Source organism: Mobula birostris, chromosome 19 (genome assembly GCF_030028105.1).
Source record: "Mobula birostris isolate sMobBir1 chromosome 19, sMobBir1.hap1, whole genome shotgun sequence".
NCBI classification, from domain to species: Eukaryota; Metazoa; Chordata; class Chondrichthyes; order Myliobatiformes; family Myliobatidae; genus Mobula; species Mobula birostris.
In genome coordinates, this window is record NC_092388.1 from 57,569,389 (window position 1) to 57,713,567 (window position 144,179).

General features: G+C 41.3%; 1 protein-coding gene across 2 annotated transcripts; it reads left to right on the forward strand.

The window, feature by feature from the left end:
• Positions 1–1,756: 1,756 nt before the first annotated feature.
• On the forward strand, positions 1,757–92,955 carry gfod1 (glucose-fructose oxidoreductase domain containing 1). Of its 2 annotated transcripts, none has more exons than XM_072283660.1 (2): positions 1,757–2,281; positions 85,505–92,955. In XM_072283660.1, the coding sequence occupies exons 1-2, from the start codon at positions 2,029–2,031 to the stop codon at positions 86,422–86,424; spliced, it is 1,173 nt and encodes a 390-aa protein (XP_072139761.1). In that variant the 5' UTR covers positions 1,757–2,028; the 3' UTR covers positions 86,425–92,955. The 2 variants fall into 2 exon arrangements, with proteins under 2 accessions (XP_072139761.1, XP_072139763.1); XM_072283662.1 differs by lacking the exon at positions 1,757–2,281 and adding an exon at positions 3,120–3,206.
• Positions 92,956–144,179: the final 51,224 nt, after the last annotated feature.

Sequence of the window (144,179 nt, forward strand, 5' to 3'; positions counted from 1 at the left end):
AATCTATGCCTGTGTGGTAGACTGTGTTTATGTAATTATCTATGCCTGTGTGGTAGACTGTGCGTATGTAATTATCTATGCCTGTGTGGTAGACTGTGTGTGTGTGTGTGTGTGTGTAATAATCTATGCCTGTGTGGTAGACTGTGTGCGTGTAACAATCTATGCCTGTGTGGTAGACTGTGCGTATGTAATTATCTATGCCTGTGTGGTAGACTGTGCGTATGTAATTATCTATGCCTGTGTGGTAGACTGTGTGCGTGTAACAATCTATGCCTGTGTGGTAGACTGTGTTTATGTAATTATCTATGCCTGTGTGGTAGACTGTGCGTATGTAATTATCTATGCCTGTGTGGTAGACTGTGTGTGTGTGTGTGTGTGTAATAATCTATGCCTGTGTGGTAGACTGTGTGCGTGTAACAATCTATGCCTGTGTGGTAGACTGTGCGTATGTAATTATCTATGCCTGTGTGGTAGACTGTGCGTATGTAATTATCTATGCCTGTGTGGTAGACTGTGTGCGTGTAACAATCCATGCCTGTGCTGCAATGAGCAAATGAAGCGAAACACAGGCACGGAGATTGAGTTAGGATGCTTATGCGGACGTGAACGTTGAACAGCAAACAGGAGGGATCTTGACACGGGGCCTTGACACAGAGAGACGGAGTTTCATAGGTAAGTCTTGAAACTGGAGCAAAACTTCGAACACACTGTCCTAAGTGGCCGGGAAACATTAATTACCACACAGGCAAAACCAACAATCTGGCGACTAGTGGATGTAACACCGGGGTTCTTATGCTGCGGGTCTTGATGGAAACCAGGTGTGCCGTCATCAAAGCGAATTAGAAGCAAATGGGAAATTAATGGTCAGAACCGTGGCACAATCAAAGGAAATTAGGAGAAAGATAGGGAATTAATGATCGGGACCGTGACAGCCTGTGTGGTAGACTGTGTGTGTGTAACAACCTATGCCTGCATCTGTGTGCCTATTAAATTGTGGCTCTCAACACCTGTACCCCTCAATACTCCTGTCCTGTTGTGTCTGCCTGTGTAATTTTCTGTGTGACTGTACAGAAAGCTCTGATCTCAAATCCCCACTGCCTTGTGGCTATACCCACCCATGGGGAAGGCTTCAGGAGTGGAAATAGCCAGAACTGGAGTCCTTGAGGCAGTCCTATTTGAGTTCAATGCTGGCTGGTAACTCCTGGTGCCAAACTGTATGGGTCTCTGCCATTCCTTTGGGTTTGTCAGCTGTGTGGGGAGGGGAGCTGCATGCTCTCCATATGTACTGTCCAGGCTTGAGTGTCATATTGACAGCTGATGGAGGGTCTCAATGTACCTATTCACTTATCCTGTAGGTTGGTATCTGTTTTCTCTCTGTACCTGTGTAAGTCCTTGATTCCCTGTATCAGGAGCGCAGTTGCTGTACCTGTGGTCCAGTGTCTGTATCCGGGGGGCCAGTTCCCGTATCCATAGGTCAGCAGTTGTATTCAGGGGTCTGTCCCTCTATCTGGTGTCGCTGTCTGTGAATGAATGCTCCATTTTCTGGGTCAGTGCCTGTATCCGTGGATCAACTACTGGATCTGGGGTTCAGCCGCTACATCGATGGGTCAGTGCCTGCACCTGCGACTCTGTACCCGTCGGTCATTTCCTGTATTCCGTGCGTCAGACCGCCTGCCTCCCACTCGCCACTGACGGGCAGCCCCGCCAGCTGTCCTCACCCACTGATTGGGTGCCGCTTGCAACCTGCGGACGGGAGGGAACAGGCGAGCCAGCCCGCGGCGGAGGCGCCTGCGGACGTCGCTGAGTCGGAGCAGTCGGACCTAGAGGGCAGTGCAACACCGACGGAGGGCGGTCCCTGCATGTTCGGTCGCTGCAGACACAGACACACGGCAGGAAGCACAGAGCCGGGGCGCTGAACCCTTGTAACAGAAAATGAGAGCGGCGCGTCTGCCCATCGCCCCGCGACGGTGCTGCTAGCCCCGGAGGGGGCGAGCGAGCAACCTTTCCGCAGGGGTGGAGTTGTTCAACATGCTGCCTGGCGTGGGGGTTTTCGGCACCAGCCTCACCACACGGGTGATCGTCCCTCTGCTGCAGAGTCAGGGCTTCCCGGTCAAAGCACTGTGGGGAAGGACGCCCGAGAAAGCCGAGGAGCTGGCGAAGGAGATGGACGTGCCCTTCTACACCAACAGGATCGACGACGTCTTGCTGCACCACGACGTCGACTTGGTTTGCATCAACCTGCCGCCTCCACTCACCCGCCAGATCGCTGTAAAGACCTTGGGTAGGTGGCTTCGGGGTCTGGGACTACAGGTTTTGGGGAAGGGGTGGTGTGTATTGTTGAGACAGGAAGGGCAAAAACACACAGCTTGTGGCGTGTTCCTTTATCTCTTCTCTCCCTGCATCTCCTGGAGTCTCTCTGTTAGTATTGTGTAATTTCATGAAGCCTGTTTATCACTGCTACTGCAGCACCCACGCGGGGATACCTTCGGCCAATTCGATGTCAGTCTATGCCGATGCTCCTCGTCCACTGCAGTGACATTTTAAGCACAAAGTAATGGGCAAGCAGAATGCGGGTGGTCGATTTGTACTTGATGACGAGCGGCTCTCATTAGTCACAAGAGCTTACTCGCCAGCCATGTAAATAGAGGATGTGTCATAGCTAGTGGCAGGATATGATAAACGGTGTTTCTGATGAGATAATCGGGTACAAAGCCACAAACGGCTTGGGCTATTCTGTTAAATGGTTCACTTTCCAAAGTGTGCTGCTGGCTGGGACATTAAAATAAATTTGTGTTCCGGTCCCCACCTAACAAACGGTCGAAAGAGATTTTAAAAAACGGCTTCACACTTTCCAGAAGTGTACACTTTCAAGAAATGATGTGTCACTTCCTCCCCTTCTGTTCAGCACACATGTGTGACCACTGGAAGACAATACCGTACATGTCTGGTTGTTTTCTATTTTCATATTTCAGTAAGAATGAGAGTTTTTGTTCAGTTGAACAGTGACAGGAACTATGGTAATATTTACCTGTACAGGTGTTTAATTTTTTTTTGCAGCCAAGAATCTGTCATAAATGGACCATAGTTTTCCAAACTGATATCTCAGTTTATGGTTCCCCAATTGTCTAAACTGTGATCAAGTGTAGGCTGGACAATTACTTAGAATGACCAAATATGTTGAAAGGAACTTCCTGCATAAAATATGGGTAAGCAATTGTCTATTTCAACAGCCTGGACCATCCTGTCAAATAGGACTGGAAGAAATCCTTATTATTTTTGTTTGTAGCAGCCAGGCAGGCTGGGCTATCATCTATTACCTCATCTCTGACTGGGGCAGGTATTGGATTAGGTCTGTCAATTTAACCAAGATTATGGTTCCTGGAGCAAAATTGCCTCTGTGTAGAAACGGAGTGAGAGTGTGAATGTAAATTCAGTATGTCATCTTGTCAGTACTATTTTACCTTGAGTCAATTCTTCTGATGCAAAGTTAATTTAGCATTAAAAAATGTCATCAGCTAAAGAATGCAGGATGGTTTTGAAGAGCAGCAAGGTCAGCTGCTCTGGTATGAATGTGATTTTTTTCCTCCTGTCCTGAGAGATACCTTCATAGTTCATTCTGGCAGTACTTTTTAGGCTGGCTGCAGTTTTACTGAGCAGAATCCTTAATCTGAAGTTGTCAGAGTAACTGCTGATAATGCAAATTATTTTTGTACTGCTCAGTGACATTTAGCAATGATTTTATAGATTCTGATGACTTTGCAATAAGAGATCAAAGAGGTAAATGGTGTGCTAAAGGTAAACTGGAACGTTTTTAATGCTCTCTGAGAATGGAGCAAAGACTTGTTCAGGCTCTGGATGCTTAAACATCTGGGGGATCCGTATGTTTCGGAGACCAATTGCTATTATCAAGTTGTTGCATATTATTCAAAAAATCTTCTGACTATCTGACCATATTTTTAAACGCTGGATTCTTTTTCATTTAGTGGTTCTACGTAATTTTACTGTGTTGTGGAAGATCTTTACAGTGTACTCTTCTATTTGCAAGGAGCATTTAGTGGAAGCTCTGTCTTTGGTAGGGGTCTTCAGGCAGGGTTTCTATATTAGCATTTGGGGTTTCAGGTGTTATTTACATGGTTTAATGCATCATCCAGATGTAGAGTAGTTCCATGTCATCAAGTTATTTGAACATGTTATAGCGTTGGTGCAGGACAATAGTCTAGAAATTCACTTGTGTGGTACTGTTTACTTCAGCACCATGTAGAGTGTAGCTACAATTTCTGCATCTTTTCCACATCCTTTTGTGTTACGACCACAGTTTGACCTGGTCGTTTGCTTGCATACCTGTGATATGTTAGCATCAGATGCAGGGAGTGTACTCATTCCCCTTGTAGTGCTTGTTTTGGGCATCTATTTACTCTTTATTTTCTGGATCTGAGCCTGATTGGTAAAGCAAATATTTGTTGTCTATCCCTAGATACCCTTAAAGGTGGTGATGAGCTGCCACTTTGAGCTACTGTCTGGTGATGGTACTTTTACTGCTCTTGTAGTGGGTGTTCCAGGATTTAAATTCGGTGATGTTGAAGAATCAGTAATATATTTCCAAGTCAAAAACTGTGCGACTTGGAGAGGAGCCTGATATTGGTGGTGTTCCCACGTGGTGGCTACTTTTGTCCTTCCTGGTAGTTGAGTCTTAGGTTTGGGAGGTGTAGTTGGAGTAACCTGGATGACAGATAGTACACACTGGCTTTTCCATGGCTTTGCCAAAGGATTTGAACATTTGGGATGCTGGATGAAGTACCTGTCATGTGGGCTGCTTTGTCCTTGGATGGGGTAAAGCATCTGGAGCTTTGCACTTGTAGGGGTAGGTATAGTGTCCCGTTACACACCTGAGTGATAAATGGTGGGCAAGCTCTTTGATATCAGGATGCAAATCACCCACTGCAGATATGCATTCTCTGACTTGTTCTCATAGCCACTGTTTTTTTGTGTGGAAGTTCTGATCTGTGGTGACCCTGATGATGTTGATGATGGGGAATTCAGTGATGATAATGCAGTTAAAAGTCGAGGATAGGTGGCTAGATCCTCGTGTGATGGGGGTCAGTAATTTTCTGGCACTTTAGTGGCATGAATGTCAACTTGTCACTTACCAACTGATGCCTGAATGTTGAACAGGTCTTGCTACGTGCAGGCATGGACCGCATAATTTGGTGGGGAGTTGGAAATTGAATTGAACTAGATTAATAAATTCATGAAGTTGTACACCATGGAAGCAGGTGCATTTGTCCTACTTGTCCACGGTCAGGCTCCCAAGCCTCTTGGGCCTCTTTATGACTATCACATCTTATTCACCCCCTCACCCAATGGCACAATGGCCGTAGGTTCTGAGGTTCTGGCGGCCTGATAGTGAAATATCACAATGGAAGCTTCCTGTTCACCTGTCTCACCAATGGACAACCAAGGTGGGTCCAGGACAACTGCTTTTCTCTCCCCATGGTGCTAGCTTTAATCCAGGTTTGCAAGTTCCCACCTCAGCCTGTGTAGGAAGAAATGTAATAAAGTGGCAGTCAGCTCTGTGCCTACCCAGCCAAGTAGTGAAGAAACACACTACCTGAAATGCTTTAGAAATGGCTTATAATCATTTCAAGGCCAGATGATTGTCATCAGTATATGACATTTGGTGTGATTCTTCAGTCTGTGATTTACTGGTGTAAGAAAATTGTATGTTGTATAAAAGCAGCCGAGCAAAATATAAATTACTAAATGCACCAACTTCCTGGGTTTCTCACTGGTTAAGTGTTGATGTCTGCTAAACCAATAGAAAATGGGCAGTAATCCAAAGTCATGTACTGTAATTGTAGACTTGTGGAAGTCTCAGTGACTGGAGTTCTAATTTTAGATTTGTTTTCTTCAATTTTCTTTTGCTTTCTTGTTGTTTTTCCTAGTTTAAGTTTTGACTTGATTGGACAAGATCTATTGTTACATTTACAGCAAGAGTGATAGCTATACTTTTCCACATGGCCAATGTCTCTAGAATGCAGGCTCTTACAGATAGCTCAGATATGCCCAGTGCCTCTGCTAGCAATTGATGTAGAATCTACAGTGATTTAAATGGTTGGATTACAATAGTAGTCCAATTGATATTATAAGTAATAGGAGGATTCATTTCTGATTAAAATGGTAAGCTTAATAGAACTATGATGATGAGCACATTCATGGTTGTTGGCGAGTTTAATCGTATGTACCAAGAAGAAAGTCTGTGTGTGTGTTATGGTCTCTCTCTCCCTCTTGCTCGTTGTTCCCGAAGGAAGGTCTCTGCGTTCGAGTAGTCTCTCTTTCCCTCGATGCTGTCAGAGGACGGTGCCAGAGTTCTGGGTCTTGGGTGAGGTTTAATCAACACGGTTTGTGGATTGGACCCCATGTTATGATGTGTTTCTGGTTTCTAGTCACTCCTTTTTTGTTGCTGTTTTGGGTGATTTTGAATTGGGGTGGCCTGCACAGATAATGAACACTGAGAACTGAATATGCCTGGACTCTTTTGACTTGTGTTTTATACTCTGTGTTTTTCATTTTTTTTTTTTGTTGCTATTTGTGAATTTTTTTTCGCATGAGGGGGTTGATGGTTTTCCTTGAAAGGATTCCATGGTTCACTTTCTTTCGTGGCTGTCTGTGGGAAAGGCAAATCTCAGAATTGTATACTGCATACATACTTTGATAATAAATGCACCTTGAATCTTCGAACTTGTTGGTAAATGTGCTATATAATAATACGAGCGTATTCTATTCATATTCCGGTCATTTCTAAGGATAAAGTTCTATGGAATGATAATTTTATCTGTCAGGTTGTAAGTGCTAGATTTGTGGCATTAGTAGAGGTATTCATCGACATATGAATTTTCGGTAAGACTCTGTTGGTGTTCAAGGTTATTTTTCGGTTTAGCGGCTCTCCAGAATGCAGCACACTGCAGAGTCCTTAACACCTTTCATCCAACCTGCTTGATTTATGAAAGCTGGCTTAAAGGAAGGTTTTCAAGAACATGTCCCATTTATAAATCAATGAATGGCTGGTAATTACAATGCCAATATGATGATGATATCTGAAATTCTAGGGCAGAGTATGGTAACAAAATCATTGAAGCCATCCTTACTTCATCACTTTGAATTTATACTACTTATGTGCAACTTGAATTTGCTGATCTGAAAGTTTGCAACGTTCAAGTTTTAGCTGTAGAGCCTTTTTTGTTGGATAAAATCCAAATCAGAATTATGCAACTGAATGCGAACGTGACTCACAACACGTTTTTTGGTTGACCTGAGGCTTTATTCAGATTGTGCCACTGCAAAACGCAAAATGTTGGCCTTTCATCCCAACTCATTCATGATTCTCCAAGTTGCCTATCTAACCTAGTTTCATCTGCCTGTGTTTGACCCATATCCTCTGAGTCTTTCTCATCTAATTTTCTTCTAAATTTTATAATTGTACCTGCCTCAAGCAGTTCCCCTGGCACCTCAGCTCATGTATGTACCACTCTCTGGGTGAAAGAGTTGCCCCTCAGGTTCGTACTAAATCTTCCCTCTCACCCTAAACCTCTGCTCCCTAATACTTGATTCCACACTCCTGGGTAAAAGGCTGTGTGCATTCACCCTGTTGATGCCTTTCATGATTTTATACACCTTCATAAAGTCAACCCTCAGCTGCCTTTGCTCCGGGGAGTACAGTCCCAGCCTCTCCAGTACCACCTAATGAGGCAAGCTCTCCAGTCCTGACAACATCCTTGTGAATTTGTTTCTGTATTCTTTCTTGTATAATGGCATCTTTCCAATAACAGGATGACCAAAACTGAAGGCAGTACTCTATCAGTGGCCTAACCAGCTGCTATATCCAGGCTTCCATACTCATTTCCCTGACTAGTGAAGGCCAGCATGTGAAAAGCCTTCTTCTCCATTCATTCTACTTGTGATGCCACTTTCAGGGAATTGTTCAGGAGCATTCATAAGTAACAAGGTGAGCTTCTGGTTTTGTTTGTCTTTCTCTGTTGGATATGACTCACAGCTATATTAACTGCGGTTGGATCGCACTTGGTACACTTTGGACAGTTATAGGTACAGTACACACTGTAGTCCATGCAGACATTGTAGAGAAGCTGGATACAGTGCACCAATGGAGTTACAGGGATGATGCCAGAACAGAAAATCTCCGGTGATCAGGGGTAACCTATTCCAGGAAAGACAAGGAGACATAGTTGAAGTTTACAGAACTATAATTACATAAATACAGGGAAGATATCTTCACAACAAATATCCAAATAAATAAAAAGTAACTACCAATAAATTAAATTTTAAAAAAGCAATAAACTTTGTAAGATTACAGATGTGAGAATATGAAACTCACTACAGGTCTTCCCAGGGGTTATGATCTCTCCACTTAGACCCACCTATGGATTTCCCCTACAAGTGTTTGAGAGACCTTGTAGGATAGAGTTGCCAGCTACCGCATGGCTGCAGGCATCTTCTGCTGAATGGGAATGGGGCCTGCTCCAACCATCCTGCTTATGGACTGTTTGTCCCACTCTTCCTATGGACAGAAGCTATGTAGGGCCACCAGACTTAAAAACAGTTACTTCCCCAAGCAGTAAGGCTGATCAGCACCTCAACCCACTGACTTCATTATTTCCTGTCAGTTATCTTACGCACAGCCTAGCATCACTTTATGGACATATATTAAATCTATATATATACTATCTTAAGTATTTATATTTATTGTGGTTTTGTTTTTATTGTGTTCTTTATCTTTTGTGGTTTTTTTATGTTGCATCAGATCTGACATAACACTTGTTTTATTCTCCTTTACTTGTATACAGGAAATGACAGTAAACAATCTTGAATTTCCACGTGCCTTTCTCTCCCAGCGACCCACTTCAACCATGAGCCTAAACAGATTGTAAAACCAAGCAAAGATGGCAGCACTGACCAGACTCACTCACTGAGTCATAACCTGGGAATTGCCTATAAATATATTTATATAAATTGCTCCTTATGCTTGTGGATATGGAGTACGTTATCCTCAGAGAGGGATCAGAAGTGGAGAGAGTGAGTAGTTTCAAGTTCCTGGGTGCAAAGATCTCTGAAGACCTAACCTGGTCCCAACCTATTGATGCAGTTATAAAGAAGGCAAGACAGCGACTGTACTTCATTAGGAGTTTGAAGCGATTTGGTATGTCAACAAAAACACTCAAAAACTTCTATAAATGTACCATGGAGAGCATTCTGACAGGATGCATCAGTGTCTAGTATGGGGGGGGGGGGGGCTACTGCACAGGACCAAAAGAAGCTGCAGAGGGTCTGGAGTATTGTGTTCAGTTTTGGTCACCAAATTACATGAAGGATATAAATAAGGTTGAAAGAGTGCAGAGAAGGTTTACAAGGATGTTGCCGGGACTTGAGAAACTCAGTTACAGAGAAAGGTTGAATAGGTTAGGACTTTATTCCCTGGAGCGTAGAAGAATGAGGGAAGATTTGATAGAGGTATATAAAATTATGATGGGTATAGATAGAGTGAATGCAAGCAGGCTTTTTCCACTGAGGCAAGGGGAGAAGAAAACCAGAGGACATGGGTTAAGGGTGAGGGGGGAAAAGTTTAAAGGGAACATTAGGTGGGGCTTCTTCACACAGAGAGTGGTGGGAGTATGGAATGAGCTGCCAGACGAGGTGGTAAATGCAGGTTCTTTTTTAACATTTAAGAATAAATTGGACAGATACATGGATGGGAGGTGTATGGAGGAATATGGTCCGTGTGCAGGTCAGTGGGACTAGGCAGAAAATGGTTTGGCACAGCCAAGAAGGGCCAAAAGGCCTGTTTCTGTGCTGTAGTTTTTCTATGGTTTCTATGGAAGCCAAGCCATGGAACAGTGTCTCTGGAGGGTTGTAAATCTGGTCAGCTCCATCTTGGGTACTAGCCTACAAAGTATCCAGGACATCTTCAAAGAGCGGTGTCTCAGAAAGGCAGCGTCCATTATTAAGGACCCCCAGCACCCAGGGCATGCCCTTTTCTCACTGTTACCATCAGGTAGGAGATACACACTCAGCGATTCAGGAATAGCTTCTTCCCCTCTGCCATCCGATTCCTAAATGGACTTAGAACCCATGAACACCACCTCACTTTTTCAATATATATTATTTCTGTTTTTACACAATTTTTATTGTACACATACGGTAATTTATTTATTTATGTTATTCTATATTATGTATTGCATCGAATTGCTGCTGCTAAGTTAACAAATTTCACGACGCATTGATATCTTGGGACACATCGATAATAAACCTGATTCTGATTCTGACCTAGGAATAAAAAGAAGGACTTTTGTACAGTGTGCCCTAAATAACTAATGCAGTAAGGAGGTCAAAGTAGTTTTATCAAAATATAGAAATTAATAAATGGCTCTTAATTGGACTCTGAAGGACTGGTAATACGATTAAGGAAGGGTAATCTGCAGGAATCCTAGAGAATTTATTCTTTATCAATTTTATGTAAGCTTATAAAAAATTACTTGAAAATTTTTGACTTAAATGTATTTATTCCAGTTAGTGGCAGTGGGTAAAGATCAGAATTTAATTGTGCAATCTGCATTAGGCCGATCAGATGTAGGTATTATCATAGAGGTATCTAAAAGCATGCTGGATTAAAAGAAAGATAAATATATAGGTCGACCAGATGATCTGCAACAAGTCAGGAGGAGGGATGTGCGTAACATAACAGTCATGGACCTGTCATTCTAGAAGACTTGTTTCTGCCCTGTAATTTTTATGTAATTATTAAAAATAATTAAAACATTGAAATGCAATTTAGTGGGGAGAAGTGTTTACTTGTAGCTACACAGCCTGGGATACTTGGAGCTGGGTAGACTGCACAGGTATTCTGAAGTATGGGGCAATGCCTGTCCTGGATAGTGGGGGCCCTTGATGATGGATGTTGCTTTCCCATGACAGCGCTCCTTGTAGATGTGTTCTGTGGTGGGAAGGGATTTACCTGTGATGGACTGGGTTATATCTAGTACTTTTCCTGCTGAAGGGTCTTGGCCTGAAATGTCAACTGTACTTTTTTCCATAGATGCTGCCTGACCTGCTGAGTTCCTCCTGCATTTTGTGTGTGTTGCTTCGATTTCCAGCATCTGCAGATTTTCTCTTGCTTGTGATTTGATCCACTACTTTTGTAGGCTTTTCACAGATGCATTGTTCCAGATTCAGTCCAGGGTACGTACAAGGGCATTTCAGGAGTCCCCACTGGCTTTTCCTGGTTGTCCATGAAAGTGATGTTGAAAATGCATAAAAAAAGTGAAGCTTTATTTTCATTGTGTTGTTGCCACCAGCTCAGCTTTACTTCAGCTTTGTTTGTGGCCGAAAGGTGCTGACTGTTTTTGCCTTTACTTCATTTGAAGATGTAGTATCTTCTGTGACTGTTTTTGAAAGGTATTTGAAGTCTTTGCATTTTCATTGCCAAATTTTATTGCAACATCTTTATGACTGGATGATGACATCATTAGATTGTTCTTTGTGGTAATTTCCTCTCTGTGGCTCAATGCAGCCTTGCTGTTAATTGGTTCAGTTTTCCTGCATCATTGTCATCCACAAAACAAAACTTGTTCATTTCTTCTTCTCCCATTGGCACCACATTGGTTAATATCAGTGATAGTTACAAAGACTAGGTGCAATCTGTTCCAGGTCCAAATGAAAGGCATCAGCAGGTGACTGACACTGCACTGTGCTGTCACAGTTCAAAGGAAGTAATTTATGACTTTAATAAGAACTGGTTTGGCTTCATTGTAGAGTCAGAAACCTGGTTGAGAAATACATTTCCAGGAAAGGAGCAACACATGCAATGCCATAGGAACTCAACAAGTCAGCTGAGGATGGGTCTCAATCCTAAACATTGACAGTCCATTTCCCCTCATAGATGTTGCCTGACTCTCCTGAGATCACCCAGCATCTTGTGTGGTGCTCCAGATGCCAGTATTTTCAGTTGCTTTTGTTTCAATGTGGGCATGTATCTGGATGGTGGTGATGCTTAATGCTTTGGGAGAGTCAAAGGAAATTGGGGAGGGCAGGTAGCATGGGACAGCGTATTTGAAGGTGGGGAGGTGGTAGCTGTGGAAATAGTTGTTGGTATTGAGCAGCAGACACAGAATGTCTGGAAAGGAAGTGGGGAGAATCCAGAACAAGAAGGTCCAAGGAAGTGTGCAATCTGGCAGGTGATAGATGAGCAGAGATCACGGGGGGGGGGGGGGGGGGAGAGTGGTGAGAGAGGGTCTCACTGAACTCCCCTCATAGAGATTTAAATTTCTTCAGGGTAGGCATCCCTCAAGCAGACTTTGCGGTGGAGCAGCCAATCATAAACACAAGAGATTCTGCAGATGCTGGAAATCCAGAGTAACAAAGCACAGTGCTGGAGGAGCTCAACAAGTTAGGCAGCATCTATGGAAATGAATAAACAGTCAACGTTTTGGTCTGAACCCCACTTCCCCTCCCACCACCTTCTTATTCCGGATTCCAGTCCCCCTTCCTTTCCACTCCTGATGAAGGGTCTCAGTCTGAAACATTGACTGTTTACTTTCCTCCATAGATGCTGCCTGACTTGCTGAGCATTTTGTGTGTGTTGCTCAACATCTCCAGTGTCTGCAGAATCTCTTGTATTTATAGTTGTTGATATTATCAGCTAAAATGAGAACCGAGGGGAGGTGGTGGGGGTGCAGGGTTTAGTGCAAACAGTTATGGTAGATTTTGTGGATAAGAGAGGTTTCCAGAATTATTCAGGGGTGACAGGAGGATAACTAGAGAAAAATACAAGTTCAAGTCTATGGAGAGGAGAAATTTTGAATGCAAACACGAGGAATTCTGCAGATGCTGGAAATTCAAGCAACACACATCAAAGTTGCTGGTGAACGCAGCAGGCCAGGCAGCATCTCTAGGAAGAGGTACAGTCGACGTTTCAGGCCGAGACCCTTCGTCATTTTGAAGAAGCAGGAGAAGAAATTTTGAAGGAGGTTTGTCATGGTAGGTGGCAAGCAGAGAATGATTGATGTAACTAATCGGATAGACTCTGAATGGAAAAAAGGTGATGTGCTCCACAGTCTTGATGTTGGAGATGGGGTGAAATCTTAAACTAACTAACATAGATTAAAAGAAGATTGTTAGCCCATGCAGTATATAAAAGATATTTTCCTGTGGTAATTGAGAGGCTTACTTTGATAGAAAACATTTTTCATGTATCTCCTATGAAAGCGAAATATTACAACTAAGCACAAGATCTAAATAACTTGTGAAATCATTGGATTAGTCTTCTGGCTAAAATTACTGAATGGTCTTTGCTGGTGTTTGGGAGCTGCTTCAGTTGCAGCAGTTCATCTTACTAATGTCAAATTCCGTTACACACAAATCAAGCTGACGAAAATAATCTGTGCAGAATTCATTTTAATAAATTATTTTTCAGTGAAAATAGAAGCTTAATGGCACCATTGAAACGTAGGGAATAAATGAGAGCCCGCATTAGTGACAGGTTTCAAAGAACTGGAGGAAAGATAGGCAAATCAAAAGGAGCGAACTGCATAATTTTCATGTTGTCATTACATTATGTATACGTGTCCATATGTTAATGTCCCTGATTCCACTACTTGTCTAAATTTGGCATCAATGACATGTTAACTACTTTGCATCAGTTCTCTGAATCTGGAGTTTATGTAAAATAGGACCGGTAGTGTACCCACCTCTGTATTTCCCTATCTGATATCACTCCTCTTCTTTGTGCTCTTTGACTAGTGTAATGTATCAGGTTCGCAGGTCTGGCGAATCAGGCAGCAAGTACACTCTCTGTGAATAGGTATATTAATCATTTATATACAAGCAGTAAAAATTCGACCAAACGTTCATTTTCCCCAACTTACACTACAAAGTGGATACTCAGCAGCATGTGTACATTCAACAAATATACTTTGTTAAAAGTGCACACTTCCCAATTGCCTTAAACAAAGGAAGAAGAGAGCAAGCCCCTTCCGCATGCTATTCTATATTCCCAGGATATTTGAAACTGGGTACCAGGCAGTTATCCATGGGAAAAGCAATTGCAGCTTCTAGACTAACAAATCACAACAGAAGTGACTTTTGACAATCAGACTAAGGCATGTCCCCACAGGACAACTAAGGAATGCAACTGTGCCTCATCATGTTTAGGTGTAGTTCAGCTGCTTTAGTCTCCAATAACTGGCAAAGGGTTCTCCCATTTCAAGACATAAGCATACCATCTATCATTTGGATTGGATGTTTAACCAGACATGGAAAGTGCTTACTGGAGTAATGAACTATTTTCATTAATATAGGGCCTCTGTGCTTGAGACTCTTTTCTTGGTTTTGTGCCGGGCTTGGGGGGTGGGGGTGGTGGGAGTTGTTGATATCTTTTCGTTCAACAACTCCTATGGTTTTTCTGTATTACATGGCTATCTGGAAAAGATGAATATCAAAGTTGTATTGTACATGCAAACTTTGACAATAAAATGAACCTTTGAACCTTTGATTTTGGTATGGCCTAGTGTATTTGTAAAATACGGTACAAAAAGTTAGCGAACTCTTTTTAAAGACCTCCTGTATTACCTATACAGCAGTTGCTTGTCTGAAACTCAATTTTACTTGTTACTTTCAGGGATTAAAAAAAATAGATCTGGAATGTTAAATTTAACTGCTGAGATCAGACATTGATGTATTGCTTTGCTTCCATTGTGTATAAATCACCATGGTGATCTGGTAGAATGGTCTTTGGGACTGTGGAACGACTTGAGTACATTAAGAAAGAAGCAGGAAGAAGGCATTGTGTAGGAGGTTACACCCATGACAAGTATACAGGAAGCACTTCTGTGAGAATTTTACTGAGGTGCAATGTTTGAGGTATCTTCAAAAGCTTTAAGTTCCTCGGGGTCAATATCACAAATGACCTGACTTGGTCCAACCAAGCAGTGTCCACTGCCAAGAAGGCCCACCTGCACCTTTACTTCCTGAGAAAACTAAACAAATTTGGCCTGTCCCCAAAAACCCTCACTAATTTTTATAGATGCACCGTAGAAAGCATTCTTCTAGGGTGCATCTCAACCTGGTATGGAAGTTGTCCTGTCCAAGACCGGAAGAAGCTTCAGAAGATTGTGAACACGGCACAGCACATACTTCTACATAGCAATACTGCCAGGATAATCAAGGACACGACCCACCCAGCCAACACACTTTTCGTCCCTCTTCCCTCCGGGAGAAGGCTCAGGAGATTGAAGACTTGTATGGCCAGATTTGGGAACAGCTTCTTTCCAACTGTGATAAGATTGCTGAACGGATCCTGACCCGGATCTGGGCCGTACCCTCCAAATATCTGGACCTGCCTCTTGATTTTTTTGCACTACCTTACTTTCCATTTTTCTATTTTCTATTTATGATTTATAATTTAAATTTTTAATATTTACTATCGATTTGTAATCCAGGGAGTGGGAAGTGCAGAATCAAATATCGCTGTGATGATTGTATGTTCTAGTATCAATTGTTTAGCGACAATAAAGTATAAAGTATCTGTTGTCTTCCCTTTAATGCTACAGATTATTTCTGTTCTGGACCAGGTAACATTAGCGACCTCACTCATTCCCCTTCATAGCTGTATCAGGGAGCACACTAAGCTTTTCCCAGTGGGAGGTGTTGTGTATTTAAAAATTTTAGTAATATGTGAGTAATATTCTAAATATATTGTCTGATTAAGCGTTCTTTATTTGTTTAAATAATTCATGACAGGTTATATGTAGAAGTATGTGAATGGCATATGTCATTACACCACCACGTCAGAAGTGTGTACCTCGCTTAAAGTAAAAACAAAACATGCATATCTCGGGTTCTCTTGTGTTTATTTTGATTGGCTTTTTGTTTTGGAATTACAAAGATAACTGTGGTAACAAGGAAGTTTTAAATGATCCTAAGATGACCATCTACCTATTGGCAGGGGAGCAGTGTGGAATTGGTCGTAGTGAGGACTAGGCCTGAAGCGATGGTTTCGCAAGTTTACAGCTGCCCAGGAGAGAGGCTTCAGAGTCAATGCGCTCCACGGGAGGTGGTGTGGTGTGGCATCCAAGTAGGAGTCAATGCTGCCCCTCCCCAGTGTTTGCTTGGCAGTAGACAAGCTGTATTGTGTTCAACTGCAGACAGCCAGGGTCTTGGTCATTTTTTTTATGTGACTGTATTGTACTAATATCTTATTGTGTGCTTGCTATCTTATATGTGCCATACTGTATGTGCTTTGTGCTGTGTGTGACTGTGGATACTGTGTTTTGCACTTTGGCATTGGAGTGACGTTGTTTCATTTGGCTGTATTCATTGGTATTCATGTATGGTTGAATGACAATTGAACTTGAAGTGCTGCGAGCTGTTTGAGTTTAAAAAAAGGCGTAGCAAGAAATGATTGTGTGAAAAAAACAGCCAGCATATGCTTCTTCAGGAAGGGATGGACAGTCAAGTTAAATAATAAAGGCAGAAGATGGACAACTTCACAGGCTCAGAAACAGTGAGTACTGGATGATAATAATCATACATTTAAAAAAAAATGGCTGGCTGTATTGGAAAAATAGATGTGTTCGATTGTACAAGCAATAACTGAATATTGTATACTAAGCAAATTGAGCAGCATTTTGTTGCAAATGAAATAATCAATGAAAAGCTAGTGCCAGTTTTGCTGAGTGCATTTGGTCTAAAGGGATACAGTTTTCTTAGAAATTTGAGACAACTACAGCTTGATTGGAGAAACATCCATCATTTGCACTCTGCACGTATCCCCTGCAATAGGGTCAACTGAAAGCAAATTAAGAAAGGTACTGGCTGACGCCACAGCATTATCTGAAGTTGGCATTGGAAAACTGTTGAATGTGGTTTCTTGTCACCACTTACAATCACCTTGATCTTAAAGCATAGCATCATGACGCAGGCAACGTGTTCTGCAAATCTGTGGCAGCAGTCATGCTTATTCACCCTGGTTTAATCCCTTGACACAGATTTTGTTTTAAGGTGTTAACCATTACAGAGCTGCAGAGCTTCCCTTGCAGAGTTATGCAGTTAACAATGAAAAACGTTGTCACTTTATTGCTTGAGCTATTAGGGAGGTAGTTTGTAATACACCTTTGTGTGAATTTGCGGTTGTATGCTGTCTGCTCCTTCCTGTTCTTCATGAAGTATTGGGAAAGCATTGACACTAGCACTCACAACAGCTGTGATGAAATGCTTTGAGAGGTTGGTTATGGCTAGAATCAACTCCTGCCTCAGCAAGGGCCTGGACCTGTTGCAATTTGCCTATTACCACAATAGGTCTACAGCAGCTACAATCTCAGTGGCTCTTCAAGTGGCCTTCGATCACCTGGAAAATGCAAACAACTATGTCAGGATGCTGTTCATTAACTATAGCTAATGTTTAACACCATCATTCCTACAGCCCTGATCAAAAAGCTATAGAAACTGGGTTTCTGTACCTCCCACTGCAATTGGACCCTTGACTTCCTATGTGGAAGACCACAATCTGTGCAGATTGGTAATAATATCTCCTCCTCTCTGATGATCAACCTTGGCGTACCTCAAGGACGTGTGCTTAGCCCATTGCTGCACTCTGTCTATGCCCATGACTGTGTGGCTAGGCATAGCTCAAATGCCATCTATAAATTTGCTGATAATACAGCTATTGTTGGTAGAACCTCAGATGAGATGAGAGGGCCCACAGGGGTGAGATATCCCAGCTAGTTGAGTGGTGTTGCAGAAACAACCTTGTACTCAATGTCAATAAGAGCAAAGATCCGATGGTGGACTTCAGAAAGGATAAGACGAGGGAACACACACCAGTCCTCATAGAGGAATCAGAAGTGGAGAGAGTGAGCCATTTCAAGTTCCTGGGTGTCAAGATCCCTGAGGATCTAACCTGGCCCCAACATATTGATGCAGCTATAAAGAAGGCAAGATAGTGGCTATATTTCATTAGGAGTTTGAGGAGAATTGGTTTGTCACCTAAAACGCTCAAACTTCTACCATGGAGAGCATTCTGACATCACTGAATCACTGTCTGATATGGGGGTGGGGGTCTGCACAGAACCAAAAAAAGCTGCAGAAATTTGTAAAATTAGTCAGCTCCATCAAGTGTACTAGCCTCTGTAATATCCAAGACATTCTCAAGGGGAGGTGCCTCAGAGATGTAGCATTCATTATTAAGGACCCCCACCACCTAGGACATGCCCTCTTCTCATTGTTACCGTCAGGAAGGAGGTACAGAAGCCTGAAGGCACACACTCAGTGATTCAGGAACAGCTCTTCCTCTCTGCTATACAATTCCTAAATGGACATTGAACCCATGAACACTATCTCACTACTTTTTTCTTATGTCTTGTTTTGCACTACTTATAATTTAGCTATTTAATATACATATGTATATACTTACTGTAATTGATTTTTTTTTTCTATTAAAGGCATCTGTTAGTCTTGCTAGACCATGGATCTGTGCCTGGAAAATGTGCCTGTGTCACTCTCCAGGGCGCCGGCCTGGGCAAGGTTGTATGGAAGACTGGCAGTTGCCCATGCTGCAAGTCTCCCCTCTCCACGACACCGATGTTGTCCAAGGGAAGAGCAAGGGCCGATACGGCTTGGCACCAGTGTCGTCGTAGAGCACTGTGTGATTAAGTGCCTTGCTCAAGGACACAGCACGCTGCCTTGGCTGGGGCTCGAACTCACGACCTACAGATCGCTAGTTGAATGCCTTAACCACATGGCCACGTGCCCACACGTGCCAAGTAACTTTTTTCTATATTACTGTGTATTACATTGTACTGCTGCTGCTAAGTTAATTTCATGACATATGCCTGTGATATTAAACCTGATTCTGATAATGTGCTCATAAAGGTAATGAATAGTGCTTTATGTGAACCATTCATTCCATCCCAACTGTACAAATGTTGTCACGTTCCTACCACTAAGCATACTGCTGCAGTTTGACATTTTCCATTGGTCCAAACTTGAGCATATGAGTGGCAAATTCCGTCTCCGTATCAGCAATGATGGAAATTATTGTGAGTCACCCATGGGCAGCTCTTATTAGTTACAAATACTTGCAGCCAAACATTAATCTCTCAAGTACTCACTGAACATAATTCTGGCCAAGTATTCTGTGTATTTTTTTATTCAGCTATCAAATATCTAATCATTAAGTAATCAAACTTTATATGGAGATTTTTTTTTGAAATCCTGTCAGAATATAACAAGTTTGACAGCATTTTGGCAAATTCCTTGCGCATCTTTGCTGCACACCAAAGTAGGCCTGTAGTGGAAGATTGAGGCTTGCTTCAGCAACCAGTGAAGAGCGCTTTTGGGAACTGATGTTACCTGGCCCACTGCTGGGAAATCGGAGATCTCCACTGTCTTGCAGTTAAGTGTTTTTCCGAGTGTTCAGTCTTATCTGTTCTGTAACCCATTGATATTGGTAGCCTCAGGTAAATATATTGCTCCTCAAGTCTATGATGTATAAAGTATGTTGTGGATCTTGACATCCAGAACATTAACATTAGTCATGAGTTGCATCAATAGGCCATACTGTTGAACTCTAGTGGAGTCTTAACCTTACTGTAACATATTGACAGAAGTAAACAATGAGGGTTGTGTTGAGCTACATTCCTTGTACAGTGACCTGTTATGTCTCTCAGCAGGTTAATAAAATTGTGTTTTCTCATTTCACTTTGTCACATCATTGTATTTAATAATGCAGCACTCTGTCAACAAAACGTGCTTCCTTTAACATTTATCTGAATTATTGTATTTAACAAAATATAAACACAATTGGATTATTTCCTTGAATTATTCCAAGCAAACAGTTGAACTCTGGAATCCCCTACTCTTATTCACTGGTTCTATGAAGATAGCACAATGTACATAATTGAGGTGCAGTTCTGTAGGTTTACTACTATTTAAAAAAATATTGGTACCTAGAACATAGGAAAAATACAAGAATACATTGCTGTATAGTATTATATATGGTATAGGTATATGGGCAGGAAAGGAATGGAGGGTTATGGGCTGAGTGCAGGTAGATGGGACTAGGTGAGAGTAAGCGTTCGGCATGGACTAGAAGGACTAAGATGGCCTGTTTCCGTGCTGTAATTGTTATATGGTTATTGTAATGTATTGTATTGTTCCTATGTTCTAAGTACAATTAATATTTGAAAAATACAGCTGTAAACCTTCAGTACAGTATTATACAGTACAGTTTAGAATGCAGGTACAGGCCCTTGGACCCTCAGTGTTGTACCAAACCAACTAATCTAATTAAACTAATCTCTCTGGCTGAACATGGTACATTTCCCTTCATTCTCTGCATATTCATGAACATTTTAGCTGTTGCTATTGTAACTGCATCCAGCACCGCCCCTGGCAATACATTCCAGGCACTATTGCTCTCTGTTTTTTTATTATTAAGAAACTTGCTCCACACATCTTTGAACTTTGCCCATCTCACCTTATGCCCTCTAGTACTAGACATTTTAACTATGGGAAAAAGATACCAAATTTCTTTCTCTGTTTTCACAAGTTTACAAATTTTGATCGGGTCCTCCTTTAGCTTTTTCTGCTGCAGAGAAAACAACCCTTGCTGCCCTTGTAGTATCCTGCCAAAGAATAAAACAAAGAACTCAGTTTCATTTTATTTGTGACAGGGTGCATGTGGAATGTTCCTGTGCTCAGCAGAAAGCTTCATAGCATTGTTAAACTGGCCTGGAAGAAGGCTGCAGAGATTCCCTTAACACACAATGATCTTCCTTGCACAGTAGCTCCAAAAATAATTCATGCTCATGGGATCAACTGCAGGTGAAAATGCAAGAACTTGTCACATAACATGAGTAATGTTGGTGATATTTCTGCATCGAAAATTTGTATTTTTTTCTGCCACTCTCAAGTTGCTGTGAACCTCTGTAATAATTAATTGCAGCACACTAGGACATATGGCATTCTAATATAAGGCATGACCTAACTAATTTTATAGGTGGAATTTCTCCATTTGGCAGTTTACTACATCTGATGATGCGTAGGTCCTTGGTGAGATTGATTTATTTCTGTGAATTTCTTTTTCTTCGACTCTGTTACCATGGCTGTTGAAAGCAGGTAGGAAGGAACGTGTAGGCTTGTTGTACCATGTTTGGCTGCTGATTCCAGTGGGAATAGCCAAATCCTTGCAAAGGCAGGTACCCAAGTACTTCTGTCAACACGTAGCTCTGGCTGTTGGAGCAGACACTGAAGTTGTTTTTAGAGGCTGTCTGTATCCTGAGTAACACATCAGTTCTTAATTTCCCTTGAGAGAGACTCCCTCAGCTTAATTGCTATACTGCATACACTAATTTACTCAACCTTCACTCCTTGTAGCCTTTATACTACATCCAATTTTATCTCAGTGTTTCCTTAATATCCATTAAGTTCACTCCCTGTCTTGCTGCACCAGTCAAGCCTGAGTTTTCTGTGGAACAAATGCTCTGCTGCCATCTGGCAGGCCTAGGATTGGGAATGGATTATTGTAGGTTAGAAAGAAACCAACCAAATGGAAACGTGGTCACCCCAGGGGTTATAATGTGGATGTCTTCTTTTCCTCCAGTTCCTTCAGCAAACAGGTACATGAGTTTTGGATTGATAGGGTTATACAGCAGGGAAATAGGCCCTCTGTGCTTTTGTGCAAGACAAAGCAAGTCGGGCTACATCAAAATGTCCAGGTTGGGGATTAAGATGTTGAGGATTAAGATGCTACTTGGAGTCTCCAGGTGTGTAGGTTACCAGCTTTAGTTAGATTGATGCAGGGGAAAGCATGTGGAGAAGAGCTTTGAGTATCTCTCTGTAAATTAAATACATTAAGACACATACAGTTTTGGACAAAGCCATGCTTTACACCTGATCGATAACGATATGACCATTTACAGTTCCCTAGTGGAGAGATTACCATTTGGCCACCAGTCTTCACAAGGGTCTGAGACAGAAGATTCTCCCTTACTATTTTGATGTCTCAATGGTTCCAACCGCCTTCAATTTCACATGTACTGTGACAATGCTATCAAACTCATCTGATTTCAATAGCAGCCCTTTTGTGTTTTCTATAAACACAAGGAAGTCTATATGTGAGTCTCATCTTTTCACTGTGAACATTTAAATTCAATTCACTGATAACCCAGCGGAGATTGGAGACTGCAGGTCATATGTTTCTGATGGACAGGTCTTAGTGATATGTATGTAATTTGATAATAAATTCCCTTTGAATTTTGACAGTGACCCATGCAATAGTATCTACAAACCACACCTGTCCCAACTCCACCCACCTCTGTGCAGGGAGGATGGAAAATGCTGGACCCAGAGCTTGCAGCCAGGCTCCATAGTCAGTGGATCAATGGTAAGAACTACTACTACTAGTACGTCGACTCAGGCCTAGGGGGCCGGCGTCGGGCACGATGATGGACTCTCCACTTCTCCCTCGCCCTCATCAGTGTGTTCAGTTCATCGACATTAGCCGCGCCACTGTCTTCTAGGAGCGTGTTGACCATAGTCTTGGGAGGGCGTCCAGGGTTCATCCTCCCATGCTTGGGCTCCCATGTGATGACTAGGCTGGCAGGTAGCTCGGGGTGGTGTAGACAGTGCCCCACTAGTTGTAGTCTTCTCGCCTCAATTTTAGTGGTGAGAAGATGAAGCCTAACCAATTTTCCTCGGAGCTGCACGAGACCAGTGTTAGGTACGGGGTACCTGTTGGTTGACGTTTTGAGCGGTTGTCAGTACACCTGTAGCCTGTATTCTGAAGCAATGTGACACACTTTGAAGGAAAGGAGAAAGGTGTTTAATTCCAAATTTAGACATAAATCCAGAGAAGTTTGACACAAGACAGCAACCAACACCTCATCCATAAAGATGTTAAAGTTACAGTAGTGAGCTGGGTCATGATGAGAGGTGAATAATGTACACAGTTCATGAACAGCAGCCCTGCACTGCAACTAATGTCTCCTGCCTTCCATCCTGTCACTAACATTCCCTTTGCTTGTCTCTTTCTCTCCTCCCTATCTGCATCTGAAAACACAATTAAACTCAGAAAATGCTTAAAATGCTCAGCAGATCAGGCAGCACTTGTTACCTTTGTCTTGAAGAAGTACAAAGCCAGGTCAGGAGAGTGAGATTCCCTTGGATTCTGCTGGACTCTATTTCCTGGAGGTGTAAATAAAGACTTGTATATTTCCCAGTTACAGCCTCTGTGTGGTTCTATTTCAATTTGACTTCCCAGTCCAATTTGTTGGTCCATGACCTTCTCTACTGCTGCAATGAGGCCATTCTCAAGGTGAAGGAGCAACATCCCATATTCTGTCTAGGTAGCCTTGTCCAGTTCTTTCTCACCTTGCATGCTCTCTACCCATTTTGCTAACTGAAACAACTTGTCTATCATCTTACCCACCTCCTCAGTGAGGCAAGTGTACAATCTTCTTGGACTCTTTTCACACTAGTCCTCTTTTCCTTTTTATACTGACCATCTTGCCTCTCCACTCACAGTCTTGATGTAGAGTTTCAACCTAAAATGTCGACTGCCCATTCCCCCTAACAGAGTTCCTTCAGCAGATTGTTGGTTGCTCCAGATTCCAGTCCCCACTCTCTGCTGTTTGTGAGTTATAGAGATATACAGTCCAGCCGCAGTGTTTATGAAGTGTTTGGACAGGTAGGAATAGAGGGGTATGGGCAAATGCAAGAAAATGCGGTTAATGTAGATAGATATCTTGGTCACCATGGAGAAGTTGGGCTGGTTACATTATGTTGATAACAAATCAGGTTCTAATAACAGACCAGCAGAAGATGACCTGGGTGATGGGGGTCCTTAATGATGGATGCTGCCTTTTTGGGGCATTGCTCCTTGAAGATGTCCTGGATACTATGGAGGCTAGTGCCTACAATGGAACTAATTAAGTTGAGACCTCTCTACGGTTTATTTTGATCCTGTGCCGTAGCACACCCCAAGACACACCACTCCCATTCCATTCAGCGATGCAGCCATTTTGAATTCCCTCCACGGTACATCTGTAGAAATTTGTGAGTGTCATCTTTGGTGACATACTGAATCTCCTCAAATTCCTAATGAAATATAGCTGCTGTTGTGCCTTCTTTGTAGCTGCATTGAAATGTTGGGCCCAGGATAGCTCCTCAGAGACATAGTTTTTCAATGTTTCAATGTCAGAAATACTGGAAAAGTTCAATAATCTGGCATCCAGTCGTTAAAAAATCCTGGGTGGCATATATTTCACTCATTAGTCCAAAGAGTGAGCTGGGCTCCAGAGCATAACCATTGTGTAGGGTCAGAGATGTCTGGCTGGGTTAACATAAAATTGGGATCCAGAATATCAGGAAAGTGGTTTGTGGCTCAAGCTGAGGTCAACAGTACTTGTATATTTCCCATTCTGCTTAAACTCATTGGGTTCATGATAAAATGTATTATATCACTATATTACATTGGTCTGTGTTGAGAGGGCAACTGTTTAAAGGGGATCTGAAGGGCAAGTTTTTCCCACACAGAAAGGGAACAAGCTGCCAGAGGAAGTTGTGGAGGCTGGTATACTTACAGGATTTAAAAGACGTTTGGTCACGGTCAATGGATAGATGGGTATGGACAAATGCAAGAAAATTAGATTAACAACTTTGTTGGCAGAATTTCAGATGAATTTCAGGAGCGAGATATATCAACTAGTTCAGTGGTGTCACAGCAACAACCTTGCATTCAATGTCAGCAAGACCGAAGAACTAACTATGGGCCAAGTGCAGACAAAGAGGACTAACTTGAGTAAAACACCTAGGCTGACATGGATGAGTTAGTTCAAAGGGCCTGTTTCTTTGGTGTACCCCATAGCACTTTGTCTCATTATCAGTTTCAATTAGAGTGATAAAGGTGGAAAATGGAAGCTGTATTTTGGTAATATTTGATGCTGACAGCAGAATTGTGAACTGGAAAGGATCCACGCTTAAGGGAAGCACAAAGAAAATTCAGTTGCTTTTGTGTTGCTCATAAGGGCCATGGTATCTCTGGAAGTATCTGTGGTAACCATCTCTTCCACAGTCTGTGACACCAACAGTTCTACCTGATTTACATTAGATCAATATTGATAGCTGTATGCTGTTGGCTTTATTGATAAAATTGCATTTTGTTCAACGAGGTGATGTTTTTAATATAATCTGAATACCCTAAAGACCAAAGAGTTGCATAGTGAATAGAGATCCTTATATACTTCTGCCCAACTGATACCCATCAAGGTTATGTATATGACTACATTATGATAATATCTGGAAAAATAATAAAGTACTACAGTTTTAGAAGATGTGAATGGGTTAAACATGATTTGGGAGAATAATGGATCTTCCTGCCATTAATTTTGTAAAATTTGGCATAGTTCATTGGACTGTTGGCCCACAGTGAAAAATTTGGCTAAAGTCTTCAACAGACAAAAGAAAAATCTAAAAGTAGTTGGTCTTTCTGTTTGGCTCCATCGGCAGCACCCTCAGCATTGTGTCAAATATCCTGGGCTTAAATCTCAGCTCAGAACAGGAACCCAAAATCTTTGCTGCCAGTTTACTGGGAATACTGTTAAAACATGTATAACCTTTGTATAATTTAAATCGAATTTAAGATTATCTTGTGAATGCTGTGTATCTGATCCCATGTGCCTGTGGTGCTGCATGTATTTTTTTTCGTTGCAGCTGTGCATATGTATACTTGTACATATGATAATAAATTCAATTTTAACTTTTATAAGGTGCCACCTTTTGTTCTGTCTGTTTAGGGAAACCAAAATAACTTTTGGCACTATTTGAATGAGATCAATATATTATTGTGCCCTGTTATTGTCCTTTTCCACAAATACTGTCAAAATCAGTGTTGTTCACTCGTGGCTGAAGAATTTCACTGTACTCTTGGCTGCTTCGTTGTTCTTATTTACAGGCTGACCCCAGGTTACTGCAGGATTCCATTGCTGAGAGCTCCTCGTAACCCAAACTGCTTGTCAGTCAGAAAAGAACAGAAATAGTGTGTGGGAAGAGAATCACAAAGGCAGCTGTGACGGGAGAGTAAGCAGGCGTGGGAAGAGCAGCCGTCAGCCAGCCTCACGGACTCAGTGAGTGGGTGAAACTGCTCTGTGCTCCCAGTTCTGCTCAATTGAACTACAAATTGTGGCTTGAGAGGGAGAGAAGGGGTTGATGGGGAGAGTAGACACACAGAAATGCCCCTCAGCAAGCAGCAAATGCATCTCCATCCATCCCACCAGTCTCTCAAATACTATTCATATGTCCTTAACTCTGGTGTTCATAAGGGGAGAAGCTCTAGAAAGTAACAGTATCTCAGTTTCAAGATGCTAAATATAACCTTTTGCTTTAGCAGAATGATTTTGAATGTTACAAGCACATTAGATTAACAATGTTCTTCCCATGACATTTGGTTCTGGAGTGGGATGTGATTTTTGAATGTTTCCAGGTTATTTTTTTTCCCCTCTGATGCTTCAGGTGCCAATGACGTGATTTCTACTTCAGTTGTGTTGAATGATGTTATTCTTTATGTAACCCTTCCTTAGAGCTTTGACTTGGAAATTAAGTTGCAATGCCGCAAGAGGTCAGAGCAGGGATATGGCTTTGAGATGGATGTTCAGTTATGTCATGGATGCATTGATTGGTGACCAGACTCTAAGGGCCCAGCTACCTACTTGTGCCATCTTTTTAGATTTGCTTGTCATTCAGCCCTCCCAGAATAGCAAGGTGTCACTTGTGATCTAAAGTAGAGTCCTAGGAACCCAATTCAGGAAATCTCCTTTTGTATTCTGGCTTCATTCAAATGTTGGTGATATTAAACCTGAATCTGATTCTGAAGAAGCCAATCCTTGGCCAATCCTCTACCTGCCCCTAACCTGGTAACCACTGATTACCATTCACCTTTCTGCGCGCGCACCACACACAGACACACACACACACACACACACACAAACTAGTCTCCAATTACTCTATCCCCACACGAGCCCTACACTTCCCTCCATGCATAGCTGGACTTCTGACACTAAATCACAGAGCTGTTTGTATCTTGCAACCTGCAGGACCCAATCCCAGTTTCTTTTTTTTTTGTAATTTATTTTTTTATTGAAGTTCATCATCAAACAAACATTTTCATAAGATGTATTTCAGATACTGTACATATATATCATGTAATCATATTTGTCACAAATCTCCACATAATATTTATCTGAGGTATACACTTATAGAAAGGAGAGGAAAGAAATAACAATCGAAAAAAGAAAACTATGTACAAAGTAGGGAGTGATCTTTTATGTTACAACATATTCATTGACTTGTGAGAATAAAATCAGGGTGTTATGTAGTTAAAACCATTTTTCCCAGTATGAATCAAATTGTTCCAACTTATGATTAACAGATGCTGTTATCTTCTCCATTTTGTAAATGTCCATTGTAATTTCCATCCATACATCTAATTTTGGGCTCTCCTGTGGTAACCATTTCCTGAGCTTCCAACTTGCGTACGTTGTTCTTTGACATTCACAACATGCTGCTTGCAGGGTTTAGAGGCTAATAGTATTTCACCTGTGCATACACCCTTGGACACTGAGCCCCTTACCAAAACCTGCCTTGGGTTGCCAAGCAATCACCATCCACTACACTTCTCTAAGCACAGATCAATTCGTAGTATGATACTACAAATTATTTCTGTAGCATATGCAAGGTGATTGGGCTTCTTGTTGAGATCTCTGTTTCCTCAGGCAGTGAGCCTCCTGCACTTGGGCAGTTCCCTTCCTGGTACCCTCTGGGAGAATAATGTGAAACTGGGCTCAATGCTGAGAAAATTTTCAGCAGGTGGGTACTGTGGATAGACTGACTGACTTACTGCCTGTTACGCTGCTGGCGTTTAGGGCAGCAATGAAGGCTCTCTATCTTTGGTGGTGTTCAGGGTTTCATTCATCATTTCAGTAGCGTCCTCTCAGTCTTCACTACTATCAGCCATGCAAATCCCAGGTGGAGACTCAGCAATACTGTCAGACTCAGATGTAGAGGATTCTTCATTTCTGTTTCCGTAACAGTTCTGTGTTACTAGTCAGGGTTGTTAGTCCTGAAACGAATCCCTGAACCTGGAGGACCAGTGGACCACTCTTAGTCTGACCTTTACCCTTTGACCTGTTTGGCATGGGTGACCCCACCAAGAGCCAAAGCATAGCTCTTCAGGTCACTGAGGCACACAAGCCTCCAAACCACGACAAGGTCCTCTTGGAGGTCTGTGGATAGAGAAACAAAGTTATTGCTTCAGGACAAGTTAGAAAGTGAACATATGCAGCATTGAAAACTGCTTCAAGTTGAGGAGAAGAGATAATGAGTGGAGACCGAGAGAGATAAATGATACGAAGAGTATGGTGTCAGATGACTGAGAGGGGAAAGGGCTTGTTGATTGTTATTGATCTGAGAAAAAACAAGAAGTGTGGTTTAAAAAAAAACACAGAGAATGTTGAAAATACTCAGCAGGCCAGGCAGCATCTTTGGAAAGAGAAACAGTATTACTATTTCAGCATGTAAATTCTTCATCACAATTACGGAGCCTAACTGAAGTGTTAACTTTGTTTCTGTCTTTGTGCATGCTGTCTGATCTGTGAGTACCTTCAGCATGTTCTGTTTTCACTTTGAGTTTCCAACAACTGCAGTTTTTAATTGATTTTAAAAGAAGTACAGATTCTGAGCTCTCTCTCCTGTTCCTATTCAAATCCTTCTATTTACCTCCGGACCAACCAGTGAATTTGTGTCAATTATTTTCTCACGAATAAAAGGAAGCGTGTGCAAATACTATATTTTGATAAGCTGAGTTGATTGAGGACTGATCCTAATTGTTAATCTAGGATGGTGCCTACTTCCTGTTTGAGGTGGTGCCTATTTCCTATTTGGTACAAACCATTCAGCAACTGATTCAAACTTCTTTTATTATGCGTAAAGTTTCATAAGATGACAGATGAGTACGCATAACCAGAAGTACTTACCCTGATGTGGAACTGAAAAATACTGTAAAACACTGAGATTGCTATTTATATTCTTGGTCACCAGTTGAGTTATCTTTGAAAGTTAAGGTGGCAAAATCTCTATCACAATGTTAAATTCTTGTTTAAGGGTAGTTAAGTGGTACTGGTGTAATCTTTTGCATGGGAATGGAGGAGAGAATAAATCCTAAAACAGAGTTAATTTTCCTTCATTGTCTATGTGTCATTGTATTGCGAAAGGAAGGGACAAATTTCAATTCAATAGGGTGCATATACTAAGCAGTTTTGCAGGGCTCTGTTCCTAAGCTAAGTAGGGTCTTATATAAATCCTTGCAAATTTTCTCTCTTCATTCAATGGTGCTTCCAGTTCATCAGATCTGTTGGGCAGATCATATCAGACACCAGACTTGCAAAACAGGCATTCTGTTCCAACCAGTGTCCCAGAAAGAGATTACCAGGCAGACAGATTCAAGGAGCAACACACAAAAAACTGGAGGAACTCTGTCAACCTATTCAATTGGACTAAAAAGTAGAGGACAAATTCCTTCTTTCTTGCAGTCCTGATGAAGGGCCTTGACCTAAAATGTCAAATGTCACTTTCCTTCCACAGATGCTGCCTGGCCCGTTCAGCATCTTTCGCTTTTTGTGTGTTGCTTCGGATTCCAGCACCTGTGGCTTTTTGTGTCTCCAGAGAGATTTAAGGAATGCTGAAACCTTCCTTGGAAAAGAATGCATAAAAACCCTACCTGTTCCAGGTGGAGAAGGAATGCTATTTGAGACCCTAGGCTCTACTGTATGGAGCAACATTGCACAAGACTGTCACTTCCTGCCCCATCTGTGATAGTCTGCATGTCTCACATGATCCTCCATCAGTGACTTCAGAACCTGCAGAGCCAGAATAACAGCAAGTTACCTTTGATCACAAGGAAGTGTCTGAGGAGCACTGCAGGTCACTTGTTTGCTGGCCCATGAACATAGGATATTCCACAATAGACACCAGCAACTGCATTAGGAAGATTCTGTCCTATATTTGACTGAACAGCAGGGGCGGCGCAGTGCCACAGCAATTACTGAAGCTACTTTACTGCTCTAGTGACCCAGGTTCGATCCTAATTTCTGATGTGAAGTTTATAAGCTCTCCCTGTGACTGTGTGGGTTTTCCCTTTCTACTTTTTCCACCTATCACCTTCCAGCTTCTTGCTTCGTCCTCCTTCCCTTCCCCCCTCACCTGACTTCATCTCTCATCTGCTAGTTTGTACTTCTTCCCCTCCCCCAACTTCTTATTCTGGCTTCTTCCCATTTCCTTTCCAGTCCTGATGAAGGGTCTCGGCCCAAAACATTGAACAGTTAAGCGGAAGCTGTCAGGACTCGAGGGATTGATAGGAGGAGAATGGCCTGGTTAGGACATTAATCCTTGGAATGTTGGAGTTTGAAGCTGAGCTTACAGAGATGTATAAAATCATGATGGGGATAGACAATGTGAATGCACATAGTCTTTTTGCAGGGAAAGGGAACTAAAGGGCATAGGTTTAAGTTGAGAGGAGACAGATTTAAAAGGGGCCTAAAGGACAACCTCTTCATACAGAGGGTGGTGTATAGATGGAATGAACTGTCGGAGCAAGTGGTTGAGGCATGTACGTTTAAAGACATTTAGATAAGTACATGGATAGGAGGGGTTTAGAGGGAGATGGGCCCAATGTCAGTCAATGGGATTAGGTTGGTGGGCAATATGGTCAACAGGTTGAAGGTCCTGTTTCACTGCTCTATTACTCTATGCATCCAGAAGATGTGTTAATGTCATCCACAGCTTTTCATCTGATACCACCAGTGACAATAGTTCAAAGTAAATTTATTATCAAGGTACATTTATGCTATCCTATACAAACCTGAGATTCATTTTCTTGTGGTCAATTACAGTACATACAGGAAACACATGAGAATCAATGAAGGACCATACCCAACAAGATGGACAACAACCAATGTGCAAAAAAGCCCTAAAAGAAACCAACTATGCAAATACAAAAAGAAAGAAAAATAAATAAACAGATTGATAGATAGACAGACAGATAGATAAAAAATAAACAGATAAGCAAGCAAGCAAGCAATAAACATTGAGGACATTAGATGAAGAATCCTTGAAAGTGAGTCCATAGGTTGTGGGAATAGTTCAGTGATGGGGCGAATGAAGTATCCTCATTGGTTCAAGAACCTGATAGCTGAGGAATGATGACTGGTTTTGAACCTGGTGGTGTGAGTCCTGAGGCTCCTGATGGCAGCATTGAGAAGAGAACATCACTTTGGTGGGGGTCCTTGATGATGAATGCTGCTTTCCTGTGACAGCACTCCATGCAGATATGCTCAATGGTGGGCAGGGCTTTAACCCTGATGGACTGGGAAGGTTTATGTCTAATGCATCCTGAAAGCAAAAAGTACGGGATGATATCACTGATCATGCAACCCAACCCAACCCATTAATTGAAAAAATGACCAGTGTCCCATTGTGCTTCATAATTGCCCGTTTTACTTGCACACTATTGTTCATCACTTAGTGACTCCACACAAAGAATATCAACCTTTAATGGCATCTATTTCCTGTCAGTGTGAGTAACGTATAATCTCTGACAGTTTCTCATGTTGTTTTCTGATTAAAGTTCCTTGCAACAACATTGCTCTTACTTTGGAAACACAATATTCACAAAAAAACCTGTATTTATAATGTAAAATATACAAACTTTTACAAGAAAGAATACAATGAGAACAAATAAAACTGAACAAATAAAACAAAGGTAGTGCAAAGTGATCAGTAGTCATAGTGTTGCTATACTGAAGTAGTGATTAGGATTGTTCAAGATCCAAATGGTCGAAGGGAAATGGTTGGTTTTGAACCTGGTGGTGTAGGATTTCAAGCTTTTGTACCTCTGGCCCAATGGTAGTTTTGAGAAGATGGCAAGTCCTGGATGGTGGTGATCTTTGATGATTGGTGTTGCTTTCTTGAGGTTATACCTCATATAGATACCTTCAGTGTCTACATCCTTGTGCAGAAACAGTGACTGTGATGGGTGATACTGGAACCAACTGCTTGTGATTCAACTATCTGCTTCCTTAATTGAAGGTTTATCTCCTTCTAAACTTCACTCAAGAGGGTTATGAATATTTGGTATTTGCTTCCTCAGAGGGCTGTAGTAACTCATTTGAGCATATCCAAGGCTGAGATTGGTAGATTTTTGGATACTTCAGGAAACCAAGAATAGCAGCATTGGGAACACCCTGGGAAGAAGTGGTCTTGCCTTTGGAACTGCAGTTTATGTAGCTGCCTACCCAATGCTTAACTGCATTGTGGAGAATAACTCTGTGTCTCCATGCTTTCTGGCTATGAGTTAAGAGTCTCTTGTTAGCCTAGCGTATTGTGCAAGCTAATATTTACTACAGTTTACTTTCTTCTCAAACACAGTTGTTTTTTTAGTGCCTACCATACTCTGAGTGTTCCACAGTCCCTTGAGTTCCATTTATAAATTTTGTATTATTTATGTAAAATATCAACACTTTTAAAAGGTTGAATTTGGCTTGTATATTGACCTCACTTCAGTGAAATTAAATTGTCGTTTGGTGAAGTTGTAAAGCTGCATAAATTTCTCAGAAAGTCTGAGAAACTAAGCCTCAGATTCCTGCTTCCTCTTCAATGCTCTGAAAAAATAAAAATAGACACTCTTAGATGGTTTCCTAACCTTCTAGAAAGATATATTTCAGATTATTGAGATTTTAAATCTTGAAATAGGATAAACAGCATTGAATAAACAATGTGCTTGACATAGATTATTAGAGAAGTGAAAGAACGTGTTGTGAACTTGTCAAATGGTTTTGAAATAAAGCATAAATAAGCAATGAAAGCGAAGGGGATATACTTGATACTCTTGTTTTAGTGCAGAAATTGCAAGGTGTTCCTTGGGAATTGAAGGTTGTATGTTTATTTTTTCTGCAATAGTTGACAATATATCTCATTTATTCTGCTTCCTGAAGGAGGAACAACCTAGCATGAATCAGTAGATGACAACGAGGATTGGGTGAGCCAGCTGACCTGTGTCCATCTATATTAATATCATTCAGGGTAGATCAAAGTTTCACTCAAGGTAAATCAATGCCTCTAAATCGCAACAAACTCAGTTCTTTATTGATTGTGTACCCCCGTTTGGTTCATTTGATAAAGGACTTGAGATGTCTGGACTTTAATGTCAATGAATATTGAAAGTGATTCTATGACCTTAGTGATCCAGCAAGGTGATCTGGAGGAACTAATGATCACATCCAGGTTTTTTAGTCCATGCTTTGCTGGTGCCGTTGGATAGTGCAATATATTTCTGTATCTAATTCATAACAGAGCATAAGAAATATTTGCTTGAGGACAACTTTCAAGGTTATAAATGAAGTGATTACTTTGACAAAGAAGACCAATCAGCCTGTCAGGTCCAGCACAGCAATCCCATTTGGCCTCTCTCCTTATTTCCCTTAGCCATACAACTTATAGTCTCTCATGTGTCTATCAATTCCCCTTTGATTCTTTTACCTACGGCAGGGGTAATTTACACTCGACAACGGAGTGTGTGAAGAGACTTACAGTCACAAAGAACATGGACACTCCCAGAGGTCCCTGGAGCCCAGGAAGTTTAGATCAGTGACCTGATGTTAATTATCTGTTGTTACTTATGTCCTTGCTGGTTAGTATGACCTAATTGCAGAAGTTTGCTACTTTAGTTTAGCGTTTGCCAGGTTCTGCCTTATGTTCTCTATGGATATATTTTAACAGTCAGTCCTTTCTTAACTGCCAATTTCTTTAATATACTTATGATCATTTCCCGACAACTCAGTGCAGTATTTTTTTCATAAAACACACACTCATTTCATGCTAGTTTCAAAAAAGACATGAAAGGGGCAGTAAGCAGCATTAGATGTTGCAACATACAATCAAATTCTGATCTTTCTCACCACCCCTTATTGGAATAAAACCATTGCATTAGTAAATTTAGGATTAAATTTTAGAAGCTTGCATAAAAATATAGTAACAGTGATAGAGAATAAACACACGAGGATTTACGTCAATTACACTTTCCTAATCATATTACCAACCCTCGAGCCCCAGATTTATTTGTTAGTTTTCTTACTTTGATAAAAATAACTTGAACTCCTGATTTATATATACAGTATATATAGGGCACTTGCTATATATATATAAACCTTTCTTTATTCTTCGGCAACTTGTTCCATACCAGTAAGCATGAAAAGCAATTTATAAGGTATATTCAGTTTAATTTATAAAAATATAATGCAGGTTGTCCCTAGGTTTTGACAGGGTTTGGTTCCTGAAATCTGTTTGTCACCCAGTCCTGTTTGCAAGTTAGAAATGGTGAGTGGGAGAGCATCACAGCGAGGGCTGTGACTGGAGAGTGAGCAGGCGAGGGAGGAGCAGCCCGCAGCTGGCCTGTGGAAATACCCTACTCCCACCTGGCAGAAGATGCCAATGGCTTCACAGCAGCCGGCAGGTCCATCCCCATCCCACAGAGGCTCATTGATATTTATAGGTTGTGGACAAGTCATTTGCTGGTAATCCAGGGAGGGACTGTTTAATTATTCATTTTGCTTGTTTCCACTGGATGGGGTTGCAATTCTTTCTTCTTCCAAACTGAAATTGTTTGTTAGTGAGCATAAACAGAGATTTTGTCGAACTAGTCAACTCTCGGATGATGTAACGGAAACTTTTTCTGTATACATGGTTATTGGATAGCACAATACTTGGACTGTGTTGGTCATTGACACAAATGACACATTTCACTGAAGAGTTTGATGTCCATATAGCTAATTTTTTCAATTATAATCTGGTTTATTGTTATCATATGAACTGAGGTTTTGAATGCTATCCATACAGATCATTTCACAACATCAGCTCACTGGGGCAGTACAAAGGGGTCTCGGCACAAAATATTGTCTGTTTACTCTTTTCCATAGATGCTGCCTCGGGTCCTCCAGAATGTTGTGTGTGTTGCTTTGGATTTCCAGCATCTGCAGATTTCCTAGTGTTTGTAGAACCTAGTGTTATAATTACAGAGAGAATGCAGTGGAGACAGACAATAAAGTGCAAGGCCATGACCAGGTAGATTGTGAAGTAAGAGTCTATTTTGATTAAAACAAAAAAGAAATCAAACCCCAATATAACTTTTATGTGGCCACTGTTTTACAGAGTTGACAGATTAGTTAACTGCCCCCGGTGTAAAGATTAAAAATGAGCTTTATTTGTCACACATACATGAAACACAGAGAGAAATGTCATTTGTGTTAATGGCCAACAGAGTGCAAGGATTGAGCTGGGGGCAGCCCACAGGTGTTTTCACGCTTCCAGTGCCAACATAACATTCCCATTCCTAAATAACCCTGCCCTGTCCATCTTTGGAATGTGGGGGGAAATGAGAGCACCCAGAAGAAACCTACACGATCAGGAGGCAAACGTACAATCTCTGATCACTGGCACTTTCAAGGTTCAAGGTACATTTATTATCAAAGCATGCATGCAGTATACAGCTCTGAGATTCATCTTCTCCAGAGAGCCATGAAACGAAGAAAACCATGGAGGTTGTTCAAAGAAAACCATCAACCTTCCCCTTGTGTTAAAAAAACAAATAGCGTAAACGACAAGAAGAACATCAAACCCCAAACCCATATCTTGTGCAAAAAAAAACAAATCACACAAATGGCAACAAGAAAGAACAGGCAAAACTGAAACTGAAAGCTATATGATGTGTGCCTTGGCCAGTTAGAAAAGTTGATGAGATGTAGGAGAAAATTAAACTCTGGGAAGTAAGTGGCGGTTGGAACTGACAGAATTGCTCTGAGAACTGTCATAGCCTTGCTGGTATATCATATCCTTCTGTGTCATAAGGAGAGATTAAAGTAAGGCAAAGGTCCTGTTTGAAGAATACCAGGATCTAGGATAAAATGTCAGAAATGGGAAGAGGATGGGAATGATGCAGTGGAAAAATCCTGTCCTCACCTGTTTCCAGTTTTATAGCAGAACCTTATGAATAGTTAGATTATCTGACACTGAAGACTCCCCAGTCTGAATACTGGAGACGCAGGAGATTGCAGATGTTGGGATCTGGTGCAATGAAATGTCTGCTGGAAGAACCTCAGTAGGGGGAAAGAAATTGTTGGTGGTTTGGGTGGAAACTCTGCTTCGTGTCCTTGTGTCCTCCAGCAGGTTGTTACTCCTCTAATTCTGAAGGAAAGCAATCACTTCCACCAATAGCCAAGTTTGCTAGATTGCATACCTCAAAACCACAATTTTCAATCTGCTAACCTGAATGGCAAATTATGCCTTAGGACAAGCAGCTTCCTAACATGCAGAAAATTTATTGTGGAGCGATTCATTTTTATGTAGGGATTAGCAACATTTTTATGAAATAATATTCTACACTATAAACCTTTAAACCCTACATAAACACAGAAACTAAGCAATAAACATTAACTGGGAGTTTAATGGGTGTAAAAGCAAATAAAATTTATATTTAGGCAGAAGGTCACAGAGGGTAACCTCTACATAGCCTGCACTGGAGGCTGGGGTTGAATATGGGGTCGTAGAGCTGGGCAGCAGTATCACCACTTATACCATTCTTTTAAAGTTGTTATCTAGTTAGCCCCACACCCATCATTGCTGTGTCTGGAATCTTGCTGGGCCATTTCAAAAGTACTTCATTGGCGAGAGGACGTCTTGGAATATCCTGAGATTATGAAAGTCACAATTATAATTATTATCTAACTCTGTTTTGCCAATCAAGGACAATAGTTGATAAAATCTTTAGGAGCGGAATGGAAAAATAAATCTTTATCTAATTTAAAATATCTTCTCTCATTCCCTATCTGATAAACTTGGCACATTATAAATACAGGAGGACTGCTGCTGAAGGGAAGACATAATTATTGCATGGTACGTTAATGTAGACAGTTTATTTATGAAATGTTGCTTGCTAGTTTATAACTGAAATATCAGTAGCAGATTATGTAACTAGCTAACTCGGCAATTAAGTTAAAAGCAGAAAATGCTGGAAACAGCTGGTCAGAACTGGGAAAGAGGAAAATCGATTAGAGAAAGTTGGGGAGAGAAGGATAGAAGTCTAGATGTCTAGAAGCTGAGTTTACTGTCATTTACATGAGGACGATGAAAGACTTACTGTGCTTTCAGTAGCATCACAGGCATAACATTAGATACACAAAATTCACAAGAAAAACATAAATAAAAAATAAATTATGCAGAAAGAACATGATTTAAACGAAAATAAAGTTGTATAGCAAAATGGTTGAAGTAGTCACAGTACTGCTATACTGAAGTAGAGATTAGTGTTTTGTAGGTTGGTTAAAGAACCAGATGGTTGAAGGGAAACTGTCCTTGAACTTGGTGACGTAGCCTCCAGGTTTTTGTACCTCCTGCCTGATGGTACCTATAAAAAGATGGCATGGCCTGGATGGTGGGCATCTTGGATAGTAGATGTTGCCTTCTTGAGAGAGCACCTGATGCAGGTACTACCATTGGTGGGGAGGGATGTGCTTGTGATGTATTGGGCAGACTCCAATACTCTCTGCAGCTTATTACACTCTTGCGCATTCAATTGCAGATCATGATGAAACCAGCCAGGAAACTTAAGAATTAACAACAAATGTTTACTAAAAAATTACCAATAAATTATTAAGTGGTGTATTACAAACAAGAGAAAATCTGCAGATGCTGGAAATCTGAGCAACACACACAAAATGCTGGAGGAACTCAGCAGGCCAGGCAGCATCTATGCAAAAGAGTACAGTCAACGTTTTGGGCCAGTCTTTTCCATAGATGCTGCCTGGCCTGCTGAGTTCCTCCAGCATTTTGTGTGTGTTGATTGGATTTCCAGCATCTGCAGATTTTTTCTTGTTTGTAATAAACCAACTTCACAATTTATTAGTAATTTTTTCAGTAAACTTTATTTGATGAAGGGTCTCAGCCCGAAACATCGACTGTACTCTTTTCCATAGATGCTGCCTGGCCTGCTGAGTTCCTCCAGCACTTTGAGTGTGCAAGTTGGTTTATTATATCACATTTAAGAAGATACAATGAAAAGTGAACTTGCATATCATTTATACAGATTAATTCATTACAACAGAGCTTTGAGATGGTACAAGGTAAAACAATGAAGAGGAAGTGTTATAGTTACAGAGAAAGTGCAGTGCAGGTAGTCAATAAGGTGCATGGTCATAATATAGTAGATTGTGAGGTCAAGAGTCCATCTTATTGTACCAGAGGATCTTTCAATCATAGGATATGGAACAGAAGCTGTCCTTGAGCCTGGTAGTACATGCTTTCAGGCTTTTGTATCTTCTGCCTGATAGAAGAGGGGGAAGAGAGAAAGGCTGGGGTAGGTTGTGTCTTTGACTATGCTGGCTGCTTTACTGAGGCAGCAAAAGTACAGTGGTATGCAAAAGTTTGGGCACCCCGGTCAAAATTTCTGTTACTATGAATAGCTAAGCGAGTAAAAGATGACCTGATTTCCAAAAGGCATAAAGTTAAAGATGACACATTTCTTTAATATTTTTAAGCAAGATTACTTTTTTATTTCCATCTCTTATAGTTTCAAAATAACAAAGGAAAAGGGCCCTAAGCAAAAGCTTGGGCAGCCTGTATGGTCAGTACTTAGTAACACCCCCTTTGGCAAGTATCACAGCTTGTAAGCACTTTCTGTAACTAGCTAAGAGTCTTTCAATCCTTGTTTGGGGGATTTTCGCCCATTCTTCCTTGCAAAAGGCTTCTAGTTCTGTGAGATTCTTGGGCTGCCTTGCATGCACTGCTCTTTTGAGGTCTATCCACAGATTTTCTGTTTAGGTCGGAGGACTGTGGGAGCCATGGCAAAACCTTTAGCTTGCGCCTCTTGCGGTAGTCCATTGTGGATTTTGAGATGTGTTTAGGATTATTATCCTGTTGTAGGAACCATCCTGTTTTCATCTTCAGCTTTTTTACAGAAGGTATGATGTTTACTTCCAGAATTTGCTGGTATTTAATTGAATTCATTCTTCCCTCTACCAGTAAATGTTCCCCGTGCCACTGGCTGCAACAAAAGCCCAAAGCATGATCGATCCTCCCCAGTGCTTAACAGTTGGAGAGGTGTTCTTTTCATGAAATTCTGCACCCTTTTTTCTCCAAACATACCTTTGCACTTTGTGGCCAAAAAGTTCTATTTTAACTTCATCAGTCCACAGGACTTGTTTCCAAAATGCATCAGGCTTGTTTAGATGTTCCTTTGCAAACTTCTGAGGCTGAATTTTGTGGTGAGGACTCAGGAAAGGTTTTCTTCTGATGACTCTTCCATGAAGGTCATATTTGTGCAGGTGTCGCTGCACAGTAGAACAGTGCACCACCACTTCAGAGTCTGCTAAATCTTCCTGAAGGTCTTTTGCGGTCAAACGGGGGTTTTGATTTGCCTTCTATTAATCCAAGAGCAGTTCTCTCGGAAAGTTTTCTTGGTCTTCCAGACCTTAACTTGACCTCCACTGTTCCTGTTAACTGCCATTTCTTAATTACATTACAAACTGAGGAAACGACTACCTGAAAACACTTTGAGATCTTCTTATAGCCTTTCCTGCTTTGTGGGCATCATTTATTTTAATTTTCAGAGTGCTAGGCAGCTGCTTAGAGGAGCCCATGGCTGCTGATTGTTGGGACAAGGTTTGAGGAGTCAGGGGATTTATAAAGCTTTGAAATTTGCATCACTTGGCCTTTCCTAATGATAACTGTGAACAAGCCATAGCCCTAACAAGGTAATTAAGGTCTGAGACCTTGGTAAAAATTATCTGAGAGCTCAAATCTCTTTGGGTGCCCAAAGTTTTGCATGGTGTTCCTTTCCTTTTTTTTTCACTCTAAAATTGTACAAAACAGAAATAATACACTAATCTTGCTTAAAATGTTGAAAAGAATGTTTCATCTTTAACTTTATGACTTTTGGAGATCAGTTCATCTGCTACTCACTTAACTATTCACAGTAACAGAAACTTTGACCAGGGGTGCCCAAACTTTTGCATGCCACTGGCAGCGTCCATGGATGGGAGGCTGGTTTCCATGAAACACTGAGCTTTGTTCTCAACTTTGCAGTATCTAGTGTCAAAAACAGAGTAGTTGGCATACCAAACCATTATGCATACAGATAGGATGGTTTCTATGGTGTATTGATAAAAATTGGTGAAATTCAGAGGTGATATGCCAAATTTCTTTAGCCTCCTGAGGAACTAGAGGTGCTAGTGAGTTTTCCTGGTTGAGGTGTTTGCAAGATTGGATCAAGACAGATGCCTGTAATGTTCACTGCTAGGAACTTGAAGCTGTCAACGTACTGTTGATGTTACCAAAAACATGTGCTCTGCAACCCCCCCCCCCTCCTTTTCTGAAGCCAGTGAGCAACTCTCCTGTTGTCATGAGAGGAAACAAGATTATCATGACACCATGTTACGAAGCTCTGCATCTCTTTCCTGTACTTAATCTCATCATTATTTGAGATTATGGCCCACTATGTGGTATAATCTGCAAATTTGTAGATAGAGAATCTGGTCTCACAGTTGTGAGTGCATAGGGCGTAGAGTGGAGAGCTGAGGAAGCAATCTTGTGGAGCAACATTGTTGAGATTAATTGTAGCAGAAATGTTACTACCTTTACTTTCTGACTGCAGCCTGTTAATCCAGTTGCAGAGAGAGGTGTTGACTGCAGTTTGGAGAACTGTTTGCTTGGAATTATAGTATTGAGGTGTAGCTGTAATCAATAAACAATGGTCAAATGTAGGTGTCTTTACTGTACAACTGCTCCAAAGATAGGTGTAGGGTCAGGAACATGGTGTCCGTCACAGAGGCCTGTTTTGGCAAAGGGCAAATACAGTGGGTTGAGGTTGTCTGGAAGACCGGAGTTGAAGTGTGCTGTGACCAGCCTCTCAAAACACTTCATGTCAGACCTACTGGTGGTAGTCATTAAGCCATGCTGCCTTGTTTTTCTTAGGTGCTAGATGATAGTGATCTTTTTGAGGCAAGTGAGAACCTCATATTAAGCTTTATAGAGATAATATCTCAGTTTCTTGTACAGGTCAGGGATGCCTGACTTGAATGCTGCAACCCTAGACTTCAGTAGGGAGTGGATCTCCTGGTTCAACCGTGGTTTCCTGTTTGGGAACACACAGAGTTTTATAAATTATAAACTTACCAGGAAACTAGCTACCTAATCTGTTGAAAGAAACACACTTACAGAATGTTTTTCTTAATTGTGGGAGATTATTAGATGGTTTCAAAGGGCACTGAGTTTATAAACTAAACTTTGCAGATCAGTGTGCTCAATATTGCTAATGTACCTAGCCAGCTGTGTGCTAGTGGTTTACAGTTTGAGGTGAGGATGTTATATGATTCAGGCAGCAATATCATTTTGACTACCTTTGGTACATTTTTGGATCTTTGTTCTGTAGAAGGTTGATCAGGGAAATGATGAAAAGAATGACTAGCATCAGAGAGCCATACGGCAGGGATTGACCATGGTGCCCAACCAGCTAATCCCATGTTCTTGTATTCAGTACATATCCTCCAAGCCCTGCCCCTCCATGTGCCTGTCCAGTTGTCCTTAAATGATGCTATTGTGTCTACCTCACTGGCAGCTCATTTCATATACACACCATGCTCTGCCTGAAAGTTCCCCCTCGGGCCCCTTTTAAATCTTTCTCATCTCACCCGAAAGCTATGTCCCTTTGCTTTGGACTCCCCTCCCCTGGGAAAAGACTGGTAGCGTCCATCTTATCTTGTGCCTCTCAGCATCTTAAGCACTTCCATAAGATCACCCCTCATTCTTCTACGTTCCAATCAATAAAGATGTGGCATGGCCAGCCTCTCCCTGTAACTCAGCCCTCCTAGTTCTGGCAACATCCTCGTAAATCTCTGCACTGTTTCCAGTTGAACCACATCTTCTCTAAAATAGGGTGACCATGTGCTGAATTTCCTTGCAGTCCCATAATAGCCTGAAAATCCATCCCGACTATCATCTAATGTTCCTTCATAGGTATACGCTGTATGTAAGTCTGGTGTTTATAAGCTAGGAGAAGCTATACGTGGCTATGGACTTTGTAATAGGAGCTGTTCGATGCATACTAAGTCTAGATGGAGGAGTGAATTCACTCAGGAGGCTAGAGTGCTGCAGAGAGGAATCATGACACTAGCTAATTGCCTTCCAAACATTTGGAGAAACATCTTCCTTGTTATTGTTGAACTGATGTGTGTTATATCTGTACAAGTCATGTGCAGAGCAATATATCAGTGACTTGGACACCTCTGCTGTGAGCCCATCTTGCTTGATACAGATTGTCCAGCCAGTCCCTCTTGTGTGTCCAACTAGACTTCTTCTTTTACCAGTGACCACATTTTAACTTCAGTAAGTATGAAGAAGGTACTAACGCGTGGAAGTTGGACAGTCTTCTGAGACTTTATCCAATGTTAGGGAAAGAAATAACCAGCACGATTGTCAATTCAGGGAGGAGTGTAGGTGCTCAGCAAGGTGGTTTCCCAATCCACGTCAGGTCCTACCAGCACATAGAAGGCTTCACGAGGAACACTGGAATGAAAAGCCTCATCCTGAGAGCAGATGTGGCGGAGGTAGCAGAATTGAGAGAAGGGGATGGGGTTTTCACAAGTTACAGGCCGGGAAGAAATATAGTCCAGGTAGCTGTGAGAGTCTATGGGTTTATAATAGACATCAGTAGATAAGCTGTCTCTGGAGATAGAGACAGAGAGATTGAGAAAGGAGAGGGGTCAGAAATGGACTGGGTAAGTTTGAGGGCAGGGTGGAAGTTGGAGGCAAAGTGGATGAAGTCCGTGAGTTCTGCATGGAAGCAACATCAATACAGTCGTCCCACCCTTCCCACCCATCCTCTTCTCCTAATTTCTCTGTCTCCACCGCATTTGCTCTCAGGATGAGGCTTTTAATTCCAGAATTAAGGAGATATTCTCCTCCTTCAAAGAAAGATGCGTTCCTTCCTCCACTATCAATGCTGCACTCAACTGTGTCTCTTCTATTTTGCACATGTCTGCTCTTATCCCATCCTCCCGCCACACCACCTCTTGCCCTCACCTACCATCCCATCAGCCCCCGCATCCGGCACATAATTCTCTGCAAATTCTGCCACCTCAAAAGTGGGGGTGATCTTTCCCTCCCCCCCCACTTTCTACTTTCCGCAGGGATCGCTTCCTATTCAACTCCCTTGTCCATTTGTCCCTCCCCACTGATCTCCCTCCTGGCACTTGGTCTTGCAAGCAGAACAAGTGCTACACCTGCTCCTACACCACCTCCCTCAGAGTCTCAAACAGTCCTTCCAGGTGAGGTGTCACTTCACCTGTGAGTCTCTTGGGGTCATCTGCTATATCCGGTGCTCCCGGTGTGGCCTCCTGTATATCGGTGAGACTTGACGTGGATTGGGAGACAGCTTCGCTGAGTGTCTACGCTCCATCCACCAGAAGAAGTGGGATCTCCCAGTGGCCACCTAGTTTATTTCCACTTCCTATTCCCATTCCAATATGTCTATCCAAGGCCTCCTCTGCTGTCGTGATGAGGTCCCACTCAAGTTGGAGGAACAACAGTTTATATTCCGTCTGGATACCCTCCACCCTGATGTGATGGCATGAGCATCAATTTCTCAAACTTCCGGTAATGTCACCCCCTCAATTTCATCATTCCCCATCCCATTTTTCTTCCCTCACCTTATCTCCTTGCCTGCCCATTGCTGCCCTCTGGTTCTCATCCCCCCCCCACCCCACCTTTCTTTCTTCCATGGCTTTCTGTCTTCTATTAGACTCCCACTTCTCCAGCTGATCACCATTCAACTTACCAGCTCTTTTACTTCATCCCTCCACCTCCTGGTTTCACCTATCACCTTGTATTTCTCCTTCCTCTTCCCCCCACTTTTTAACTCTACTCATCGTCTTTTCTCCAGCCAAGACCCAGAATGTCGACTGTACTCTTTTCCATAGATGCTGCCTGGCCTGCTGAGTTCCTCCAGCAATTTGTGTGTGTTGCTTGAATTTCCAGCATCTGCAGATTTTCTCTTGTTTGTGATATGTAGTTAATGGATATGAATGGATGTGGCTGGAGTTGGCCATTTGTCTGTTTGAGGCCAAGAGTTAGAGAGTAAGAGGTTGCAGGAGATCGCAAAATCAGGCATGTTGCCATGAATGTGATATGTTCTATTCTGACAATCAGTGAACACTCAACATTTGAAAGTGTTAGTGATGATTTACTGAATTGAGTATGTAGGGCATTTATGTTAAACTGTGGTGAAATGAAGAAAATAGTGTCCTTGGCGAGGAAGAACAAACATTTGCGACCTTCATCCTCATTTTCTTAGTTGTTATCCATTTTAATTAGCAATTTCAATATTTGCAAGAATGTTCTGTTTTTATCATTGAAATTACAGAATCCTGTGAATCCCAAATGATTTGAGAATGTAAGAGGATTGTGGAGCTCATTTAGATATTATTAAATTAATGACTGTGATTTTCATGTGTTTTAATGAGAGTAATCTCTTCTCCCATTCTGATATGAAAGTATAATGCGCTTCAGATTATATTGCTCATGCTATTAAAAGCCAGTAATTTAATCCATGAATTGAAACACGTATTTGTCTTTGATCAATACAGTGTGGGAGTCGGGTCTTGAGCAGAGTGTGTGAGTGTTGAGTGAGGGGTCAGTCCTGAGAGGAGGCAGGTTTTGGCTGTGGACTTGTAGGGGTCTAGGAGGAGTCAGTGGTCTGCTTCTGGGAGTGGAGTCTTGGCTCGGGGAGAATGCCAAGGAAGGGGTTGGAAAGAGGCAGAAGATGCAGCACATAACGTGCTATCTCTCAGCTCCAGTTACCTGGGGTCAATCCTGACCTCTAGGTGTTCTGATTTCTTTCACACCTCGAGGACAAGCTGTTGGGTGAATTGGCCACTGAAGAACAGCCCTAGTCTAGGTGGCAGATAGGACAATCAGGGTGGAGTTGATGGGCACATGAGAGACAATAGATTACAGGGAAATAAACAGGAAAATTGATTTGCTCTGAGAGCTGATGTCAACCTGATGGGCCAAATGGCCTTATTTATTATAAAGAAAAGTGAAGTAGCTTCTCTTGTACATTAAGCCAAGAGGAAATACCTTTCTGTGTTTCTGGTATACACTTCTCACATGCAAGGCTGCTGGACAGCAATACAAGAAACAGCAGCGGTCTTAATCCAGAGCAATGAACAGTGTGCTGGAGGAAAAGGCTTTGATGCAAGGTTTCAATTTGAAATGTTGACAATTCCTTTCCTCCCACAGATGCTGAATTCCTCCAGCTTATTGTCTGAAGGCTATTGGATGGATATATGGACTCAAGAATTTTTCACCTCTATAATAGGAGCAGTGGGGGCAGTTAGTGGCTGTTTCGCAGTCTGTCGCTCAGTGGTTGAAAGGAATCTTCTGCTGAGCTACTAACATGGAAATGGGTTTCCCACAGTGCCTACACAGCCAGTGAAACCCAGTGATTAAAAACCAAAACTTTTTTTTGGTGTATGGGTGCCTGGTAGGTAAAAGTTGAGCATATATTGCTCTGGCTCCACAACAAACAGACCTATGGAGAACCACTTCCTCCACCTGCCTGACCTCTCTGAGACAGTTTTCCAGTGATGTTTGTGCATTTTTTCCCATTGCTATTGTCATTGACAAGAGTATCCAAAGAGTTGACATCCCCTTCTGCAGACAGGTCATTTACTCTTTCAGTTTCCTTTGGGAATTAACATCAAAACTGGTCACCAAACACATTAAAAGAAAGGTAACCATATTTGGTTGGTTGGTCAATGTAATTTCCCCATTATGGGTATTTAAAATCTCTCTTTTTTCAGTAACTTAATCACATGTTTTAATGAGACTAACACAGGTTGTGCTTGCTCGTGCTTATGATTTTACAGTCAATGAATGGGCAGTTTGAGGTTAAATGTCCTTCAAAGTAATCCTTTCACAGAATAGACAGCATCCATTTCAACACCGCAACCACAAGTTCCATTTTACTTCTCTGACATTTGAACTCTACATTCACTGCACCCCCTTCCTGGTTCGCTCAGCTTCAGAGAGGCCTACATTTATTTCTTTATAAAACTAAAGTTGATGCCTGATGGACGCAGAGTGGTGAACGAGTTAATGCCGCTACCCTTCCACTGTAAAGACCCAAGTTCAATCCTCACCTTTCTGTGTGGAGTTAACACATTCTCCCTGTGACCACATGGGTTTCCTCCAGCAGCTCCTGCTTCCTACCTCATCCTGGCGCCGTGCTGGGAAATTAATTGGTCCCTGTATATTAACTCTTAGTGCAGGTTCATTGCACAAGATTTAAAGGGGAGTTGCTAGAAGCATATAATGGAAATAAGGAGAGAGGGAATATGACTGACAGGATTGTTCTGCTGGGAGCTGCCATTAGCTCCGTAAGATTGGGGCTGAGAGGAAAATTGGATCGGCCATGTTAAAATGGTGGAGCAGACTCAATGGGCCAAATGGCCTAATTCTGCTCCTATATCTTATGGCCCTATAAGCCTTTTTGCCATAAATAACCAAAGTGTTCTCTATAGTATTTGCTAATTAGTGCCCTGTGGGTCGTGGGGTGGATACATGTCTCTGCCAAAGGAGGTGTAAAGCACTCCTTCCAACTGCTAGCCTGCTGGTCACTCTTGGGCAAGGTGTAGCACCTGCTTAGCTCATCGATCAGGGTCATGTGAAGCTATGGGAGCAGGTGGTGGATGGTTATGTGAGCAGCCGGTGCATATCACAAGTCTTGGTTACGCGACCACTGACACCAGGCAGATGATCTCTGAAGAGTATTGATAATGGCTGGGGTCACCCATCTTGTAAAGACACTGCCCAGAAAAAGGCAATGGCAAACCACTGCTGTGGAAAAATATACCAAGAACCATCATGGTCATGGAAAGACCCTGATCGACTGTGTCATATGACACGGCACGTTATGACAATTATGATGAATTAGTGCTCTACAGTCTCGTGAGAACACATTTGAAGTACTTGTAACTGGAGCTTTACAAAGCTGGTTTAAAAGCATCATGGAGATACTCTGAGAAGTGTAATCAGAGATGATTAACTGGATATGGCTGATTCTAACAGGAAGTCCTCTACAGAGGTTTCTGATCATTCCTTCCATCCCACGAGTTTCCTGTCACAATATTACTAAATTTATGCTGTCAACTTTTCTTTCCAATTGTACAGTTTGAGACTTTCTGTTAGCACTGTTCACCGGTAAAACTTTCTGTTTATTTCACCACTTCCCCTCAAACTGCTGCTGGAGCCAACACACCAACAGGGGATTGATTCTTTAGACAGTGCATTTTCTTTAGACTGTATTTCCCTTTCCAGGAAGCATTACAGTTTAGTTATTTCACTAATATGCAAAATCCATAGGGATACTTAAATGTTTCTAAACTTTTATCCTAATCTACAATACTTAGATCAGCAGAAGATAAAGTTTCATCTCAGAAGATTGTAGGCAGTTGTGTTTAACATAAAGCACACAATTAGTCCTAAATTGTCTCAGAGTTAATTTTACAATTTGAGAATGGGGCTAGAGGGAAGAGAATGAGTTACATGTTCAGAGAATGAGTTAAATGATTTACATATTCAGAGCAATTTGAGCTAGATAGAAGTTTTAGAAATGGCAGGGTTAAAATTTCCTAGTTCTTTTTTTCAACGGAAATGTTTCTCAATGACTTTCAGAATTAGCATTTATCAGTTTATTCAGTATGAAGAATCAAGATTTGTAGTTCAAAGTGTAAGATCCCCAGTTGGGTTTATTCAATAAATAATTTTATACAGACAAGTGAGGTGTTGCACATTGAGAGATTAAATGTAAAGGGGAAAAAACAGTTACTGGTAGGACCATTAACAGTACTGGTGTGCACAGGGCTCTTGGGGTCTAAGTCTATATATCTTTGAAAGTGGCCACACAGTTTGATAAGGTATGGCATGCTTGCCTTTATTAGTCAAGGCATTGACTTCAAGAGTCAGGAAACTATATCAACCCAGAACATTCACTACCCATTTCCCTCCACAGATGATGTCTGAGCCACTGAGTTCCTCCAGCATTTTGTCTGTTACTCCAGATTCCAGTATCTGCAGTCTCTTCTGTCAACAGCAATGGCAATGTGACTAAATATGGCTAAAGTGATTAAAGCGTCAAAGATTTTGTTTCCTGTTTTTTAAATACAGTCGTTACTCAGTTTCTGAAGGTTATGCTTTCCTGCAAAGGTCTAATTGAGTAAATTTTCTTATTTTGAAAGGGGTGGGTGAAGTGCATTGCGGTTTTTTTAGCACAGTGTATTCTTACAAGGAGAGTGGCGCACCATTCAGTAGAGTGAAAAATAGCTTGAAGATGGATATCCCAAGCAGTCAAAAGCATCTGTCCTGCCGAAGGGTTTCAGCCCGAGAGATTGACTGTACTTTTTTCCTTTATATGTTGCCTGTTCTGCTGAGTTTCCTGCAGCATTTTGTGTGTGTGACTCAGATACAGAGATATTCTTTTGTTTATGAAAAGTAAATTTATAACATTTCTAATTCAAACACATGTAAATTGAAGAATGACTATAGAGAAATAGACTCCTGAGCTTAATTGATGATATAAAACTTCACATTCCTATCATTCCTGTAGATCTCAAATTAGATACTTAGAGACGCTTATGTAAGTGTTACGACATATCCGGGAAAGCATACAGCTCTAGACCTAGACATCGAGGGACAACAGTCCAAGCATATTGGATAGAAGCAGGAGTGTTTAGCTGTTCTGTTGTATATCTTACTGTACACACTATTTTTATTACAAATTACTATAAATTGCACAATGCACATTCTAACAGAGATGTAACGTAAAGGTTTTTACTCCTCGTGTGTGAAGAATGTAAGAAATAAAGTCAATTCGATTCAATTCAGCCTGGATTTGTTCTTTTTCAATCTGTTATGTTCACATGTCCTTTGGGCCTCAGTAAAATAGCTGTACCCAGTAATAGGTAGAGTGTTTTCACTCTTTTTATGTAGCATTTTGATTCCCTGAGATATTCACTATTTGTACACAATAAAATGGGTTAATCGAAATATTTAAAAGTCCAGACCTGTATGATAGGAAGGTTATTATTAACAATCTTAAATATTCATGAGTTCCTAAGGGATAATTTAAGGTTCACATTGGTTTAATGCCATACACACTAGACTGCAATGGAATTCCATGCTCATTCAAGTTCAAAGTAAATTTTATTATCAAAATACATAGACGTCACCATATACAACCCTGAGATTCATTTTCTTATGGACATACTCATCAAATCTATAGAATAGTAACAAGATCAATGAAAGATCAACCGGAGTGCAGAAGACAACAAACTGAGCAAAAGAAAAAGGCAATAAATAATGAGAATATGAGATAATGAGATAAAGAATCCTTAAAGTGAGATCATTGGTGGAGGAACGTTTCAACGATGGGATAAGTGAATGTAGTTATCCCCTTTTATTCAAGAGCCTGGTGGTTGAGGGGTAGTAACTGTTGTGTGAAGTGCACAGAGTAAATGGTATTACATGATCATAATAAATATAGCAAAGAGCACACAAACAACAGAATACAGACATATAATCTGAGCTAGTGCAAAAATGGTAACAATAATGGAAGAGGTAGAATTAATGGTTTGAAAATACCGGGAAGTGAGGTGGGAAAGAGTTTCAGAGGTCCGATGGCAGTGCGAAGAGCTGTTCTTAAGTCTAGTCATCTGGGCTTTTAGGCTTTTGCTATTGCAAGCTGTCAAAGCTGGCACGGAGCCTTGCTCAGACAGAACTGCAAAATGCCCGTTAAGTCATCAAGTATCAACTAATGATCAGAATCTGGAAAAATTAATGAATTAGGTACACCAACCTTCCACCAGAAACTTACTGCCTTGAGAACAAAGAATGTTAGATTTGAAAGTAATTGTTTCAACAATTTATAACTATAGAATCATGAGTCAGGATTAATTTAGACAATGGGACTAGCCAGGATTTCCTGCAACCTATGAAGTATGATTTCTAGATTAGCCATCCGTCTTTGGCACCTGTATAATATACTATCTCACTTGATGGATCTTATTGTTGCTGCCAGTGCTGTATTGTATTTTGACAAGAGCTCTGCTTACGGCAACTTTCTATCCCCGGGGATCTATTTGTAATATGTACATTATGTAACTCATAATAAATCAGTTCCATGATCAGGGAATTAGAAAATATGAAAGATCTGCTGATCTGTTTACTATACAGAATGCACTAAAATAGTTTAATCAGAGTTTGAGGTCTAATGAAGAAACTTTCTCAGAAGTGTGTTCTGAGATAGTAAAGGTAATAAGCTGTTGTCAAACAGATAGGCCACGTTATTGTAGCCAATGCCACACCCTCTGATTAGATAGTGGTAGACTGCAGTGTGATTACTAGAATATATTGACTAACAAAACAGATATTTTGTTCAGCCTTTGAGGGATGGAGGGAATGTGTGAGGGGGAAATGTGCAAGCAGAACATATTTAGTTTAATTTGGCTTGCGTTTGACGAAGACATCATGGATTAGAGGCCCAATTCTATGTTCTGTAAAACTACATTGCCCTCTGATCTCACCATCGGTAGATGTTGTAATGGTTGAACTAGGAATCATGAAGGCAGATCACACCAAGACCATAACAATGAAAAAAATTGCATTTATATAGTACCTTTCCGAAAACTTAGAATGCTTCAGTATGTAATGTAGTTATAATTGCTATTTAAATATTAGGGCATTTAATTAGTACACACTGAGGTCTCATGAGCAGTAATTAGTTCATGAGTTGTTTGTGATGAAGGTGGTTGACAGATAAATATTGACAGAGCACTGAGGAGAACTGATTTAATCTTTGAATAGAGCCATGAAATCTTCTTAAGGGCCCCTTCTGAAGGGGGTGGGGTGGGGTTCTCAGACAACGTGGGTGTTGTGATGGAGGACTGGCCTGAATAAGGTCACCTTCTGAGGGTGGGTACTGAGACAAAGTGGGTGCTGTGATAGAGGACCGGCCTGAGTAAGGGCGCCTTCTGAAGGGGAGGGGGGGTGGTTCTCAGACAACGTGGGTGCTGTGCTGGAGGACCGACCTGAATAAGGTTACCTCCTGGTGGGGGGGGGGGTGCGGTTCTCAGACGACGTGGGTGCTGTTTTAGAGGACTGGCCTGAGTAAGGGCGCCTTCTGAAGGGGGCGGGGTGGTTCTCAGACAACGTGGGTGCTGTGCTGGAGGACTGGCCTGAATAAGGTCACCTTCTGAAGGTGGGGGGGGGGCGGTTCTCAGACAACGTGGGTGCTGTGCTGGAGGACTGGCCTGAATAAAGGACAGCTTGAGCCCACAGTATTCTGGCTCAGGGTGAGATGCTGCAGCTGAGCTCGGCTGACACAGTCCACAACATCCTTTCAGCCAGACCCAAATGTGCAGAATGGATGATGATAAATGGAAATAGATCACAAAATATACAAATAAAACTGCAGCCTCGGGATAGGCGAGGGAGATAAAATCAAAACACTCACCAAATGTGTTCCAGAGCAACCTCCTACTAAAACCAAGAGAGCAGCTGGAAAATGACTGCTATAGTTGTGGTTTACATGACCAGCTTCTTTAAAGCTATTTAAATTACAAAGAGATTCAACCTTTGCCACATGCATATTTTTATTAGAAATGAGCTCTAACAGGTTGCATCATGGACTGGTACATTAGTTTGAATGCACAGAGTGTAAGAAGCTGGAAAGAGATTCAGCCCAGCACATTCCTCAGTGGTATCTACTTGAAGCGCTGGCTGAAGAAGACAATATTTATCAAAATCGAAGTACACATACAGTGTGCTATATACTGCTTTGAGATTAATTTTCTTGCAGGCATTTACAGGAGGAATTTGATAAAATTCATGATGAAGTGCACATAAGCAAAGACTTACAACCAATGTTCAAATGAAGACAAATAGTGTAAATACTGAGAACTTGAGTTGTAGAGTCCCTGAAAATGAGTCTGTAGATTGTGGAATCAGTTCAGAGTTTCAGTGAGTGAAGTTATTCACACTGGTTCAAGAGCCTGATGGATGCAGGGTCATAGCTGTACCTGAACCTGGTGGTATGGGACCTAAGACTTCTGTACCTCCTGCTTGATGGTAGTTGTGAGAAGAGAGCATAGCTTGGCTTGATGATGGACGCTGCTTTCCTGTGGCATCCCTTCATGTAAATGTACTCAGTGGTGGGGAGGGCTTTGCCTGTGATGGTCTGGGCTGTATCCACCACTTTTTGCACACTTTTCCATTCCTAGGCATTGCTGTTTAAATACCAGACGATGATGTAACCGGTTAGGATACTTTCCCTGTACAAATATAGAAGTTTGTCAAAGGTTTGGTATCATGCCACATCTACACAAACTTCAAAGAAAGTAGATGCACTGTGGTGCTTTCTTTGTCATGACACTTATGTGCTGGTACAAGAACAGATCTCCTGATATGATAACACCAAGGAATTTAAAGCAACTGAACCGGTCCACCTCTGATCTCCTATGAGGAGTGGCTCATGGATATCTGGCTTCTTCCTCCTGTAGTCAATAATCAGCTCGCTGGTTTTGCTGAAGTTGAGTGAGAGGCTGTTATTGTGGCTCTATCATCAAAGGTCCACACCTCTCGGGACATACCACCTTCTCATAGTTACTGTCAGATAGGAGATACAGAAGCCTCCAGTCCCGCAGAACTACCAGGTTCAAGAACTGCTACTTCCTTCAACCAATTGGTTCTTGAACCAATCTGTACAACCCTAATTACCATGTTATTATAACGACATTATGACTATTTTGCATTATAATGAATTTTGTTTTATTGTTATAATTGTATTCTTCCTTGCACTATGTTTATAATTTACATACTGCCTTGAGATTAATTTTTTTACAGGAAAATAAAGAAATCCATATATCCATACGGGTCATATTCTGCATAGAGATCGGTGACCAGTGGTGTGCCTCAGGGATCTGTTCTGGGACCCCTTCTCTTCGTAATTTTTATAAATGACCTGGATGAGGAAATGGAGGGATGGGTTAGTAAATTTACTGATGACACAAAGGTTGGGGGTGTTGTGGATAGGGTGGAGGGCTGTCAGAGGTTACAGCAGGAAAAGTTTTTATCTGCAAGTTGAGAGGGATAAGGGCAGATCAGAAGTGTCAGTATTGCAGTTGAACAAAGGAGACTGTGGAGCCATGAGGGAGGAGCTGGCCAAAGTTGACTGGTCAGATATCCTAGCAGAAAAGACAGTGGAACAGCAATGGCGGGTATTCTTGGGAATAATGCACAAGGTGCAAAATCAGTTCATCCCCAGGAGAAGGATTGATTCAAAGGGGGGAAAATGGCCACAGTGGTTGACAAAGGAAGTCAGAGATAGCATAGCATTAAAAAAGAAGTATAACAGAGCTAAGGTGAGTGGGAAGATGGATGATTGGGAAATTTTTAAGGAGCAACAGAACTTAACTAAAAAGGCTATACGGGGAGAAAAAATGAGGTATGAACGCAAGCTAGCTAGGAATAGGATGGCAGAAGTTTTTTTTTAGGTATGTGAAGAGAAGGAAGATAGTTAAGAACAATATTGGGCCCTTGAAGAATGAATTGGGAGAAATTGTTATGGGAAACAGAGAAATGGCTGACGAATTTAATAAGTACTTTGGATCTGTCTTCACTAGGGAAGACACAAGCAATCTCCCAGATGTATGGATGGGCCAAGGACATAGGGTAACAGAGGAACTGAAGCAGATTGACATTAGGAAGGAAACAGTGATGAGTAGACTGATGGGACTGATGGCTAACAAATCCCCAGGTCCAGATGATCTGCATCCTAGGATACTAAAGGAGGTGGCTCTGGAAATTGCAGATGCATTGGTGATCATTTTCCAATGTTCCTTAGATTCAGGATCAGTTCCTGAGGATTGGCGAATGGCTAATGTTATCTCACTTTTTAAGAAAGGAGGGAGGGAGAAAACAGAGAACTATCACCCTGTTAGCCTAACATCAGTAGTGGGGAAGATGCTAGAGTCCATTATTAAAGATGAAATAGCGGCATATCTTGATAGCAGTGATAGGATTGGGCCGAGCCAGCATGGATTTACCAAGGGCAAATCATGCTTGACTAATCTATTGGAATTTTTCGAGGATGTAACCAGGAAGATAGACGCGGGAGATCCAGTGGATGTGGTGTACCTTGACTTTCAGAAGGCATTTGATAAGGTACCACATAGGAGATTGGTGGGTAAAATCAGAGCTCATGGCATTGGGGGGAGGATATTGAGATGGATAGAAAACTGGTTGGCAGATAGAAAGCAAAGGGTAGCGGTGAATGGGTGTTTCTCGGAATGGCAGGTGGTGACTAGTGGGGTGCCACAGGGCTCGGTATTGGGACCACAGCTGTTTACGATTTACGTCAATGATTTAGAGGAAGGCATTGTGAATAACATCAGCAAGTTTGCTGATGATACTAAGCTGGGTGGCAGTGTGACATGTGATGAGGATGTTAGGAGAATTCAAGGTGACTTGGATAGGCTTTGTGAGTGGGCAGAAACCTGGCAGATGGTGTTAATGTGAATAAGTGTGAGGTTATTCACTTTGGGAGCAAGAACAGGAAGGCAGATTATTTTCTGAACGGTGTGGAGTTAGATAAGGGAGAAATACAGAGATCTAGGAGTACTTGTTCATCAGTCTCTGAAGGTGAATGAGCAAGTGCAGCAGGCAGTGAAGAAGGCTAATGGAATGTTGGCCTTTATTACAAAGGGAATTGAGTACAAAAGCAAGGAAATCCTTTTGCATTTGTACAGGGCCCTGGTGAGACCACACCTGGAGTATTGTGTGCAGTTTTGGTCTCCAGGGTTAAGGAAGGACATCCTGGCTGTGGAGGAGGTGCAGCGTAGGTTCACTAGGTTAATTCCTGGGATGTCGGGACTGTCTTACGCAGAGAGGTTAGAGAGACTGGGCTTGTACATGCTGGAATTAAGGAGATTGAGGGGGGATCTGATTGAGACATATAAGATTATTAAGGGATTGGACAAGATAGAGGCAGGAGATATGTTCCAGATGCTGGGAGAGTCCAGTACCAGAGGGCATGGTTTAAGAATAAGGGGTAGGTCATTTAGGACAGAGTTGAGGAGGAACAACTTCTCCCAGAGAGTTGTGGAGGTGTGGAACACGCTGCCTCAGAAGGCAGTGGAGGCCAATTCTCTGGATGCTTTCAAGAAGGAGCTAGATATGTATCTTATGGATAGGGGTATCAAGGGTTATGGGGACAAGGCAGGAACCGTAAGGCAGGCAGTTGGGCAAACCAAAGTCTCCAGGAAAATGGCGCCGGTTAACTCCAAGGTTAACTCACTAGTAGATAGGAAAGTGTAATGCTCGGCAGGAGTTGTTGTGATGGACGGTCTATATGATCTGGTGGACTAGTTGCTAGTCTTTGCTTTTCAAAATATAAAATTCAGACTTAAATATTTTAAATGAAGGAAACCAAAATAATAGCAAAACTGGCAGTCTGTCTAATGGCAAAGAAGCAGGTCATAGGGCACAGGAAGATATCAGTAGACTGGGTAGAAAGTCATAGGACTGTCACATTAGATTCGTTCTGAAGTAAATGCAGGGTAATACTTGAGGAGAGCAAACAAGGCAAGGGAATGCACAATAATTGATAAAAAAAAAACAGAACACTTTGGAGATTTAGAGAGATCTCACATTGCATATTCACTAGTTTTTCAGATAACAGATGGTTAAGAAGGCAAATAGTCTACTTGCCCTTACTGACCAAGAGTCAGGGAGGCCATACAGGACCTATGTGATGCATGAATTAGATCCATAGCTAGATAAAGTTTTGGTCACCATACTATGGGAAGGATGTAATACCACTAGAGAGGTAAGAGATGATTTATGAGGATATTGCAAGAGCTAAATAATTATGGTTATGAGGTGTCTGAACCAGGGTTGTTTTATTTGGAGTAAAAGGATCTGAGGAAGGTTTTAATCAAGCTTTGACAATGACAAGAGGTCTAGACAAATTGCACAGGAAGTATCAATTTCCTGATCAGAAAAGTCAGCAGTCAGAGGAGTAAATATAATTTGTGAAAAGCTAAGAAAGGGTGTGTTCAGAATGAAAGTTTGTTTAATTTGGTGGGATTTCAGGATTGTCAGATGCATTCATTGATATGACCTCATCGCTCTACAACCAAATCTTGAGGGTTCAGCCTGATTTTGATGAACACAACCATCTCCTCCCATGTCTTTATAGTCAGAGAGCTACCTGGCCCTTTTTGGGAAAACAAGATAACCCATCTTCCCCATCCAGGTTCATTGTGTAGTGCAGCAAAGGTGTGGAATCCATTTTCCTCCACATTTATATATTTATGTTTATTCAGATACAATGTGAAATAGACCCTTCTAGCCCTTGAACCATGCCACTCAGCAATCCTCCAATTCTAGTTTAATTACAGGACAATTTACACTGACTAACTAACCCACCAACCGAGATGTCTTTGACTGTAGGCAGAAACTGGCGCACCTGGAGGAAACCTATGTGGTCACGGGGAGAACATACAAACTCTTACAGGCAGCAGCGAAAACTGAACTCAGGTCACTGGTACTGTGAAGCATTGTGCTAACCACTACATTACCTTGGCGCCCAGTATCATACCATTGCCACACTGCTCTTCCCTCTTAAGACATGCAGGTTTGTGTTAGATACTTTTTAAGTGGTGCTGCTGAAAATTTGACCAGATGCCAACCAAATGCATCAATTAGCTAAATAAACAGGCAACATAAAGTTGGTGTACTTTCTAGACCACTCAGTCAGGTTAGTTGCTCATTTTGATCTCCCTGTCTGTTTATGGAGGCTATCTCTTTTAAACCCTTCTACCATCTGGAAGAAGAGCTTCCTATTCTATCTGAGGTTGAATTCATCTCAGGTTTTAGAAAGGGGGTCACAGCTTTCTGATCCAATTGATTCCAGGAAGGTCCTGATGCAGGATTTTGATTCAAATGATAGCAATTCCACTCCTCCCACAGATGCTGCTTGACGCGCTGAGTTCCTCCAGCAGATTGATCGATGCTCGAGATTCCAGCATCTGCAGTCTCTTGTGTCTGTAATCCAGCTGGTGTTTAAGACAATTTGCATGCAAAGTATCTCCAAAATGTGGCAGATAAAGTATGTTAAATTAATGCATATCTGGGAGATAGAGAGCTTAGTAATGTGATGTTATGACAACAAACTTTGCCTCAATTTCAGGAAATCAAAAGAGCTTGTCATTGACTTCAGGAAGGTAGGCGGTGCACATGCTCCTGTCTACATCAGCAATATTGAGGTCAATAATATTGTGAGCTTCAAATTCCTAGGAGTGAAGATTACCAACTGCAAGTCCTGGTCCAACCATCTAGGTGCTATGACCAAGAAAACTCACCGACATCTCTACTTCCTCAGGAGGCAAAAGAAATTTTGCATGTCCCTGTCAACCTGTACCAAATTTTATAAATGCACCAGAAATGCATTCTATCTGGACGTGTCGTAGCCTGGTATAGTGACTGTTCTGCCCATAAACACAAAAAACTGCAGAGGGTTGTGGATACAGCTTGGTACATCATGGAAACCAGTCTCCCCTCCATGGAATCTGTCTATAATTCTTGCTGCCTCAGTAAAGCAGCCAGCATAATCAAAGGTCTCACCCGCTCTGGATATTTTCTCTTCTCTCTCCCATCGGGCAGAAGATACAAAAGCCTGAGAGCACGTATAACCATGCTCAAGGACAGCTTCTATCCCACTGTTATAACACAACTGAATGGTTCCCTTGTATGATAAAATGGACTCTTGACATCTTAATCTACCGCATATGATATTACACCTTATTGTCCACCTGCACTATACTGTCTTTGTAGTTATTTACAATTTATTCTGCTTTCTGTTATTGTTTTACCTTGTACTACCTCAATGCACTGTGTAATGAATGATCTGTATAAACAGTATGCAAAGCAGGATTTTCACTTAACCTCTGTACATTTGAATGATAAACCCATTCTAATTCCACTTCGTCCAAATGAGGATGAATATTTGACTTTGTAGTGACTTTGTAGCAATTTTCCTGACTGCAGAGGAATGACATTTAAAGGTTTCAAAGGTTTCAAAGATACACTTAAAGTCAGAGAAATATATACAATATACATTCAGAAATGCTTTTTCTTTGCAATCATCCACGAAAACAGAGGAGTGCCCCCAAAGAATGAATGACAGTTAAATGTTAGAACCCCAAAGTCCTCCCCCAGCTCCCCTCCTTCCCGCGTGTAGGTGGCAGCAAGCAACAATTCCACCTCCCCCACCGGCACAAAAAAAATCGGCACCCGCCACCAAGCACTCAAACGTGCAGCAAAGCAACAGCAAAGACACAGACTTGCAGTACCCTAAAGACTTTATACTTTATACTTTATTGTCGCCAAACAATTGGTACTAGAATGTACAATCATCACAGCGATATTTGATTCTGCGCTTCCCACTCCCTGGATTACAAATATTAAATATTTAGAATAGTAAAAAATAGTAAATATTAAAAATTTAAATTATAAATCATAAATAGAAAATAGAAAAATGGAAAGTAAGGTAGTGCAAAAAAACCGAGAGGCAGGTCTGGCCCAGATCCGGGTCAGGATCCGTTCAGCAGTCTTATCACAGTTGGAAAGAAGCTGTTCCCAAATCTGGCCGTACAAGTCTTCGAGCTCCTGAGCCTTCTCCTGGAGGGAAGAGGGACGAAAAGTGTGTAGGCTGGGTGGGTCGTGTCCTTGATTATCCTGGCAGCACTGCTCCGACAGCGTGCGGTGTAAAGTGAGTCCATGGATGGAAGATTGGTTTGTGTGATGTTCTGCGCCATGTTCACTATCTTCTGCAGCTTCTTTCGGTCTTGGACAGGACAACTTCCATACCAGGTTGTGATGCACCCTAGAAGAATGCTTTCTACAGTGCATCTATAAAAAGACTGTTCGTTCACCCAGTATTTGACATACCACAGGCACTCTCTCTCCCTAATAAGGGAAAAAGAGGTGTCTCCGTTTCACAGCGAGAGGGGAGACATAATAAACAATTCGCTGGTTTATGATGTTAAGAGTCCATTGCGTTACTTTTTCCGAGCTGTATGCCCAAAGATCTCAGGTCTCTAGGCACACAGCCATAGATCTTCCGACTCCCACGACACACTGATCTGCCCGGACACCGACCTTTTCGATCCGCCCCTCTCCAGAGCCACAAGATCTCAGCCCTCTGACGGTGATCTGAACTCTTAGGCTGCACCCTTGGTACGTCGAATAATGGCCAGTCGTAAAACCCCAAGAGCGGGTCCCGTTCCTGTAAAAAAAAAACACTGAAGTCAGCGTGTAACTCCAGGTGAGGGTCTTCAAAAGAACCCTGAAAGGGAAAAATAGAGATATTAAAGATGGAAATAATTTATCATCGATGATGTTTTCAAATAAACTAGCATAACCAAACTCTCAATACTATCTACAGCTAATGTATTGAAGATTTTTCCAGGTAATTCCAAATATGTTTCTTCTTATTGCAAAGCTATCACTGTTAGGTCAAGGTAGGCACAATCCTTTGCCATTCTTCCCCATGCCAATTTCAATTCTGAGGGTGTGTAGATTATAGTGAGCACATGGAGAATAGAATTTGATGCTGGTCAAGTCTAACATTCTAGGAAGAGCTTAATTCGGCTGTTCATTTGTTTCTGACTGAGAATGGCTCTAGAGAAATTTCTCACCTGAGGTACAAATTTTAACTTAGAACCATAGAACACTACAGCATAGAAAACAGGCCATTCAGCCCTTCTAGTCTGTGCTGAAACATTATTCTGCTAGTCCCATTGACCTGCATGCTGTCATGGAAGAGACTCATTATGTCTATTTTTGTAGTGTTACTGCCTTAGGTTCAGTCTCAAACACTAATATGGAACAAAGGCATAGTTATTGGAAAAATGAAGTTGCAAATTCAATAAATTTTTTGCAAAAAATATTAAATATTTGGCTTTACTGGGGAACACCTCTATAGTTACCTGTACACAAGAGACTGAGGAACATTTTCTCGAGCTACCTGTACATGAAAAGGTGATGAACCGTCTCTACAATTATCTGTACACAAGAGATTGGGGGACGGTCTCTACAATTATTGCACATGTGAGAGAGCAGGAAACAATCTCAACAATTGCACTAGACAACAATTTTTTTTTAAAATGTTGCTTCCTCAGAATTTTTTTCGGATTGACTGCTTGAAACTGAACAGAAATATTATTTCAGACTACTTAATTGCATAGAAATTTGGAGAAACAAGAAATTAACTTTTATTGAATATAATGTGTTTAATTGCATAATGGTGCTGACACTTTGCAATAGTTCAACTAAACTAAAAACATTTTATTGATGATTTTCGTTTGTGCTAAGTGTCTGAGGCTTCTTGCCTAAGTGTCCAAAAATAATCAGTCAGCATTGATCGATTTCAGTTGCTCTGAGACAGTTTCTCCATGACTGTAATGTCCTGGTGAAACCTTTCACCATACTCGTCACTAACAGAGCCAAGGTTTGCAGGGAAGAAGTCTAAATGGGATTGCAGAAAATGTATCTTCAGTGACATTTTGCACTTCATGGTTTTGTATGCTTGAAGCATGTTGTCAATCAGCCGTATATAGTTTGGTGCTCTGTAATTGCCAAGAAAATTTTCAGCAACATCCTTGTATACCTTCTGTGTGATTTTCTCTGGTCCCACTAGAAGTTCTTCGAATTGCCTTTCATTGATGACCTGCTTGATTTGTGGTCCAACAAAAATGCCTTCCTGGATGTTGGCATCAGTTATTCTGACGTGAATTATATAACAAATATAGGGGATTTCAAAACAATAGTCCACGATAGGGAAATTTCACAGGGAGTTTCATGATCAGCAGCCCAAAATACATAAGGTACACCCGAAAGTATTCAGAAAGCAAGATCTTTGTTGTCCAGTGTTACCTGTACATGAGAGAGAGAGGGGAAGAGACTCTACAATCGCCTGTACATAAGGCATTGGAGGACAGTCTCTACAATTACATGTACACAAGAGACTGAGTAACAGTCTGTCTAGTTATCTGGTCAAGAAGGGATGGGGAAGGCTGTGAAAAAACCTGGACACTCAGGAGTGGGGAATGGTCTCTACAATTACCTGCAAATGAGAGGGTGGGGAAAAGTTTCTACAATTATCTGTACATGAGAGACTGGGAAATAGATGTATAGAGGCAGAAGTTTGAGAGATTGGTAGCAGAGAGCATTGGGGTAGGTGTGGGAGATGACAGAGAATGTAAGCTGCCAGGTGGGATTGGTGGAGACCAAGTGGAGACAAGTCTTGCTTCTGTGTGTGAGCCTGCCTATGAGCTGAACAATGTTGCACATGTGACATCTTTACTGTGCGTTGTGTTTAGCCTTGTTATATACACTCAGTAATCTGTTTGCATATTTGCATGGTGCACTAGAAGGACCTGAAGCAAAAATTCAGACTACACTGCCAACCTTCCAAACAAAATTCCATTGTGCATCGCATAAAGATGTTGCAACATGTAAAAGAATTTCTCTCGTACTTCTCATCTCGCCTGAATATTGAATTCAGCTGATTGTGAACAGTAACTATCCGTCAGCTGCACTGTAAGGTGTAAACAAGATGCTGTTACAGATCCATACAGTATAATCCAGCATCACTGTTTGAGCTGGTTATTCAGTACAGGCAGATAATGATGGAAAAGCACCATCAAATACAGCAGGATTGTGCACTGATTTCTACCCCCTACATAATTTGCACAACCCATATTCTAACAGGAGTTGTAAAATTATATGCCTTCACAGACTGGTTTCCAGTAACCATAATTGCTGCTATTACGATTTTAGAGTAAAAATGCTTTACTTGCCAGACATCAGCAGAGTTGCTGGTTTCAGCACAGACATTAGTCATTAGAAATTACAACGGGAGATGGAAAATGCGTGCCAAAGGGCAATGTTGGGGGATTTCAATATGCAGGTAGATTGGGAAAATCAGGACTGTGCTGCCTCCCAAGAGGGAAATTTCTGGAGTACCTATGAGGTGGCTTTTTGGAGCAGCTCATCGTTGAGCCCACTAGGGGATCAGCTATTCTGGATTGGATGTTGTGCAATGAACTGGAATTGATTAGAGAGCTTAAGGTAAAGAAGCCCTGAGGGGAAAATGTTCATAATATGATCGAATTCACCCTGCAATTTGAGAAAGACAAGCTAAAGTCAGATGTATCAGTATTACAGAGAAGTGAAGGGAATTACTGAGGCATGAGGGAGGAGTTGGTCGAAATTGATTAGAAAAGAACACTGGCAGGGATGACAGCAGAGCAGCACTGGCTGATATTCTGGAAGCAATTTGGAAGCACAGGATATATACACCCCAAAGAGGAAAGAAGTATTCTAAAGACAAGATGACACAACCATGGCTAACGAGAGAAGTCAAAGTCAAGATAAAAGCCAAAGAGAGGGCGTAAAATAGAGCAAAAATTAGTGCAAAGTTAGAGGATTGGGAAGTTTTTTAAAACCATCAGAAGGCAGCTAAAAAAGTCATAAAGAAGGAAAAGAGGGAATACGAAAGTAACCTAGTAAACAATACTAAAGAGGTTTTCTCAGATACATAAAATGTAATAGAGAGGCAAGAGTGGATATCGGATTCCTGGAAAATGCTGGAGAGGTGGAAATGGAGACCAGGAAATGGCAAATGAACTGAATAAGTATTTTGCATCTGTTTTCATTGTGGAAGGCACTAGCAGTATGTGGGAAATTCGAGTGTAACAGGGGGCAGAAGTGTGTTAAGTTGCCATTACTAAGGAGAAGGTTCTTGGGAAACTGAAAGGTCTGAAGGCCGATAAGTCATCTGAACCTGATGGTGTATTCACCAGGGTTCTGAAGGTGGTGGCTGAAGAGTTTGTCGAGGCATTAGTAATGGTCTTTCAAGAATCAATTAATTATTGTGTGGTTACAGAGGAATGGAAAGATGCCAATGTCACTCCACTCTTCAAGAAGGGAGAGAGGCAGAAAAAAGGAAATTATAGGCCAGTTAGTGTGACCTCAGTGGTTGGGAAGATGTTCGAGTTGACTGTTAAGGATGTGGTTTTGGGGTACAGAGGTAGATAATAAAGTAAGCCCTAGTCAGCATGGTTTGATTAAATGAAAACCATGCCTGCTAAATCTGTTGGAATTCTTTGAGGAAATAACAAGTAGGATAGATGAAGGAGAATTGGTGGATGTTGTGTACTTGGATTTTCACAAGCTGCTGCACATGAAGGCTGCTTAAGAGCCCATGGTATTACAGGAAAGATACTAGCAATGATAGAGCACTGGCTGATTGGAAGTATACAAAGAATGGGAATAAAGGGAGCCTTTTCTGGTTAGCTGCCAGTGGCTAGTGGTTAGTGTGGGATGCCTCTTTTTACATTATATATCATTGACTTGGATGGCAGAACGGATGGCATTGTGGCCAAGTTTGCAGAAGATATGAAGGCAGGTGGACGGGCAGGTAGTTTTGAGGACGTAGAGAGGTTACAGAAGGACTTGGGCTAAGTAGGAGAATTACAAAGAAGGGGCAGATGGAATATAGTGTCATGAAGTGCATGATCATGCAAATTATTAGAAGAAATAAAATGGTAGAAAAAATACAAAATACTGAGGTGCTAAGGGACTTGACAGTCCTTGTGCAGGATTCCCTAAAGGTTAAATTGCATGTTGAGTCAGTGGTGAGGAAGGCATTTTGAGAAGATTAGAATATAAAAGAAAGGATGTAATATTGAGTCTTTATAAAGCACTGGTGAGGCCTCACTTGGAATATTGTGAGCAGTTTTGGACCTCTTATCTAAGAAAGAAGGTTCACAAAAATTACTCTGTGATTGAAAGGCTTGTCACATGAGCAGTGCTGGATGGCATTCAGAAGAATGATGGGTGACATTGAAATATATCGGATATTAAAAGGCCTAGATAGAGTAGATGTGGAGAGGTTGTTTCCAATGGTGGGAGAGTCTATGACCAGAGGGCCCAGTCTCAGAATAGAGGGATGTCCATTTAGAATAGAGATAATGAGGAATTTCCTTAGCCAGAGAATAGTGTATCTGTGGAATTCGTTGCCACAGGTTGCTGTGGAGGCCAAGTCATTGGGTATACTTAAGACAGAGGTTGATAGATTCTTGATTTGTCAGGGTATGAAAAGATATGGGGAGAAGACAGGAGATTGGGGATGAGTGGGAAAATTGGATCAGCCATGGCAAAATGGAAGAGCAGACTTGATGGACCAAGTGGCCAATGTTGCTCCTATCTGTTATGGCCTTATAGTCATAATCACCAATGAAATGGATCCAGTAATCAGTGATCTGTTGTTGGACCATATTAATTTGGTCTTTGCCTGAAGTTCCAAGTTAGCTTGCTGTAGGGACTCCATGCACACTGCTTCAGGCAACAGGGGAAGAATATACCCATGTAGAGCTAATCCTTATGACTTCCCTTGGACATGGCTGCTCCAGGAGGTATGTATGACCTTTCCAGGCAAACACAAAGTGTTAGCCCATACTGAGATTCTTCCTGTCCTACCAGAATGTTGGACCTGATCATGTTAGCCAAACAGAGACGGGATGTCTTGGCAGGTTATATTATGTTCCCATATCTGTCCTGCTGGAGAAGTACTGGAAGGGATTTCCTTCCACTACAAAAAGTATCAGGCACTGTCAACTGAAGAGCACTTAAAATGCTAACATGAGAAGGGAGAGTTGACTCAGTGAACATTTCCCCAGTCAGCTAGTTGATGACATTTGGGAAAGTATCTTATCGCCAAATGTATACAATGACACCATAATATAGCCTGATTGGTGTTGTGGAAGACTGTCTGTTCAGTCCTTCCAATAAGATTGGAACAAAATTCAAAGTAAATTTATTATCAAAGTACTGAAATTCCGTTTTTGTTTTTGGCATTCACAGTAAATACAAGAAACACAATAGAATCAATGAAAGACCTCATCCAACAGGATAGACAAGCAACTAATGTGGAAAAGACAACAAACTGTACAATACAAAAACAAATAATAATAATAAATAAATAAATAAGCAATAAATATTGAGAACATAAGATATGGAGAGTCCTTGAAAGTGACTCTTAGACTGTGGGAACAGTTCAGTGATGGGGCGAGTGAAGTTTTCCCGTCTGGTTGAAAAGTCTGATGGTTGGGGGGTAATAACTGTTCTTCAACCTGGTGGTGTGGGTCCTGAGGCTCCTGTACGTGATGACACAGTGAGAAGAGAGCATGGCCTGAATGGGGCGGAGTGCCCTTGATGATGGATGCTGCTTCCCTGTGACAGTGCTCCATGCCCAGTGGTGGAGAGGACTTTATCTGTGATGGGTTGGGCCTTATCCACAACTTTTTGTAGGATTTTCCATTCAAGGGCATTGGTATTTCCAGACCAGGCCATGATGCAGCCAGTCAATGTACTCTCCATCACACATCTATAGATGTTTTTCAAAATTTTAGATGACATGCAAATCTTCGCAAACTTCTAAGAAAGCATTCTCCTAGATCCCGTGGAATGGACTCAAAACAGCCCATAGCTAAGCACAAGCCTAAGGATGGATGCAGTATTTTGTCACCCCAAACTATCTATCTTTGCACAGTATTGTCAAGAGGATACAGTCTATATATATATATGTCCCAAACAAAAAAAAAGTTAGATTGTTCAAGATACTAATGCAATGACTATGTAATCTATAGCTGCTGTTTGTATGAACTATGTAAATAATATCTTTCCATGGAAATTTTATTCCATGAAATGAAGCAATGAATCTTGTAAATTTTTCACTTGTTGAATACGCAGTGAGAGATTAAATAGATTGGAAAAAGGTATCAACTACTGGGGTTTGATGAGGCTTGTGCATTTGAATTGACACTAGATGTTCAGTCTTGCCTTCCATGATATTACCCAAGTCAATGTATTGCTTTAAAATTGAAAAAAAAAGATTCTATTATTACATTTTATTATCCTGCATCTCTTGCCTGGCTACTTTTAGGGCCAACCACAAGGGCTGATCCAGAATATGTTTGGGGAAGGACATCAGAGTCCCTTTTCTGAGTGACATAAGTGAGGCTTTTCCTGACAATCCAGTAGTTTACTCTTCATCATTATAAGCTGTAACTGAGTCATGGATGGGTTCCATTTTTATAGATGTCCATGCGTCAATTTTGTTCATGTTGGTTACTCTATGATGATCACACCTTTACAGTATTGTAATGAATGTCATCAAAAGAACACAAGACTGGTAAGAAAGAACAACTACTAAAAGTGGAGAGAGTGGGGGAACTAGTTATGTCATTCATAGGAATGAAAATATGTACTTTGGACTGCTGAATTTAATAACATTATGGCAATTAGTTCCTCTGTGGGGTTGTAACCTGTGGACTGCCTGCATTTAGCTTTCTAGAGAGGGGCCAAATGGCCTACTCATTCTTTTGCTTCATATTATGCCAGGAGAGCTTCCAGCTTCCAGTCAAAGAGTAACTCATTTGGGCTTTGAAGAAACAGTCTGGGTGTTTTTATAATATTTCACCTGGAAACTCAGCACTCAAAGAATATCTTACTTGGTTAACACTGCATGTTATATGAGCCATACCTAGGTGCTGAAGTCTGAAGACACGATGTTCTGATCCGTGGTATGTGATCTTTGAGTAGGATGCACGCCTTCAATGTATCATTTGAGGTTTAAGTCCTGCCAGCTGCTTTATTGATGAGCACATCAGTTCATTCACAGCTAACACCCTGTGAAGGTAGTAAGAATGGATAAATCATGATGTCAATTTGTTTGGTACAGTTATTGCTGCTTTTGATCATGCCTTGCCAATAATGTGTCATCATGAGGAAGGATTGCTCTTCATTTAGCTGGAGAGTAGTTGCCAGAGGAATTATGTGGCTTGGCATTCCAGATTTCTTCATGGTGCGGGACCCACTGACTGTAAACTGACTAGTTTGCAGGCAGTATTTTGTATCTGTCATGTCTGATTGGGATTCTATCTTCTCAATGAGTGCTACTTGATCGGGATTATCAATGATATTCAGCAATGTTAGTTGCTATTTGATTTTATCAGTCTGTTGTGATGAGTGCACTCTTCTTTGTGGCTTTATGTTGGGAGAGCAGCATTGGTGCTGGTGAGGCAAAAAGACTAAGTAAAAAGGCTGGCTCCATCCTTGGCTACAACCCAGACTCTTTGAGTTAACGGTGGAGAGCAGGTCACTAAGCAAATCGTCATCCATTATGGACAATCTGGCACATCTTCTCCATGACCTACTGAACAGGCAGTGGAGCCCCTTTTCGAAGAGACGCACTCAGCTCTGCTGTCACAAGGATCGTTACAGAAAACCTTTCCTACCAAGTACAATAAGCATATACAACAGTTCACCTCTGTGAGACAGGAGACCACACATCGTAGTACAGTAGTCTGTTTTATTATTTCGTACATTATTATTGCACATTGGTAAGTTATTATTGCGTATATTATTATTCTGTACTTTATTATTAGTTAAGTCTGAACACTGCTAAGAGTGTTTTTAAATGTTGCTGCCGTAACGAGAGAATTTCCCACTGAGGATAAATAACGTATTTATTATTATTATTATTTCTGCTGGGCTTTGCTATGCTTCTGATGTTAGGAACTTTAGTACTAGAGGTATTAAAGGGCTACTAAATTCTACAGGCAGTGTGTGGTGAATACCTATGGGCATTGACCAGATTCCACCCCCAGGAAATTGCCCCACACCTTTCCTTTGAACTTACTCTGCCTCACCTTAAATGCATGGCCTCTAGTTACTTTGACCCTGGGGGAAAGTTTCTAGCTGTCTACTATAACTATGCATCTCATAATTTTTAAAATTTCTATCAGGAAAAGCAATCTGAAGATGATTATTGAGCACTGTCCCATTTTGGGGAAGTTACATGCTTGGACTAGTGGTAATGAAAATCCCACTGGAAAATTGAAAGTTTCCTTTTGGATGCCTTGAGCCTTGGAGATGTGGGCACGTGTGGGCCTTTCTCTGGGCTAAGTCTATTTTCAGCTGTACAACAGGGTTGTGCTTTACACAGCCTCAGTCGTATCCTGGACTAACATACTGGCAGCCTCAGTGATCTGTTGTAAGGCTGGGCTGCTGTGGGACTCTGCTCACAGTGATCCTACCCCCTGTGTTAGCAGCATGAACAATGTTACTCTTCAGGGGAGAATTCTGAGCATCCACTGCAGCACACAGATGTCAGGTGATTGTTGCTTTGTGGCTCAGTATTTCCCAAAGGTGGAGTTAATGGGGCCCTAATGTCTGCCATAGCCCATCAGACTTCATTGTACACACACCCTTTGGTGCACCTCCCAATGCATTTGGTAATTCATTGAGTAGAACTGTTACCTTTCTGCTTTAGTCTCACAATGAGCTAATGTGAGTCATCTGTCCTTGAGTTGATGTGTGGCTTGCCCACTGTGAAATTAGCATCAGTACCACTCTTGTCCCTTGGCTTTTTTGCAGGGCACAAAACCCAGTGTTTCAACTAGATTACATGCAGTATTACTGTGTGAGCTACTGGTTGTAGAGTCATAGAGAAGTACAGCAAAGAAACAGGATCCTCGGCCCATCTACGTTCTGAATCATCTAAACTGCCTACTCCCATGTCATTTGCACTGCGACCATATCCCTCCATACCCCTAGCATCCATGTACCTATTCAAACTTTTCTTAAACTTCAAAATTGAGCTTGCATGTACCTTTTGCACTGGCAGTTTGTTCCACACTCTCATAACCATCTGAGTGAAGAAGTTTTCCTTCATCTTCCCCTTCAACTTTTCACCTTTCACACTTAACCCATGATCTCTAGTTGTCATCCCGCCCAATCTCAGTGGAAAAAGCTTGATTGCATTTACCCTATTGATACCCTCATAATTTTCTGCTTTTCAATGAATAAAGTCCTAAAGACTCCCTTCAGTCCTCGTGATTCACCAGGCTAGTTCCTGGAATTAGACCATTGCCCTACCAAATAAGGCTGTACAGACTGAGCCTGAATCCTTTTGAATTTAGAAGAAGAATAAGTAACCTTATTAAGATCCAGAGCATTCATGATAAGGATTGATGTTAAAATGCTTCCAGTAGTGGCAGAGTCTCTAACAAGGGGACGTAATTACAAGAGGCCAGCCATTCAAAATGTCTCCAGAGGGTTATGGAGGTTCGATCATTAAGGTGGAGCTGGGTACATTTTTGAAAGATAGGGGAATTGAATCATTTGGAACTGACACAGAAGGGAATTGAAGGCAGTATTGATCAGCCATGATCTTATTGAATAACAGAGCAAGCCTGAAAGGTTTGGTGGTCTTTCATTTAATTTTTATTTATTGAGATACAGTGCAGAATAGGCCCTTCCGGCACTTTGAGCTGCATTGCCCAGCAATCCCCTGATTTAACCCTAGCCTAATCATGGGACAGTTTACAATGACTAATTAACCTACCAACTAGCATATCTTTGGACTATGAGAGGAGACCGGAGCACCTGGAGGAAACCCACACGGTCATGGGGAGAACGTACAAACTCCTTCCAGGCAGTGTGTGAATTGAACCCGGGTCACCTATACTGTAAAGTGTTGTGCTAACACTATGCTACCGTGCCACCGCAACCCCCCCCCCCCCCCCGCTCCTATTTGCTCCGGAGCTGATGCTGTTTTACGCCCACCTAGTTATTAGGTCCTGGATATCTGAAAGAAGCATGAGGTGAGAGGAAGGATGGAAACTGAGAACTGTGTGCTTCCCCCATCTGCAGCTTGATATTCAGAAGACATTGTGAGATGAAGGTGAAATGAATTTATAAGGATTAGGCCATTGTTGCTCACTATCACTTCAGCCCACTACCTCAATAATAGGACCTTGCTCCAATTTGCCTACTGGAACTACAGGTTCACAGCAGATGCCATATCATTGGCTCATCACTCAACCCTGGCACATCTGGACCACAAAAATGCATACACCAGGATGCTCTTTATCGACTGCAGCTCAGCATTCAACAATTATTATCCCCTCAAATCTAATCAATAAGCTTCAAGACCTTGGACTCAATACCTCCTTGTGAAATTCGATCCTCGATTTTCTCACTTGCAGACCCTAGTCAGTTCAGATTAGCAACGATATCTCCTCCATAATATCCATCAGCACCGGTGCACCACAAGGCTCTATGTTCAGCCGCCTGTCCTGCTCACTTTATACTTATGTCTGTGTGGCTAAGCACAGCTCCAGTGCCATGTTTAAGTTTTCTGATGACACCAATGTTGTTGGCTGAGTCAAAGGTGGTGATGAGACACCATATAGGAGGGAGATTGAAAATCTGGCTGAGTGGTGTCATAACAGTAACCACTCACTCAATGTCAACAAGACCAAGGAGGATGATATTAGGCTTTAAGAGGAGGAAACCGGAGGTCCATGAGCCAGTACTCGTCGGAGGATCAGAGATAGAGAGTGTAGTGTATTAATATTTCAGTAATATTGTAACTATATTGTTTCATTAAGCATTTTTTGTGTACATAATTCATTCTGAGTTATATATAAGAAGTATGTGACTGGTGTACATCATATTATACCACCACATCATATTTGTGCGCCTCACTGATGTAACTATGTACATGAATATCCCCGGGCTCCTGTGATTTTCTTTCAGTTAATTTCTGGAGATACAAAACATATCAGAGGTGACAGGCAAGTTTCAAAACAAACCTGAAATGACTACATACCAGTTGCTGTGTAGCATGTATTTCTTTGGAAGGGGAAAAAGACAATAGAATTCAAAAAAGAAGGCAGAAAATGGATGAAATTTACAGGTTCATAAACAGTGAGTACAGGGTAATAATAAATACTGTAAATAGAAATCAGAAATGGCTGGCTATATCAGAAAGAAAACATGGATACAACAGATAACTGGATGATGCACACTGAAAAAATTGAGCAGTATCATGAAGGGAATTAAATAGCCGATGAGAAATGAGTGCCAGTTTTGCTGAGTGCAATTGGTAGAAAAGCATACAGTTTACTTAGATGTTTAACTACTCTAATCAAACCAGCTGAAATGAGCTTGGCTGATATCGTGAATTTAATGCGGGAACATTTAGAACCAAAACCATTGTTGATTGCAGAACCCTTTAGATTTCATAAGTGGAATCAAAATGAAGGGGAGTCCATTTCAGCTTACATATCTTAAATGAAGAGACTGTCTGAGCATTGTCAGTTTAGTAATGGGCTTAATGATGCTCTAAACGATCATTTAGATTGTAGAATCTAGCAAGAAAGCATTCAAAAACAGCTCCTAACTGAAGCACAACTTGCATTTAAAAAAGAAGTTGAAATCACAGTACCAATGGAAACAGCAGCAAGAGATGCAATTGAGTTGCAGTCAGGAATGAAAGTGAGTGTAAACAAAATTGAAACATCTAAACTTGAATTTGCCTGAACGAACAAATTGTCTTACTGTTGTGACAGAGTCTGACATACACCAGACCAATGCAGGTTTAAAGACGAAACTTGCAAGAAAATGCAACTAAGAAGGACACATAGAAAGAGCATGAGGGCCAGATGAACATAAATGGTCTACAATGGGAAACAAAAAAGATAAAAAGTCAAGTTGCAGTTTCAAAAAGAGCACTAATCAGCATGCTGTTGATGAAAAATTTGTTAATGATGAGAGTGACACAGAACTGGGTAGCCTTGATAATTTACGAGGTGAAAACTAATAATAAACAAGTAACATGGCTTACACTAGAAATAAATATCAAATTAATTAAAATGGAATTGGACACTGGTTTGGTTGTTTCTGTCATTCTACAAAATGAATTTGAACGGCATTTCAAAGGTACTGAACTGAATCCTGCAGATATCCAATTAAGAACTTACACTGGAGAAAAGATAACTTCTGTTGGAATGACATTCATAACTGTGAAATACAACCACCAACAAGCCTTGTTGGGGCCATGATTGGCTGAGACAACTACAACTTGATCAGAGATCCAACCACTGCTACATGCTACCTCCTCTGCAATAAAGCCAACTGAAAATGAATTAAGAGAGTTACTGGATAATGTCATAGCAGTGTTCAAGGATGGCATTGGAAAACTCAAACATATCAAGGATAAAATAGGGTTAAATAAAAATGCTGCACCCAAGTTTTACAAAGGCCACCTGTTTCCTTATACTGTCCATGATAACGTGGCCAGTGAGCTAGATTGCATGGAGACTGAAGGAATTCTTTCCAAGGCTGGGTGGTGACACTGGGCAACAGCATTAGTCCCAATAGCCACAACATCTCAAGTCTGCATGGCCACTCAAACTGGTTAGAGTGTCTAGCAGAAAATTCCAGTTCTCCATTTTTACCAATGCCAGGATGAACTTGCCCTTGACAGGGGTTGCTTTGTGTGGGGATTGAGAGTTACTGTACCATCCACACTGACAGCTAAAGTGTTGGAGGAGCTACATGCTGGTTATGTAAGTGTGGTCAAAATCAAAGGCTTGCCTGATGGCCTGGGGTAGACCAACGGATTGAGCAGCTTGCCGTGACCTGTTTGGGATGCCAACACATCCAGAAGATGCAAAGAGTAGAGCCTTTCCAACCATGAAAATATCCCGCATTTTCCTGGCAGAAGATTCATGTAGTTTTTGCTGGGTCATTCACGGGCACAATTTTTCCTAGTAGTGGATGTAGTTAGAAAGTGGCCAGAAATGTTTCTAATAGCCTCCACTACAGCCTTGCAAACTGTTGATGAGTGGAGAAGCCTCTTCTCAAGGATTGGTGTTCCAGAACACTGTCAGTGACAATGGACTGCATTTTGTTGCTCAACTGTTTCAGTCATTCCTGAAAATGAATGGAATAAGACATATTACATTTGCACTATACCACCCAGCTACAAATGGCGTGGCGGTGTTAGTTCAGAGTCTAAAGAACGCACTATGAACAATGTGAGCAGAACACACTACACTGACATTGAATCAAAAAATCGCCAATATCCTCCTTGCATGTCACAATGCAGCCCACTCCACAACCAACATCTCACTAACTATGCTGTTCCTGTGTCGTCCCTAGAGCTCACACTTGATCTCCTCAAACCCAATCTCAGAAGGGGTAAGCAGAACAAACAGCTGAGACAAATTGAGGGCTCCTCAAACAAGGAGATTCAATGTTACAATGCTGGACAAGCAGTCCCAGTGAGGGATTACAGTGGTGATCAAAAGTAGGAATTTGGAAAGATTAAGGACAGAACTACATCACTCTCCTAAACAGTGGAGATTGTGTCTGAAGATGATATATCGATCAGTTCAGGAGAGCAGAGTCAATTGTGAGAGAAGAAAGGTATTCAGAGCTCTCAGAAACACTTCCTGCAGACCCGGAGTCAACTTCAGCAACCACCACGGAGGAGGCCCCAGAACCTGAGATTGTTTCATAGCCACAAGTCTCACCTGCCAAGCGAAGTGACCACCCTTTTCAGGAAGATATTAACCCACAAGAATAAGAAATCCTCTGCAGTGATTAAATCTTTAGGCCTGAATAGGGACAATTTAAAATTTACTATGCTGTAGATTTGCATATAGTAATTGTATTGTATAGTATTGTGTGTGTGTGTGTGTGTGTATACAGTATATAGATGACCAGAGAGCAATACATTACATTATTTGAGTTGAGGTGCATTCTATACTGAGTTGGAATTTATATAGCTAAGCAGGGAGAATGTATTTAATACTTCAGTAATATTTGCGTAATATTGATTAAGTATTCTTGTTTGTTTACACGTCGAAGCTGCACCCTCTCTAACATGCTGGTAGAGAGAGTTTTATTTGGGTTTTCTTTAGCGCTGGAAATGGTTACATCCCGACACGTGGGACAGAAGCAAGGTCGCATTGCGTATTTCACGGACCAGCAAATCCCGGCCGGCTTAGCTAACAGAGCGGTGGACACCCCTGCCGAAATCCGGAGGAAAACACACAGATGGGGATCACAAAGCCGAGGAAAGAGGACCGGGTCGAGACAACAGAGGCTTTTGGAGAAGAGGATTTCGGTGGTTAATACCATTCCGGCTGACCGGAAGTACTACACTGAGAGCGGTAAGCGTAAAGGAGTTTCGTGCTTACTGATCTGGCTAACAACGGATGGTGCAATCTAGAGTATATTACAATCGAGGAACATGTTTGCAGACTGGATACTGAACTTTTTACTGTTGGACTTCGGCCACATTCCACTGTGATACAACACTGGCGGCACGGTAGGTCGTTCCTGCCTGTGGCCATCGAACGTGCAGCTCCTCCCATGGAGCTCAGACACCCTGAGCCAATAGACTGGTCCTGGACTTATTTTCCATCTGGCATAGTTTGCATTTTGTTGTTTGATTGTTGGGTTTTTTGGATTGCTATATTTACGCTCTATTCTTGGTTGGTGCGGCTGTAATGAAACCAAATTTCCCTCGGGATTAATAAAGTATATCTATCTATCTAATTCATTACGCGTTATATATAAAAGTATGTGAATGACATATGTCATCATGCCACCACTTCATATGTGAGTACCTCACTAGAGAAAAACTAAGTACACAAATATCCCCGGGCTCCTGTGTTTTTCTTTTGATCAGTTTCTGGTGTTACAAAACATAACACCATCATCAAGGTCCCCATCATCTGGATCATGCTCTCTTCTTGCTGCTGCCATCAGGAAGAGGGTACTGGAGCCTCTAGACCCTCACCACCAGGTTCAGGAACAGTTATTACCCCTCACTCATGGGCTCTTGAACCAAAGGAAATAGCTTCACTCAACTTCACTCGCCCTACCACTGAACTGTTCCCACCACCCTTGGACTCACCGTCAAGGACTCTTCATCTCAAGTTCTCAATATTTATTGCTTATTTATTTATTATTACCATAGAACCACAGAACCATAGAAACTACAGCACAGAAACAGGCCCTTTGGCCCTTCTTGGCTGTGCCGAACCATTTTCTGCCTAGTCCCACTGACCTGCACACGGACCATATTCCTCCATACACCTCCCATCCATGTATCTGTCCAATTTATTCTTAAATGTTAAAAAAGAACCCGCATTTACCACCTCGTCTGGCAGCTCATTCCATACTCCCACCACTCTCTGTGTGAAGAAGCCCCCTCCAATGTTCCCTTTAAACTTTTCCCCCCTCACCCTTAACCCATGTCCTCTGGTTTTCTTCTCCCCTTGCCTCAGTGGAAAAAGCCTGCTTGCATTCACTCTATCTATACCCATCATAATTTTATATACCTCTATCAAATCTCCCCTCATTCTTCTACGCTCCAGGGAATAAAGTCCTAACCTATTCAACCTTTCTCTGTAACTGAGTTTCTCAAGTCCCGGCAACATCCTTGTAAACATTATTATTATTATTATTATTATTTGTATTTGCGCAGTTTGTTGGCTTTTTCACATTGCTTGTTTTTCTGTTCTGTTGTGTGCGGTATTTCATTGATTCTACGATGTTTCTTAGAGTTACTGAGTATGCTCTCAAGAAAACAAATCTCAGGGATGTATATAGTGACATATGTGTATTTTCATAATAAATTTACTTTGAACTTTAAGCTTTAGTGATCTGTGATCAGACTGAGAGGCATTTAATGGTACATCCAGTGTGTTTAGCTTGCATGCTAGATGGATTTTATTGTTCATCCAATGTGACATTTTCATTCTTTCGTCCTGATAACTTCTCTTGAGTTATCAAATAAATACGTAAAATTATTGAGCTTCGAGTAGGTTAATGATATGAAATCCTATCATTATTAAGGATAAAATTGAAGTTGGAACCTTTCACCTACACTCAGAGATTGTGAAGGAAGTGAAACACATAAAGTGGAAAGGGGGAGAAGAACAGTCGAGAAAGATTACTTCTGTATTCTAATTGTGTTTTCTTGTACAAGTAGTGTATAATTTATGTTTTTCTTGTGAATGATGCTATGTGCCTTGTGATACTGCTGTAATAAAAGTTTTTATGTTGCAACTGTGTATACATGATTGCTGGCTGGTGGCGTAGTGGCATCAGCACTGGACTTCGGAGCGAAGGCTCCCGAGTTGGAGTCTAGCCGGCTCCCTTGCACGCTTTCCATCCATGCTGGGTTGAGCATCAAGCTAGCAACTCGGCCTCGTAAAAATAAGAAAGCCCGCTAATAAAATGCCGTCATGATGGCGTTCCGATGACTCCACTTGGAGTTATGGGCTTTCTTCTTCTTCTTCTGTATACATGTATTTGTGCACAGGACAACAGACTTGATTTTGAAGAATTGAGTGTATCCAGTGGCTGCCCACCACAGCCTCATTCTGTTTCTGGTATTATTTTCTCATTAAAGGATGTACACTCAGCGGCCACTTTATTAGGTACACCTGCTCCTTAATGCAAATGTCTAATAAACCAATCATGTGGCAGCAACTCAATGCATAAAATCATGCAGATGTGGCTAAGAATTTCAGTTGTTCTTCAGACTAAACATCAGAATGAGGAAGAAATGTGATCTAAGAACTTTGGCAATGAGAAGATTGTTGGTGCCAAATGGGGTGGCTTGAGTATCTCAGAAACTACTGATCTCCTGGGATTTTCATGCATAATAGTCTCCAGAACTTGTAAAGTTATTCTAGAATTTACAAGAATAATTCTATGCCTGTCTGAAAAATAACAAAGCCTCTGTTTCTACTGCTTTTTAAAGGAGAAAATTCCAATGACCCATAACTTTGAAAGAAAAAAATACCTCACCTGTTTCCTAAATGGAAGAGCCCTTATTTTAAATGGTAACTGTAGTTGTAGATTCCCCCAGCAGAGGAATTAACTGTCAAAACCCCACAGGATCTTACATATTTAAATCAAGTCACCTCCCCTCCTCCCTTCTAATTTCTAGAAGATGCAAGCCTTGTCTGTCTAACCTTTTCTTAGAATGCAGCTCATCCAGTGCAGGTTGTCAGTGAATCAGGAAGAGTGTTTGACAGGAAGCAGATATATAGCTGGAAATACCAGCAGGTCAAAAGTTTGACCTAGTTCTGCTACCTTCCAGATTTTAGTCTAAACATGTCAATGGGAACCCCATTGGAAAGGCATTGGATTATACACATTAAATGCTATAGGGATGCACTTGATCGTAGTTTGTTGAATCTGTAGTGGCACAGATATGGAAATGGTTGCTTTGCGTTGAGTGTTTATTTTTCCGTTGTCAAAATGTTCTTAAAAGGAATTCTTCTGCCACCATTGCAGAATTATGTTTGTTAATGAGCATGTGGCCTTTTAGATTGTGTGAATTGAGAAGCCAGGATTAATTGTAAACAGTGGGAATTGGACAAAGCACAGGAAGATGCCTGGTTTATGTTGGCGATGGGGGAGTAGAAAAAGGGGATTACTAACTAGCTTTATATACTAATTAGCTTGAGCAAGTCCCTTGCATCTCTTGGAGTAATGTCCAATGTTATTTCATTGCTTAGTTTCATAGAAGTGGAAAAATCACTGCGTCCAGGATTAAATTCAAAGAACTGCAATCAAATCCTGAGAGCATTTAACATGTTTAATTTAACAACCTGCTTTTACCAAAGGCTTTTAGCCAGATCTACTTTGGCAAAAGTCTGGAAGTTTCCACGCTTGCACCAGGCTTTTGACCTGCTGACATTGCTAGCTATTTAAACCAACTTCCTCAGGGTAGAATGCCCTTCCTCTTAATATAGTGTTTTGATACCTGGTAAATACCTTCCCCTGCCTTCTGTCATTCAACTGCCCTGATCCATATTGCAAGTTCACAAATAGCACTATTGTATTGCAAGGTGAGAGAAAATATGCTCGTGTTACCCTGCCTAAGGCAGTAGAAATCAATACTGCAGTTCCAAGGATTTCTCACCTTCATCAGTTTGGATTACAAGAACAATATGATATGTTGCAGCCAGAAAAACATAAAATGAGTAAGTGCTTTCTTAGTCAGGTTGCACATCAGTGTTTCTCTGACACAGACTGCATTCCCCCAGTTACAGCACCTAATTTAATACTTGGCTGCAGTCTGCCAAGTCCTGCCTTACACTTGTGTTCGTTTTCGAGGTGAATCCCAAGATGGTTTGACGCACACTGCTCTAGATATGCCTTTCATTTTCCCAGATGTGGTGTGTTGAATTATTAGCAGCCCATGCATTCAACCAATATAAACTTAGCAATGATCTGGTTTGAATGAGAGCAGATAGTAACATTCCATACAGAATTCTGTACAACTAACAGATATAGAAATATTATAAATTTAGATATTTATCTTTTATCATGTTAAACACTATATTGTCACTAGTGAGAGTACTTACTAACTTGGACTATTAGCTCCCAGTGAACCATAGGTTATTAACGACCTCCTGTCTCCATTGTCCTCTGAAGTTTATGGTATGGTTGGAGTTCATCAACACTTCTGCAATCCATTGCATTCACTGTACAGGGGATTGGTCTGTACAGCTTCACCAGAGCCCTGTTGGCTGGCCTTACCCATTTCCACCTCTCATGACGGGGACGTAGGGTTGGACGTTGAGTGGCACTAGTGAGAATAATGAAGGATAATAATAGATAGATCATATTCCCTGTCTTTTAGCTGTCTAGAAAATTGTTCTCACAAAACTGAAACAAAATGTTGATGCTGTGCAGTTGAAAACAAGCTTCAGTCAGTGAAGAGTGAATAGCACTGACTTTTGGCTTTCCTGGTATTGGGCAACACTTTGTTGTCCTGATTTTGCAGAAAGTGATTGTCAGTGCTACAAATATGGTCCAGGATATACAGTACTGTACAAAAGTCTTAGGCCCATACAGTAAGATCTTTAACCTCACTAGTCAAACAAAAGACAGTTGTTTGTTTACCTGCAGAACAGCCAGTTTTTCTGCTCCTGAAGCTCATCATTATTATCATATGCTGTGTCATATACTGTGGGCGATCATGGTGTATAACCATAATTGTTCTTGGCAGATTCTACAGAAGTAGTTTGCGATTGCCTTCTACCGGGCAGTATTTTTACAAGATGAGTGACTCCACCCATTGTCAATACTCTTCATAGATTGTCTGCCTGATGTTCTGAACCTATTCTTTTTAATAGACCAACATCCTAACTGCCTCTCTTACTCCACACATTGCTCACACTTAAGACCAAGGCTTTCAGCTTAATGATTTCCTGATCTCAATGTTTTCAGATGGAGATATAACCAAACAGATGAAATTTCCAATGTGGTTTATGAGAGGCAAGTAAATCTTCAGCAACAGAATCTGAGGACCTGCGACAGATCAAACAATTGCTGTCAAAGGCCTTTCCAAACCTGTTCTTTAATGCAGCTGATGACCAAAGACAAAAACAAACATCTGAGTTTGATTTAAATAATTAAAACACAGTGGTGGGTGGGTGGGGTGTGGTGGTGATGGGACTAGGAAATTGAGTAAAGTGAGGAATGGGATGGGATCAGTGAAATGTATTTAGTGATCAGAATCAGGATCCTGGAAGATAGACAGCACCCAGATTTTGGCAAATGGTTTGGTGACAGATGAAAACCTTCTGACTTTGACAAAGTTTTGAAACCACATTTCCTTAGCATTTAGCGGCTGTTTCAGCAGAGAAAGTAAAGAAAACCAAATTCAGTGGACATGAAAGTTGTCTACCGGCACAAAGTACTGAGGATTCATAGGTGCCCAAAGAAGCAGAGGAAGTCCCCAGTTTGAGAAGGTACCCCATCCGTTGCCTGGTCAGACTTGTGCAGATGCAAGATCCTTGCCATCAACCTGATAGAAGAACTGTTGTGGTCACTATTGGTACATGAGATCTCACTTACTGAAATTCATTAAGCATTCACTATGCTTTTTTCTGGAGAGGTCTGGAGATTGGATGCATGGAAGTGGATTCATAATCAGAATGATCTCACCGGAAATACTTTCCAAACTTCCTGCTGGCTTGAATAAGGAACTCATCGAATCCTCCTGATTTCTGTATGGCATATTATAATGTGGACATGTTAGCTAGCACAGGGGAATAAGGGGAGAACTTCCACTCTGACTTGGACTTCATTCTCTAATAGACTTTTACAAGTGGTGGACTCATCCAGATGAAAGATGGTGATTGGAAAGGAATGATGGGAGGAAGTAGCCACAAAAAAATCTATCTCTTCCCAGACACAAGGAATTCTGCAGATGCTGGAAAGTCAAGCAACACACATCAAAGTTGCTGGTGAACGCAGCAGGCCAGACAGCATCTCTAGGAAGAGGTACAGTCGACGTTTCAGGCTGAGACCCTTCGTCAGGGCTAACTGAAGGAAGAGCTAGTAAGAGATTTGAAAGTGGGAGGGGGAGGGGGAGATCCAAAATGATAGGAGAAGACAGGAGGGGGAGGGATGGAGCCAAGAGCTGGATGGGTGATTGGCAAAAGGGATATGAGAGGATCATGGGACAGGAGGCCCAGAGAGAAGGAGAAGGGGGAGGGGGGAAAAACCCAGAGGATGGGCAAGGGGTATAGTCAGAGGGACAGAGTGGGAATGGGATGTGGAATTAAAATGTGTGGCCACTGGGAGATCCTGCCTTCTCTGGCAGACAGAGCGTAGGTGTTCAGCACAACGATCTCCCAGTCTGCATCGGGTCTCGCCAATATATAGAAGGCCACATGGGCCTCCTGTCCCATGATCCTCTCATATCCCTTTTGCCAATCACCTGTCCAGCTCTTGGCTCCATCCCTCCCCCTCCTGTCTTCTCCTATCATTTTGGATCTCCCCCTCCCCCTCCCACTTTCAAATCTCTTACTAGCTCTTCCTTCAGTTAGTCCTGACGAAGGGTCTCGGCCCGAAACGTCGACTGTACCTCTTCCTAGAGATGCTGCCCGGCCTGCTGCGTTCACCAGCAACTCTGATGTGTGTTGCTAACTCTTCCCAGAGTTCAGTTCCACAAATACTGGTCTTTTAGAGAAAATAAAATGTGGGCAGCTTATAAATCAGTCAGCCAGTCACCAGTCACCAGTCACCAGTCAGGCTAATCATGGTAGTTACCAGTCAGTCTGATCATGATAGTTACCAGTAAGGCTGGTTAAAATGATCCTCCTTCTACATGGCAAAAGTGGAACATAGCACCACCTATGGGCCTGGCTGTGCCTATGACCTTTGAGTTTTCAGTGTGTTTTCAAATGGAATATTGCATTTACCTCAGCCATTTTAAACATGTATGTAGTTTTCAGCTATAAGTCAGACATTTACTTAAAATCTCCACTTTTGTACTTCACTGCTGACAGACATCAACTATGGAATCACCTTTGTTGGATCTGCCAATGTTAGTTGATACCTGCTCTTTACGAAAATGATGATATTTCTTGTTTGCAGTAGCATGATTTTGTATAACATGAATAACACTGGTGAAGGTGGCTAGAATAAGCCCTGTCTACAGATGGTTTCACCTGTGCAGTCAAATCCAGTGAAACCCAGATGGAGGGCTGTGACCTGAAGTGTCGACAGTTCATTTCCCTCCATAAATGCTGCTTGACCCATTGAATCCCTCCTAAATCTTATACGTTGCTCCTATAAAACCTGCTGCAATTTACCAGCAATTTCCCTTCCTTATTTTCCCCTACAAGTATTGTTTCTTAAGAATGCTGTGGAGGCTGAAAGTTTTCTGCTTTTTTGTTTGTAATTAATATTCTCCCTTGTTCCACATCTGTGCTCTGGTATTTTATTGAAGTAGCGATTAGTGATGTGTGAGGCTGAGGTCATCAAGTTACCTGACTGGAGATCGGTATTTACCTTGCCTAACGTTCATCAGCATACTTAGCTGAGGAGCAGAAATCTCAGGCACATGCCTTTCTGATAGTTAGTTCTGATAGTCCAGAACTTTCCTCAGCCATGCATTTTAGGTGAGAGGGAAAATGACGACTTTCAGAACAAGACCCCTCAATGTTCTTAGCTTATGTTGTAGACAAATTGGGATTGGTTAATTGACTACCTTGGAAATGTTCTGTTGATTAGAGAAACCTTGCATAGCACTATTCCAGTACTTTAAGATTTCACTGTTTGGGGCAAAACTTTCCATAGGCTAGAGAAATTTCAATTAGAAGGCAAGATAGCTTAGATAATGTGTTTGTCTGTCATCCCAGCCCCAGGACACCTCTGCAGGTGTTCCTCAGGGAAGTTTCTTGTTCCCGATAATCCTCAGCTGCTTCATCTATGACCTTTATTCTATCATAATGTCAGAATTGGATATGTTTGCTGGTAATGCCCATGATAGGAAGGGGGCTTAGGAGAGGATGCAGAAGAGGTTTACCTGGATGCTGCCTGGAGTAGAGGGCAAGTGCTATAAGGAGAGGTTGGACAAACTAAGATTGTTTTCTCTGGAGTGTTGGAGGCTGAGTGGAGACCTCTGCTTACAAGATTATGAGAGGCGTTGATAGAGTAGACAGCCAGTCTCTTTTTCCCAGGGTCAAAATATCTAAACTAGAGGACATTTTTTAAGGAAAGAGAGAGTTACTTGAATGGAGGTCTGCAGGGCAAGTTTTTTTTCACACAGGGAATGGCAGGTGGCGGGACTGGTGGTGGAAGCAGTCATAATGATGGTGTTATAGAGGGTTTTAGGAAGGCCAGGAATGGAAGGATATGGATCATGTACAGATAGAAAAAATTTAGTGTAATTTGGCACCATATTTGGTACAGACGTCAAAGTCTGAAGGAACTGCTCTTCTACGTTATAAGTTCTGTGTTAACTTGGATCAAATTACAGATCATTTGTCTCAGTTGGAAATTGGCAAGTATGATGTTGTAGGAGTAACAGAGACATGGCTGCAAGAGGACCAGGGCTGGGAAATGAATATTCAAGAGTATATGTCCTATCGAAAGGACAGACAGGTGGGCAGAGGGGGTGGGGTGGCTCTGTTGATGAGGAATGAAATTCAGTCCCTTGCGCAGGGTGACAGAGAATCAGGAGATGTAGAGACAGTATGGATAGAACTGAGGAATTGTAAGGGTAAAAAGACCCTGATGGGAGTTATCTACAGGCCCCCAAACAGCCTGGATATAGGGTGCAAGTTGAATCAGGAGTTAAAATTGGCATGTCGCAAAGGTAATGCTATGGTTGTTATGGGGGATTTCAGCATGCAGGTAGACTGGGAAAATCAGGTTGGTACTGCACCCCAAGAAAGGGAGTTTGTGGAGTGCCTCCGAAATGGATTCTTAGAGCAGCTTGTACTGGAGCCTACCAGGGAGAAGGCAATTCTGGATCTAGTGTTGTGTAATGAAGCGGATTTGATAAGGGAACTCGAGCTGAAGGAGTTATTAGGAGATAGTGACCATAATATGATAAGTTTTAATCTACAATTTGAGAGGCAGAAAGGAAAATCGGAAGTGTCAGTATTACAGTTGAACAAAGGGGACTATGGAGCCATGAGGGAGGAGCTGCCAAATTTGACTGGAAAGACACCCTAGCAGGGATGACAGTGGAACAACAATGGCAGGTATTTCTGGGAATAATACAGAAGGTGCAGGATCAGTTCATTCCAAAGAGGAAGAAAGATCCTAAGGGGAGTAAGGGGCAACTGTGGATGACAAGGGAAGTCAAGGACAGTATAAAAATAAAAGAAAGGAAGTATAATATAGCAAGGATGAGTGGGAAGCCAGAGGATTGGGAAACTTTTAAAGAGCAACAGAAGATAACTAAAAAGGCAATATGGGGAGAAAAGATGAGGTACGAAGGTAAGCTAGCCGAAGGTAAGCTTTTCCAATGTTCTATAGATTCAGGATCAGTTCCTGTGGATTGGAGGGTAGCTAATGTTATCCCACTTTTTAAGAAAGGAGGGAGAGAGAAAACAGGGAATTATAGACCAGTTAGCCTGACATCAGTGGTGGGGAAGATGCTGGAGTCAATTATAAAAGATGAAATAGCTGCACATTTGGATTGCAGTAACTGGATTGGTCCGAGTCAGCATGGATTTACGAAGGGGAAATCATGCTTGACTAATCTTCTGGAATTTTTTGAGAATGTAACTATGAAAATGGACAAGGGAGAATTGGAACACATGGTATTGGGGGTAGAGTACTGACATGGATAGAAAATTGGTTGGCAGACAGGAAACAAAGAGTAGGGATTAACAGGGTCCTTTCAGAATGGCAGGCAGTGACTAGTGGGGTACCGCAAGGGTTGGTGCTGGGACCGCAGCTATTTACAATATACATTAATGCTGAAGGGATTGAAAGTAACATTAGCAAATTTGCAGATGACACAAAGCTGGGTGGCAGTGTGAAATGCGAGGAGGATGTTATGAGAATGCAGGGTGACTTGGACAGGTTGGGTGAGTGGGCAGGTGTATGGCAGATGCAGTTTAATGTGGATAAATGTGAAGTTATCCACTTTGGTAGCAAGAACAGGAAGGCAGATTACTATCTGAATGGTGTCAAGTTAGGAAAAGGGGAAGTACAATGAGATCTAGGTGTCCTTGTTCATCAGTCACTGAAAGTAAGCATGCAGGTACAGCAGACAGTGAAGAAAGCTAATGGCATGTTTGCCTTCATAACAAGGGGAGTTGAGTATGGGAGCTTCTGCAGCTGTACAGGGCCCTGGTGAGACCACACCTGGGAGTATTGTGTGCAGCTTTGGTCTCCAAAATTGAGGAAGGACATTCTTGCTATTGAGGGAGTGCAGCGTAGGTTCTTGAGGTTAATTCCCGGGATGGCAGGACTGCCATATGTTGAAAGATTGGAGTGACTGGGCTTGTATACACTGGAATTTAGAAGGATGAGAGGGGATCTGATTGAAACAAATAAGATTATTAAGGGACTGGACACGCTAGAGGCAGGAAACATGTTCCCGATGTTGGGGGAGTCCAGAACCAGAGACCACAGTTTAAGAATAAGGGGTAGGCCATTTAGAACAGAGTTGAGGAAAAACTTTTTCACCCAGAGAGTTGTGGATCTGCGAAATGCTCTGTCTCAGAAGGCAGTTGAGGCCAATTCTCTGGATGCTTTCAAGAAAGAGTTAGACAGAGCTCTTAAAGATAGTGGAGTCAAGGAATATGGGGAGAAGGCAGGAACGGGGTACTGATTGTGGGTGATCAGCCATGATCACAGTGAATGGTGATGCTGGCTCGAAGGGCCGAATGGCCTACTCCTGCACCTATTGTCTATTGTCTATTATAATTTCTGAGAAATTAGGTGTGTTTTTGAGGTGGCCACGCATGAGGCAAATGTATAAATTACTGCACACTAATATACTTTATTTTTCCTTTTGATTTAGGAATCGGGAAGAATGTCATCTGTGACAGAGCTGCAACTCCTCTGGATGCTTTTCAGATGATGTCAGCTGCACATTATTACCCCAAACTAATGAGTATCATGGGTAACGTTCTCCGTTTCCTTCCTGCTTTTGTTAAAATGAAGCAAATGATTCAAGAGGGTTATGTGGGGGACTTGTTGATCTGTGAAGTCCAGGTTCATAGTGGAAGCCTTCTGGGTAAGAAGTACAACTGGAGCTGTGATGACCTAATGGGTGGTGGAGGACTACACTCAGTAGGAAGCTACATTATTGATCTTTTGACTTTTCTAACCAGCCAAAAGGCTGTCAAAGTCCACGGCTTCCTAAAAACCTTTGTGAAGCAGACAAAACACATCCGAGGGATTCGCCAGATCACCAGCGATGACTTCTGTACATTTCAGATGGTGTTAGAAGCTGGCGTGTGCTGTACTGTAACACTGAATTTCAACGTTCCTGGAGATTTCAAGCAGGACATCATTGTGGTGGGATCCACTGGGAGATTGATAGTAAGCGGTAGTGATTTGTACGGACAGAAAAACAGTGCCACTCAAAAGGAATTGATTCTGGAAGACTCGACTCCTTTAAGCAATGAATTGCTCCCAGAAAAAGCTTTCCGGGATTGCCCAATCCCATTCCTCAGGGGAACCATCATGATGGTTCAAGCCATTCGACAGGCATTCCAAGACCAAGAAGATCGTCGGACCTGGGACGGGAGACCACTAACTATGGCAGCAACATTTGAGGATTGTTTGTATGCATTGTCTGTGGTGGACACCATTAAAAAATCCAATGAAACTGGTGAATGGCAGAACATTGTGATCATGACAGAAGAACCCGAGATTAGCCCTGCATATCTGATCAGCGAGGCAATGCGTCGCAGTAGAATGTCCCTATTATACTAACTTTCAATTGCTTTTCATAGCAAGTAGTTGAGGCTAAGGGTGTTCAGGGAATCACTGGGTGAGCACGTTGATGCGATACTAATAGAATTTCCTGGTTTAAGTAACGTTGGCACATCTATAAAATGTATTTGCAATATGCCAAGTAAATTTAAAATGGTGTGTGTGGCAAGTATTATTGAAACAAACAAGTGCTGGTAACTATTGACGATCATCCCGACTTGGGTTATTGTAAACTTTTTAAAAGGAAATTGTTTTCTATTACATTTTGATATGTTGACTTCTGTTAGAGTTCATTATGTTAGGGAAAGGGGTGCATTTTATACTTTAGCGTCCCAGAGCTTTGCAGAATTGCAGCAAGTGTCTTTGCACACAGAGTCTAATAATCCATGCCTGCTGTGATCCAGAAGCGTAGAACATCTTTGCAGAAATTCTTTACATACATTATGCTTGAACGAAGTTCTGTAGTAGAAGCACTGTACAGAAAATTACCCTGGCATTAGAAATTATATATTTTTTTACATTCTGCAACCAGAAGGCAGAGTTTACTATGCAATGTGTGTGTAATATCAGTTGTTTTCACAATGGAGTGACATAAAGGAATTATTTGTAATGTGAAGCATATAGATTTCTTGGTGCCTGATTGTTGAATACACCACTGGAGCATGCTTGGCTGCAGGATGCTTAGCTGCCCTTTTAACAAGTGCATTTCAAGAGGGCACCTAATGAAAATGATAACGTTTTAATTAAAAGCTGTTTTAAAGTAGTCATTTAAATAACCAATAGTGATATTGAAATTTGTCTGCTGTCGTAAGCATTACGCACGCAATGTGGTATGGTAATTACATTGGATTCTGCTTCTGAATTGTTATTACACCCCAACTTTGTTTGAAAATAACAAAAGATGGTTTTCCACCTCAGTATGTTTTACAGTCTTGTGTAATAGTGTACTGGTTTGATACCTAAGGGAACACAAATTGAAATTTGGCATTCATTTTAAACCAGAATTTGAAATTAAGATGAAATGAATAGAAAGGTGACCGTGAAGCTATTGTAGTGTTGAAGGAACATGACATTGTCATGTTTTAAAGCTAATATGACCACTGACCCAAACCCTCCAAACTATTCTGATCCTGATGGCCTGCAAAAACTATTTGTAACCCAATCCTAAAATTTCCTGGTTCCCCAATCCAACTTGTGAGGTCCTGATCCACCCCTCCTTGTTGCGTTACCCCATTGTGACTGGGATATGTTTCCTTGCACATTAGTGGAGCCCATGAAGAAAGCTATCAAATTTTTGTCTTGTTGCACATCACCAAATGATTTCAAGCCTTTCCAGGTGCCATTTATTTTCTAGGCTGCTAAATGCACTGTTGGTAGAAAATGTGGTTAATATGTTACCCCAGGCCACACTAATGTGATTACCTGTGATCTGACATATTAAGCATGCCACTCGGACAGTCAGAGGTGAGGAAAGCTCATTACCTATGAATGGAATTGGGAATGGAGAGTCAATCAATACCAGCCTTGCCTACAATGGTGGTGCTAGTGTGTCATTTATTTGCTGCATAACTTACTTTCTTCAATACAAATATCAATTGATGCTTGTATATCTAAACAAAAACTTTAAGTAGGCAAAGTTCACTCATGCAAGAGTTGTGCTAAAGCCTGGACAATGGATGAACGCTTCATTCTTTGCATCCAGGCTCAAAATTTATCTATCTACAATTTCTTTTGAAAGCCATCACATCCTAGAATAACATTTTCAAGATTTAAATGCTTAAGAATTTTATAAAGAACCTGTGAGCTTGAAGAGCAAAGGGGTAGTTACAGCATATGTTTCGTCTGTTAATCATCCCACAGTCAGTCCGATTATCTGGTCATTATTTGTCATCACAAATTGGCTACCATGACCACACTGAGTAACTTCAGAATTGGCTGAAAATTTTTTGAGACACCCTGGGGTTGTGACAGGAACTATGTAAGGTCAAGTATTTCAGTAACATGAAGTTCTGGTAAGCTGGGCTATTTAAACATTTTTTATTATATACTACAGATAATGCTAATAAAACAGTGATTCTTTTCATGATAGAAGGCACTTTTCTCCTTTTTATTGCCTCTTTAGAGAAAGAAAAATTATATTTTCAAGAATTTAAAGGCAAGGGTGTTTGAAACAGGCAGGTGGAACCTGATTTGTATTTGAAACATGGTGTTATTGGTACAGTACACTGGAAAACATTGCCTTCTTTGCCTTCCTCAAACATGCCACTGTGATCGTCTAATGTAGCAGTATATGCTAAGATCCAAACCAAAGTCACACAGCTCTCTGTCTCCCCTATCCATTCATATTCTGGCATTGAGAAGGTGCAATCACAAGGGAGTACACGGATAGGCACAAAAATGTGTTGAGCAGTCTGGCACTGAATATTCCTTTACAAATCCAATTGCGGGAATGAGAGTTCTGCAAAAAGTTTTGTTTAACTTTTGGCAACAAAGCTAATTATAAATTACCTATGTGGGTCATGAAGACAGAAGCATAAAAATGCTTTGATTTTTTTCCCCTGAAAATACTTACTTCGAAATAAATTGGGTATTCAGATTAATTCCTGAATATTCTGCATTGAATTTGCTAGTGAGAAATCTTGCCAAATTCTAATAATTTTGTCCTGAATTAATAGCTATTTTTGCTCATTGGAGAAAATATTAGTTAGGAATATTACTGTAAAATACCTTTATTGATTAAAAAATTATTCAAAAATTATCTACTTTGGTCAACTTAAAGGTACATGCTGTGAAGTGCCAAAGGGAGCCATAAGGTAGTTGAGCTCTTTAGCTTTGTTGACTGGCTTTGGAGGTGTCATCTAATTTGTTTCTAGTAGTAAATTTATAATCAGTAAGAATAAGAAAGCAGGGTCCATTTCTATGCTGGAACGTTCTAATGATGACTGGAGGGCATTGGGGTATGTTTAAGTAAGCTTCGAACAGTTTCTATTGCAATATTACCATATTTTTACATCAAAATGAATGTGTAAGATAATGCAGCTTTATACAATAAACTAATAAAGGTGATGACCTATACCCTATACCAAAATAAAGACTCCAAGCAGTGCAGACGGACAGAACTACTCCCAAACCCTAATTATATTGCTTATCGATTAAAGTAGTATAAAAGTCAAAGATTTAAATATGGATTTGGTGATCACAAATTGAGGCTGACTCACATGCTATTCAAACAGCAATTTTCTAACTTGCGTCTGTACAATTTACAATTAAATCTATAACAAATTAAGAGCAAATTAATGAAATGTGGACTCCAGTTAAATATAATGCTTGAATTCCATAAAACAGTTCTTGGCTGTGAATGAATGTACTCACTCAAAGAACTCGCTACATTTGTATTTGAAATTCAATGTTATTAATGATCAGATGAAAATTAATATTCATGACTAAATGCATTGATAATGTTTTTTGAAATGTTGCATTTATGAACAGAGGAGACGTTTGTGAAATCCCTATGTTATTTATGGTCATGTGTTTTTAGCATGAATATCTGTATATATGCAGGAAAGATATTTATCAAGGTTAAAAAAATTAAGTAGAAGAGACTGTACAAAATTTATATTTTCTATATAATAGATGACAGACCAAAACATTCTTAGTATGTTAAATACTATTATTTAAAATATGCATAAAACAATGAGATTTTAAGATCCATTGTACTGTGAAAAGAGTTAAAAACACTATTGTTAGTTAAGATTAGTCTATGCATGTCTCTGTTGGACATAGCTTGTACTTTTTTGTTATGCTACCTAATTGTGCTTTCTGTCTGGGATTTCTGATATGTGCAGCTTGTAATATGCAAATGATTCTGTTACTGTTTTTGCAGAGTGTCCTGGTGAGTTTTCTAATGACTCATGCCCTCATTTACATACATCCAAAGGAATATTGCTCACTGAATGGATAATCAGAAATGGTATCATGTCTTTGAAGAGAATGCAATCAACTTTATTATAAATCTTTGTATGCTTAGGACACTAGAGCTTAGAAATTGGATCCATTACCACATGTTTTTCAGGTGCAAAGTGATTTTACCAAGGATAGATGGTACTAGTAATCATTCTTGGGTGAATGCACTCTCAATGTAAAATATCTGTATTTTCCTGGCGCATTTAAATATGCCATAAGCAACACATGGCATTTTCTCTCTTATTGACAATTCCTGCTGTACACACTTAGAACATCTAGAAAATACATTCAGCTACTTTATTACATTTGAGTATTTTTTAAAGGGATACTCTGTGGGCATTAGGTAGACTGAACTCATTGAAGACTATCTCTCAAAGGCCACAGGATGTGCTTAAACTAACAGCAAATGCTTCCCCAGTTTGTAACTGCTGAGATATTCCACAGTTGCCTCACTGGTGACATTGCTGACTCTATTTGATCTTTTCTGCTGAAGCACGGCAAAGTCTAGCAATGCCAGCGGCTGTCACACAAATATCACTTATCTCTGCACAATTACTTATATTATTTCTCCCAAAATCAGAAATGTTTCCACACAAATAGTACCTTCAAGACTTTGTATCCCAAAAATGGTGTAAATATTGTAAATCAGAACATCTTCAGTAAAAGTACTGAAAATTACTACTGTCTTTCCAAGTTAATGAAGTTTAGGATGTCTGATAATCTCATTGTCTCCCATTGGCTACAGGAAAGCTCCCCTATCCCTTGGAGTTACATGGAAACTTGGGCTGAAATCAGACTGTCACCCATGGCTGGTGGTGAGGCATAGGTGAGAGTGCAAGCTGAGAGACAGTAGTGGGCAGTAACTCGGACCCTGCATGAGGGGAGTGCTCAGGTGACTGCAATATTATTCCAATTTAAAGACCCAGAACTATGGCAACTAACAGACCCTGTTGTTCCAAGTTTTTTCCCTTGGAGTCAGCTCTTTGCCCGACTGGAGCAGGACTTGGCTCACAGTTGTGAAAGAGGTGAGAGGACGAGGCAACAGAGCTGTGATCTGTAAAAGAGAGAAAAGTTCCTGGGTGTTATTTTTCTGTGGGAGAGTGATGTACGTATGCATGGGATTTCCCTGCTCTATACAGCAGAGCACTCTGATCACATATCTCTCTTCACAGAAAAACTCAGTGCTGTCATGTAGCATCTCTTCACTCCTGGGGAGAAATGAGCTGCTCATGGTTGGCATTGTACCCACTGAGAGCAGTAAGCCCCCTTTGAATAGCAGGATGAAAGTAAACGAGGATGTTCAGCTGATTCCTGATGGTTTATTGCTGTTCCCTTACAGGTTTGAAGCAGGTCCTGTGTAGCTGAGTGGTGAAGCTACATTGCAGCAGTCAATAGAACAATTAGATATGGTTGACATGCCAATGCAGTAGATGTAATTTAACTGTGTGTGCATTCAATAGAGTCTCTAAATGAGAGTGTACTATTCCTGTACTAGTGTACTAGGACTTGTCTACACAAGACCACCACTGCCACCTCCTGCCATGTCTTTCTGATTTTTCTAATTTTTTTTGGAACCTGTGGCAGGGCTGGCACTTACTGCCAAGATTTCCAGCACCTGCAGATTTTCTCTGATTTTTGCTCATTGCCAATCCATGATTTCCCCTTGACAAGGTGGTGATGACAACTGACCAGCTTGATTGGCCATTGCACTCAAGAGAGGATCATATGATGTGGATGTAGAGCCACGCACGACCTAGACTGGTAAAGATGGTAGGTTTCCTTAGGTCATTGTCACTGAGTCCAGCAGCTATCCTTGTTCCAATTTTTAGTTGTTAACTAAATTTAAATTCCACAGCACCCTTGTTGGATTTGAACTCAGGCTTCTGTAATAACAGTCTGATGGCATTGCTACTGTTTGACCTGAATACTGTGGTTGGGCCCCTGAATGGTGTCCTGGCACCCCCTCCTGACAGAGGATCTCCTTTCTGGGCTTGGTTATAAGAATGATCTTGCTCAGTACAATGTGGAGCTCTGTCCTCCTCTTCTGCAATTAGTCTCCACCAGGGGAGCTGGTGTCTAGCTGCCATGGGAAATGCCCTGATCCCCTTGCTAATTGGTGCAGAGCAGATTGTTATCACCTGTTGACTATCGGGCCTCCATTTTAGCACATGATCCTGAGGGAAACTTTTATAGCGCAGCTTCTAAATTCTTCTAAGGAATTTAACAATATTTCCTGGGGTATCTAATAGGAAAGTAGCACTATATCCACCACATGTTTAAAATCCAATTTCTAAGCATTGTTGTCCTGTGGATTATAAATTCAGATTACTTTGTGTCTGAGTTGTAATTATAGATTGATTCTAGTAAAATTAGTACAATGTCATCAAAAGCCTATTATCAATTTTTAGGCTTCTATTATACTAAGGTAGCAATGGGCAAACTTGTGATTCAATCTAGTTGTGTACTCTCTGAACTGTATTAAATATTCCTTTATTGTAATGACAGCATGAAGCATTGCTCTGTATATATTGCATTATTGTTGATAAAGTTAAAACAAAATGTTTCCCTCTGATAAAAATAAAAAGAATTAAAAGAATTTCTATTTTAAGCAAATGGACTTGGTGCTTGTAAAATGCCTGGCTACAGCATTTTCAGTAGTGGAGCTTTTCTCTTGCAGTCCCTCTTAAACTTGTCACTACAGAGATGTTTGTGGTTACAGTTCAATACATTGGGCATCTGGATGCAAATTCCACCAGCACTTTACATGAGGAAAACCAACCTATTGTTGGTGATTGGATGATTGATTACTATTAGCGTTTATACTGATTTTACTGGTGTTTGGTGCTTTATAAAGTTCTTTAAAGTTGCTGACATCTGCAGTATGTGGTGTAATGTATCTGCTGTAGGGGACATATAAATTCTAGTAATTACGTTTAAGTATATCAATATTTCAACCAGCAATTTTTAGTACTATCAGCTCCTTATGTAACAATAATTTGTCTATTTTTTGAAATAAGTAACAAACTGTTTTAATGGGAAATGTGGAGGGAAGAAGTATGATTAACAAAAATGATCAGAAAGTTGGTTAAAAGAAAACTTACTATAGAGATGGAAAGTGAGAAACAAACAGGAAGGGCAATGGGAGCTTTAGGAAGACACTTTAAAAGTCTAGAGTAAAGACAATTGTTTCAGAGAAAGGTGCATTAATAATACAGTTCTGATGTACTGTTTTGCTGAAATCAATGTTATTGCAGAAAATGGAGGTGGTTAAGTGCTTGAGCACCTGAAACCATAAGACCATGAGACATAGGAGCAAGATTAGGCCATTCAGCCCATTGAGTCTCCTCTGCCATTCCATCATGGCTGATTTATTATCCTTCTCAATCCCATTCTCCTGGCTTCTCCCCATAATCTTTGAAGCCCTGTCACGTTAGCTATATCTAATCAAGAACCTAGTAACCTCTGCCTTAAGTATACCCAATGACTTGGCCTGCACGGCTGTCTGTGGCAATTAATTCCACAGATTTAACAACATCTGGCTAAACAATTTTTCCTAATCTCTGTTCTAAATGATCATCCCTGAGGCTGTGCTTTCTGGTTCTAGACTCCCCCTCTATAGGAAACATCCTTACCCCATCCACTCTATCTAAGCCTTTCTGTATTTGATAGGTTTCATTGGGATCCTCCTTCATTCTTCAAAACTTCATCGAGTACAGGCCCAGAGCCATCAAACACTCCTCATACATTAACAAGAGAAAATCTGCAGATGCTAGAAATGCAAGCAATACACACAAAATGCTGAAGGAACTCGGCAGGACAGGCAGCATCTATAGAAAAGAGTCAGGTCCTAATGAAGGGTCTCAGTCCGAAACGTTGACTGTTTACTCCTCATACATTAACCCTTTCATTCCTGGGATAATTCTTGTGAGCCTCCTCTGGACCCTCTCCAATGTCAGCCCATCTTTTCTTACATGAAGGATACAAAACTGTCATCTCTAAGTGTGATCTGACCAATGCCTTATAAAACTGCAGTACTACATCCTGCATTTGCTAACATTGTAATTGCCTTCCTCACCACAAACTCAACCTGCAAGTTAACCTTTAGGGAATCTTACATAAGGACTCCCAATTCCCTTGGCATCTCTGATTTTTGAATTTTTCTCACCATTTAGGAACTAGTCCATGACTCTATTCCTTGTACTAAAGTGCATGAACATACACTTCACTGCATTATATTCCATCTGCCACTTCTTTGATCATATCTGTCTAGGTCCTTCTACAGACATCCTGCTTCCTCAACACTATCCGACACTGCATCTATCTTAATATCATCTGCAAACTTCACCACAAACTCATCAGTTCCTTTATCCATTTCATTGACATATGATGTGAAAAGCAATGGTCTCAACACTGACTCCTACAACACGCCACTACTCACCGCCAACTATCCAGAACAGACCCCTATTATTCTCACTCTTTTCCTCCTGCCAGTCAGCCAATCTTCTGTCTATGTTAGTACCTTTCCTGTAATACCATGGAGCTTTATCTTTCTAATTATCTGGAAACAGGAAGGGCCATGTGACTTACAATATCTACCTTCAGGCTTTTTAGCTTCCCAAGAATCTTCTCCTTAGCAATTGCAATGGCACTCATTCTGCCCCCAACACTCTTGCATTTCTTCCATTCTCCTAATGTCTTCCACAGTGAAGATTGACGGAAAATACTTATTAAGTTTCTTCACCATTTCTTTGTTCCCACTGTTATCTCTGCACATCATTTTCCAGTGATAAGCACTCTCGTCATTTTCCAGTGATAAGCACTCTCGTCTATCTTTTACTCTTTATCTGAAAGAAATCTTTTTGTATCTTCTTTTATGTTATTGGCTAGCTTACCTTAATATTTCATCTTTCTCTCTTAATCGCTTTTTCAGTTGCCTTCTGTTGGTTCCCAATCGTCTACCTTCCCATTATTTTTTGCTATATTATATGGCTTCTCTTTTGCTTTTATGCTACCTTTGACTTCTTTTGTCTGCTACAGTTGCTCCATCCTCCCTTTAAATACTTCTTCATTATTGGATGTATCTTTTCTGCACCTCTTGAATTTCCTCCAGAGACAGCAGCCATTGCTGTTCTGCCATCATCCCTGCTTGTGTCTCCTTCCATTCAACTTTGGCTAGCTCCTCTCTCATGCCTCTTTAATTCCCTTTACTCCACTGTAATACTGATACATCCACTTTTAGCAAGTGGAATTAGCCAAGGTTACCCAACATAGATTGGGAGACCACTTCGCCAAGCATCTGCGCGCCACCTGCCAGAACAAGCAGGATCTCCCAGTGGCCACCCATTTTAATTCCACATCCCATTCCCATTCGGATATGTCCATCAATGGCCTCCTCCATTGTCATGATGAGGCCACACTTAGGTTGGAGGATCAACACCTTGTATTCCATTTGGGTAGCCTCCAACCTGATGACATGAACATCGATTTCTCAAACTTTCAGTAATACCCCCCCCCAACACCCCCTTCTCCATTTCCCATCCCCTTTGCCCTCTCACCTCATCTTGCCTGCCCATCACCTCCCTCTGGTGCTCTTTCCTTTTTCTTTCTTCGATGGCCTTCTGTCTCTTTCACCAATCAACTTCCCAGCTCTTTACTTCATCCCTCCCCCTCCAGGTTTCACCAATCATCTGGTGGTTCACTATCCCCTCCCCCACCTTTTAAATCTACTCCTCAGCATTTTTTACCCAGTCCTGCTGAAGGGTTTCAGCCCAAAACGGCAACTGTACTTTTTGCCAAGTATACTTAACTGTTGTTTCTGTAACAGTGTTGTTTTACCAGTCAGGCTTGTTAGCCCTTAGCTGAACTCCCGAACCTGGAGGATCGGTGGACCACTCTAAGTCTGGCCTTAACCCTTTGACCTGCTTGGATAGGTGATCCAAACAAGAGCCAAAGCATAAAGCCTTGACTCCAGCCAACATGACCCTGAGGTCATTGTGGCACGCAAGCCTCCAAACAAGGCTGTGGTCCTCTTGGAGGTTTCCAGTGATGGTCAGGACAATATCTGTTTTGAAATGACATCAAAAGATATTAGAAAATGTGGGGAGAATAATGCAGGTACATTAGACACCATAATTTCAATTATCTTTAGAAGAACATGGGGAAGGAGGCAAATGTGTGAACTAACCATCACTGGTCTCTTCTCCCAGACCAACATCTGCAGCATTTAGCATGTTGAATTCAGCTATGCTCACTAAGTCATGCCATTCACATTCCCAACACCAGACTCCCAGAACAGATACTCTGAGCTCCACCTTAAATGACAAAGGATTATCAGATGGAAAGAGGAAGCTAACCAAAGATGTTCAGAATCAGAATCAGGTTAAATATCACCAACATATGTCATGAAATTTGTTGACTTTGCAACAGCAGTACAATGCAATACATGACAATAGAGAGAAAAAGAAAACTGAATTACAGTAAATATGTATGTATTAAATAGTTAAATTAAAGAAGTAATACAAAAATAGGAAATAAATTAGTGAGGTAGTGTTCATGGATTCAATGTCCATTCAGAAATCAGATGGCAGTGAGGAAGAAGCTGTTCCTGACTCATTGAGTGTGTGTCTTCAGGCTTCTGCACCTCCTTCCTGATGGTAGCACTGAGAAGAGGTTTTGTCAAAACCTCCTTGAAATTATGTAATGTTCCCACTGATGCCCAGGAATTCCATTACTGTGTAAAATGGAAGAGTAATGCAAATGGCGTTGAAAATTTCAGAATCATACTTGAAGCTTAGCATAATTGAAGGCAGCAGATCGGATCTCAAATTACCCACCTACCCACAATAATCCAAAAGATTCTGAAACAGAAAATACTGGAAAAACTCAGAAAATAAATCAGCATCCGTGGAAAAAAGGATTTTTTAAATTTGGAAAATAGATTGTATTTACGCAATGTAGATAGAGGAAATATGATACAATCAGTACATGCCTTTCTTGACATTGCCATCAGATAAACCCATTCACAGGGTCATCATAACTGTAGGTTCTATTTACAAAATGCCGAAGTCATTCATGTGCCCTAATTTATCAATGCACCCATCTTGTGCTTGTGAGGCTGTTATGTTGAATTCAGCTCCCAGTATCTCAAAACATGACTTTCCCACAAAGCCTTTGGGTTGGCTGCACCAGGCTTCAGCACATACTCCTGCAGCCTCGAATGTATCAGTCAGCAGCATTCACTTATGGACATCTCATTGTGCTGGGAGACTAACCAATTTTGGACAGACCAAAGTACGTCTTTCACCGAGTTGGTGGTTTTCCAACAGCACTTGATAAAGAGAGATGGCAGTATGTTTCCAGTGGGACAGAAGATGGGGGAGGGATGTAGAAAACAAAAGGAATGATTGTGATCAGATATTTACAAGGCTGAATGAACTCATAATGATAAGATGCTTGGACCTGCCTGGCAGCCTAGAATTATGCATGTAATATGTGGAGAAACTTCTTTAGCCAGAGGGTAGTGAATTTGTGGAATTTGTTACCACAGGCAGCTGTGGACGCCAGGTCTTTGAGTGTCTTTAAGATAGAGATTGATAGGTTCTTGATTGGACACGGCATCAAAGGTTATGGGTAGAAGGCTAGGGTGTAGGGCTGAACAGGGGGAAAAGGATCAGCCATGATTGAATGGTGGAGCAGACTTGATGGGCCAAATGGCTTAATTCTGCTCCGATGTCATATGTAGACTATAAGACCATAAGACACAGGAGCAGAATTAGCCCATTTAAGCCCATGGAATCTGCGATGCCACTTCATCATGGCTGAATCATTTCTCTCTCAACTCCATTCTCCTGCCTTCTGCCTGAAACTTTTCATGCCCTAACTAGTCATGAACCAATCAACTTCAGCCTTAAATACACCCAATGAACTGGTCTCCATAGCCACCTGTGGTAATGAATAACACAGATTCACTACTCTTTGGCTAAAGAAATTCCTCCTCATCTCCCTTCTAAATGGAGTTCCCTCTATTTTGACATTGTGCCTTCTTGTCCTAGACTTCCCAATCCTTGGAAACAGCCTTTCCACATCCACTCTGTCTCTCGATAGGTTTCAATGATATTCCCCCTCATTCTTCTAAATTCCAGTGAGTACAGACCTAGAGCCTTCAATCTCACCTCATAGGATAAGCCTTTCATTCCTGAAATCATTCTCGTAAACCCTCTCCAACGTCAACTCATCCTTTTCAAATAAGGGGCCCAAAACTGCTCACAATGCTCCAAGTGAGGCCTCACCAGTGTGCATTCCATCCTTGCTTTTATATTCCAGTTCTCTCAAAATAAATGCTAACATTGCATTTGCCTTCTTCACCACCAACTCAACCTGCAAATTAACCCTTAAGGAATCCCGTGCAAGGACTCCAAAGTCCCATCACACCTTGGATTTTTGAATTTTCTCCCCATAGGCTTTTATTCGTTCTAACAAAGTGCATGACCATACACTTCCCAGTATTGTATTCCATTTGCCACTTTTTTACTCATTCTCTTAATGTGTCCAAGTTTTTCTGCAGTGTCCCTGCTTTTTCAGCACTACCTGCCCCTCCACCTATCTTCATATGACAGTATCTGCAAACTTGGACACAGAACCATCAATTCCTTCAGCAAAATCAATGACATACAATGTAAAAAGAAGCAGTCCGAACACCAACCCCTTGCAGAACACCACCAGCAGCCAATCAGAAAGGCTGCCTTTATTCCCAGGCTTTGCCTCCTGCTTATTAGTCACGCTAGTATCTTTCCTGAAAATCCAAGTTTACAACATCCACTGATTCTCCTTTGTCTGTCCTGCTTGTTATTTTTTCAAAGAATTCTAATAGATCTGTCAGGCAAGATTTTCCCTTCAGGAAACCATACTGACTTTGGCCTGTTTAATCCGTGTCTCCAAATATCCCGAAATCATATCCTTAACAATTGAGTCCAACATCTTCCCAACTACCGAGGTCAGGTTAACTGGCCCATAATTTCATTTCTTCTGTCTCCCTCTCTTTTTGAAAAGTGGAGTGACATATGCAATTTTTTAGTCCTCCAGAACCTAGTGATTCTTGAAAGATCACTACTAATACCTCCACAATCTCTTCAGTTACCTCTTTCAGAATCCTGTGCAGTCCATCTGGTACCATTTTCTAGTGGTCCAATATTGACTCTTGCCTCTCTTTTACTCTTTATATACCCTATCCGAACAAACTTCTGGTATCCTCTTTGATATTGTTGGCTACCTTACCTTCAAATTTAATCTTTCCACCTCCATGGCTTTCTTAGTTGCCTTCTGTTGATTTTTAAGTTTCCCAATCCTATTACTTCCCAGTAATATTTGCTCTACATGTGCCCTCTCTTTTGCTTTTACATGTTCCCTTGTCAGCTACGGTTGTGTCATCCTGCCTTTAAAACACTTCTTCTTTGGGATGTATCTATCCTGCTCCCTTAAATGGTTACGAATTGGAATGGTTGCAAAGTGCTCCCAGAAACTTTAGCCATAGCTGCTCTGCTGTCATCCCTGGTATTGTCCCATTCCAATCAATTTTGGCCATCTCTTCTCTCATGCATATGTACTTCCCTTTACTCCACTGTGATAATGATACATCTGATTTTAGCTTCTCTAAGTTGCAGGGTGAATGGTATCATATGATCACTGCCTCCCAAGTGTTCCTTTATAGAAACACAGAAACATAGAAAACCTACAGCACAATACAGGCCCTTTGGCCCACAATGCTGTGCTGAACATCTACTTACTTTAGAAATTACCTTGGGTTACCCATAGCCCTCTATTTTTCTAAGCTCCATGTACCTATCCAGGAGTTTCTTAAAAGACCTTATCATATCCGCCTCCACCACCAGCAGCCCATTCCACATACTCATAACTCTCTGCGTAAAAAAACTTACCCCTGACATCTCCTCTGTACCTACTTCCAAGCACCTTAAAACTGTGTTAGCCATTTCAGCTCTGGGAAAAAGCCTCTGACTATCCACATGATCAATGCCTCTCATCATCTTATACATCTCTATCAGGTCACTTCTCATCCTCCATTGCTCCAAGGAGAAAAGACCAAGTTCACTCAACCTATTCTCATAAGGCATGCTCCCCAATCCAGGCAACATCCTTGTAAATCTCCTCTGTACCCTTTCTATAGTTTCCACATCCTTCCTGTAGTGAGGTGACCAGAACTGAGCACAGTACTCCAAATGGGATCTGAGCAGGGTCCTATATAGCTGTAACATTACCTCTCGGTTGTTGACCTCAATCTCACAGTTGATGAAGGCCAATACACCATATGCCTTCTTAACCACAGAGTCAACCTACACAGCAGCTTTGAGTGTCCTATGGACTCAGACCCCAAGATCCCTCTGATCCTCCACACTGCCATTAATACTATATTCTGCCATCATATTTGACCTACCAAAATGAACCACCTCACAATTACTGTATCTGGGTCGAACTCCATATGCCACTTCTCATCCCAGTTTTGCATCCTATCAATGTCCCGCTGTAACCTCTGACAGCCCTCCACACTATCCACAACACCCCCAACCTTTGTGTCATCAGTAAATTTACTAACCCTTCCCTCCGCTTCCTCAAGCTTCATAATCAAATCTAGTTCATTACGCAGTAGCCAATCCAGAATAGCTGATCCGCTGGTGGGCTGAACCACAAACTGCTCTAAAAAGCCTTCCTGTAGGATATGGGAAAACAGAAAATGGAAAATTTTGGGAAATCTAAGTGGGTCAGACATCACCTGTGGAAAAAGAAACAGATGATGTTTCAGATGAGGATCCTTCATCAGACCTGAGAATGAGAAGCAAATTAATCTAGATAACAGTGAAATGTGCGTGAAACCATGGAAATTTCTCTGAAAGAGTCTAGAAGTGGTGTGTACTATGGTGGTTTGATTTGTTGCTGATGTGTTCTGGTTAGACAGAGACATGTTCAACAGGCCAGACTATACACAGAGGAAATGAAAGACAACAGGTGGAGATGGTTCTAATATAGGTAGGAAGAAAGAGCATGCTTTCTAATTGATATTAAATCTTAAAATGTTAAACCAGATCCTGTCCTATTCAGGGTAGAAAGAGTGAGAGTACAGGTGCGGGAAATAGATGAGATGCGATCAAGGGCTCTGTTCACTTTGGTTGAGCAGAAGCCATGGTCAAGAAAGAAGCAAAGGACACCTGTTCTACTTTAAACTCACATAAATCTTCTGGATTATATCTAAAAAAAAGATTAGATCATACAGCTCACCTCTGGGGAATTAGAGCTGGCCTAATTTTATATTTAGGTCTTGCTTTTGAAATGATGTGCTCTAAATTCAGTGAGTTTTGTTCTACATCTTCAGTTTTGGAGTCCAGCCACTACTCAATAAAATGATTACCTGTAACAAAATAGTATGATTTTGTCTGATACATTGTTCTGGTGGTGGTGGTTTTCTCTCAGGGTTCGAGGAAGACTAAATATTGTGCAGTCATCTGTGGATACGCATGTGGCTTCGAAAGCCGAAGGCCGAAGCACACATGTGGTTGCAGGTTGGACATGGAATGATGGTTGTTAGAACAGGCACATACACAGCTTTGTGGCATCATCTCGTGCTGCTGCAAGGCGCTGATTTCGGTCATCCGCAAAGTCACATGCAGCTTTTCTGGTCAGGTTGTGCCACGCAGCCCTGTCGGCTGTGGACTCCTCAAATTGTCAAGGCTGGAGGTCTGCCCATTTGATGTACGATTTCAGATTGTCTCTGAATCTTTTTTTGGGGCGGCCCTGATAGCGAATGCCATGCTCAAGCTCACTGTAGAGCAGCTGCCTGAGGTTTCTTGTTTCATCCAAGTGGATTACATGGCCAGTCCAGTGTGGCTGGGCCTGGAGGATCCTTGCCTCAATGCTTGTGCTGTTGGCTCTGTCAAGGACTTCCTGGCTGGTGATTCGGTCCTGTCATCGAATCCTCATGATTGACCGCAGAGAGCGCATGTGAAACTGCTCCAGCTGTTTGATGTGCCTGCAGTACAGGGTCCAGGTTTCACAGCTGTACAGGAGAGAGGTGAGAACCACAGCCTTGTACACCTTGAGCTTGGCTGAAAGCTGAATGTCCTTGTGCTCCAGAACTTTGACACGGAGTTTCCCGAGTGCCTGACTGGCTTTCTGGATCCTTGCTATGATCTCTTTGTCAAGGGATCCATCACTAGAGATGGTGCTTCCTAGATACTTGTAGCTCTCCATATTCTTCAGGACAGTGCCGTCGATGGTGATGCATGGCTGAGGAGGGTGACTGTTTGGTGCAGGTTGTAGAACTTCTGTCTTACCAAGGCTGATTGTCAGGCTGAACAGCTTTGGGGCTGCGAAGAACTTGTCCACAATCGTCTGCAGGTGGTTCTCCTGGTGGGCCATGAGGGCACAGTCATCATCAAACAGGGCTTCATTGATGAGCCTCCTCAACGTTTTGGTCTTTGCCAATAATAATGTACTTGTTCAATATATTATCAAAACGGAAGCTTCGTGTAGGCATCCTTCTTTGATTAGATTATAATAAACATCCAATGGTCTCAGTTGTCGTCTAACATTGATGGTACACTCCCATGTGCACCTATTTCTATATCATTGTCACATTGTTTTTCTTTCAGTATAATAAGGAGACACAAGAGACTGCAGACACTGGAACATAGAATAACAAACAATCTGCTGGAGGAAGATTTAAGGTAAGAGGGGAGAAATTTAATAGGAACCTGAGTGGCAACTTTTTCACTTGCAGGGTGGTGTGTAAATGGAGCAAGCTGCCATAGGAGGTGGCTGAGACAGGTACATAGGCTCTTGGATAGGAAAGCCTCAAAGGGATATGCCCAATACAGGCAAATGGGACTAGCTTTTATCCACATTTTGGCCAGGATGCACTGGTTAGACCAAAGGGTCTGTTTCCGTGCTGTGTGACTCCAATACTCTATGATCCATGAATGTTAGACAAGCCTTCTTCTTTGAAACAACAGCTCCCTAGGGGAGGGAAGGAACAAGTACAAGGTCGTAGGTAATTGGTGAAATGGGGAGAGGGGGAGGGGTGAAGTAAAGATCTGGGAAGTTGATACGTGAAAGAGATAAAGGGCTGGGCTTCTTCCCTTCTGGTTTTACCTATCATCTACCACCTTGTACATCTTCCTTCTCTCCACCAACCTTCTTGCTCTGACTTCTCATCTTTTTTTACCAATCCTGATGAAGGGTCTTGGCCCAATATGTTATTTCCATAGATGCTGCCTGACCTGCTGAGTTCCTCCAGCATTTTGTGTATGATGCTTGGATTTATAACATCTGCAGATTTTCTCATGTTTATGGCTACAGGAATGACAGTCTTGATAAATCAAAGGATTTCCTGTCAGCAGCAATTCAATGTAAAGGGACCCTCATTGCTTATAGGAGACTTGTTAATAATTCAGCTCAGCTGTCACCTCAGTACTATTGGGATAGAAAACAAGGGCAAAAAATGAGGACAAACATGTAGGCAGACATTTATGAGACATGCGGTTTAGTTTCTGGGAATTCTAGGCCTTGAAACCAAAGATCATCCAAAAAGTATCAGAAGAACATTGGACTGATAGATTACAAATTCACTTACAAACAGCTTGAACCATGTGCTGATGATGATGACTGGTTCTTCACTTGCGAAGATCAGGAGGAAATATCTCCACCATTGTAGTATTTTTCTTCCCACCTGTGCTATAGGTTTATAGTGAGGATTGGTGCGCATGGACCAATTCCACTCTTTAGGCCAGGGGATGTTCCACAATGGCACATCGAGCTGTGGTGACCACAAGGTTGTAGGTTGAGTATCAGAGTTTTCCTTTGCCTAGACAGACTGCCTGGCAAGGCTAACGAGTCCCATCTACCTAGGTTTGGTATTGGAGCTGTCCTTCTCCTAGGCTGGCTGCCAACCAAGGCTGATGAGCCAAGCCTGCCCACCCAGTTATACTGCTGGACACTCGGTAAGAACAGGGACACCACGTGAAGGTGTTTCTATGGACACAGCAATAAGAGAAGCTATATGTGAGTGACTTTCTGCATGGCAAGTCAAACAGTGGTCCTGCTTGAATCCAGATAAATACTGACAATCTTCAGAACCAACTGGCCAGTTCTGTAAACAGAAGAGAGAAGGATAGATCAACTAAATCATAGCACAATTCAAATAATTTCCTGAACCAAGTGTAATTTGGATAATGTAGACTCACTTAAAATTCAAATCTCTATCAGAAATAGCCAATGTAACCAGCCCTAGGGATAAGCCAATATATGCAGTGCCCTTGGAAGATTAAAAATAAGACACAAGCCTAATGTAAAACACATATAAGATAAATTAGTATTATAGCGAAGCAAAGGGAATTACAGAGGCATGAGAGAGGAGCTGGCCAACGTTGATTGGAGGGGGACACTAGCAAAAAATGATGGTAATGGAGTTTCTAGGAGTAATTTGGAAGATACAGGATCAGTTCACCCAAAGAAAAAGACTCGTACTTGTTCTAAAGAGTGGATGGCATAACCGTGGCTGACAAGAGAAGTCAAAGACATCATAAAAGCAAGAGAGGGCTTGAAATATAACAAAACTTAGTCAGAAGCTCGAGGACTGGGAAGCTTTTAAAAGCCAACAGAAGGAAACTGAAAGACAATAAGGAGAGAAAAGAAGAAATATGAATATAAGCTAACCAGTAATCTAAAAGAGGATGACAGAAGTTTTTCAGATATATAAAGAGTAAAAAATGAGGCAAGAGTGGACATTGGATCACTGGAAAATGGTGCTGGAGAGGTAGTAATGGATGGCAATGAAATGGTGGATGAACTGAACAAGTATTTTGCATTAATCTTCACTGTGGAATGCACCAGTAGTGTGCCAGAAATTCAAGAGTGTCGGGGCAGAAGTGAGTGTAGTTGCTACTATCAATAAGAAGAAAGTGCTTGGGAAGCTGAAAGGTCTGAAGGAAGATATGTCACCTGAACCAAATCCTCTACACTCCAGGGTTCTGAAAGAGGTAGCCAAAGAGATTGTGGAGGCTTTAGAAGTGATCTTACAAAAGTCACTAATTCTGGAATGATTCAGGTGGACTGAAAAATCACAAATGTTGCTCAATCCTATAAGAAAGGAGGGAGAGAAAAGACAGGATTTAGCTTGACTTCAGTGGTTTGCAAGATGTTTGAGTCCATTATTAAGGATAAAGTTTCAGGGTACTCAGAAGCCTATGATAAAACAGGCTGAAGTCAGCATGTTTTTCTTAAGGGTAAATCTTGCCTGACAAATATATTGGAATTCTTTGAGGAAATAACAGGCAGGATAGCCAAAGGAGAAACAGTTAATATTGTTTACCTGGAGCCCATGGTATTACAGGAAAGATACTAACATGGACAGAAGATTTGATGACTGGCAAAAGGCAAGGAGTGGAAACAAAGGAGGCCTTTTCTGACGAAGGGTCTCGGCCTGAAACGTCGACTGCACCTCTTCCTAGAGATGCCGCCTGGCCTGCTGCGTTCACCAGCAACTTTTATGTGTGTTGCTTGAATTTCCAGCATCTGCAGAATTCCTGTTGTTTGAGGCCTTTTCTGGTTGACTGCCAGTGACTAGTAGTGTTCTGCAGGGTCCACTATTGAGTCCACTACTTTTCACATTATATGTTAATGATCTGGAAGACAGAATTGATGGTTTTGTGGCCAGGTGGAGGGGTAAGTAGTGTTGAGGAAGGAGGGAGCCTGCAGAAGAATTTGGACAGGTGAGGAGAATGGGCAAAATAGTGACAGATGGAATACAATGCATTAAGGGAGAGGTAAATAAAAGTACAGACTATTTTCTAAACATGGAGCAAATTTAGAAATTGGAGATGCAAAAAGACTTGCGAATCCTACTGCAGGATTCTTGGTTAAAGGCTAACTTGCAGTTTGAATTGCTAGTAAGGAAGACAAATACAAAATTCGTATTCATTTTGAGAGGACTAGAATATAAAAGGAAGGATGTAGTGCGGAGGCTTTATAAGGCATTGGTCAGACCACATGTAGAGTATTGTGAGCACTTTTGGGTGCCGTATCTAGGTAAGATGTGCTGGCATTGGAGAGGGTCCAGAGGAAGATCACAAGAATGATTCTGAGAATGAAAGGGTTAACATATGATGAACAGTTAATGGCTTTGGGCCTGTACTCACTGGAGTTTATGAAAATGTGGGGATCGAATTGAAACCTACTAAATATTGAAAGGCCTAGATAGATTGGGCTTGCAGACAATGTTTCCAAAAGTACGAGAATTGAGGACTGGAGGGCACAGCCTCGGAATAGAAGGTTGTCCCTTTAGAAGAGAGATGAGAAGGAATTTCTTTAGCCAGAATATGTGGAACTTAGTGCCACAAACTGCTGTGGAGGCCAAGTCATTGGGTATACAGTATTTAAAGTGGAAGCTTATAGGATCTTGATTAGCAAGAAATAAAGAACCTACTAACTTTGTTTAAGGTTGGCAAAGGTTACAGGGAGAAAGCAGGAGAATGGAGTTGAGAGGAAAAATAAATAAGCCATAATCAAATGGCAGAGCAGACGTGATAGGTGGAATGACCTAATTCTGCTCCTATGTATATATTATGGTCTTATGGTCTCATATAGAAGCGTGAAGGCAAATATTTCTCACTCATCAAATTGAGTATTATCGACCACCGTGTCTCAAACTAGTACATCTAATTACTAAGCATGACTGCTCTTTCAAGAACATCTGCCCTAGAAGAGGGATATTTAATCTAAATTCTGAGACTGGGGTGAATAAAGACAAGTGGTTTGGACCTAGGGAATGAAGAGATGGGCTAGTTTAAACTTGCAGTTACTCGTGAGGCTAGCGATGAGAAATACAAAACAAGAGGAACACCTACATACTAATCACGATTTGCCTCCCACTCTTCTCAGCTCAAAAACCAGAATGGCCAGAATTTGGAGAACCTCCTCTTTCCTGCATGGTCATCTTCACAATAATGAAGTCGGAAGCCTGATATCCAGAAGGCATTGGGCTTCACTATTTGTAAGGGCAACATTGAAATTACTAAATTTCATGACAGAGGGAAGGATAACGTTGCTTGCTATGGGCCTTACATCAGCACAGGCATGCAGGTTTCACACGAGTCCTAAAGAAGGGTCTCAGCCCAAAATGTTGACTGTTTATTTATTTCCATAAATGCTGCCTGACCTGCTGAGTTCCTACAGAATTTTGTGTGTGTTGCTTTGGGTTTCCAGCATCTGCATCAAAAATAGTTTTGTGATTTGGACTCCATCCTGAGGATGTGTGAGAGATTACTCTACCTTTAAAACAATGAATCTTACAGGTCTTTACTTGCAATGGTACACAAATTTGTCCACATCCTTGATTCTTCAAAGTGCTTAGAAGTGAAGCTGACTTGTGTGGTGAATAAAGGGTTGTAATAACATGATAGGGAGCCTGACAGAGAGGCTGGTGAGTCTGTTGTTACCTACCCAAACAAGGCAATGCAATCTCCATCCTGTGGTGAGTTGTACTTAAAGCAAATCGCATACTGATATTAATCTTCTTGCAGGTGTTATGCTCCAGAATCAAGTTTATCATCACTATCTTATATGAAGTTGTTCTTTGGTGGCAACAGTACTGTTCAAAGACATAAAATTACTATAAATTACAAAATAAATAAATGGTACAAAAAGTCTTTATCATCATTACCACCTGCTGACCTGCTTCTCCCCTTCCTCCTCCTTTTAATTCTTCAGCAGATAAGTTCAGAAATATTTTAAAAACTGAGAGCTTTGACAGCTGGGAAAGAGAGGGGTAGGGCTTTTTACCATCAGTCAAAGCTTTCGGGCATATTTTGGGGGAAGGGCTCCCCCAGAATGCCACTTGGGGCCCTGCTGCTGTTTGGGGCTTATATAAGAGTTGACAACGCCACAAACTAGCAAAGTTGCTTGCTGTGGGCCTTGCTTCAGCACAGGCATGCAGGTTTCACATGGGAAGGAAATAACTTTGCAAAAATAGCTCTTTTTAACCTGGAGACCATCCTGTGGTAAGTACCTCCTGTAGCTCAGTGAACATTATTGTGGCTTTAAAGCAATGAAACTTGGGTAACTAGGCCATAACTACAAGGTGTAATAGCTCTGATAGTCTCGCCTATGGTCGATCAACACCATTCATTTTAAGTATTGTTTCTAACTACGTGGAATTCATGACTGAATCATATCCTTTATGTACTGTTCCAAGTGAAATAGCTCATACCTTCCAAAATCTGCATCCTTTATGCTCAAAGATGGCAATGCTCAGTACTGAGTTCAAAAGGCAAGACTGCAATGCTCATAAACATTCACAGCCTGAAATGTTAAGTAGGTGATTTTTCTCAGCCTCTTCCTGGGACCCTGGAGCTAAATCCTGAAGCACTCTCTCAATGGGAGCTTTCCATTCCAAAATACCCATTTATTCCTCCTGTCAGCCTTCTGCCAGTTAACCTGTGCTCAATCCACAGCAATACGTCATCTTAATATCATGTGAACAAACTTTGTTTAATAAACTTCTCTTGTGTAGCACCTTAATAATTCTAATCATACAGTGACTGCTATACCCTATTATCACATTTGACCTTATTCAGCCAATTCTAGGGTTATACATGTTTAACAAAGATCTTCTGAAAGTTCAAAGACACCATATCATCTGAAGAAGGGATTGCACCCTGTTCTGGTTGCCCCACTATAGGATGTTGATGCTTTGGTGAGGGTGCAGAAGACGCTTACCAGGATGCTGCCTGGTTTAGAGGGCATGTGCTATCATGAGAGGCTGGATAAACTTTGATTGTTTTCTCTGGAGCCTCGGAGGCTGAGGGGAGATCTGATAGAGGTTTATAAGATTATGAGAGGCATAGGTAGAGTAGACGGGGAATATCTGTTTCCCATACTAGGAATGCCTAACACTAGAAAGCATGCATGAAGGTGAGAGGGGGGTAGGTTCAAAAGGGATATGAGACTTAAGTTTTTTACTCAGAGAGTCATGGATGCCTGGAATGCACTGCCTGAAATGGTGGTAGAGGCAAATACGTTAGAGGTTTTCAAGAGACATTTGGATAGGCACATGGATGTAAGGAAGACTGAGAGATATGGAGATGGTGTAGGTAAGAGGGATTAATGTTTGGGTGTTTTTGATTTGCTTTTTTAGCTGGTTAGACACAACATTGTCTTTTCTGCTTGATATTGCCTCAAAAAATTCCAACAGATTTGTTAAACATAATTTTCATTTCATAATCTATGTTATCTTGCTCAATCCTATTACAAAATTATCCTTGAAGGGATGTGACATTGATTGATTGATTGAAAGGCCTGATTTTGTTTGATTTAAACTGACCAGGGGCATGGGTACAATGGTTAAGAAAGTGCTCATTATTGATGTTAACTTTAAAATTGGATAATACAAGACTAATGTAATGATACTTGTGTAAAAATCACTAAGATTCAGATTATTAAACTATCCCATATTATGTATCTGTGTGGCATTGTTGCTCATGTTCAAATGAACCGTGGAACATAGGAACTTGAACTTTGAGTGTTTGTTGCCGCTATAGGTAGTGACTGAGCTCAACCAACAGTTTGCAGTTACAGGGATTTGATAGATCGACTCGAAGGGTGGAATAATATTCCAGTATCATTCATTGGAAATTACTCCCCTAACAAGTGGTTTGTTGGTAGTTGAGAAAGCAAATTCAGATGGAGTCAGGGAGAATCCTGAAGTAAATCCAGAGGGTTAGAAGCACCAAGTATATGAAAAAGGCAAATGCAGTTGAGGATTGGCTGCAGTAGAGGAAGAATTCAAGAGTGTGGAAGACTGGGGAGGAGAGGGGACGTTGTATCTTCACATTGCTCATAAGCATAGAATAGGAAGATACAGGAAGAGTTAGAGAGATGGAAATGGAAATTAGCTGGGATGCAAAATAGCAAGGAGAGTAAACATCCCCCTCCACCCCACCCCACACGCTCTCTCTGAGTTTCAAAAATGGTTCATGAAGCTTATTAATCTTCAAATTACACAAAATAGATAGGGTGAGAATGGACTGTTGATTTTAAGTCTATCTGGGAGGAGTATTGAATTAATCCCATGTTCTGTTAAAATAGAGATAGAGGGAGAGAGAGAGAGAGAGAGAGAGATGATGGGGAGGGAGAGAGAGGGGGGACAGAGAGATAGAGAGTGAGTGGGAGGGAGAGGGGGAGGGAGAGAGGGAGGGACAGAGTTGAGGAGAGAGGGTGAGAGAGGGGAGAGGAGTGGAGGGGGAGGTAGAGAGGGAAAGAGAAAGAGAAAAGTTGCTGGGTGCTTGTTAATAGTTAAGTAGTGGTGTCCCTGAGAAACCGTGTGAATATTTAAGTTGTCTGCTCATAGGGGGTAGTTATGTTTAGAGCTGAAAGCTATTAACATCTTGTATAATGCTGTGTTAATTCTGCCTTCACCTGCATCTCTTTCATTTCGCACACATCTGCCCTCACCCCGTCCTCCTGCTGCCACAGCAAGGATAGGGTTCCTGTTGTCCTCACCTACCTCCCCGCCTTCTCTGCGTCCAGCACATAATTCTCAGTAACTTCGGCCAAATCTATTGGGATCTCACCACCAAGCACATCTTTCCCTCCTTCCCAACTTCTCACTTTCCACAGGGATCACTCCCTCTGCGACTCGCTTGTACACTCATTACTCCCCACTGATCTCCCTCCAGTGCAAATAGTACAAGTGCCACATTTGTCCCTACACCTCCTCTCTCACTACCATTCAGGCCCCAAACTGCCCTTGCATGTGAGGTACACTTCACCTGCGAATCTGTTGGGGTCATTTACTGTACCTGATGCTCCTGGTGTGGCCCCCTGTTTATTGGTGAGACCTGACATAGACTGGGAGACCGCTTCGCCAAGCACCTGCCAGAAAAAGCAGGATCTCCTGGTAGCCAACCATTTCAATTCTACTTCCCACTCCCATTCTGATATGCCAGTCCATGCCCTCCTCTAGTGCTGCGATGACCCCTTATATTTCATCTGGGTAGCTTCAAAGCTGATGGCATGAATATTGATTTCTCCAAACTCCAGTAATTTTAAACCCCTACCCCCTTCACTATTCCCCATTTGTGTTTCCCACTCTTACCTTATCTCCTTATCTATCCATCAGCTTCCTCTGGTGCTTCTCCTCCTTCCCTTTCTTCCACAGTCTTCTATCCTCTCCTATCAGATCCCTCATCCCCACCCCCCCCCCAGTCCTTTATCTTTTCACCAATCAACTTCCCAGCTCTTTATTTCACCCCTCTCACTTTCCCTGTTTCACTTATCACCTACCACCTTGTACTTCCTCCTCCTCTCCCCCACCTACTCTGAGTTCTCCTCTTTCTTTCCAGTCCTGAAGAAGGGTCTCAGCCTGAAACATCAGCTGTTTACTCTTTTCCATAGATTCTGCCTGACCTATTGAATAACACCAATATTTTAATTTGCTCTTTATACACAAGTACATTGCCTGTCTTTCAGTGTCTATCTTTCTTTCTGGGAACAATTGGGATGTGATTTCAAACTTTTCTTCCCTGACTTTAGCAGTATTTAAAAATTATGAGTTCTGATTTGACATAGCGTTTCTTAGAGACTTTGCCAATTTTGAATCTGAAAAGGATTATAAAAGAATAGGTTTATTGTGGTTAAAGACAAAGTCAAGTCCGTCCTGAGACAGCACGCAAGTGTTACCACAAAAGGCGCCCTGTTGCTTTGAGATTTGTGCATATTCAGCATGTCACAAAAACTTCGACAAACATCTATAGATGTACAGTGGAGATTATTCTGATAGGTCGCATCACTGTCTGGTATATTAACATCAATATCTAGGAAAGGAAAAGACTGCAGAAAGTGATGAATACAGCCCAGTCCATCGCTGTCAAAGCTTACCCGCCAGTAAGTACATTTACATGGAGCACTGCCACAAGAAAGCAGTGTCCATCCTCAAAGACCCCCACCATCCAGGCCTTGCCCTCTTCTCACTACTACCATTAGGCAGGAGGTACAGAACTCTAAGGTCCACACCACCAGCCTCAGAAACAGTAAATACCCTATGAATATCAGACTTTCTAAACTGGCATAGGTAACTTCACTCACCACAACTCTAAACTGATTCTACAACCCACAGACTCACTTTCACAGACTCTTTATAACTGATGTTCTCAGGTTTCCTTTATTTGCAGTTTTTCTTTTGCACATTGATTGTTTCTTCATCTTTGTGCATTCATGCATAGTTTTTCACAGATTCTACTGCATTTCTTTACCTTCCTGTAAATGCCTGCAAGAAAATGAATTAAGGTAGTATATGGTATGGTACCTAATAAAGTGGCCAGTGAGTTCATGGTCTTTTGCAGCTGTACCCTTCTACTTCAAGGTTTGATGTGTTTTGCACTCAGAGATGCTTTTGTAATGTGTAATGTGTAGTTATTTGAGTTATAGTCACTTTCCTGTCAGATTGAACTAGTCTGGCAATTCTCCTCCGACTTCTCTCATTAACAAGGAGTTTTCGCCCACGTAACTGCCATTCTGGATGCTTTTTTGTTTTTCACACCATTTTTTGTAAACTCTAGAGACTGTTGTGTGTGAAAATCCCAGGAGATCAGCTGTTTCACCCTGTCTGACCCCAACGATCAAAGTCACTTAGATCACATTTCTTACCCATTCTGATGTCTGGTCTGAACACCAACTGAACCTCTTGACCATGTCTGCATGCTTTTATGCATTGAGTTGTTGCCACAGGATTGGCTGATTAGATATTTGCATTAACAAGCAGGTGTACAGATGTACCTAATAAAGTGGCCCAGAGTGTATACGTACTTTGGTAATAAACTTATTTGAACTTTCAAATTTGAGTTTATTGTCATATGCACAATAGGTGCAATGAAAAACTTCCTTGCAGCAGCATCACAGTCACAGGGATCAGATACTGAGTATTCACAAGGAAAACACAAAGAAATAACATGAACTATACAATATAAATTGCATCTGCACCATAAATTAAAAGGCTGCTTAACTGGCTAAATGTGCAGAGAGACTAATCCTTCCCCTGGCATTTATTTTGTTCAAGTTGTTTAATCGTTAATGCATTTTCTATTCAAGATGATTAAATAACCAGTGCCACAATGGATTGTTCTTTTTTAAACAAGTGATATGACTTTGGAATGCAAGATGTCCTACAGTCTGAAGAATATAAACACTGGTTTGCAAACATGCCACATATGACTGTTTGGATTGAAACTATGAGAAACTTGGATTTAACACAATCAGATTTGTTTGCTACTTTCTGGAACAATAAAGTATCTTATCTTAAGTCTAAATTTGAATGATGGAATTGATGGCTTTGTGGCCAAGTTTGCGGATGATACAAAGATAGGTGGAGGGGCAGGTAGTGTTGAGGAAGCAGAGAATCTGCAGAAGAACTTAGACAGATTGGGAGAATGGGGACAAAAAGTGGCAGATGGAATATGGTGTAGGGCAGTGTTTGGTCATGCACTTTGGTAGAAGGAATAAAGAGGCAGACTATTTTCTAAATAGGGAGAAAGTTCAAAAATCAGAGGTGCAAAGGGACTCGGGAATACTTATGCAAGATTCTCTAAAGCTTAAATTGCAGGTTGAGTCAGTGGTAAGGAGGGCAAATACAAAGCTAGCATTTACTTTGAGAGGACTAGAATATACAAGCAAGGTGAGATGCTGAGACTTTATAAGGCATTGGTCAGACTGCAAGGAGTATTGCGAGTAGTTTTGGGCCCCTTATGAAAGAAAGGATGTGCTGGTCCAGAAGGGGCTCACAAGAATGATTCCCAGAATTAAAGGGTTAAATATGAGGAGTGTTTGATAGCTCTGGGCCTGTACTCACTGGAGTTTAGAAGAATGAGGGGAGAATCCCATTGTAACCTATTGAATATTGAAGGGCTTGAACAGAGTGGATGTGGAGAGGGTGTTTCCTGCAGTGGGTGAGTCTAAGACCAGAGGGTACAGCTTCAGAATAGAGGGATGTCCATTTAGAACAGAGATGAGGAGGAATTCCTTTAGCCAGAGGGTGGTGAATTTGTGGAATTCATTGCCACAGCTGGCTGTGGGGCCAAGTCATTGAGCATATTTAAAGCAGAGGTTGATACATTCTTGATTAGTCAGGGCATCAAAGGTTGTTGGGAGAAGACAGGAGAATGGAATTGAGAGGAATAATAAATCAGCCGTGATGGAATGGCTGAGCAGACTCAATGGGCTGAATAGCCTAATTCTGCTCTTACATCTATGGTCTTAAAACCATGATAAAACCTGGCCTACAGTTTTAAAAATAAAGTATATCCTAGAGTTTTTGCAATAAAGCTTTAATTGGGAAAACAAAGTTGAACTTTCACGGAATCCATCAGTTCAACAAAAAGTTGTTTATTTAATAATGGGAAGAATGAGTAAAGACATAATGCTTACAGATATTTTTGGGATTTAAATAGTCAAAGAAAACTGTACTGGCAACTCAAAGACAAAAGAGACTGCAGATACTGCAATCAAGAACTGAAAACAGAACAGTGGAAGAACTCAGCAAGTCAAGAAGCACCTATGGAGACAAAAGGTGTAAGTTGATATTTCAGGTTGAGAACCTACATTAGCTTTAAGAGAGAAAGAAATTGTAGTATGGGGGAGGATGGAGGGTGGGGCAGAAGTTAGTAGGTGGTAGGCATAACCAGATGAGGGGTGGTGGACATGATGTGTAGATGGATTCGTGGGGGGAAGGGGAGGGGGATAGGATGGGAACAGTGAATGAAAGTGAAGGAACCTAAGTGGACTGGTGAATCTGTGTAGGAGAACACTGGGAGAGCAGGTTACCTGTTCTCCCAATATGCACTTCACCTCACTGTAGCAATGGAGAAAACCGAATATAGACAGGTGAGTGCGAGAATTAAAAGAAGAATTGAAATGAAATGCATCCAGAAGCTCAAAATCACCATTTTGGACAGTGCATAGGCATTCTGCAAGATGGTCACCTAGTTTGCTAGGTTTCTCCAGCGTTATGGAGGCCACATTGTGAGTACCAGTGTAATCCTCCTATGCACACTTACTTATGAAACTGGGTTTCTTTTCCCTTTGTTCACCATTATCATTTCCTCCCCCCTTTCTCCACCCAGTTCTTTCTGTCACATTAATCTTGCTTCTCCTTCCTCCCTTCATCTCATTCCATATCACCTACCATCCTCTGTTCCATATCGCCCTCATACCACAGTACACAGGTGAGCTTTCCTGTTTCTTCTCAATCCTGATCCAAAATGTTGACCAACATCTTTTGCTGCTTAACTCATTGAGTTCCTCTAGTGCTTTCTAAAAGCACTTAGTAGCTTTGTTTTATGGAAATATAGCATGGGAGAGTAAAAAATTTCCAGGGTTCCGAAAAGATGAAAATTCAATTGTATTTGGGGATATAACAAGCACAGTGGATAGAGGGGACCAGGTGTATTTTATTTACTGGGATTTCCGGAAGGCATTCGATAAGGTGCCACATAAAAGACTTATCCATAAGATAAGGATGCATAGAGTTGTGACAGATGTATTATCATGGATAGAGGATTGGTTAACTAGTAGAAAGCAGAGAATTGAAATACACAGGTGTTACTCTGGTTGGCAATCAGTGGTGAGTGGTGTGCTGTAGGGGTCGGTGCTCGGCCCGCAACTATTCACAATATACATTAATGATCTGGAAGAGGGGACTGAGTGTATTGTATCTAAGTTTGCTGATGACATTAAATTGAGTGGAAAAGCAAATTGTGCAGAAGATATGGAGAGTCTGCAGAGAGGTACAGATGGGTTAAGTGACTGGGCAAGGGTCTGGCAGATGGAGTACAATGTTGATAAATGCTAGGTCATCCACTTAGGAAGGAAAAATGAAAGAGCAGATTATTATTTAAATGGTAGAAAATTGCAGCATGCTGCTGTGCAGAGGGACTTGGGAATGTTTGTGCATGAATCACAAAAGGTTGGTTTGCAGGTGCAGCAGGCTATCAAGAAGGCAAATGGAATGTTGTCCTTTGCTGGAGGGATTGAATTTAAGAGCAGGGAGGTTATGCTGCAACTGTACAGAGTACTGGTGAGGCCACACCTAGAGTACCACGTGCAGTTCCGGTCTTCGTACTTGAGGAAGGATATACTGGCTTTGGAGGTGGTGCAGAGGAGGTTCACCAGGTTGATTCTAGAGATGAAGGGGTTAGACTATGAGGAGAGATTGAGTCGCCTGGGACTGTACTCGCTGGAATTCAGAAGAATGAGAAGAGATCTTATAGAAACATATAAAATTATTAAAAGGATAAATAAGATAGAAGCAGGAAAGTTGTTTATAAGACCATAAAATATAGGAGCAGAAGTAGGCCATTCAGCCCATCGAGTCTGCTCTGCCATTCAATCATGGGCTGATCCAATTCTTCCAGTCATCCCCACTCCCCTGCCTTCACCCCATACCCTTTGATTCCCTGTCTAATCAAGAACCTATCTATCTCTGCCTTAAATACACCTTGGCCTCCACAGCTGCTCATGGCAACAAATTCCACAGACTTACCACCCTCTAACTAAAGTAATTTCTCTGCATCTCTGTTCTAAATGAACGTCCTTCAATCCTGAAGTCGTGCCTTCTCATCCTCGAATCCCCTATCATGGGGAATAACTTTGCCATCTCTAATCTGTTCAGGCCTTTTAACATTTGTAATGTTTCTATGAGATCCCCCCTCATTCTCCTGAACTCCAGGGAATACAGCCCATGAGCTGCCAGGCATTCCTCATACAATTACACTTTCATTCCTGGAATAATTCTTGCGAACCTTCTCTGAACCCTCCCCAAATAAGGAGCACAAAATTGCACACAATACTCCAAGTGTGGTCTCACTAGTTCCTTATAGGGCTTCAACATCACGTCCCTGATCTTATATTTTATACCTTTAGAAATGCATACCAACATTGCATTCGCCTTCTTCACAACCTACTCAACCTGGAGGTTAACCTTTAGGGTATCTTGCACAAGGACTCTCAAGTCCCTTTGCATCTCTGAATTTTGAATTCTCTCCCCATCTAAATAATAGTCCACCCATTTATTTCTTCCACCAAAGTGCATGACTATATGCTTTCCAGCATTGTATTTCATTTGCCACTTCTTTGCCCATTCCCCTAAACGATCTAAGTCTCCCTGCAGGCATTCTGCTTCCTCAACACTACCTGCTCCTCCACCTATCTTTGTATCATCGGCAAATTTAGCCACAAATCCAATAATACTATAGTCCAAATCATTGACATACATCGTAAAAAGCAGCAGTCCCAACACCGACCCTTGTGGAACTCCACTGGTAACCGGCAGCCAGCCAGGATAGGATCCCTTTATTCCCACTCTCTGTTTTCTAGCAACCAGCCAATGCTCCACTCATGCTAGTAACTTCCCTGTAGTTCCATGGGCTCTTATCTTGCTAAGCAGCCTCATGTGCGGTACGTTGTCAAAGGCCTTCTGAAAATCCAAGTACACCATGTCTACTGTATCTCCTTTGTCTAATTTACTTGTAATTTCCTCAAAGAGTTGCAGCAGATTTGTCAGGAAGGATTTTCCCTTCAGGAAACCATGCTGGCTTTGTCCTATCTTGTCATGTGCCTCCAAGTACTCCATAATCTCATCCCTAACAATCAATTCCAACAACTTCCCAACTACTGACAGGCCTATAGTTTCCTTTCTGCTGCCTCCCACCCTTCTTAAATAGCGGAGTAACATTTGCAATTTTCCAGTTATCTGGTACAATGCTAGAATCTATCGATTCTTGAAAGATCATAGTTAATGCCTCTGCAATCTCTCCTGCTACTTCCTTCAGAACTCAAGGGTGTATTCCATCAGGTCCATCAGGGTGGAGATTTATCCACCCTCAGATTATTAAGCTTCCTGAGCACCTTCTCAGTCGTAATTTTCACTGCACAAACTTCACTTCCCTGACACTCTCGAATTTCCAGTATACTGCAGATGTCTTCCGCTGTAAAGACTGATGCAAAATATGCATTCAGTTCCTCTGCCATCTCTGCATCTCTCATTACAATATCTCCAGCGTCATTTTGTATTGGTCCTATATCTACCCTCGAGTCTCTTTTACCCTTTATATACTTAAAAAGCTTTTAATATCTTCTTTGTTATTAGTCGCCAGTTTCCTTCCATATTTCATCTTTTCCTTCCTAATGACATGCGTAGTTTCCTTCTCCAAGTTTTTAAAAGCTTCTCAGTCTTCTGTCTTCCCACGAGCTCTGGCTTCCTTGTATCCCCTCTCTTTTGGTTTTACTTTGGCTCTGACTTCACTTGTCAACCACGGTAGTGTCCTTCTTCCCTTTGAAAATTTACATTGTTTCCTTCCAATTTTATGTTATATAAATGTGATTCGGCGGTTGTTGTTTTCTTTCTTTTCTTTTATATATATAAATGATTGTAAGACGTATTGCTCCAGGAGTTGGTTCCTAATGTTTTTTTTCTCTTTTTTTTTATTTTGTAGTTAGTGGGTTTTTTTTTAGTTAGTTGGGGTTCTCTTTTTTCCTTCTTTTTCTTTTATAATTTTTTTTTCATTAGCATATATAAGTTCTTTTTCTTCAGCTTTATTAATTATATATATATATATATACTAATTTGTTGAACTTCTGTATTTTATAGCTGTAGATCTGTCTTGCACTTTCCTCATTTTTCACAGAAACTCCAGCTGGTAGGTGAGACTTGACCTAGGGGATATAGCCTCAATATTCTGGGGAGTAGGTTTAGGACAGAGATGAGGAAGAACTTGTTCAGAGAGTGGTGAACCTGTGGAATTTACTGTCCAATGAAGCAGTGAAGGCTACCTCAGTAAATATATTTATAACAAGGCTGGATAGATTTTTGCATATTAGGGGAATTAAGGGTTATGGGGAAAAGGCAGGTAGGTGAGTCCATGGCCAGATCAGCCATGATCTTATTGAATGGTGGAGCTGGCTCAACTCCAGATGGCCTCCTCCTGCTCCTATTTCCTATGTTCTTAAGTATACTTAGATGAAAAATGGGAAGTCAATTCCATTGATTATGAAGTTTTCCAAAGAAGTTTTTGAATGGGATTAAATTATTCTATTCTTGAGCATAATTCACTTGCAGATATTGATGCAATTTTTAAGTTAAAGTCAGAAAATAATTAACTTAGTGTAATTAATTACAGTGGATTGCAGTTAATTAGGACCAGTACATTTTGGTCCAATTAAACGGCTGCCCCAATTAGCCAAAGTTTCATAGAAATAGTTAAAAAGGTATTAAAAAAAGACAAATTACTGTTTAACTGAGTAACAATTTCTGGATTTTAATGAAATACAGGAATTTGAACATTACCTTTCACTCCACAGTACTATAAAACTGTGTATTAATTCCTAATAGTTATGGATGGAGGAATTTTTTGATTGAATATAAATGAACAAATTCAGTGCAAGCACCTAGTGCAGATAATGGACTGCCTTCATACAAAGCTTTAGATGGTTGCATCTTCATTTTCATTGCAAGTTTCAAGATGATTGTCGATACCTTCATAATTCGTAACTTCTTGAAGTAGGGAAATTATTTCATCTTCATTCCTGGATGTTTCTGGCATCTCCAAGCCTGAATACTTGGAATTGCCATGAGCAAAACAATACCAAGTTGTTTTGCTACTTAATGCTTGCTAACTATCAGTGACAAGAATCACTGATTTTTGAACACAAACACACACAACTGACATTCCTTAAAAACTGTTCGCTCTAAGCATGGTGTAGTGTCGAATAGCCACAGACGCGCATGCAACTGATGCTGGTTAGAAACTGTTCTGCAACAGTCTCCTGCACCAGTTAAGTGGCATAATACCCCAAGTAAGTGAAGGGAACCCCAGCTACTTTTTTGATTTAGTTTTTGTTCTTTAAGAGTTGTCCCAAATAAACGTTTGTCTTGATTAACCAAAGGCCCAATTAACTGGGGTCCACTGTATTCTCTCTTGGAGTAGCCCGTATACCTGTCTGCAAACATTTTAAGAGACGTTTCTGATTGAAAAAACTCTCTCAATTGATCTGTCGGATCATAGCCCAGTCTCTATGTCTCTAATCCTGGAAAGGAAAATGAGGAAAACACTATGGAGGCTAAACTCACATATACTCAATAACCCGAAAGTAATGGAGAGATTAAGGGGAGAAATCAAAGAATATCTAGACCTTAATGACACGGGAGAAACATCACCAGTGATCTTATGGGATACATTGAAAGCTGTACTGAGAGGGAAAATTATTTCCATTACCACTCACATGAAAAAAATCAATGCACAAAAATTTGCAGACCTATAAGGAAAATTAAAACAACTTCAAGTTGTAGATAGCAACAAAAGTAACTCAAATCAAAAACAGGAAATTAGGAAATTGCAAAGTGAAATTGACGATATTTATATGTTGGAAACTCAAAGAAATTTTCTTTACCTGAGACAAAAGAATTATGAAGTAGGAGGTAAATCAGCTAGATTATTAGCATATAAATTACGAAAACAACAAGCAGACAATACAATTCATAAAATAAAGAATCCAAAGACAAAGCTTGTGGAGAGTACAATAGGGAAAATTCAAGAGAGTTTTGAAACATATTATCGAGAGCTGTACTCCCAACCCCAGGCCCCCAATGAGCCCTATATAGACAGTGTATTGAATTTTTTAGATCTACCTAAACTTAAAGATTTACAAAATGAAAGTTTATTAGAATCAGTAACTGTCAAAGAACTGAACGTGGCCATCTCTAGGTTAAAGGCTGGAAAGTCCCCAGGTTCTGATGGGTTTACCTCAGAGTGGTACAAGTCCCTGAAGACACAGTTAGCCCCATTACTACTTAACACCTTTAATTGGATCTTGCAGAGAGGAGAAACTCCACCTTCCTGGAGAGAAGTGATTATTTCAGTTATTCCTAAAGGGGGTAAAGATAAACTAGAATGTGGCAATTATCGGCCAATTAGTGTTCTTAATTTAGATTACAAACTATTTACATCTATATTAGCGCACAGATTGGAAAAGCTTTTACCTGGCCTAATCCACTTAGACCAGACTGGATTTATTCAACAAAGACAAACACAGGACAACATAAGGAGAACTCTGCACATATTAGAACAGGTTAATAAGAACGAGACAGAGACAATGGTAGTAGGATTGGACACTGAGAAAGCTTTTGATTATGTTAGTTGGGCATTCCTATACAGAGTGTTAGGAAGATTCGGCTTTCAAGAAAAGTTTATTAAAGTAATTCAGACTCTATATGACAGCCCTACAGCCCGAATTAAGATAAATGGGGACCTCTCTGACTCCTTCATCTTAGAGAGAGGCACTAGACAGGGATGCCCAATTTCTCCTCTCCTTTTTGCGCTATATATTGAACCGCTTGCCCAACTAATAAGACAGAGCGAAATCGTAAAAGGTATCAAGGTGGCAGGGATTGAACAGAAAGTGGCGTTATTCGCAGATGATGTTTTGGTCTATCTGAGTGAACCAGAAAAATCATTTATAGGATTGTTTGCACTGTTGGATGACCTTGGGAAAATATCAGGTTATAAAATAAATGTAAAGAAAACGCAGGTTATGTCCCTAAATTATACACCATCCAAAAAGTTGCGGGATACATATGATCTTAAGTGGGAAGCTAAATCATTAAAATATTTAGGAGTAACCCTGCCGAAGGATCTTTCAACACTGTCACAGGTAAATTATGGGCCATTAATCTCAGAGATAAAAGCAGATATGCATAGATGGAATCTTATCCCCTTTTTAAGTTTAAATTCAAGGATAAATACTATAAAAATGAATATTCTTCCTCGGTTATTGTATCTTTTCCGTACTTTACCGGTGGAGGTGGATGATAATCAATTCAAGGAATGGGACAAATGGATTTCCCGCTTCATTTGGCAAGGAAAGAAACCTAGAATTCGATATAACACCTTACAATTAAGGAAGGAAGGAGGAGGTATGGTTCTTCCTTGCCTGAGAAATTACTTTTATGCCTCACAGATAGCCCCTTATTGGTGTAATAGGGAATATAAGGCTAGATGGAAGGAAGTAGAATTTGGATTAGTTGACAGTTTTCCTCTTCAGGCCTCAATAGCTGACAAAGGATTGATGGCCCAGTTGGAAAAATTTAAAAACGCTTGGATAAATCTTACATTAAAAGTATGGCAGAAGGTGGTTAATTCATGTGGAATTAATAACATGTTAAAACTCTTTAGATGGTGTGCATATGATACCAAATTCCTTCCCAACAGAGGAGATAAAAGATTTGAGCTATGGATAAAGAAAGGTCTTACAACCTACCTCTCATTTATAGATAAAAGAGTATTACAAAGTTTCCAAATCCTGCAGGACAAACATGGCCTAGAACATAATGACTTTTTTAGGTACCTTCAAGTACGAAACTATGTTAACCAGAGTTGTAGATATACAGACCTATCAACAGTAGAATTAGAATTTTTCAAGATTCTGAATTCGGCTTGCAGTTCAATACCTAGTAAATCAGTTTCTCGATTATATAATGCACTCTCCCATGCTAAAAATGTAAATACACTGTATATTAAAGAGAAGTGGGAGAAAGAAGCGGGGTTGGTACTTTCAGAGGAGGCTTGGGGGAAAATCTGCAGCTTTCAATGGTCCTCGACTAATTCTTTGACTTGGAGAGAACATTGTTGGAAAAACATTATAAGATACTTCAAGACCCCATATCAGGAAAAATATAAAGATACAAATGTGATGTGTTGGAGAAGGTGTGGCTCCAAGGAGGCAAATCATTTTCATATTTTTTGGGATTGCCCTAAATTAAGTCTATTTTGGGAAGGTATTCATAGAACATTAGTTAAGGTACTTAGGTCCCAGATACCTCTGAACTTTGAGACGCTCTATTTGGGGCATGTATTGTTTCTTGAACAGAAGGAAGATATAAAGTTGCTGCAGGCCCTCTTAGCGGCAAGTAAGAAATCAATCACTAGAAAATGGCTAAATCCAATACCACCTACTTTAGAAGATTGGTACGAAATTATCTTGGAAATATTTAAAATGGAAAAGTTGACTTACTCCCTGAGAACTCAAAAAGAAAAATTTTATCAACTCTGGAATAAGTGGATTGAATATATAACTCCAATGCGAGCAGACTTTAGATGACTCTCCTAATGATTTATACTGCTCTTCTCATCAACACAGTAATATTGCTAACGTAAGCACCCCTAGTCTAAATGTTTGTTTTTTTTTTGTTTTCTTTTGGAAAATAGAGAATTAACACAAGTAAAGGGAAAGGGATAAAAAAATGAAAAAATTAAGTAAATAAGTACATAGGGATTGGATAATTATGTCTGCGGGCAGGAGCAAGCATGAACAAATTAGGATATAAACACCTACAATGGTTGATACATAGGCTTATATACAACATTTTGGACCAGTGGAAATGGTCCAGAAGAGTTATATGGAAACTATTATTACCATTTTTCTTAACAACTAATTCCATTACTTAGCCTAATAGGTTAGATTTACCACAGTACATAATTATCTATTTAAATGTTTATTTTCCTTTTATATCATCTCAATGTGTACTTAAGAATGTATAAATAATTGTAGTTTTATACATATAAAAAAATGGAAAAGGTTATATGTGTGAAAAAAGTACATGATATGTGTGAATTCCTTATCCAAATAAAAATTAAATTAAAAAAAAAGAAAAAACTCTCTCAAACATTGAGAGAGTACTTATATCCTGCCACTGCTTGGTTCATGGAAATAGCCTGCATCCTCTGACATCCACCTGAAAGCTAAAAGTTGTTGTGCAACTGGATCACCTGGCATGTTGCCCTTAAAGCAATGAATATACAATTGATGGGTTACTAGTGAAGTAGCAAGTTGTGGAAATGCACAGCAATTTTGCGCAGAAGAAGTGTTTTGTGAAATGGTTAATGTGCATACGATAGAGGTATTTGTTTAAGCCATCAGGGCACTGACACAAACCCAAAAGAGACATAAGTGCTGCAACAATCAGAATCAGAATCAGGATTATTATCCCCAGCATGTGACGTGAAATTTGTTAACTTATCAGCAGCAGTTCAATGCAATACATAATCTAGCAGAGAGAGAGAAAAAATAATAAATAAAAAAAAACATAATAAATAAACAAGTAAATCAATTACAAATATTGAATATATTATTAAAAAATTCATAAAAACAGAAATACCGTATATTAAAAAAAATTGAGGTAGAGTCCAAAGCTTCAAAGTCCATTTAGGAATCGGATGTCAAAGGGGAAGAAGCTATTCATCGCCGAGTGTGTGCCTTCAGGCTTCTGTATCTCCTACCTAATGGTAACAGTGAGAAAAGGGCATGCCCTGGGTGCTGGAGGTCTTCAATTATGGACGCTGCCTTTCTGAGACATCACTTCCTAATGATGTCCTGGGTGCTTTGTAGGCTAGTGCCCAAGATGGAGCTGACTAGATTACAACCTTCTGTAGCTTCTTTCAGTCCTGTGCAGTGGCCCCTCCATACCAGACAGTGATGCAGCCTGTCAGAATGCTCTCCACGGTGCAACTATAGAAGTTTTTGAGCATATTTGTTAACATGCCAAATCGCTTCAAACTCCTAAAGTATAGCCGCTGTCTTGCCTTCTTTATGATTACATCAATTAAGTTGGTCAAAGCTTATGGTACTCAAAGGCAAATCAACACTGGAAACTAAATGGGATATAAATAATTGAGGCAGCAGAGAGGTAATATTTTACAACAACAGTCTAAGGGATGAAAAGTTCTGAAAAAGAACACTGAGAAAATTTGTACACATTTGCATTTGAGGCTTTATCTGTACATTATTTATATCATGGTAGTCAGAAATGCTAACTACAAAGAATGCTAACTGAAGAATTTGTGAGATGTGAAAGCCAAAACACTAGTTTAAACTTTAAGACTTTGGTGGTGTTACTGGTAGTACAAGCAGCCTCAGACCCAACAACTATAGTACTGTGCTAAAGTCTTAGGTGCATATATGTATAGATAAGGTGCCTAAGACTTTTGCACAGTACTCCAGTAATTTTATGTATTACACTGTCCTGCTGCTGCTGCTGCTGGGCCAAAAAAAAAACAAATTTCATGACATATGTGAGTGTTGATAAACCAGATTCTAATATGGGTCTCTATTGTGGACTGAGTGCGGGAAGAGGGCAAGGGAGCAGGGAGAGAGGAATCATGGTTGGGAAAAGGGGAAGGGAGAGGGGAGGGAGCAGGGAGCACCAGAGAGATTGATCACTCTATAATGATCAGTAAACCAATTGTTTGGAATCAGATGACCTTGCCTGGGGTCTCAGGCCTAGGTGTGTCTGCACCCGCGTCACTCCCCTGCTCTTGGTACTTCTTCTCATGCATCTGTCCCACACCTCTCACCCTCACTATTTCAACATCCTTTGCTCCTGCCAGATTTACAAACTCGCTCTCTGCTTCATGGTGACAAATACAGTACAGTTGTCCCTCGGTATCCGAGGGGGATTGGTTCCAGGACCCCTCCCCCGCAGATACCAAAATCTGCGGATGCTCAAGTTCCTCATATAAAATGGCGTAGTACTTGCATATAACCTATGCACATCCTCCCATATACTTTAAATCATCTCTAGATTACTTATAATACCCAATACAATGTAAATGCTATGTAAATAGTTGTTATATTGTACTGTTTAGGGAATAATGACAAGAAAAAAAAGTCTGTACATGTTCAGTACAGACGCAACCATCGTAGCTCTTCTGGGAATGCTGATGCTGCCTCGGTATCAGCGGATGCCGATTCTCCTGTGATCTCTAAGTCCTTAAGGCTGTAGCGCTTTACATAGCCAGCCAGCCACCCCTTACTAGCCTTAAACTCCTTCCCCTCGCTCACAACACAAGTAGCGAACGAATGAGACGCGAGACGAACAATGCTGAAACAGTAAGCACTGGAGAGAGACTGAGGATCTGTGAAATGGTGGGAGGCTACAGCAGGGTACGCCTACACATCACTTCATTTCTGTGGATTCAGCGTAATGCTCGGCACACGGCAAATTCAAGTTTTGCTTTTTGGAACTTTCTGGAATTTTTTTTCGACTATTTTCGATCTGCGGTTGGTTGAATCCATAGATGCGGATACGGAGGGCCGATTGTACAGTGCAAAAGTCTTAGGCACCCTAGCTAGTACTGTATATTAATGTATATACTAACAAAGTATATCTGAAATAGGAAATGGAAGGGTGGAAAACTGCCTTAGAGCTAGAGAAAACAAAAGGCAAGTTGAATTGCCCAAAGGGTCATGTTGCTGAAGCAAACAACATTTGTCACTGAATTCTAAACAATTACCATGGGGTTGGCTTTCAATGAGCGGTCCAAACTGCAGAATAGAAAGGGCAAATTATCTGTGAAACAGTTATCAGTGGGAGGATCTAATTAGGGTTGACTGGGTCACTCTATTTAAAGACAAAGGAACAATTGGGTAAGTGGGAGTCCTTTTAAAAGGTCATATCAAGAGTGCAAGGCAGCATGCTCTAGTTAGGGTGAAGGGTAGACATTCCAAGTTCAGGGAACCCTGACTGACAAGAAATATCAAGGTTCTGGTCAGGAACTTAGGCAACTGGGTACAAATGTATTTCTCAACAAATATAAAAAGTTGAAGAATAGGCTAGGTGGAACCACAGGGAGATTTTTAATTCATTTCTTGGTGTTTATTAAGGAGACTATCACAGGTGCCAAAGAAATGAGAGGAATAATGGAACGAGGTCTTGGAATATATGCATATTACAAGTTAGGCAAATCTGTAGGGCTTGATCATTGTACCCCTGGACCTTATGGAAGGACGGGGAAGAAATGTCAGAGGCTCTTGTAGAGATATTTACTTTGTCATTAGCCACTGATGAAGACTGGATGCTGGTTTACCGGAATGGATTGAAGCTACGGAAGTGAATTCTGAGATCAATTATCACTTGGATAGCCAAGGCTTGATCAGGAATAGTCAGCATTGTTTTGTGTATGGGAGATGACATTTGACGAACCTTTTGGTGTTTTTTGAATAAATAACTAAGGGAAGAGATGAAGGTAGAGCAGTGGATGTTGTCTATATAGACTTTGACGAGGTTCCACGTGGCAGGCTGATTTGGAAGATTAGGTCATATGGACCCGAAGAGGGGTCTGGGCTTATGGAACAAACAGCCACTTTTATGCAGCTGTCTTTTTATTTGCTGTTGGTAATATGTAATAGAGAACCATGCCCCAGCCCAGCGTAGTACAACCAGCATAAGCAGGGCTTGTCAGGATGCTTTCCAAATCTGTAGCTTCTACTACAAACACTTATTAGGTCATTAGGTCATTCGTTACCCAGGCCTTAACATATTTCTTCAAAATGTTTTAGATGTTGAATCCTTCAGTGACCAAAGGTATTCAGGGTATGAAAAGGCTGAAGTATGAGAAGCACTTGATGGCGCTCAGGCTGTGCTCAACCGTAGTTTAGAAAATTGAGGGGGTGGGGGTTGGAGATCTCATTGAAATTTATCAAATACTGAAAAGCCTATTTAGAGTTAATGTGGAGAGGATGTTTCCCTTGTATGGAGGAGTCTAGGAACAGGTGTAGGGAAGTATAGAACAGGAGGCCACTGCCTCAGGATACAGGGATGGCCCTTTAGAGCAGAGAGGAGGAGGAATTTCTTTTGCCAGAGTATAGTGAATCTGTGGAATTCATTGCCACAGACAGCTGTGGAGGCCAAGTCATTGGGAATATTTAAAGTAGAGGTTGGTAGTTTCTTGATTAGTCAGGATGTCAAAGGTTACAATGAGAAGGCAGGAAAATGGGGTTGAGAGGAAAAATAAATCAGCCATGATTTATGGTGGAGTAGACATGAATGGTCTAATTCTGCTCCTCTCTCTTGTGGTCTAAATGATTTATGCTTCTGGCAATATTTTCTCCTTCATGCAAGGTGAAATGGAGGCTATGATTCAGTATACATATCTACCCTGATGATATTCCGGTACATATTGCACTCCAGATGCTAACAGTAAGGATGACTCATAGTAAAGTAAAAGATGATTTTCTTTTGTTTTAATGTTTATTTAAAAATAAATACATAAATTATTGCACAATAAGAAATCTAGTTTGTTCTTTCCTAGAAAGATTATATTGCCTTTACTATTCTGGTGGCATTATTGCAACACTGCACACAACTTTATTAAAGGAACAGTATGGTCACGTAGCTAGGAAAGCTAGGAAGGTAGAGAAATTTTGCTATGTAGCTTTTGTTTGAGATAAGTGTTCCAGAGGCACAGCATTTCTTAGATGTATAACTTATCCTGAGCACACTCTAAATTCTCAGATACAATCTTTCTTTCATTACTTAAGACTGGTTAGGAGTAGGCAGCTTCATGTTCTTTGGCATCAACATTTCAGAGGATTTATCTTGGGCCAACATGATGACAGAGCCACACGGAAAGTACATTGATAGTTCCACTTCATTAAGAGTTTAAGAAGGCTTGGAATCTCATCAACGACTCTTGCAAATTTCTACAGCTGTACAGCAGAGGACATTCTGACTAGTTGCATAACACCTGTTGGAGGTTCTAATGTGCAAGATCAAAAGATGCTGCAGAGGCTTGTGGACTCAGCCATTCCATCATAAGTATACCCACCATCAAGAGACAGTGCCATAAGGAGATGACATCTATCATTAAAGACCCTTACCATCATGCACACCCTTTTCTTGTAACTATCATCGAGGAAGTGGTATAGGAGCCTGAAGACCCACACTCTGTTTTAGAAATGGCTACTTCTTCACAATAAGATTTCTGAACAGTCCGTGAATCAATCAATGCTACCTTGTTATTCCTCTTTTGGACTATTTAGTTTTGTAGTGAATTGTAATTTTTATGCGTTGCCCTGTACTGCTGCTGCAAAACAATAAATTTCATGACATATACAATGATAATAAGCCTGATTCTGATTCAACAGTAATCACCTTAGAACAGAGTTCCAAACCTGTGGTCCGCAGACCCCTCAGTTAATGGTAGGTGCCTATGGCATAAAAGAGGTTGGGGACCACGGCCTTAGAAGTGGCTGGTGTCTGTCTATCTCTAAGGACAGTGGGTGGTCATCATCAACACCACAAGCTGGGCGGAAGGCAGTGGTGCAGTGCTAGCTGGAGCGCTTCCAGCATATCTTTAAGAAAAAAGCCAAAATAAACAAGCTAATTAATTAGGTGCCGCCCAGGGTGATTTGAGTAGCTCAGAAACTGCTGTTCTCCTGGGATTTTTATGCACAACAGACTCTAGAGTTTACAAAGAATGGTGCCAAAAACAAAAAAAATTCAGCGAGTGGACTTAACAAGACGTTTTCGCTCACAGAACAGCCACTCGCTGGATGTTTTTTTGTTTTTGGCACCATCCTTGGTAAACTCCAGAGTCTGTTGTGCGTAAAAATCACAGGAGAACAGCAGTTTCTGAGCTACTCAAATCACCCTGGGTGGCACCTAATTAATTAGACTGTTTATTTTGGCTTTTTTCTTAAAGATGTGCCGACGCGCTCCGGTGCGCTCCGGCTAGCACTGCACCACTGGTGGAAGGTATTGAGATCCTGAGATGCCCAGTCGTCAAGATCCCCCTCTCGGCCTCATCAGTGTAGTCCAAAGGAAAGCAGAGTGATACATTTGGCACCAGCTTGGCTGCAGGAGCTGCCAGAAGGATGTTCAATGATGTCCAACCGCCTTAGGGGCCCCACTCTGGATTTCCCATCTGAGTTTACTCCCATAGCCTCTGTCTCTCCTGAGGCTGCCCACAAGACAGTGGAGCTACTTACCCATAGCTGAGGATCTGATTCATGAGCACCAGGGTGTGTCTACACGTGTGCTACATGTGCAGAGGACAGACTTCCTCCCTGTCCTCTGCAGTTCAGCCTGAGTCCGAATGGAGTTTCCGTGTGTTGCCAGTGAGGAGGCTATATACTGGCAGGGAGAGACTTACACATTCAGCTCTCCTTTTTGCGATATTGCCAGCCAGTGGTGGAGGCTGAAAGTGAGAGCGACAAGCACTAAACACTACACTACCACACTAGATGCATCACAACAACCATTTGACACCACCAGAAGTAGCATTCATTCATATAAATGCCATTGCTGTAATTCCAGGCTTAAATGTGTAACTCTTATGATAAAATGACAATGGGCCCAAACTTGCTGTCAGCTGATACAGGTATCATGAGCGCTTTGTGCAATTCAGACGTGTCACCATGATCTTGCTGAACAAAAGGGTCCAAAATTAGTATTGTTGAAGCCCTAACCAAAAGAATGTCCAATGATGTACCTGAGACATCACTTTGGGTGTCTTGGCAGCGGACCAAGACTCTTCCTCAAAGTTTAAAAATTTGTTCATTGAGGCAGAGAAGAGTGTTTTTTAAATCGCTGCAGTATTGCAAAACTTCTAAATGCCTCTAAAATCTAAAAAGATTTAAGATTATAAAAAAGAAAGTTGGATTGACTGCAGTAAAGCAATTCTGTACACAGTTCTGGATATCTTTTTGCCCATATGGAAATACATTTACTTTTTAATGGAATTTGTATCCTCCCGAGGATATTTTTCAGCATGAACTCTCCCAAATGGTGTTAACATTATTGCCACTTAAAAAAAAAATTTCTGTAGTAAGATAACAACTTCATTGGTCTGAAAATTAACAATTCATATTAGCACACAGAACTATCAAGTTTTGTTAAATGTTTCTCCTGAAAGGTACAATGTTCAAACTGAATTCATTGTCCTAACGGATAAACCCGACAATTCAGCGTTTAAAATATAACCCCGTATGTGTATTTCAGTTATTCTGCCTGTGATAGTTAAGAATATGGGTATCATCAGCCCCTGAGCTTCTGGACCCTGCTAGGCCAATGCTGATGATCTCGGCGGTTTTTCAGTTTTCAGTTTAGTGCTGTAACAAAGTTCATCCTTTAGACTGAAAGAGATTTCATTTACTTCTACACCAGTACACACAGAAACAAGCAAAATGGGCATAGGGACTTGCCCAAGTTGCAGGCTTCCTCAAAGAGCAATCACTCATATTCTTTCAGACACCTTCCTGGCACTTTTCTGCACTAAACAAATGACCATGGGTCAGAGAATGGCTCTGTATCACCAACTCCTGCTTCACATCATTACAACTTCCATTTATTCATTGGTAACAATCCTATGTAGATGGAAAGCACAAGGTCCTTTGACTGTGAAGGGCCTCAGATGTAACAACTGCATGAATTTGGAATTTATCAACAGATGCTGCCAGCTAAGTATGGCTTTACACTGGCGTTGCTGTTGTATGAGCTACTTGCCTGGATGAATGCTCAGACATCCCACCCTCCAAAAACTCATTTCAGGGATGTAGCATCATCAATTTGCGGGAGACTCCTGGAACTTCTGGGAGATGTCTGCAATAGAGTAGCTCTTTAGCAGCTAGCCAGCTAGTTTAAATAATGTTGGCTATGCTAATGAACAAATGACACCTGTTAAACTCACCTCAACATGTCTTTTACAGTCTTAACCCACCATGGGTGATAGAAAAGTCACCGTTGCAAACAGTGCAGTGAGCAACACTGTCATTTTTTTGACCCATTAGGCAGGGGTACACTTTAGTGTAGTCTGGGGTGAGGTACGTTTTATATTTTCTTTTTTGGAACACCCTGCCATGGCGCTCTCTCTCTCGTGCTCGCTCTCAAAAAAATCAATTTCTGGGATATTCTATATAATTTGCGGGCATCAGGGAGCTGCTATCAATAAGCAGGAGACTCCTGGAACTTCCGGCAGAGGTGGGATGTCTGAATGCTGCTCCAACAACACTTAAGCCTAAGTAATCTCCTTAGTTAGTATCCCAGCCATCATGCTAGGCCTTCCTTCCTTTCACCTTCAGTATGTAACATCTACAAAGTGCATTCTTTTTCTCACAGGCTACCGCAATGATACTTCTCAAAGCCACAAGCACCATTATTAAGATAGACAATGACAGAAAGGTACCATCTTCTTCCTCAGTATCAAAGATAACTAATTATTCCAGTAATGTGATTTCTGAGGTGACTAATGAGGTCAAGGTGAGACTCGCAGATGGTGTTAAATGTGCTCACTAGAGTATGGTGATGTGCTGTTTCCACTGTCTACATGTGGCTTCCATGTGTTCCTGATACTCAAATGCTATCACAAATCCTTCTTGATTTAACTGATCATGGACCAGAGGCAGTGGGGAGGTTGCATTTTTTCAAGAAGGCTTTGAGTACATCAGTTTTCTTCTGTCCTCCTGATAATCTCACTCTCTTGGAAGAGAGTGCCTTTTTCTGGAATCTGATGTCAGAAATGTAAACAACATGACCTGACCAGCATCCCACTGCCTCCTATCTCTTGCCACACGCGCAGTCCATGTTTGTAGATCCCTGGTTCTGGCTGCAATACGGCAGAGTCTCTCGGGCCTATTCTAGCCATGTACCGTGGTATGTACTTTCATTGTTGCCAGTCCAAATCCAGTAATACCTACTCCACAGCACCGTAGGAGCACCTTCATCAGAATAAGACTAATAGTTCAGCATCAGGTTTAATATCACTGGCATATGTCATGAAATTTCTTGTTTTGCCGTAGCAGTACATTGCAATACATAATAAAAAACTATAGATTACAATAAGTATATATAAAGTAAATAAGTAGTGCAAAAAGCGAGGAAAACAAAAAAAATACTGAGGTAATGTTCATGGGTTCACTGTCCATTTAGACCTCTGATGCTGGAGCGGAAGGAGCTGTTCCTGAAACGTTTATTGTGTGTCTTCAGGGTCCTGTAACCTCATCATTGATGGCAGCAATGAGATGAGGGCATACCTTGGGTGATGGGGGTCTTTAATGAAGGATGCTACCTTCTGAGAGAGGCTGTGGAGCCAAGTGCCCATGATGGAGCTGGCTGAGTTTACAACTTTCTGCAGATTTTTCTGAGTAGTGACCCCTCCGTAACAGACAGTGAAGCAAACAGTTAAAATGCTCTCCACGGTATATTGTAGAAATTTGTGAGTGTCTTTGGTGACAAACAAGGACTCATCAAATTCCTAATGAAATATAGCCCCTGTTGTGCCTTCTTTATAATTGCATCAATATGTTGGGTCCAGGATAGATCTTCAGGGATACTGACATCTAGGAACTTGAAATAGCTCACCCTTTCCACTGATGATCCCTTAATGAGGACTGGTGTGTGTTTCCTCGACTTCCCCTTCCTGAAGTCCACAAACAATTCCTTAATCTGGCATTAAATGCAAGGTTGTTGTTGCAACATCACTCAGCCAGCTGATCTACCTCACTCCTGTATACCTCCTCATTGCCACCTAAAATTCTGTCAACAATAGTTGTGTTGTTGGTAAATTTATAGATAGTGTTTGAGCTGTGTCTAGCCTGTAGAAAGACTAGAGCAGTGAACCAAGCGCACATCCTTGAGGTGCACCAGCATTGATTGTCAGTGAGGAAGAGATGGTATCAGCATCACTGTTCAGCACTGACTTTGGTCTTCCAGTGAGCAAATCAAGGATTCAGTTGCTGACGGAGGTACAGAGGCCCAGGTATCGGAGCTTGTTGATTAAAACTGAGAGTATGATTGCATTGAACACTGAGTTTTAATGAATCAACAGCAGCCTGACATAGGTATTACTATTGTCCAGGTGATCTAATGCTGACTGGAGAGCCAGTAAGATTGCATTTGCCACCACCTATGGTGGCGATAGACAAATTGCAGCAGGTCCAGGTCCTTGCTTAGGCAAGAGTTGCTTCTGGCCATGAGCAACCTCTCAAAGCACGTCATCACAGTAGACGTGAGTGCCACTGGGCAATAGTGATTGAGGCAGCTCACCCTGCTCTTCTTGGGCACTGGTATGATTGTCGCCCTTTAGAACCTGGTGGAAACCTCTGACTACATCAGTGAGAGATTGAAGATATTCTTGAACACTCCCACCAGTTCATTGGCACTGATTTTCAGAAAACTACCAGCTACACCATCGTGGCCTGACATGTTGCAAGGATTCATCTTTTAGAAAGATGTTCTGACATCGGCCACTGAGATAGAGGTCACAGGGTCACCAGATGCTGCAGCGACTTCCACAGGTATAGTTTTATTCTCCCTTTCAAAGCACGCGTAAAAGGCATTGAACTCATCTGGGAGAGAAGCACCACAGCCATTCATGATGTTAGGTTTCACTTCGTAGAAAGCAATGGTCTACAAACCCTGCCAAAGCTGACATGTAGCTGATTCCAACTCTAACCTCCATCAGAAATGTTTTTTGTTCTTAAAATAGCCTTCTGTAGGTTGTACTTGGACTTGTTGTATAGTTTTGGATTAATGGTCTTGAATACTACAGCTTTAGTTCTCAACAGACTATGAATCTCCTAGTTCACCCATGGCTTTTGATTTAGGTATTCTGGTATGTTTTCGAAGGCACACACTCATCTACACAGGTCTTGATTAAATCATTGACAACTGTGACCTATTCGTTCAGATTCAAAATTTAAAGTTCAGAGTAAAATTTATTATCAGAGTACATACATATCACCACGTATAACCCTGAGATTCTTTTTCTGCGGGTATACTTAGCAAATCTATAGAACAGTAACTGTAAACAGGATCTGTAAATATTAGGAACTATAAACTGTAAACAAACTGTGCAAATACAGATAATAAATAAATAAATAAATAATGACCATGAATTAACAATATAACAGAGTTCTTAAAATGAGTGTACTTATCCCCCTTTGTTCAAGAACCTAATGGTTGAGGGGTAGTAACTGTTCTTGAACCTGGTAGTGCAAGTCCTTCTACCTGATGGTAGCAGTGAGAGAAGAGCACGGCCTGGGCGATGAAAATCTTTGATGTTGGATGCTGTTTTTCTACGTCAACGTTTCATGTAGATGTGCTCAGTGGTTGGGAGGGTTTTAGCTGTGATGTACTGAGCTAAATCCACTAGCTTTTGTAGGATGAATCCCTGAATATTGTCCAGTGCACTGACACAAAGCAGTCCTGTAAGTGCTCTTCCACCTCCCTTGACCATACCTTCTTGACCCTCACCACTGGTGCTCCAGTCTTTAGTCGCTGCCTATATATTGAGAGTAGAAGAACAGCCAGATGATCATATTTTCCAAACTGTAGGGATGGGATGGCACGGTAAGCATTCTTGATGGTGATATAACAGTGGTCAAGTATGTAGGCTCCTTTGGTTCGGTAGATGATAAGTTGATGGTAGTTGTTCAAAGACTTCTTCAAGCTGGCCTGGTTGAAATCCCCTGCAATGATAGGGAAGGCATCAGGGTGCACTGCCTCCTACCTGCTGATTACTGAGCTTAGCTCCTCCCGTGCCTGCCTGACGTTGGCCCGAGGTAAAATGTACACTGCTAACAGGATGATGGGGGAAAACTCCTTCAGCAGATAAAAAGGACAACATCTGACCACTAGATGTTAGTGTTTGGGTGCAAGACTGAGATAGAGTCAGCATGATCGCAGTTCAGGAATCCACAGCACTCATGGATGAATGCTTTGCCAGTAAAGTCCAGATCCTGAAATATATTAAAAAAATTGCATTCACTCTGTATGTGATTTTCACAAACCGTGTTAGTCACATAAAGAGTGTTGCCACTCTGGCAAATTGAATTTGAACTGTTAAATAGGTGGCGAAGTGACAGCAGCTTGTAAGGCCACTGCCTTACAGTGCCAGAGACCTGGCCTTGGGTTCTTCCTGTGATCCTGTGGGTTTTCTCCAGGAGCTCCAGTTCCTTCCCCTATCCCAAAGATGTACCTGTTGGTAGGCCATTGTAAATTATTCCTAGTGTTTAGGTGATTGAGAGAATTTGGGGGCAGTTATTGAGAATGTGAAGGGAAGAAAACATGAGATTTCTGTGGGATTATTGTAAATGGGTCGTTGAAGGTTAGTGCAGACGATGCTTGAAGGGCTATTTCAGGTCTGCATATTTCTATGCTCTAAATAGGGTTGAGAAGTGATCTTAAAACATGTATACTTATCAAAATATAGGATTTATTGTCATAACTTTAGTGATGAAAGGCAGAACCTTTTCTTCAGAAAAGTGAAGTGAATATAGCTTTGGGGCAACTAGAATAAGCAGGGAGACACAAAGGGCTTCAGATGCTGGAATCTGGAGTAACAAATAATCTGCTGAAAGAACTCAGATGGTCTATCAGCACTGATCTGCTTGAGTTCCTCCAGAAACTTGATTGTTGCTTTAGAAAAACAGGGCTCCTTGAAAAATTAGCATGTATGTGTAGATGGAACTGCTAGAAATCAAGTGTAAACTATACAGCACCATATTAAGTCAAAGGAAAATTATTTTAACCTATTAAAATTATATATTTTATTTATGTTATTGATACAATGAACAAAAGCCTTGTTTGTTCATGGGATGGGAGTACGTGGTTCAAAAATAACATCAAGTGGTCGGAAAGTTCAGTTGCCATTGGCAACAGGCTTCACTAATTGTCTGTACAGATCTTGCACTGGGGTGTGACATTTCAATTAGTGACTCATTGAACATCTCCAAGGCATTTAATTTTTTTTACCCTGCATTTTGGCAAAAATTTAACTATTTGTTTCCCTTCCACAATCCACATGGATGATTAAGAACAGATGGCAGCTTGGTTCTTCTGGTCGAGTTAAATAAAGACTACTGTGTATCAGTATTAGTTTAGTCTGATGCCCAATAAGATATTAGATTCAGGGGATATGTCACAACTGGCTTATTGGAAACATGCATGATGGTTGTGATGTCCAAGGAGAAAAGAAATATGAATACACAATATTTCAGCTTCTGTCATAGGCCAAAAAAACAGGCTTACCACTTTAAATTATAATGTTTCTAATTAAACAGGTGGACAGCTGTGTCTGTATCCATAGCTTCTAAAGGCGATTGAAGAGGTTTTCAGATTCAGGGCCTGAAGAATCCACAGATGTGACAGTTACAGATGAGGTGAAAAAGTCCCACATGAGACCTGATGTAGAGTTTCGACAAGAAACATTGACAATTCCTTTGAAGTTCGTTCAGTTTATTGTACACATGTATACTGCCAAACAAAACGTTTCTCCAGACCAAGGTGCACAACACAATATATATAACTCACAAACAACACATAAGTAATAGTACCACAAATAAATTAACAAAATAAAGTACTTTTATGACTCAAGTTAAAAAGTAAACAGTATAACGTTGCTGGTGCTTCATTGGTGATGAGACCTGGGTGGTGGCAGGGATTTCAGTAGACTTACGGCCTGGGGGGAGAAGCTGTTTCCAATCCTACAGTTCTCGTCTAATCCTACAGTGCCTCCTGTCTGATGGTACAGGGTCAAAGAGACTGCTGGATGGATTGGAGGAATCATTGACTCCGCTAAGGGCCCTGTGTATGCAGTGCTCCTGATACATACTGTATCTCTGATGGGTGGCAGAAAGACTCAAATGGTCCTCTCAACTGTCCTTGCGATCCTTTGTGGGTACTTACGGTCAGATACCCTGCAATTCAGTGACGTAGTGGTAAACACTAATTTTCTTTGTTGGGATCTGGTGGAGGCACTAACTCAGCATGATTGTTCCTGAAGAGTCTCTCCATAATCTCTGTATAATGATCTTTTATTTCTGGTTTCCTTCTTAATGTATGTCTGAGGGAAGATTAGCAAACTAAGGGCCAATCCTCCATTGATTGATAGGAGTTGTCATGGAGAGCAGAAAGGGAGGGGAGCTATCCAACTGTTTGACTCATCTTTCCACAATCTTTATTTATGATTTGAAGGAAGACTTCATCTTCAATGGAAAGTGACAGCTTATAGTCATCGTTCAAGTGACAGAAGACCAACTTGATTAAATCTGGTTAAATCTATGTTAGGGTGCATGGTTTGTTTACCTACGATCTTTTTTATACAGGTTCTACCCTCAAAATGGTCTGAAATGACTTAGGCACCCATTCTCCAGAACATTAGTCTTAAATATAGACTGATGAGCATCACTGAGGCATCACCCACAATGATCCAACCTAGGTCCAGTTTTTGGGCATAAGGTGCATCATGCCGACCATTGTGCCGTTCATGTGCCTTATGTGCATGGATGGTGTCCCAGCCAAGCAACAGGAGATCCTCATTAGAAGAGTCAAGTGGGAGGATCTTGTCAGCTATGTCCTTAAGATAGGAAAGACTTTGTGCAGCTCCAGGAGTTGGTATTTAATCCCTGTTGTTGAAAATATGGTCACATTCAATGAGGGTTGACAATGGTAAGCAGATCTCCCTATTGACTTCGCAACAAATCTACTGGGTCTCCTGGTAACTTCTGATGTTCCAGAACATGTCTCTAGAGTGTATGGGGAAACAGACACTTGAAATCTGAATGTGTCAAAGAATGTTGATTTTGCCAATGACACATTGCTCTGATCATCCAATATCACATATGGCTTTACATTTTGCTCAGAATGTCCTTTCGGGTAGATGTTGACTAGATATTTCAGAGCAGGATTCGCCTTGGAAGCCGTTCCCTCATAGCTCTGTGCATGAGGAAGTAGCTACATCTGCTGGATGTTCAGCTAGCTCCTCACTGTGCTCTGGGCAGGTGTGCTGGAATCACATTAGGCCCTGAATGATGTGCTGATACGTATTGGCCACTGTTGCACTCAGTGCAGTGATTGATAGGTTTATAGTCTTTTGCTTGATGCTGTATTGAAGTACAACAATTGAAACATTGAGTGATGCTTTTGAAAGTGTTGCCAACCAGCAAGAGGTTTTTCTCTGAACCTTCTGCATTTTCTTAAGGAGTAAAGTTTCTTATGGGCAAGGCATTGTTTACTGGAGTTCAAGACAGAATTTTCTACTTTAGTTCTGTTGACTTTGATAGAGGTTTTGGTTTTCCATACTTCTGCTGGAGGTCTCTCTTTCAATGAGGTGTTGCCAGAAGTTGAAAGCATAAACATTTTGCATTTCTGTGAGGTGGCAGAAGAATTCCACAAAGAATGAAACTAGAGGTTAAAGATGGCATCAGTGAACCGCTTCAACACTCTGTGGGCTGTGAACAATAATTCTAAATATACTTTTAAATATGCCTCTTTCAAATTACTCTCACTGCAATCTGCAACATGTAATTTCCCTCGAAGCAATGTACTTTTAAATCAACTTAATGATCTATAGATTTCACAACCATCTGAAGGTCTCAGCAGAGCAGACAGGTATGGCATCTTTAAACAGATGAAGGTTCATTGCCAAGGCCAGAAGCGAGGCGAGGGTGGGGCAGGGGGAGAAACAGGAGCTTAGCCAGGCTGAAATGCGGGTGGATGAGGCCTCTCCTACCCAGCAAATGTGCAATTGCTGGAGAACAAAATAGAGGACCAGGGTTAGATTGCTGTATTGGAGGGAAATGAAAGACGGTTGTATCCTATGTGTAACCTCGTTTACTTGCGACAATCAGGTTTGTGGATCTGTCAAGTGATACAGAAAGCACTCTCTGTGGATAGGTATATTAATCATTTATTTACAAACAGTAAAAACTCGATCAAACATTCACATTCCCCAAGTTACAGATACTACAAAGCTGAATACTCAACAGACATACGTACATTCAACAAACATATAGAGATAAAAGTGTGCGGAGAGTATACCTTCCCAATGGTTACCTCTTAAACAAAGGAAGAAGACAACAAGTCCCTTCCATGTGCTATTCTATATACCCAGGATATTTGAAATTAGACACCAGGCATCTATCCAATGAGGAAAGCAGCTGCACCTTCTAAACTAGCCAATCACAATGGAAACAGCTTTCGACAATCAGAATAAGGCATGCCCCCCCCCACAGGACACTCCACCCCTCGAAAGATGTGAATGTGATGATCCAACTCTCAAGCTAGTAGGACACTCACAAACTCCCAACTAAGTTATACAGTACACAGATCACAAGAGTACAATAGCCAGTACTGTAAATCCAGCAGTCACTTCCCTGTGTACTACAGTAGTCCACCAGTCTTCCTGTGCCCCAAAAGGCCACCAGCCCCACTCTGGAGTATAATAGCCAATGAGCCGGTCCCCCACTTAATTTCATACACTGACTCTGATATATTATCAACCAGGTGAGTGATGTTACCTGGCCCGTCAGGAATGTAAGTGCAGCATTCTTGAGTAAATACAGTACAAGTGCCACCTTCCTTTATAAGCAGGTAATCCAAGGCCATCAAAATCAGTTCCTGGGACAGTCTGGCCGTATCACGCTGAAAAAGGCTATCATTTAAAACATTCTTCCTTCATATCAGCCCTGTTACTGACCAGCATGGGAAAGGTGTTTATTCAGGGTGGCATACATATGGCACCACATATCAACCATACCACCCTGTGAGAACAACGGGTAGGGCTAGGAAATGCATATCCAGTAAGTGCCATTCAGCTTCCAACAAGTGCCCAGCCTCACAACACCATTTGGCATAGACACAACTGTCCCAGGGTACTGTTCCTGATTAGACTTGCCATCCACTTTGCAACTGTACTAAACACATCACCTACACCAACATTCTCTGTCAGGTGGGGAAATTTCTAAGAGTCAGGACTTCCCTATTAAACAAATGGTACTGAGGGAAATATGAGCCCTTAAAGAACTCACTCCACCAGGGCTATTAAGGTTCAAGTCCCTTAAAGCTGTTACTATACTCTGGGTTGAGGTTGGCTGGAACAGACTACCCCCCTCCCAGCTCCCCCAAAACAGAAAGCCAAAACCCGAGAAGCCCTATAATTTTCCCCAACGGTCTTTTCTTTGTCATCAAAGGGATCAATATCAGTGGCATCCCTTCTGTGATGTAGTAAGGAGTCTTCATACAAATTCAGCAATCTGACCCAATGGTCCAAAGTGAAAATTCAAACACCATCCACAGGAATGTATAAACGGGATCTCCCACCACAAATTTGCATTCTGTAATGCAGGGAGATACAAATGCACTGGCTCCTGATTAGTCATTGGGTATTTAGAAAACACAAAACAATAGAACTACGAGAATTGCTCCCCAAATGCTCAATTCCCTCTGAAATGTGGGCATCTCATATCCAGAATAAAGTTGCCCAAATTTCTACCAACTTTCAACTTAAACTTCATATAGCCACTATGAAAAATGAGTCATTCCTAAAACCAATTACAAAATCCATGGGTAAACAAGTAACAAAGTAACAGATTTTTAAAGAAGAAGCAGAGTAACAGATTAGAACACAAAACACAAATCACAAAGCCTGGGCTGTACTCCTCTTCTTTAAAACTTTCCATGGAACTGCAAAATCTTAAGAACAGACAGTTAAATTTCTCACAGGGAAACAACACTATCAAAGAACAACTGATAAGGAAAGAGCAACTGGGCGGGACCCAACACATTCACAGAGTATTCTAAAGGCTTCACACACACACACACACACACACACACACACACAAAAGTGAACTGATACATGTGGCCACACTTCATGTTTCTCTGCATTCAAATCATGCACACTTTATTTACAGGGAAGAGGGATGCAAGTCGAATGCCCCCCTCCCTACAACAATGAGGTGCAAATGTACTAACCACACCCCAATTCCCACTGCTGGCAAACCAATATCCTTTGCAGGGAACCCTAAATGGAATGCAAGAAATCTGGCAGAGGACAAAAGGAACACTTATCTGCAGAGGACTTGAACAGTCTCCCTTTCTTGCTCTTCCTCTGGAACCCCAGCTGTAAACAAAGCTAAAAACATTTCTTTACGGGACATGCGGGACCCCCCCCCCCCCCCCCCCGCCATTCCCTGTCTACTTATCTAACTTTCGTACTTGGCTACGCGCAGCCTCTTCTACATACTCTAAACCCTGTAATAATTGAATCACTGTACTTACAGGATGACCAACAGCTGCTGCTATTACAGACAGCGCTACCCCTTTTATTGGAAATACTGCTGCTATGACCACTTGTCCCACTATTCCAGGAGTTAATTCAACATTCTCTGGTGGGATACTTCTGTGATAAGAGCCCACTGGTGTAGAACTTTAGTACCCTCCTCTACTGTGCTCCACTCCGCACGGGGTTTTAAATTCCATTCAGCAAGAGTGGGATACCCAACTTTAACTGCTGCCCTTACCCGATCCATAGTGATCCATTATGCTCAGAGAAGCAAGCAGTATTCTCAGGGCGTTATTGATCTCGTGATGGGATGATAGGCTCCTTAAGGCACCCATCTCTTCATTAGATAGACTCACTCTGGTACCCACCTCATCCCACATCCTCAATAACCACGCAGCCAAAGACTCCACAGCCTTTTGTCTGTACCTATCCCTTAAACATGGTAATTCCTTAGTGGAAGATTCTCTGAGCTCTGTTGTCGCAAAGGTGTCCATTACACCATCCCTCAGACATTCCTGAGCTTCGTCCCCTTTCCTTTCTGAGAGGAAGAAGCTGTGGATTGATGCTCCCCATGGCAGATGTAGGAAGACATAATCACTGGCTTGCCTGTACTGTTTTGGACACACAAGGGAGAAGGCAATCATCTCCCTTGTGTGTCCAAAAGGATTAAACCGAGGGGTTCATGCTACTCTCTATCCCTCATTTTCATCACCCAGCCAGATATCTCTATCTCCCAGTCCCATAGTAGGATCATAGCCCTGTCTCAACATAGCTCAAACCCTAATGAGATCAGGTTCCCAAACAGGCCTCTAAATTCTGTACTTTCGTTAGCCGACAGGTATCTGTATCTTCTAACTTTGTAGCCCTGCTCTGAGCCATCAATAGTGATTCACTCAGAATAATACAGTGCTAAGGTCTTCCAAACCATCATTAAGACTCGCTGTTGTTTTATACTGATATCTTACAGTTGTTGCAAACAGCCAGAAAGCATCTTGCTGGCTATCTTTGCTTTTGGGAAAACCCAGTAATTTAAGTATAGAAACAACGTGATGTCCCATTTCAACCCCGGTGAAACCTAACTGGTCTGACCAATCTACTGGCATTCCACAACCCATCAGTAAGTTAGCAAGACTTCCAAAGCCTGTGCTATTATCTGTCCGTCCTGGGACTCTGCACCTCTAAACTGAGGGTCTTCTCTTTTAAATAACCTCTAAAAGAAATGCATTTCTACTCAAAAAGCCAGATTCTGCTCAGAGCAGCACTAAATGCAGTGTTCAATCAGGATCATGGGTCTAGTAAGTGAGAGAGAAAGCACTCTCTGTGATTAGGATATTAATCATTTCAAACAGTAAAAACTCAACCAAACATTCATGTTCCCCATGTTACAGACACTACAATGCCGAATACTCAACAGTGTACATTCAACAAACATACTTAGTTAAAAGTGTGTGCAGAGCCTACCTTCCCAATGGTCATGTTTTAAACAAAGGAAGCAGAGCAAGCCCCTCCACGCGCTATTTTATATACCCAGGATATTTGAAACTGGGCACCAGGCATCTATCCAATGGAAAAAGCAGCTGCACCTTCTAAACTAACAAATCACAATGGAAGCAGCTTTCAACAATTAGATTAAGGCACAGGACACACTGAAGTGACTTTGCGCTGAAGAACCCGTCCCAGGAAACAAATATTCATTCAGCGTTCAAGGAAAAAGGCATCGAACTTTCTTCCATGTTTTGTGCTGACTATCTAACTAAAAGTTATCTGCACATTCTCCGTGAGAACATTGTTTGCATGTGGATTTTTCCACAGCAATAACTGTCCATCCAAATAGGTTCTGTCAACATTTCACCA

What these genes read in the sequence shown, in the direction of transcription:
- gfod1 (XM_072283660.1), top strand. Translation starts at nt 2,029, where the DNA reads ATGCTGCCTGGCGTGGGGGTTTTCGGCACCAGCCTCACCACACGGGTG. An exon ending in GATCGCTGTAAAGACCTTGG is followed by an intron (nt 2,282 to 85,504) that starts GTAGGTGGCTTC and finishes CTTTTGATTTAG; the next exon opens with GAATCGGGAAGAATGTCATC.